At 42.6% G+C, this 144,179-nt stretch overlaps 1 protein-coding gene across 5 annotated transcripts; it reads right to left on the reverse strand.

Moving 5' to 3' along the window:
- Positions 1-27,080: 27,080 nt before the first annotated feature.
- On the reverse strand, positions 27,081-101,210 carry c42h10orf71 (chromosome 42 C10orf71 homolog). 5 transcript variants are annotated; one of them, XM_068020332.1, is made up of 5 exons: positions 101,124-101,210; positions 77,799-77,992; positions 75,166-75,273; positions 35,230-35,332; positions 27,081-31,319 (listed from the first exon to the last, which is right to left on the reverse strand). In XM_068020332.1, the coding sequence occupies exon 5, from the start codon at positions 31,157-31,159 to the stop codon at positions 27,347-27,349; it is 3,813 nt and encodes a 1,270-aa protein (XP_067876433.1). In that variant the 5' UTR covers positions 31,160-31,319; positions 35,230-35,332; positions 75,166-75,273; positions 77,799-77,992; positions 101,124-101,210; the 3' UTR covers positions 27,081-27,346. The 5 variants fall into 5 exon arrangements, 3 of the variants coding, with proteins under 3 accessions (XP_067876433.1, XP_067876432.1, XP_067876431.1); XM_068020331.1 differs by lacking the exons at positions 77,799-77,992; positions 101,124-101,210 and adding exons at positions 75,362-75,432; positions 75,594-75,688; XM_068020330.1 differs by lacking the exons at positions 77,799-77,992; positions 101,124-101,210 and adding an exon at positions 75,362-75,688.
- Positions 101,211-144,179: the final 42,969 nt, after the last annotated feature.

The raw sequence follows: 144,179 nt of genomic DNA on the forward strand, positions 1-144,179 counted from the left end.
TACGATTATTACAGAAGCTTTTTACATTGTAGGCAAGGCTACATATTTATTTGATCTAATTGCTCTCAAGAATTAGACATACTTGTTCCTGATTCTTAGCACAGGCAAGCCAATAGAACTGGAATGTAATTAATAACTTATACGAAGCAAGAGGGCTGATGTACTTAATACAATCGTTGAGGTAAACACAGTTGAAAATTGAAGGGATACTGCATTTAAATCATGCATGAATTGCTTTATACTCGTAACATACCCTTGCTGTTGTTATTTTATGCCCATTGCTACATCTTGCACTGTTTGGGTGTAAAATGTCATCTCCTGAGTGATCAGAGGTGGAAATACAAACAAAGTAATCCTTTTCAGTTTTGTTTTGTAATTCTATCGTTCTATACCATTTGTCACTTAAATACATTCTTCCCTGTCCACAATGGTTTGAGGGTTCTGAGGCTGGATGTGTCATAGCTACCGATTGCTCCTTAAAACTGCATGTTTCTTATCAAAGTGGTGACTGTGCTAATGTAAAACACAGAGAAAATTGTTTTGTAAGCATTATAACATTCTGTACCTGATTCATCTTCCTGGTCTTGATACATGTGCTTAATGGACCAGGCCCATGAGCTTAGGAGCTGTTTGAAGAGAGGAAGTGTTCATGTCTTGAAGAGTAATTTGTGAGTCAGGAATCGGCTAACAACACACAAATGCCTCTCTCGTCCATCAGCTCTCTGGATGTTAGCCCAATTGTTCAACCAAGCCCTGCATAAAACCTGGTCATTTTATATACTGGATAATCTGAAAAACATCTAGTTTCACAATACCACAAGATTTCCTTTTAATTTGACCTCGCTATTCTTTCAGCGATCACAAGACTGATCCCACTGAAGACGGCTTTTGTCCCACTTCATTTCCAGGATGCTCTATAAATTATTTTCTGAACAAAATATGAAGAATGTGTTATATTATTTGTTCCTTTAGTGTGTGAATTATTATAAGATTCACAGGAATACAAATAATAGATGAAGAATATGTGGGTCTTTATCGTAACGTAAACTGGAACATATATGCACACAACTAATACAGAAGCATATCTACACATACCTTACTCTATTGGTCTACACCCACAGCTCTCTGGTCATGTGTGATGTGACATCACTTCCTTCAGTGACTGTCCACTTACAGTCTCTTAAAGTGATCCCACAACAGAATGAATCTATAATTCTAGAGGGCCACCCTTATAGAAGAAATAGGTCCGTACCAAATAATGGGGCACTTTTGACTTTGTGCGACAGTATAAAATGGGTCATAGCAAGGCAAATTGCGAGTCATGCAAAGTGGGCAGTCACAAACACACAAAGTCAAAATTATCCCAAATAATCTTATACTGGATGAATTTCTCTTGGGATCTGTGCACAGATGGAGTGGAATAAACAATTCAAAAACATATCTATGCAAGGATGTCTGAAATTTCCTACATTTTGTGTAATCATTTTATATCATTTCATTAAATTGGACCCATCTTTATGAGGAGGGAAGCTGTCCGAGGCTTAAATTTATACTGGAATGAAGCACTGCTTTTATATTTTTTTATTTGTGTATTAATATGTGATTTTCTAAATAACAGGTCAGTTTCCTAATGGCCTAAAATATTTAGTGACAATAGGAATTTTGCTTTTGATTTTAAAAAGTGTTTTGTTTCTTGTAGGACTATGAAAGGTGTTAATCTGTGATGTGAGTGGTAACAGTAGCTTTACCTTCTCATGGTTCTTGTATGTGAGAATAAGGAAGACTGGACTGCAGTAGGATATTTACAATGACAGTGGTAAAGATTTACTAACCCGAAATAGCATGAATATGCATTTATATAAGATCTTTCACACCTCAGAATGCCCAAAGTGCTTCACAGCCAATGAAGTAGCTTTTTCTTTTAAAAGTTGAGGGGGATTTAAATTCCAGGGTCAGGACCCCCACGTCACAGTCACTTCTGGGACCCAATCCCGCACTGCGTATGCATTACAATCATCATTTGTAAAGGAGGTAATTGGCCTGGAGTTGCATTCGCTGCCCAATTAGCAGTAGTAGCTGCAGGAAGGAGGCAGGACGTAGACTGCAGCGGGCACGATTTAAAGGGCTGGTGGCAGTCATTGTTGTGGTTGCTGTTTGCCCAAGAATTGGAGGAAGATGAAGGAAAGGGCATTGAGAAAGAAAGCCCCTCGTGCCAGGGCAGCACCCACCCCCGAACCCCATTTTTCAGAAACCTCACTGGAGGTGCTGCTGGAGACAGTGACTGAGTGAAGAAGTATCCTGTTCCCTGCCAGTGGCAACAGAAACCTGCAAGGCTCACCAAGAGGGCATGGCTGGAGGTGGCACATGAGGTCAGCAGCAGAGGAGTGGTGAGGAGGAACCAGGTGCAGTGCCAGAAGCCTTTCAATGACCTTGTAAGGTCTGGAAAGGTGAGTCCAAAGATAGACCCAGATGGCATGCCTCCTGGTCACCAGTGACCAGAGTGCAAAAGTGAGGAGCATCCTGCGGGCGCATAGAATTTTCCTAACCACAGGAGAGATGTGTGGTCAGTAGCCCTGATGACCCATAAGCGTAAGTCAGGAATGCATGCCGCTTTTAGTCGTATTGACTGGTCAATGGCGCAACAAGGCATGAGTGGATGCCAGCTGCGCCCCAGCTGCTGGTCTCCTCCAGAGATCAAGGGCATCATGAATGGGCTGAGGAGGTGACAGATGGTGATGAGGGGGCCACCCCTCACGGGGCTTGGTCATCTTCATCCGCCCCCTTGTCCCCTCTGATGGGTGAAGCATCTGCAGAGTCACGTCCTGTGACAGAAGCTGCCTCTGCAGCACTGCCGGTCCAGCAGCCTCTGCAGGTGCCTCTCCCCACACGAGGCCGACCACTACGGGCATCTCAATCCCAGCCAGGCACTCGCGAGCAGTCTGGCTCCACATCATCCTTGGCAACAAGAAGAGCACCTTGTAAGGATACTGTGAAAGCAGGCCACCACGTCAGTAATGTCACTTTGTGGGCTCTTGGCTGTTTCTGATGTAAATAAAAGTGAACTGTTAAGTCATAAAACACTGGGAAACTTGTTGCACCCAGGCTGACTTGTGTGTTTCCATTTCATGTTGGCGAGACACAGGAGAATGGGAAACAAAATGCAAAACTGGCCCTTCAGTAAGCTGACAACATGCTCATTAATGGGGTTAATGGCTATCTGCATAAAGCAAGCAGGTTGCAACCTCCTGCTCCCGACTCTACCATTTCAACTCGGAGCGTGCCAGTTTTGCATTGGGAAACCGGCACGCCGAATGCAGGGACGGGTTTACGTGACCACTCGCCCCTTTGCTGCCCTCACAAACTAATACAAATCCTGCCTGCTGTTACGTAGGAAATACATCTGCCAATTTGTGCACAGCAAGGTCCCACAAACAACAATAAGATAACCAGTTTTAGTGATGTGGGTTGAGGGATAAATGTTGGACAGGACACCAGGAGAACTCTTCTACTCTAACTGATCAAAACAATGATACTGTAGAAATTCCAGTGTCGCAATGAAACCAATGCACCAAGTGCCCATCCAAGATACATTCAGCTAAGTGCTTGAGCTACTGCTTTCACTATCAACGGCCTTTCTTGCTGTGTGATCAGTTTCTATTCAATCAGGGTGATACTCTCTGCACAAAAATGGTACACTAATTTCTTTACCTACCTCTTGTCACGTGTGTGTGATATTAGTGTTGGCCCCCTTGGTGCTTTTCCTTTGAGCTGACGTATTTTGTCTGCTTCCTAACGTGACTTCTTTTGAGTTTACCGCCTGGCTGCTGGGTTGCAAGGGGGGAAAGCCGGGATTCATTTTCTCAAACTTGTCTACAAATCTCTTCTCCTGCCTCTATTTTGTGTGCCAGGATCTGCATATATGGTTGGCGGCAGGTCCAGCCGATGAAGATATGCTGCTGTGGTTTACATTGGCATGCATTCCTTTTGCACTGCCACTGGAAATATGACAAACCGTTACTGGGGGTGTTTCTGAGGATGATTAGTAAGGCAGCGGCTTACCTTATCAGGGTTGCAGTTCCAGCTTCCTTCGGAATAGAAGTCTCAGTAAGACTAGTTGTCTACTAAAGCTTGTCCATCCCTGTCTGCAGATGCTGCTGGTTGGATGGACATCACCTCTCGTGAGGTCTAAGCCATGTGCACTCTTTCTTTGGTGCTACTTTTCTTCCATAGGTTTCCCACTGGTGCCAGAAACAGTGTGGGATACAAAAATAAATAATCTACCACTGACTGCAAAGGTTCAAGAGAACCCAAGGGAAAAAAACAATGAAACAAAAAAAAAAATTGTGAAGAAGTGGTTGAAACATGCTTGCTTTAATGTTACTGCATCCTTTCCATGATGTTCAATATACTAATTGCTGCCTGGGAACCCTGGATGCCCAGATTGACATGCCTACTGAAAAATGCTGTGTAGCTCAGACACACTGAAGTTTCCACATGGCTGGTTTTGTCTCCAGAAACTGCAATGTGGTGCAAATTGGGTGGAATTCTGGAACTGCCACTTATTTTATGCTGTCGACCATTCCATTTAAACCATGGCAATCCCACCACTAGCGGCATAAAATCCAAACCCATGTATCTTTTTCTTTTAGTTAAACCAGGCAGGTTGCTGCTACAATGACATGATAAGTGGCCAGCAATATAACAAGTTGTGTTTTGTGTGAATCTACATGCTCATCAAGACGAGTTGAATGAGAGCTGTCATTGTCAAGCACCGTTATGTGAGGCAGAACACAGTCAGCTGAAGAGTAAAGTTTCACCTGATCAACAACATGCTTAAGCCTCACCCTGAGAAGAACATCTATACTGCATTAGTGTGGCATTTCTATCCTGTGGCTGTTATACTCCAGAAAGGAGTGGGTGTAGGATAGAACTGGAGCCAATCTTTTCATACTTTTATAGGCATTTATTTATAGAGTTGCACATTATGGGCTACCGGGATCGAGTGGGGGAGTGGGACTGACTGCTCTGTGGGGAATCGACATGGACACGATGGACTGATTGGCCCTCCTTCTGTGCCATAAATGACTCCTTGCCGCTACAAGCATGCACCTCCTAACCCAACAACCACAGGTTCAGTCTGTTCCTTTTTATAGGGGCACAAGTGAATCCCCAGTTAATGTCCAACACCTGCATACAATTAAATATAATCAATATACAATTAACAGTCACTTTGCAGTGAGATTATCAAATTGGAGGCCATCTTTGTGCTATCCCTGTATTGAGGGAACCCAATCTCACATGTCATAGAAATTTTACAACTGAAAGCACTTAATAACCCAGGATAGATTCAAACTGGGCTAATCTTTCAGTGGTGCCATCTTTCAGATGAGACGTTAAATCGAGATCCGAACTGCCCTCTCATATGGTTGTGAAAGATCCCAGGGCGGTATTTTGAAGAAGAACAGGGAAGTTTTCCTGGTGTCCTGAGCAATATTTACCTCTCAATCAACATCATTGACAAATCAGATTATCTGCTAGTTAATCCCATTGCTATTTGTGGGATCTTGCTTTGTGAAAACTGACTGGTGTGGTTCTTTACATTGCAATTGTGACTATACTTCAAAAAGTACTTCATTGACTGTGAAAAGCTTGAGGTCATGAAAGGTGCTATATAAATTGAAGCTCTTTGTTTCTTTACTGTGCCACTCAGTTCCCCAACACTTTTATTTCTAATTCTATCAGAGTTATTTTGCGGTAAGATCAAAACAAGGGTTTGATAATGATCAAGGAGCAAACAACTCTTCAAACATCTTCCATGCATTCCTGGACAAGATACAAAAACAACTTCTCATCTGACAAATGATTCTTGTCTCATTTCTACCTCCTAATTGTACTCTTGCCACCTCAACTTTTTCAGTTTCCATTATATCAATGCTACCATCAACACTCCTCTGAATTTTCCTCTCTTGTTCCTCCTTATTTTCAGAATACCATGCTACATGCTGTTTCTCCTCTTTACATGCTCACTCTGTTGAAACCAGAACTCGTATAGTTTCCTACTCTTTTCAGGGATCTCAAACTGATGGACTTCCTTTCTCTCGCTCAGTTTTCTATCAGTTTGTAATCTTCAGCCTTTTAAAACCCAAGCTTGGCATTACATAACCATTAATTCCCAACTTATTTTATCTTCTGTCCCGTGCTTTAAAAAAAAAATTTCGATGCTGTTCTCCAGTTTGAACCTTGGTTTCTCAATAGTAAGAGATTTAGGAAGCTGCAATTGAAAGACTTAAAAAAAAACTTGAATTTATATAGCGCCTTTTACAATCACCAGACGTCTCAAAGCGCTTTACAGCCAATGAAGTACTTTTTGCTTTGAAGTGTAGTTACTGTCATGCAGGTGTGATGGAAACCACACCTGCCAAATGGAAACATATTAATTTCATCATCTGGAACACTATTTGAACTGTTACTGGACCTTGAATATAACTTGTTTAAAAAAGCAGTGGCTGAAAACATGGCTGCACATTTGCATTCTGAGAGACAGTTGACTAGAGAGACAATGGGAGTACTCCCTGATTCAATTAGCCAGATAGGTTTTGTCAACAGTGATGCTCAAAAGACATTGAGAGTCATTGTCTGTGTAAGAGCCAGCATTCCACTCTGCAATTGAATGTGTCTAGTAAGCTTTGAAGAATCAACACACCTCGCAGGTGATCCCGTGTCAAAAAAAACAGCTAGTAACATGATTAACCTGCTGGCCAACCTGGCCAATTGATTGAATTGTTCTCACAGTAAAATTTTGAGACAGACTGCATTTTGAAGACCAAAGAGAAGCAAGGCCTCTCTCTCTCTCTGTCTCTCTGTCACGCAAAGTTCCAGGAACCCACGGAAGTAACTTAAGTCTCAAGACAGAAGATCCCTGCAGCCTTCTGGTACCAGCAAAACAAGTTTGAAAGTGTGCACTGGGCCCCAACGAGACCCGCAAGACTTAACTTCAATCAAAGACTTTACCTCCAACCCAAAACCAGTAACTGAATTCCATCTACTACTTCAAACCTTTCCCCTTTATTTTTTTCTCCTCCTCTCTATCTATTTGGGCTAGCATGGTTGTGTCGCATATTCTTAGTAGTTTTAACTGAGTTAGAGTTTTAAGGTTAATAAACTTAGACCTTTCTTGTTTAAATCTGAGAAAACCTGTCTGGTTGATTCCTTTACAATTACAATTAGAGAGTAGTGAGCAAGGACTCACTGGGGGGAAGCTAAAAAAACACTGTTTTTAAAAGTTAAACCCTGTTACGGCCAAACCAGGAAAAGGCCGAGAGGGGAGCCCTAGACCCCTTTCTCACCTGGCCGTAACACAGGAAATGCAGCAGCCAGTATGTGCACCCCAAGGTCCAACAGACAGCAATGTCATAATGACCAGATGAGCTGTATTTCTTGTGATGTTAATTGAGGGATAAATATTGGCCAGACCTCGGTCTTCTTTGAAATAGTACCATGGGATCTTTTACATCCGCCCAAATAAGCAGATGGGGCCTTAGTTTAATATCTCACCCGAATGATGGCACCACTGACAGTACAGCACTCCCTCAGTACTGAACTGGAGGGTCAGCCTTCATTTTTGTGTTCCAGCCTCGGAGTGGGACTTGAACCCAGAGACCCAGAGGCGAGAATGCTACTAACTGAGCCACAGCTGACTGATGGACAGAAACGGAAAGCTAAGAAAGAAGAAAAACAGGGGTGAAAGAAGAGCTGACAGATGGTCCCTGAGGAATAGATCAGGATTAGGATGAAGGCAACCTGACAGAAATATTGTTGTATATAAATCAGATGTTGCTTTTACTGATCAGCAGTACACAATGACATGACATCACCTTTAGCACTTTAAAGGAACAAGGCCATAATTACTCCCAAGAAAACAGTGATTAGTTTGTTAAGGAGTTGATTAATTATTAAATCGTTAATTTATTAATATACAATCATAAAGTTTTTACAATGATTGGAACTAGTACTCATATCAGTTTGAGTGCTGCGCTGATTGCAGGGCTAATGAATGATACTGTTGAGCCTAGGGCCTCACTGTCTAATTAAATTGCTGAAAATTGAGAAATGTTGTTGAAGTTTTTCGTCTTGCACTCATCAGGACAATCACAAGAATAACCAACGTAAGGGAAAACAACTTATACTACATGAGAAGAGAGTGCTGATTGGTTGGCAAGTGAACTCTGATTGGTCGAGGCGTTGCCATGGTGAATGCACCAGTTTACGGTGACTGACAGATAACTGCCAAGCTTTGTTTAGAATTTAAACCAGGCGGCTTGACTCTGATTGGCAAAGGCATTGCCCTGAAGCGGTCAACTGAGCTCCCTTTCCTTGACGTACTAGTTGAGAAATCTGTTAAGGGGTTCTCTAACATGATCTACCGCAAACCTACCTTCACTGGTCAATACATGCGTTGGGATTCTTACAGTTCCACGCGCTATAAGATTGGCCATATCGACAACTTCATAAATAGGGCCCGAGCCATTCGCTCACCATTCATGCTTGCTGCTGAAATAGGGCGAATCAAAGACATCCTGTGTGACAATGGCTACCCTGATCAGATCATTTCTCGCTGTATATTATGCAAACTTATGAACAGGCCTAACGTCATCTTTTTGGGCCCTGAAAAGTGCCCAGTCTAGCTCAAATTACCCAGGAAGGGTAAAGTATCCCAAAAATTTGAGCAACAGGTAAAGCTAGCTGGTTCACGCTGCTACTACGCAATAGCAACACGTGTAGTGTTTGCCACTAACAAGATGCTGCTGTCAAGCCAAAAAGATGTTCTGCCTATCACACAAATGAGTAATGTGATATATGTATTTAAATGCCAGTGTGATGCTAAGTATATAGGCCTTACGTCCCAAAGACTGGTGGATGGTATCAAACAACATGTCCTTCTGCTGTTCGGAACGGGCAAGGTACAGACTATATCCCACCAACCCGTGCTTGCAAAACTCAAAACGCAGTGTCCAACATTAGATGTAATTCCACGATTGGGCAACATATGCTAAATAATCCACAGTGTGCGAAGAATTACGCTGATAACCAATTTAAGACTGTCAGTAGGGTAGGTCTCGCATTGTGGCGCATTTGAGCGTACTGGAAGCTACATATATTAATACACAGGGCCCTATTCTTTGCAGGCAGAAAGAATATGTACAGGGATTATGGTCGGAATGGATGCGGTTGTCCGAAGGGCCTGTTTCTATGCTGTACGACTCTATGACTCTAAACATTGTGCCTGTTTAAGCTGCACAAAATAAGTGACAGCCATTCACTAGTTCATTCCTCAGGGCAATGCCTTGACCAATCAGAGTCAAGCTGCCTGATTTAAATTTTAAACAAAGCTTGGCAGTTAACTGTCAGTCACTGTAAACTGGTGCATTCGCCATGGCAACATCTCTACCAATCAGAGTTCACTTGCCAACCAATCAGCACTCTCCTCTCATGCAGTATAAGCTGTTGTTTTCCCTTACATTGGTTATTCTTGTGAATGTCCTGATGAGTGCAAGACGAAAAACTTTGACAACATATCTCTATTTTCAGCAATACTCAACTTCTGTACTACCGAACCACTAATTAAATTGATCTTAGATGACAAAGCTTGGAAATCATATTGTGTTGGTGGTCCTCTTACACTGTAGTTACTTCACTTAGGAAACACAGTCCTTTTATATGGGCTTCACCAAAGCAGAATAAATGGAATAAATGCGAGCCTTCACTGTCGGCTGGAAATGTGAGAGTATCATCCACCCTTCATAGAACTTGCCTGATATTATTGCCATCAACTCCTTGCTAAGAATTAGGCAGACCAGGGCCACAATTAAAACTCGAAATTAGAAAAAATATGCTGTGTCACGGTGTAAAATACTATCATTTTAATTTTGTTACATATACGCCTGGCACACACGAATGCTTAGGCGGTTGGATAACTATGCTTATAAACCTATGTCCCAGATTTCCGTGGGTCCATAACATAATTAACAATAAGAACATTATCTTGGCCAGCTCCTTTTAAGGTTATATAAACCTAACAGATAAATGTAAAACATCCACAATAGTGACTAAAGTAATTTCACAAAAATATTGTTATTAACCTATTATGCAACATTTTTAGTGATTCTCAGATGTTAAGGCAAGAAAGGAGATAATAGGACAGCTGATTAAAAGATTGGTCAAGGAAATGGGTTTTAATGACAGTCTTTAATGATGGGAGGGAGGATGAGAGGGAGGGAATTCCAGAGCATGAAGCCTAGCGCCTGAAGGCATGGCCGCCAATGTCATGCCGAAGTGGGTAATGCAGAGAGACCAGATTTGGAGGGATGGAAAGTTTGGTGGCTGTTGGAGGGCTGATAGAGATCAGGTGGAGCAAGGCTGTGGAGGAGTTAAGCATGACACATTGAGGTGTAGTGGGGACCTGGAGCCAAAGTAGGTCACTGCATTGGTGATGAGTGAGAGGGACTTGGCGTGGGATAAGTTATGGGCAGCGGAGCTTTGGATGAGTAGGAATGCATGGAGGTTGAAGGATGCATGACTGACCGTGGGAGTATTGGAATGATAAAGTCTGAAATATCAAGATTAAATGAGGGTTTCAGCTGCAGCTGGGCTGAGGTAGCACTGGAAGTGGGTGAAGTTACTAAGGTTGAAGTAAGCAATCTTTGTGACAGAAAAGATATCCAGTCAGAAGCACAGCATAAGATTGAATAGAATGCTAAGATAGGAAAGCAACAAGACTATTGCTTAAGAAAGATATGAGGGCTGAGCTGCAGTTATGCATTGTAGAGTGAGTTGGAATGAACTGATATGACAACTGAGGAATGCTAACCAATATAGGTAAGCAGATTAATATTCTATGAATCTGATAGGATGTTGAAGAAGGACGCTGAATTAGGCCACCTAGCTGAGATGTCACTGAAACAGATAAGTATCTGGGCTAAACTACTCATTCAAAGAAAGAATGCATGTTAGAAACGTGATATGAAATCTCTAGATATAACTGAAGTATTTCACACAATCTGGTTGAGATCTCAATTACTGAACAAATGAACACAGATCTCCAGCAGTTTATTATGGGAAAAAAATGTTTCTGAAAGAAAAAGATAACACATTGTGTGCCGTCAGAGGGAAGCAGGATGGGAAATGGGGTACCAGAGTGCCTACCAGGGAGTTACAAACTCGGCTGCTAAACCTGACTATAAGCCTCATACTCCATTCCTAATTCAATTATTGGAAAAACTGATAGGATCAGACATATGTAGAAATGTTTCGTCTTGTCAATCAAATATGGGGCAGTACTGAATGTGAACACAAAGAAATCTGTGGTCTTAACTTGACTGAAACAAATGAGCTCATCAGCAAGGAAACTAAAACAGAAGAATATAAAGACATGCTCCTTAATTAGCTGTTGAAGACTAATTGATAGAGATTGATTGCTGTGATTAGTCAACAACTCCATCATCATTGCATAATATCACAACCAGGATGGTAGAAGGTGAAATGCTTCCTGGGACAAGACGGTTGTCCTATGAGGAGCAATTGAGTAGAATGGGCCTAAATCCTCTGGAGTTTAGAAGAATGAAAGGTGAAATCATTGTAACATACAAAATTATGAGAGGGCTTGACAGGGTAAAGGCTGAGAGGCTGTTTCCCCCTGGCTGGAATGTCTAGAACTAGGGGTCATAATTTCGGGATAAATGTTGGGCAGTTAGGAATGACAGGAGGAGGGATTTCTTCACTCCGAGGGTTGTGAATCTTTGGAATACTCTAGCCCACAAGGCTGTGGATATTCAGTTGTTGGATAGATTCAAGGTTGAGATCGCTAGATTTATGGACTCTAAGGGAATGAAGGAATACGGGGATAGGGTGGGAAAGTGGAGTTGGGGTTGAAGATCTACAACAATCTTATTAAACGGCAGAATAGCCTCAAGGGGCTATATGGCTGATTTTTGCTCCCGTTTCTTATGCTCTTAACTAGATGGACTTTGGTTCTTGTTCATCTAGCGGTTGTTATGCTCCAAATTTAGTAGATCTTTACATTGTCTAACAGATGCAACAGTTATATATTTGTAAATATTCCATATATTTTTCATGGCCTCCCACTATCTTTTTTAACATTGGTTTTCTTATCATTTTTACAGTACTTATCAGGAAGAGTGACGTGGAATGAGCACTTTGCTTGCTTTTGGCAATCATCATCGGCAACAAACAGTCTCAGGTCAGATATAGCATGGGTTAGTTGCAGGGCTGAATTTTAGAAAACAATGTCGTGGAGCTGCCGTGATCCTAAGCACAGCGGCTCATTTAAATATCCGGGGCGGGCCGCCCCCCACCCCCACCCCCCGATCACGTGGAGGGGGCAGGCTGCCCATCCCCGGCAATGGCGTCAGCTGCCTGTGCACGGGCGCTGATGCCATTTTTAAAGGGCTTTGAGTCCTACCATTAAATTTAAATATTTTAAGCAAAGTGAAGGAAAAAAAATTAAGTACATTTATTCTGCCCCTTTCCCACCAGTCAGTAACATCTAAATTAATTACTTGCCCTCTTCCCCCCCCCCACATTTACCTTGTCCACCTGACCTTCCCCCACCCCCAAAGTGATGTCACTTTGACCCTGTTCCCCCCTCTCCCACACTGGGAAACGTACCTCCTCCCCGCTCTCCACCTGCGTACTGCCTCGTTTCCCTGGATGGGAATCCAAAGGCGCGTGAGTGCTGGCCAGCGGCAGGGAGATCACACCAGGACGGAAGGCGGTGGCGTAAGTATAATGTCAGAGGAGAATCTTTAACAGCAGCAATACATATTGCTTCACTTACAGTTTGTCTGAGAGTAAATGGCAATTTAGTGCCTATTTATTGACATCTTTGGTGTTGTAGGTATGAACCCATTGGATGGTGGGTTTAAAATGCCCATTGTAATTTTAGATAGGATCCTTATCACAAAGGAAAGGGAATGAATTGTAATCAGGTCCTACATTTAAAACAGTGGGCTGGATTTTACCAAGCCCATGATGTTGAGCTCTGCGGCGGGGAGCTGGAAGATTATTCTGGCAGAGGCCTGCCACGGAGGCCAACGCCGATCCTCCCGGTGGCAGAGAGGCCCCATGGCGGTCCCTCTCCCCACCCCCCGCCGCTGGGTGATGGGAACTGAATTGCAATATTTAAATGAACGGGATGAGTAAATTTAAATAAACGTAACTTTCATCTTCCGGGCCTGCCGTGACCTTCAGTGTGGCGGTCGGCACTCCCCCGCCTTGAATTCCCCATCTGAGGTAAACCTGCGTGTCACTGGTGGGGAGGGGGAGGGGGACGAGTTAAGATTTTCAGTGCGGGGAGGACGGGGCCAAATAAATGTGATGGGTGTAGGGGATGATGGGAAGGGGTGAACTTTCAACTTTGTGCAATCTTGGAGAGAAGGTCAGATTTAAAAGGTAAGTGTTTTTTGGGGGAGGGATGGGAAAGGGCAAATAGTTAATGTAATTATTATCGGGGAGTGGGAAAGGAGCGTCAGAAATTTATTTGATAGGTTTTGTTGGGGGGGGGGGGTATCTCTAAAAAGTTAAATATGCCGGCAGGACTGGCTGCCCTTTAAAAATGGCGCCAGCGCCTGCACACAGGCAACTGATGCCATTGCTGGTGACGGACAGCCCACCCCCGCCATGTGATTGGGGGTGGGGGGGGGAACGGGCCGACTCAGGTATTTAGATGAGCCACCGTTTGGGAGATTGTGGTGGTTCTTTGGCGTGTGGGCCACCATTTTATGAGCTCGCCGCCAAGTTTGGTGGAGGGCTCTTAAAATTCAGTGCAGTACCTATTTTGCCCATAAGTCGCCAGGAATGTATTTTTAACACAAATTAACAGTAGAATGTTAGCTTCATATCAGTGACTCCAGATAAGAAAAAACATCATCTAATTGCTATTTTCCTTGTCCACTTCATTTTATTTTTCTGTAATTACTTGTTAATTGTAACTCCGTGCATGAACAGTGATATCAAAGTAATAAATGAAGAAAGGCCATGTGATATTTATAACACAACAAACGAACTAAATGCACTAATGTGTAAAGAAGTGCTTTTTAATAGATACCTCAATCCCCTTGGTTTTAATTAGGTCTTACAAAATATTGTTCAGAGTATCACATGTTGTATGTACAAAATAGCACATTTATGTTTTATGGTTCTACCTAAATAGTCAAAATGTTTTCATACTAAATGAGATCGTCTCTAAGTACAACTCAATCCTTCGAGTGTCACAAAAGAACTTATTAAGATCTACTTGTTGGTTCCACAGATATTTGCCCCTGGGCCCCCAACATAATTATTCATATGTGGAAAGCTACTGTTTGAATTAAGTTTTAATATTAGCAGCGTTCACTGATCACTTTATCATGCATGCATTTTAACAGCAAAGTTTTTATCTGTAGATACTGCCTTTAATTAAAATGTATTGCCTGGTTTGATTTCCCAATTTTAAAAGAATAAGCACAAGTAATGATTCGGAGTATGAGTTGCAGTTATTTTTGAACATCTCATCTGCTGCTACAAATAAACTATCATTAAAAACTGACAGGAATAGCAATCAAACAAGCCTTTTCTAACAAGTAGTATTTTTTGTGGTGTTAAGTCTGGAGCAGAACCTATTCTACTATAAAATCCACAGTCACACGGTGTGGGAGATCAGCAGTTAAAACTGGGAGAAGGTCTTTTAACACACCTGTCACAGTTTCTGCAACTCTGTTCCAGAAGACTCAGACAGGAGTACAGTTCACTATACCACTCTCAAGCGGTCATTCTACACTGGATAGTGCATGTCAGCAGGCTTTCAATTGAGTCGACCCTAATTGTGTTTTAGGTGATGTTTACACATGCCCCCATTCCAGTTGCAGCCAGTGATCAGGACCAGGATACCCTGGATGATGTCATTCCTCTTCACTATTAGGTGGTCCTGATGCCTCTGTTGCCACTCTGGTTGAGATCTGCAATCTCACACAGATTGGGGAACAAGCCTTGCCTTGACCAGTACCATACTCCATAATGCCTATATTAACTGAGCCATTCATGATCTGGAGGGGGAAATTACTCTCAATAGGAAGCTTGTAGTCAAGGAATTGTGTATAAATGATTGTATATGGTTATGACACTGTAAATGAAACTGATCTTAAAATGGACACATATTTGTTTCTGTTATAGGACAGGAATTCTAACAGTATTTTTAACATACAATAGCTTGGTTCTACTGAAATAAAACAATTTGCTTTATTAATGTGAAACAGTCGTTTAAATATGTCTGCCTTTTATCAGTCTGATGATTTTAAGTTTGGCCCATTGTTTTAAAATTAATTTTCATTCATACAAAATACATTCATACCTTTGTTTTTGTCTTTCTGTACCTTACCTGCAATTTTAAGATTAAGGTTATAACCTTATCAGCCTTGGAGACCCTGTACAACACTTATTGAAATAATACTAATTGTTTATTGGCACTCTGGAGCAAGAATGAAATAATATTGATTTCTGGCCAACAGGGGCTCCATTAGCTCCAGGACTTTGTGCATGATTGATCTGTAGTTAATATTGGCATTGGTTATCTATTGGACAAAGATTGTAAATGTAATGGTATAACATTATGTTCATAAGCATAAAAATCATGTCAGATCTCCTGTGTATTACGAAGTAATGCAGTGTTGTCTATGTCATTTTCTTATTAGTTGTGATTTACTTCTAACTTAGAGAAATATTACACCACTTGCAATACCAATAGCAAAAGTTAAAATTTTTAAAACTCCTGAATTTAGACACAGATGATGCTTAAGAGATTCAATGAGGGTAATTTTAACTTAGCTCCCCGGGCAGGAAACCCATTGTATTAGGTGGAATGCTGGCTTTTGCACCCTTTGCCATTGACTTACTACAGTGTGACATCGGGGGTCAAACCAGCATTGCCTCCGATTCCATCAGATTCCCCAAATGGCAGGCAAGGTTGAAATGATCCCCAATGCACTTGCATCTTACAAAAGCTCAATTGCATTTGTGTATTGCATGATGCTTCTTGGCATATTAGCCCTTCATAGCAACATGACAAATACTATGACACTGCCAGTATAGGACTGCCAACATGATATATCCTTTCCGAAATGAATCCTACCTGTATTTCCTGTTGTGTTAAGCCATCAAGGCATAGTTGATATTTGTATAATGCATAAGATGCTGTGAAAGAGACCAATATCATGCCAGAATGTCTTGAAGGAACTTTATTTGGGTCAAGTCCAATTCTATGCAGCCTCAATATAATGAGCAGTTAATTAATCCCAATTGGTGCACTATTGAAGGGCAAACACTTGTGCATCTGTAGAAAGGGTTACTGTATAATTAATGAATGGGTAGTTTGTCACTTACCAGCTGCAACTATAGCATCTTGTGGCAAAATGGTTAGGGACTTACTGAAACACTTTTATGTTTGTTTAACAATATCTTTAATAAACTGATAGAAAATGCCATGTTCACTGGCATTGATGCCATGATTCTTGGAGACATCTTTACTTTTTGAAGACCTTCCTTTTAATCAGGACTCCGGAGGCAGAGGTAACAAACAACACAACTTGTACCATGTCAGGAAATGATGTAAAAACAGAGTACTGCTGTGTGGAAGTTGTGATTTTGTGTCATTATAAGGTTGCCGGAGGTATGTGATACATTGCAGCAGCTTTCTAATGGTCACTGTGCCAAATTGGAACTCACTGAGAACAAATAGGCTTGAAATGCTGTAATTAATTATATGAAACTAGGTGTTAACTGGAGTTTAATAATAAGTACAGTTAGCATGAGTGCAACCTTTTGTGTTGTACATGTAGCACATTAAGTAAGATCCGTCATTAATGACAGGCCATTTGAGATCTAAGATTGCTCTGTTCTGGGAGAGGATGACTGGAGAGTAAGATGGCCAAGAATGTAATATTGAAATGTAAATTTAACCAGAAAGACTGATAAAATGGCACCATTGCTATAGACCTAACAACTTGCATTTATATAGCATCTTTAATATAGATAAATGCCCCAAAATGCTTCACAGTGGCATTATCAAAAAATGGGTGCCATGACAGAGAAAGAGATATTAGGGGGAGCGGCCAAAATCTTGGTCAAAGAGATTTAAGCCAGGTCTTAAAGGAGAAGGAGGTAGCGAGGCAGAGGCGCTAAGAAATGGGATTCTACAGCATGGGGTACAGCATTTGCTCCTCAACCAGACATGTGCAACTCCAAATACTAACCTTAACTGATGTTCAAACTCAACTCCACCCACTGAATGAGCTTCAGCATTTATGAATAACAACACAACACAATAATATATAACAATGAAGAGTTATCAGCTAACCTGACTGCCACGGATTGGCTGTAATACTCTTACTACTTCTATGGAAAATGTTGCTAAATTCATGCAGGGAACAAATTTCTCTAGAGCAGTGGTGCACATTGCAACCTCACGGTCTGTTTTAAATGTACCAAAGAGTAAGTATCGTGGGAATATGCCCCATTATAGGAATTAAGAACAAGTCGAGGCTGACCCTGAGTAATTGTTGCATTGTTGGAGATGCCGTCTTTTCAATCAGATGGTAAAATGAGGCCTGTTTCTTCTGGTCAATGTATAAGAGTCTGTGGCACTATTTGAAGAGCAGGGTCGTTCTCCTGGTATCCTAGCCAACACTTATCGATCAACCAACACCACTAAAACAGATTAATAGGTCATTTATCTCATTGCTGTTTGGAGAACCTCACTATGTCCAAATTGGCTACTGCATTTGCATACATAACATTATGAACTACATTTCAAAAAGTAAATTATTGACCATGAAACACTTTGGGATATCCCGAGGATGCAAAAGACACTATATTGTTGCAAGTTTGTTCTTTCTGTACGACAAGCATAGTATATTTATCTTCCCACCACACATCCATTTTGAGGGTTGATTGCTCGAGGAATTGGCCTTTGCGCCATTTTGGTAGATGAGGTCTGTTCACAGGGTGACCAGAAATATGGTCAGTGTTTGGCCCTGCCTTTGTGGAAAAGATTCCAGCCATGTATTGCAGAGTACCATAGAGGATTACCCTGGCCTGTTCCTTTTCTAGTTTCAAGTCCCAGGAGTGTCAGTGCAGTCCCTTTCTATTGTGTGTCACCTTGCCTTGCAACCATAGGAAAAGTTTTGAGATATTGGAGGTTTGAAGAAAACATTAAAGTGACATCAAGGTGTCCGTCTTGACCATCCTGCATTCTAGTGTTTGCAAGCAAATGAACATACATCATGCAACCCGGCTTTGTTGCTTCAGTTAGAAATTGCTTTTCCTATGCAGTGTGGGCATGCATGTGGAGCTGAAAAAGCGCTGTAAGGTTGTCTAAATGGCTTGCAAGTGACCTTAGCTGCACTGTAACTGGTGAAAGGAAACTATTTGTACTTGGCCGATTTCTTGTGTATCTGGCATTGCCATATAACCTTATATGGGCTGATATTTTGAGGATAGCAAACTTCTTACTCGTCTACTGCCAGGCTCTCTCAATATGGGACATCAATCTTAACTGCTACTTGATCACATGCAGTTCAAATGAATCACATGGAGAGAGGGTGCCTTTCTGTGCCAAACATGGCAAGATTTCTTTGCACTTTTTGAAGAAATAATACATTGTTGAAGGCCACACCTTTGCTTTCCAGGGATTGACTTACTTCCATCATCCTCTTAGTGTCAAAAAATGGCCTCTCCTTTAAGAGCTGCAGTTTTGTTGGATATGTCCTCTGCCCACTGAATGAATTCCAGGCAGAAATCCACACCAATGATATATAATTAGGTTGAGGTCAACCATTCCTAATTTACATGAGCACAAAGCTAACAGGACATCACAACCTGAATGTTAGGACCAAAAAAATCTACCATACAATTCCATAATACAGTATGAATGGTTTCCAAAAGTCTTCTTGAATTTCTCTTTCAATTTTATAATCATTTGCCTTGTGACCAATAATGCCATATTTTATGAATTTTATTGAAATTGTCTACAGTGAATGGTGAGCTCATTGTTGGGAATACTATAATGGAAAATCATGAGTTTGAGTTATATATTTACATCAAATGATGACTTCCAAGATCTTAGTTAAATTGACTGAAGATTTCTGTCTAATGTAAATGATCTTTCACATATTCACACCATTGTGGTTTGAGAGGATCTGATTTAAATAGCCTCATTATTGGAAGAGATGTGAACAATGTTGCATATAGGCAAACAGCCCTACTCCTGACCTTGAGATGGAGGGAAGATCACTGATGAAGCTACTGAAGATATTTGGGCTGAGGATGCTATCTGAAAGGAACTCAACCAACGATGGCTCGAGGCCGTGATGAATGGCCATGGACAACCGTAAGAATCTTTATATGTGACACTGAAAGGGCTTCTCTTTGAACCTCATTAGTTTTGCTAGGACTATTGTGTTCAACATTTGATCAAATGCTGACTTGATGTTGAGAGCAACTACTCTTCGTTGCTGACCCCGCTGTTGACCTCAATATCCATATCTTTAGACTGGCCTAAATAGTTTAGTTTAGTTTAGTTTAGAGATACAGCACTGAAACAGTCCCTTCGGCCCACCGGGTCTGTGCCGACCATCAACCACCCATTTATACTAATCCTACACTAATCCCATATTCCTACCACATCCCCACCTGTCCTTACATTTCCCTACCACCTACCTATACTAGGGGCAATTTATAATGGCCAATTTACCTACCAACCTGCAAGTCATTTGGCTTGTGGGAGGAAACCAGAGCAACCGGAGAAAACCCACGCAGACACAGGGAGAACTTGCAAACTCCACACAGGCAGTACCCAGAATTGAACCCGGGTCGCTGGAGCTGTGAGGCTGCGGTGCGAACCACTGTGCCACTGTGCCGCCCTACAACAATCGGCAATGGCTTCATGGTCACACTAGACTAGCTTTTTAATTCCAGATTTATTACTTGAATTCAAATTTCACCATCTGCCGTGGTGGGAATCTTGTACAAATTCAAACATCACTTCCTTGATTTTATATTCAAAGTGTCGATGTATAAACCCAGAATTCCATTTTGTCAATTCTATGGCTTTTCGGAACTGCACTCTACCTTTAATGATCTCAGATCATTCTATTTCTCTGTTCCTGCACTCTGTTAAGTATCTCACCATTTCAATACTCCACTCTTTTCCCAAAAGATATGACTTAGCTTCTTCTTCTTCTTCGGCCTCCTTGTCTCGAGAGACAATGGGTAAGCGCCTGGAGGTGGTCAGTGGTTTGTGAAGCAGTGCCTGGAGTAGCTATAAAGGTCAATTCTAGAGTGACAGACTACTCTGTAAACCTGCCTATGGCATTCTGCAAACCCTGCATTCTTCCTCACAGTTTGTCACGCCTCCGATCAACACATCATTCCTTCTGTGCCTTAGTCCAAATCACTTACATAAATGAAAAACAAAAGAAGTTTCAGACCAATCGCTGGAGAAAGCTACTATCCATATCCAACCAATATGAAAAACTTCCAGTTACTCCTACTCTTTGCCTTTTGACCCTTAGTCATCCTTCTAGCCAAGTAGCTACTTTCTCCTTAATGCAATGTGCCTTAATTTTAATAACATGTCTCTTATAAGAAATAGGACCAAGAGTAGAGTTTATGACATCTTGAGCCTGCTGCACGATTCAATACAATCACGGCTGATCTTCTGCCTCAGCTCCACTTTGCTGTCCCCTCCCCATATCCCCTGATTCCCCAAGGGATCATAAATCTATGTTAGCCTTGAATATGCTCCATGATGGAGCACCCTCTGGGGTAGAGAATTCCAAAGATTTACAATCCTCTGTGTGAAGAAATTTCTCCTCATCTCAGTCCTAAATGATCAACTCTTTATCCTGAGACTGCCCGTGTTCTAGATTCTCCAGCCGGGGGAAACAACCCCTCAGTGTCTAACTTGTACCCTATGTGCTTATCAAATGCTTTCCGAAAATCTATATATACATTAACCATATTTCCTTTATCCGTACACTCTAAAGTTTTCCAAAGAAATTCAGTTGTTAGTCTAATCTGAACTGTGCTTGAGTATTTTTCTTCTCAAATAACTAAAAAAACAGCCTAGTTACATTCATTCGAACACATCTAAATTCTCCAAAAGACATAACAGGCAGAGTAATGTGTGAAGGAAAGGGATCAAGAATTAAAGGAGCGACATTGATATTTGACATTTAACACAATTCTTATTCAAAAACTATTTTAATGTTAATAAGTACATTGATCAGAGCAAAATTACTGACCTAGGCACTCCTGTTGGTGACAAATGTACTGTCAAATTTTTGATTGATTTTTGTAACGCCTCATGCCAGATACAGCAGTCTCTGACTGGTGGTAATGTAGGTGATAAATGTTTTATTTGATGTTGGAGGACTGGTATAGTGATTGTCTGACTGTATGAATTTTGTCTCATGCTCCAGTTTCAGATTGGTTGTTTTTCACAGTAATCTGATAGTTGGGGAGGTGTGGGGAACCAACTGTTTGCCAGCCACCATGACACTTCTTCACACCAATCCAACCCACTTAGACAATGGGGTAATTCTTGACATCTCCACAGCTTACCTACCCTTACATCCCCTCTCCCTTCCTGACCCTATCAGCCTACTGCTTAGTCCTGGAGTCTCGACCACTCACTGCTCATCTTTCTCCTTTGGGAATGGGCATTTGCTCTCATTTGTTACTCAACCTGCCCTCTGCCTTGGTCTTCTCCTTGCAGAGAGGCTGGTGCAGCCCAGCACATGAGCAACGAAGCAGATATACCAACCAGTCTTGCTTAACAGGGAATGTTGATGAAGGAATGGATTAGGAATTCTCAAAGGGCATGTTTACTAAAAATGTTTGACACGGTCATGTTTATTATTGTGCTTCTCAGACATATTAGGCTGGATTTTAAAGCCCCTCCGCCGTCGGGAACGTTGGCGGGGGTGGTGGGCAATGAAGATTGGTATGGTGGAGGCCCGCCACCGACCCCGACGCCGGAGGCCCCGTACCGCTCTCGGCGGCAGCGGCATGGCCTTTTGCGGCCGCCCCGCTGCTCGGCGATAGGACCACGATTTACATATGGTAATTAATTTACATAACTGATTTAATGAAGGCCCTGTCAGCTCCTAAATCGCCGCACCGATCTTCATTCAGGCGGCTGACAATGCCGCGCCTTCGAATCCCTGTTCGGGGAAATGTGGCACGACACCTGTGATGGGGGGGTGGGGAGTGGGGAAGCTTTTTTTCTATGTGCGGGGGGGTGGGGAGTGGGGTGACAATGCTGCGGATTGGTCGGGGGGAGGTGGTTGATGGGAAGGGGTAAAGGACAAAGGTGCCGAACATTGGTGGGGGGGGAAAAGGTCAAATTTTCCATTCAGGAATTCCGGGGGGAAAGGAGCAGGAATGTTGTGAAATGCTATGGAGGGGGTAGGTGGGAAAATGCATGGAAAGGTCATTTCATTCTTTTTTGCAAAACTTTAACTTACCTGGCCCTTTAAATTTTAATTGCACATTGAGGGCTGTAAGCCCTTGAAAAATGGCGTCAGTGCCTGTGCATTGGCACCAGACCCCGTTGCCGGCGACGGCTCACCCGCCCCCTCCATGTCATCGGGGTGGGTGGGGGCGGGTGCCGCGGCCATGCAAATGAGCCGCCACGTTTGAAATCATGGCGGCTCCGTGACATGGTGCCTGTGCTTCTTCGGTGCGGAATCTTAAAATGCAGCCCAATGTTGAAAACACCAAAAACAATTTGCATTTATATAGCACCTTTTCCTCAATTTTCCTCCAAACAAGATCAGGTGGCAGGTTGTTCAACCTTGCCCGTCTAAGAGTGAAGACCAAAGTACAGAAAGTCCTCATCAGGGAACTTCTCTTTGCTGACGATGCTGCTTTAACATCTCACACTGAAGAGTGTCTGCAGAGTCTCATCGACAGGTTTGCGGCTGCCTGCACCGAATTTGGCCTAACCATCAGCCTCAAGAAAACGAACATCATGGGACAGGACGTCAGAAATGGCCCATCCATCAATATTGGCGACCACGCTCTGGAAGTGGTTCAAGAGTTCACCTACCTAGGCTCAACTATCACCAGTAACCTGTCTCTAGATGCAGAATTCAACAAGCGCATGGGAAAGGCTTCCACTGCTATGTCCAGACTGGCCAAGAGAGAGGGGGAAAATGGCGCACTGACACAGAACACAAAAGTCCGAGTGTATCAAGCTTGTGTCCTCAGTACCTTGCTCTACGGCAGCGAGGCCTGGACAACGTACGTCGGCCAAGAGCGACGTCTCAATTCATTCCATCTTCGCTGCCTCCGGAGAATCCTTGGCATCAGGTGGCAGGGCTGTATCTCCAACACAGAAGTCCTTGAGGCAGCCAACATCCCCAGCATATACACCCTACTGAGCCAGCGGCGCTTGAGATGGCTTGGCCATGTGAGCCGCATGGAAGATGGCAGGATGCCCAAGGACACATTGTACAGCGAGCTCGTCACTGGTATCAGACCCACCGGCCGTCCTTGTCTCTGCTTTAAAGATGTCTGCAAACGCGACATGAAGTCCTGTGACATTGATCACAAGTCGTGGGTGTCAGTTGCCAGTGATCGCCAGAGCTGGCGGGCAACCATAAAGGCGGGGCTAAAGCGTGGCGAGTCGAAGAGACTTAGCAGTTGGCAGGAAAAAAGACAGAAGGGGAAGGAGAGAGCCAACTGTGTAACATCCCCGACAACCAATTTTATCTGTATCACCTGTGGAAGAGTCTGTCACTCTAGAATTAGTGTTTATAGCAACTCCAGGCGTTGCTTCACAAACCACTGACCACCTCCAGACGCATACCCATTGTCTCTTGAGACAAGGAGGCCAAAGAGAGAAAGAGAGACGTAGTAAAACTTCCCAAGGCACTTCACAGGAGCACTATCAAATAAAATTCGACATCGAACTACATTAGGACATATGGCCAAAAGCTTGGTGAAAGACGTGGGTTTTAATGAGTGTCTTAAAAAAAGAAGAGCGAGAGTAGAGAGACATAGAGGATTTAGGAGGTAATTCCACAGTTTAGGGCCTAGGCAGTTAAAGGCACGGCTGCGTATAGCAGACTGAAGAAAATCGGGGATGCACAAGAGGCCAGAATTGAAGGAGTGCTGAAATCTTGCAGAGTTGATAGGGCTGGAGGAGATGACCGCAATAGGGAGAGGTGAGGCCATGAAGGGATATGAAAACAAGAATGCGAATTTTTAAACTGAGGTGCCACCAGACAAAGTTTTAGACGAGCTGAAGTTCATGGAGGATGCAAGGTGGGAGGCCGGCTAGGAGAGCACTGGAGTAGTCGAGTCTGGAGGTTACAAAGGCGTGGATGAGGCATGAGCAGATCTGGGCGATGCTACAGAAATAGAAGTAGGCGGTCTTGATGGAGTGAATATGTAGACAGTGTTCAACTCAGGGTCAAATAGGATACTAATGGTCTGAATGCTCTTGTTCAGCCTCAGAGAGGCCTGGGAGAAGGATAGACTGGGTGGGTCGGAAACGGAGTTTGTGGCGGGGAACAAAGACAATCGCTTCAGTCTTCCCAATATTTAGAAGAACAGGCCACCAAGAGAATAAGGACTCAGGTTCAAAAACTAAAGTCATCATAACATAATGACAATGTCTTGTGCCAGTGACCCATAAACCAAACAAGAATTAATACACTTTTGCAGCATGTAGTTCTTCATTGATAGTGAAAGTGCACTCATTGTATTTTTAAGGATCCTAATGATATCAATGGCCTGTGCAATGTAGGATTTTGGTCTGGTTACCTTTAATAGTGAATTACAGAAAATAGACTCATATATACTATAATACTACTCTCACTGCTGCAGGACCCCTAGTGGCAGATGTCAGGATCACAGAAGACTTTTCAGTAAATAGTATACGAGAAAAGATTTTTCATCAACAGCACTGCGTATGTTGGTGGTGAGGTGTTACATATGAGAGGTCACCATGTCATTTGAAGTCAGTGAGATTGACCCCTTGATTACTGATTATGCTTTGCAACTTTCATGTTCTGGGTAATTTAAACTATTTCATGCAGAACACTATTTTCTGTAATGCTAAAGATTAGGAAGCAATACTGATGGAATAGTTGAAACTTTAAATCCTTTTTTAAAATTTCACTTTCCCTCCTCATATTTGTAGTTCGACAGGAAACAACACCCTTCCAGTGCCTAATCCAAGTGAACAAGTCGTACCAAGTCCTGTTCGCCCATCACTTGTGTACTGCAGGAGTTGCCAGTCCACCAGCACCTCCAATTTAAAATTCTCTTCCTCATGTTCAAATGGCCCCACCCCTTCCTATCTCTGTGACCTCCTCCAGCCATGTTACCCTCTGAGAACTCTACTTTTCTGGCCTCACCATTGGTGGCCATGCCTTCAGCTAGTTCGGCCCTGAACTCTGATATTTTTCTCTAAATGTCACTGCTTTTCTATCCTTCTCTCCTCCTTGAAGACGCTTCTTAAAACCTACCTTTTTGATCAAGCTCTTGGCCACCTGTCCTAATATCTTTAGCTCGTTGTTGATTTATGTTTGATTTTGCACTTGTGAAGGGCTAAAGGATGGTGTACTACATGACAGGCGCTACATAAATGCAAGCTGTTGCCGTTGAACATTGACCGCCAGTGAGTTATTTAACTGTGGAGGACATCACACGTATTTCGTCCTCACTCAGTGTTTACCCACGTGCACCAGGAGGTTCTGGATAAAGATCAGAGATAGTTCTTGCTCCCCTTCCAAGCCTAACATAAACCTATTGGAACATCTACCCTCTACACCACTGTCCCAGCTGAGATCAGTGAAGGCAGCAGAGATCTAAACATTAATGGGTATTCTCCCAGTCACCCACCATAATCTCGGAAAGTGTTTGAAACCCCTAGGCAAAGCGGTGTATCACAGAATTACAGAATTGTTACAGCACAGAAGGAAGGCCATTTGGCCCATCGTGTCTGTGCTGGCTCTCGGAAACAGCAATTTATCTAGTGCCACTTCCCCACCTTCTCTCTGCAGCCCTGCACATTCTTCCTTTTCAGATAACAATCCAATTCCCTCTTGAATGCCTTGATTGAATCTGCCTCCACCACACTCTCAGGTTGTGCATTCCAGATCCTAACCACTCACTGTGTGAAAATGTTTTCCTCATGTTGCCATTGCTTCTTTTGCCAATTACCTTAAAGAGCTGAAACAGCAGCGAATGACATCTGCAGTTCCAATGGGCACTGGGAGAAGATCCTTGTAATTTTATAGCACAGAGATAAATCCTGGGACCTCACTGGCATTTAAGGCTCAATTCTGCAACACATTATTCGTTTACCTCCCTCAGCTATCACAAAGGGGGAGGGGAGATAGCTCATGTATCATTTCTTAATTCAGATTATTCTCCAAATGAACTGAGAAATTACAATCGCACTATTATTTTTGGTGCTACTGGATTCTGAAAGAGGTATGGAATAAATTTCCACCCTGTTTATTGGAACTGGGAACTCTGGAGTGTTGTCATTTAGGAGTTATACAGGTTAACTTTCATTAGGAGCATTGGAGAACTGCAAGTGCATTTCAGTTGACACAAATATAAACAGTATTAGGTTGTGTTCAAATTTAAGAGGCTCTGATTGGGGATAATTTGGTGAATAAATATTGATATATCTTGGAAGGGGGGGGGGGCTGAAATTTCTCAGGTGGGAGTTGAATATTGGTGCAAGGCGTATGGAATGGTCACAATACCTGACATCAGAAAACATGGCACTACATTCTAATCCTTATTTAATAAGCTCAAACCAAATTTTAAAAATTGCATCATCTCTTACTTCAGCTAAGACCATCCTCAATTCGTCAAAACCGCAAGTTTTAACTTGCAGAGGAAAAACATCACTGCATGTGTACCTTGAGATAAAGGTAAAATAATGGGAAAAATCACCGAAAGCAAATTCCCTGTAAAGCCTGAAATATATTGCCTATTTTAGTCAGCCGTGTGACTAAGCCCACCCATTTTTGTACCAGTTAACTCTCTTTATCATTAAAAAATGCTTCATATTTTATATAACTTTTGTTTCTTTATTTGATTTTCCAATTTCTGATCTCACATCTAGTTTACCATCTGAATAATTATAAACCACCTTACAAAGCAATAACATGTATGAACCACTCCAGATTCATTTGAGTTATTCTACAGACATGAATATAGTCTTTAAAATGCTGAGATTCCTTCAGTATGGAATTATCATTAACTTTTGCTAATTGTTTTCTGTGGCAATATCCTCTAGTTCCCCCATGACAATTAATTCCAAATTATGGCCTTCTGGTTGTAACTGACTACTTATTGCACTGCACTGATTCTCATCTTCAAGACCTGCCCTGCTCCCAGTGTGAGGATCAAAAAGTGTCTCGATATATGGTTGATTTCCTTGTTCCCCTGTGTCCCTCAAGTCAGTGTTAGTCCATTCTTTTAAAGATTCCTCCTCTTCTTGTACCTCCAGGAGAATTGCAGGTGCTGACCTTTGAGAAGGAGGCCTGAGGGCTGATACCGATGATAAAGGAAAAGACAGAAACCCGGGATATAACACATAGGAATTATTAAAAAAATCTAGTGATGCCTTTTGACTGGTTGAGGGTATGGACACCTGGAAGTATTTGCCCGTTTCTGGATCATACAATGTCTTTGTCTGTACTTGGATAGGGATATCAACAAAAAAGAATTGGCCAGTTTCAGGATCTTGAAGTAATTTTCGTTGGCTTAATGGAAATGAGTGTACGGATGCCACCGCCTGTGCACTATTTAATGCCATGATGTTGGGTACTGCTGGAATAACACACGAATCCAGCTGCAGTGTAGGCGCTGGAGAACAAACAAGGGGCATTTGTGATGTGGGCACACATGGGGGAGATACTGGTGCATTTGAGATAGTCGCATCGGTTTCTGTGTCATCGCTACTTTGCATTTTCTGCTTGCTATCGGCTCTTTTTCTCCTGGTGGCCAGCTTTTTGGCTCGGCGTAAAGCCTTTTCAGACTTTGGAGGAACAACGGGAGGTTTTCCAGCTGCTTTTGAATCTATACTGCATGCTGATTCTGACCGGGGATTCACAGCTACTGACTTGCCCATAGGCATCTCTTCAAAGTCAAGTTTATCACCTTCTAGGTTTCCTCCTGACACAAACATGTCTGGTGTTTCCTTAGAAATAGCACTCTCAGATGCTATTTTGGGGATAGTTGGCTTCACACTTTTAGTTACCGGGGATGTTTTCAACACGTTATCTTTGATTTTAAACAAACTCGGCCTTGGTGAATTTGTGACATTATTTCCTGGTCCTCGTACTTCTTGCTTTGAAAACATGCTGTAAAATTTTTCTTCACACAACATGTCCAAGGGACTATTGTCTTTCACTCTATTTCCTGTTAAGTCACTCGGTACTTTCTCTTGGAGATGACTTTGAAACTCCATGAGTAAGTTCTGATTCTCATCCTTACTCTCAGAATTTGCTGCTGAGTTGCTTAGTGCATAATATTGCAACTCATTCTTTTCAACATCTTTGCTCTCCTCAGCTGCAGGGCAGTTACTTTTCAAAGAACTCATTTTGGCATTGCTGCCAGTGTTCCTCTCAGTTGAGTGGTCAACCACCACTCGTTCAGTGTCCTGATAGTGATTATCACCTAAGACAAAATAGGATTGATTGGATGATTTTAAGTCCTGCCCAGCTTTGTCTTCCCTGGCAGAATGGGAAGATATCCAATTGCAGGGCACATTCGATTCCATCATTGGTGGACAAGTATCTTCTGCTCTTTGTGATGCCAACATATCATCTTGCTTTCTGAAATTATTTTCATTTGGACAGTTAGCTTTGTGCGTGTGGCTGAATGAGTGGCACTCAGGTTTTCTGTTACGATGGAATCTATTTTGTTTCTCGTCTGTCTTTTCTTGCACCATCTTTGTTTCCTCTGGGCTATTTCGTGCCAACACCGATTTTTGCTGTGCATTTGTTGGAGGACTATCCGTTTCCTTCATCAGTTTGTTCAGTTGATGTGAAACCTTTCTGTCCAAGCCCCTCTCTGCATGAATTTCCATTGCTATCATTGCAGAGCGAGACCTCGCATTTTTTGTTCGCCAAGTGGGGTAACTAGCAGTTTCTTTAACTGTTTGAGGTGACCTTACATTGAGATAGTCGTCATTCTTCCATGTTTCTGGCTCAGCTTTATGGATTAGTGCAGCTTTACTGAGACACCCAGCAGTAGGTGTTGCAATTAGGGCATTGGACATTTTGTCAGGTTTTTCCTGCTCACTGGAGTCACCCACATGGTTTTCCCCAATACCCAGCCTTAAAGGTGCAGAAGACGTTCTTTCATTGGCTTGTTGTATGTTTTGGAAAATGTAGCCCTTGTTTTTGCTTTGCTCAGAAAGGTTCTGTGGTGTAACAGCAGATGAGTACGTGGATTTTACTCTTTTCCTGACATCTTTCAGGTTATATAGCAGGCTTGATGCCTTGGATTTATAACTGTCACGCAATTGGTAATCAGCACCTCCTTTAATTTCATCCCCCTGAGGCACGGGAAGCTGAATGAGAGGAGGTGTCACTACAATTGGCTGGTTTGTAGACATGTCTGTTGCATTTGCATTGTGGACAATATTTGGTGTCAGGAGCTTTGAAATGCTGAAGGATGGACTCTCCCCTCGTGCAAGCTTTTCAGACAAGGTTGCAACTTCTTTAAGATCATCTGCAGGCTGACATCTTATGGAGAGAACTTCTCCACACAAAATGTCTGTATCCATTTGATTTTTATGTAGTGGTTTTCTTGAGTTTCTCCACAGCTGGAAACCTTTTTCCTCGTCCTGATTTTCTATTGCACCACCACTATTCTTTTCAGGTTTAACTACCTGCAAACTATTGCTTTGCTCTTGGTTTCTTTTGACACTATAATTATTTTCTTCAGGCATAAATGAGTGAAAATCTGAATCTCTGCTACTGGGCGAACAGTTCACTGGTTTCTGCGCTCTGTCAGTTTTGACTTCATTTGGAAACTGTACTTGCACCAATGAATGTGCCCTTCTGCAGCGGATAACATCATCAGACAAGTTCTTCATCTGTATACTGGACTGAAGGTTGACATTAAGTTTTTCAATGTGATCCTCATCCTCAAAAAGAGTCTTACTGTGATCATGCCAGGATTTGAATGCACTGCACTCACTATGAAGGAAGTTGCTCTTTGAATCAGGTTTCTTCACCTTGCTGGCTTTTTCAGACAGGCTTTTATCTGACATTTTACTACAATGATTAAGAATTGTCAAGTCAGTGGGGTGGCCTTGCTTTCTGTACTGTGTGGTTTTCGTATAGCCCAAAATATTGGTTTTGCTGCCTTTTCCTTGTGGAAGTTGCTTCTTATTTCCCCAATAATTTTCTTGACAAGCAGCAGAAAAGCTTGATTTCTCTTTATGAATGTTGATGATAGCTGATGTGTCCCATTGTGCAATATTTTTAACATCACTTTCTTCTGATAATTCAGAGTGTCCACTCATAGCTTTTTTTGCACTCAGTGTGAGGTCTCCTGTGAAATCACTATCACTTTGATCAAATGCTTCAATCAAAGAAGAAACCTTTGACTTTTGTTTACTTGCTTTATGACTTGATCCAACGGTTTCACTTAGGAAGCCATTTCCTGTGTTACCTTTGGCATCTTTTTCTTCGACAGAACACTGTACTGTTGATTCCTGGAATGTGTCAGCTAATTCTTTTGGTTGTTTTTGGATTAATTTCGATGACTTATTACAGTTTTTCAATTCACTTGTAGAAGGCTTTCTCCTTTCTGAACTGGGAAGTTCACTTGCATGATTCACACTGATGGCTGATGGTGAGCTGGGCATATCCAAATCATTGCAAATACCTTCTTCTGCAACACACAAGCTCTTAAAAGCACGCTCTGTAAGACTACTTACTTCTCTATCCGCCTCATCCAAAATGCTTCCAGCACTCGACGTATCACTAAAACCATCCACGTGTTTAGAACGTCCTAGCATGGTTCTTGTTTTGGCTGTACACACGTTATCCAAAGAGTCCATAATTCTGGTCTGCTCACCAGAATCTGTTTTATCGGCACACGTACGTTCAACTCCACTCTCCTTTGGGTTTCCAAAATACTTGGCTTCGCACTTAAGATTTCTGAAGCTTCTTCATTCTTCATCCATTCAAATAACAAGTCATGAAACAAGAATTTATCTCCTAGACAAAGAAAAATATTGTTATTTTTTTGAAAGCTTTATCTTATGGGATTATAACAGTGGATAAGGCTGAAGATTTGTCACTGATACAGTGGTTTAATTTTTGTGCTCTAATTATGCAATACTACTCGCATCCGATCTTGTCTGCATTCAAATTTAGAGATACAGGAAAATTGAGACTGGATATAAAACAAAATACTGTAGATGTTGGAAAGTTGAGACGCAATTAAAAATATTGGAAACGGGCAGCAGGTCAGGCAGTATCTATTGACAGAACAAAAGTCAATGTTTCGGTGTAGAACACTTAGATCTAAAATATATTACAGATGAACAGAATTTAAAATTGAACAGAACAAAGGGAAGGTGGATGGTTGGGAAGAAGAACACACAATGTCCATACATATGGTGAAATAAATAAAATGACCTTTAAAAGTTTGGAATGAAACATTTCGCTATTTTTCAATGGAGGATAGCCCACCAACTGATTCAACTGTAGTTGAGAAATGAACTTGTTGGAAACTTCAATGTTTTTTCATAAAATCATTAGCTAAGGAATAATAAAGGATAGTTGGCCTCTCCAGGTCATTTCAACGAAGCTGAAGAGACACTTTGGCCATATATAAACCTATACACATCTACTCTTTTTTTATTCGTTTGTGGGATGCGGGCGTCGCTGGCTAGACCAGCGTTTATTGCCCCTCCCTAATTGCCCTTGAGAAGGTGGTGGTAAGCTGCCTTCTTGAACCGCTGCAATCCTTGGGGTGTAAGTACACCTACAGTGCTGTTAGTAAAGGAGTTCCAGGATTTTGACCCAGTGAACCCATTTTCACCAGGAACCCATTCAGCTACCAATTGACAATTCAACACATTCTATATTTCGTTCATAACTCTACTATATGAAGAAATTTATGGTTTAATGACCTTACCAGTTTCCATTCCCTTCATAATTTAAATCATTCCTAACCTTAATCTTCTCCTTCCTTTTCCTCCCTCACCCTCCCCAAACATTGCCATCAGAGGTAGGAATGCCATCATCTCTGGTCACTGGTGGGCTGAGGAGGTCAGCCTGCACAAACGGGCCAATGATGCAGGGCAAGCCCTCAATTATAGTCATCCTATTAACTTCAAACACCTTCCACTCTCTATTCCTCTTTGAACTGGAACCATGCTGGAAGGGAATAGGCCAAATCTATTGTAAGAACATTTGAAGAAATATGTCACATTAAGAACGGAAACACAGAAATCTCCCAAGAATGATGAACTTCTTGGGTTCAAAAACCTGACTGAGCTCTATTCAGTTTTCCCCACCAGCTTTGCTCATTTGGCATAGGCATAATAAATTCTATTTGCAAATAATTTGTATTAAAATTGGAAAAGATGATTTTACATTTTTTCTACCAATCGCAAAAGTCACAGTAATCAGAGCAAAAAAAAAGGATAGAATCTGGCTGATCACTTCCTCTCCCTAGACATAGGACATTGTGGCCAATAGTAGCATTCCTATTTGTCTCTCAACTAAAATGAGCCAACTCAGCATCTAACTAAATACATTAGATTGAACCTGGGACTATCCCAATGTGTATGGCTCAGTACCATACTGGGAAGTGTATTTATCAATAAGTCAACTTTATCTCCATCTTAAAAATGGCCTAGCACTAGTGTAACTATAGACTGGGTAGCACAGTGGGTTTAGCACTAGCCTTTCATCTCTAGACCATGGGCTCAAATCCACCTGAGAGTGATAGGCTGCAACAGCCTGATGTAAAAAGGGCTGTCTCAATCCAGTTTAATAGGCTTGCAAAATAAAACTGTCTGTAATTGGCAAATGTATTTTGGGAAGCAGGCAAAAATGCTACAGGGGTTCTTTCGAGCAGAAATGTGTTGGGCCAGAGTAGAAAGAGGCTTACTTTATGATAATAAAGCCAGTAATACCTGACTTGGATGCGCTTGCTATGGAAATGGTTCCCTTCCGTCACCTTAATGTGAATAAATTCTAGAAGCAATGTAGATTAAAACAATGGGAGTATGTCATTAATGCATTCCCTATAACAAGACCTTGAAACCAAGGGGAGGGGTCATTTAAAAATAACCGTTCTCTTTACAAGATGGATTTCAGAATGCTCTGTAATTTCCCATTTGCCACGTAACTAAACATATCTGAATTATTATACATGGATATCAGAAATATAAAATACAAAGCACAATTTGAGTGGTAATTAATGTACAATATGGCAAATATAATTCAGTATAAACATATATAATTGATGTACACTTCAGTTTGGATAAAAGATAATACTATTTATTAGCTTTAGAATACAAAATACTTCTTTTCAAATTACTTATGAATGGGTGATACTTAATATATAATTCACTCATGCATCCTATCAAATATTATTAAGTGAAAGATATCTGAATTCTACAAAATGACTGAGGGTTTTATATTGTAGAATGTCTGTTTCCATATTTTTCTCAATAAAGTGAGAGATATCAACTGCATGAATTAGTTGAATAACTTGAATTCAAAATCTTACCAGGAGTTGTCTGCTGACAACTGCCCTGCCAGTAGAAGGCAGAGTGGTCCATAAAGTACAGTATCTCCTTACTGACTGCTACTGACTGAAGTGTCGCAGTACTGGACCAGCTGAAAAAGTTCTGAGAGCGTAATGCCTGAAACTGAATCTGCCTCCCCTAGGTACTAGGTTGGTAATGCTGATACGTTGCACGTAAGTCTGTAACAGGTGCCACAGGATCTCCAGGCAGTCTACTTTGGCTGTGTCAGTTTAGGACACTGGAATCCTCTACAGATAGGTCAGTTATTTAAGTCATTCTGTAAATGTCCGTCCTGCAAATGTTTTTTCCCCCCTCATCCCGCAGGTCACCCTCCAGTGGCTTGATTGAGAAATGCTGAAATTTTCCCAGATCAGTAGTGGGAAGTATCCAGTCCTGTTGCTGTTTTGAACCAAGCGCTCAGATAAAATGTTATTGTGCCTTCATAGATTAAATATCATTTACCAGCATTTTTTCCCTTAGTGCCTCCATCCACAATGACATAATTTGGCAACAAAAAAGGTGCAATCAAGGCAATTGTAACAAGAAGTATTTGAAAAAAGTGTATTGGTATGTCAATTACTGAGTCATTCATTTCTCATAGGTGATGCATTCTTGAGAAACACCAGATGAACAAATGATGATTATTTTTATTTATTTAGAGATACAGCACTGAAACAGGCCCTTCGGCCCACCGAGTCTGTGCTGACCAACAACCACCCATTTATACTAACCCTACAGTAATCCCATATTCCCTACCACCTACCTACCGACACTAGGGGCAATTTACAATGGCCAATTTACCTATCACCTGCAAGTCTTTGGCTGTGGGAGGAAACTGGAACACCCGGCAAAAACCCACGCAGTCACAGGGAGAACTTGCAAACTCCACACAGGCAGTACCCAGAACTGAACCCGGGTCCCTAGAGCTATCAGGCTGCGGTGCTAACCACTGCGCCACTGTGCCACCCCAAATTACCTACTCTTGCCTTCCTCTAAGATGAAAGGTAAGCTTGGCCCAGTTAGATATCCATGGATGTTGCCTTTGCCATCTCATGAACAACCAACAGGAGGTTTCAGAAGCTGTTAAAACTCAGCTGAGTTTTGCCACATAGATGCCAAAGACTGGCTTTGAGCCTGTGACCACTGAATTTGGCAATGCAGCGCAAGAACTGAGACCATAAATTTTTCAGATTTATCAACTTATTTTTCAATTGTAAAGGAAAATATATATCTTTTTAATAATGCCCTAAAATGTAATGGATACTTCTAAACAGATGAGTAATTTTTGTTTCAATTCCAGTTGAGCAATAAATAGTACACATTTTTACATGACAGACGAAAAGCATTGGCCTAAAACATACCTGCTGTGTCAGCTGAAGTAGAAGGGCTTGTGTGCATTCCGACCAGGTTCCTGTACATTTAAAGCCTCCTGTCCCACCTTCATTTGGTCTCATTGCTGCCCATCTGTAGGGAGAAGTTAAATTTAGTGCAATGAACTGGATCCTATGCTAGTAAAACTTTGATTAAGCATAGCTGCGTCCTCCAGCTACCTTGACATTACTTGAACTCTCTCAGTACCTGGAAAGAGACCAAGCCCATTATTAACATCAGAAATACCAATTGTAAATGAATATGCTGGACAAAGGTGATCACATCCAATGTTAAACTGCTGATCTTTCATACTAATATATTGTAAAGATATTAGTTGGTGATTGATATATCCAATGATTCAGTATTGATGCAGCTTCAAAATAGAGTCCCTCTGGAGAAAAGGCAGGACAAATTTATCTTTGGTAAAAGTAACTTCTGCTTTTTTTCCTTCTTGTGTGTTCCTGTGCTCTCCATAAAGCCCTGCCTCAAGCTGGGGTAGAGTCTTACAAGTTGCAGGAGACCTCCCATACATTACCCAAATCGCCAGTTCTCATACATGGGCCAAAGCAGTGGTTGTTGGCAGGTTGTTTGACAAACAATTACATCGCAGACAAGCTCAGACCCTTCTTCAACTGATGATTACGCACATTCACTTTTTTGGCAGGATGCCACTGTGAATGACAGACAGCCTGATTGTTTCCTGATCCCTAACCCAAGGCTGCCCTACCTGAGCTCAGCTAATCCGAATACCTGGGACTGTCCTGATCTCTATGGCTCCATTGCAGAGGCATAATTACAATGCAAGTAACAATTGGCTATTGCCAAGTTAGCAATATCAATATGAAGTACTGTATTATTGCACTTAACTCATAAACTGCTAGAATTGTTATTTGGCTGGGTTTGAACTGCATTCTCTAGTCCTGAGAAAGTGACAACTGCAGTGTCGAGTAGATGAAGTGGATGTATTTAGCTGTAAGTTACTGTGTAGATTAGATGGAGTGGAACTATTAGATGTATAGTTGGAGAGTTGAGTCAACGGGTGGAGGTGTTGGGTGTAGTTGATGTGTAGAGTAAATGGAGACGGTAACAAATGTTAATACAATGGCTTTGTGCAATGAAAGAAACTTGGATGTACTCACACTAGAAACTGCTAGGTCAATCTCATGACTTTGCGTTTTGATTGTATTGGAAAATCACATATGTCTATGCAATACAATTTGAGGTCCAATCATACAAAAATGTTAAATGGATGGAAAATTTGACTGCAGTTGACTGTTCCGAAACTCGATCACTGCTGACTTGCTAATTGACGAGGATGTTAAAATGCTTTTTGTTCGAGCTCTTTCACAACGATGGGTTGTTCGGTGACCCAACTCAGTTCCTTTTTCAAAAAAGGACATTACTAGGACATCACAGTTCAATTTTTCTGACTGTAGTGTAAGGGGAGGCAAAATACAATGTGATGGGGATCCCCCTGCTCCACATCTCCTTCAGATAAAGGGCATTTTTCTGCATACTGAGGTCCTATTTGCATTCCACAGCTCCAGCACAGCAATAGACATTAAGTACACTAGTATGCTCTTAACCCTTATACCTCTGTCCATCACAGGACAGAAGATTAGCTCAGTTTGTTCCTGCTTGCCCTGCTCTTCAGCACTGTCACAGAAGAGGGCATCAGCACATTCCTGACCTGGAGCTCAGCTTCTCCAAAAAGAGGTCATGACTCACTGTGGCATTACACACACGTATGCTACACACTCATTGTTTTGTTATCAACAGACTATAATTCCACATAAGGAGGCTTGTATGGGTCTGGTATTGGCACAGTTTATTCTGCTGGAGTAGGTGTCTAAAATCCATTTAGTTTTATAGTTTAGTTGAAACCTATGTCCTCAATATCTGATTTTACATTTAAAGAGTAATTAGCACCAAACATGTTTGTTTCTAATCACTTGCTTGTATCCCTCACCACTCATATCCCCTTCCCCCTTCCAACCTTATTTCCTTCTCCATACACTCCTGGAAACAGCCCTCCCACCCGGTGACTTATAACAGTGCTTTGGAAATCCGAACTGCCGAACCTTTGGCCTTCCAAATGCCACAATACTTCTGCAGCACCACACTCTCACCTCCACTTTTGGTGCTTCTCTTGTTCCCAGTAAAACCTTTACTCTCTGCTACTTGGGTTGTTCCCATTGGTACAGTGGCCATCTTTGCCCCCTTATATCCAAGGGACACAGGTTTGAACGTTTATGGCTGACAATTGCTTTAGCCAATCATCACCAGATTTGGCTAGACCACATCAAGCGGTATTGAAACCTGTTCTCCCCTGCCAAAACTGCTCACTACTCCAGGATCATCCGTGAATGCAAAGATAATCTTTTCTCCACCATTAAGCTTCTTACTAAACCCTTCACCCCTGCTCCCTCCATCCTTACCTCCAACAAAAAGTGGAGCTCAAGGACTTCTTTGCCACTAAGATTGAGACCATCTGTTCATCTGTCTCTGCCACATCTCTCACTCCCCCTAGAAACCAAACTTGCCCCTGCCCCAGCCCTGAACTTGCATCTTTCCAAAATTCCAATCATCCCTCATGTCTTCTACACCTCATCTTGCCCATGAGACCCAACTGCTGCTCTTCCAACCTTATTCCCACCAAATGTTGACCACTAACTTCCCTTTCTGCCCCCTGTGCTAGCTGATATTGTTAATTGTTCACTCTTCTCAGGTACTGCCCCCCTCCCATTCAAATCTGGTGTCATCACCTACCTCCTCAGAAAAATACCATTGAACCCCTTTGTCCTTGCAAACTACCGCCCCATCCCCAACCTTTCTTTCCTCTCTAAAGTCCTTGAAGGTGTTGTCGCCTACACAATCTGTGACCCTCTTTCCAGCAACTCCATGTCTGAACCTTTCTAATTAGGTTTCAACCCTTGATACATTGGAATAGCCCTAATCGAAGTCCGAAATGACTGTAACTGTGGTGCATTTTCCCTCCTCATGCTTCAGCCCATCTGCAGCCTTTGACATGATTGACCAAACCATCCTCCTCCAACACCTCTCCTCTGTCATGCAGTTGAATGGGACTGTTCTCGCCTGGTTCCACTCTTACCAATCCAATTGTCGCCATTACCTTCACCATTACCTTTGGAGTCCCCACGGATCTATTCCTTTGCCTCCTCCTATTTCTCATCTACATGCTGCCTTTTGGCTAAATCATCCTAAAGCACGACATCAGGTTCCTCGTGTATGCTGGCGGCATCCAGCTCTACCTCACCGCCATCGCTTTTGACCCTTCCACTCGCCTCTCTGTTGTCAGAATCCCTGTTTGACATCCAGTCCTGGATGAGTAAAAACTTCCTCCAGTCAAACATTGGGAAGACCAAAATTATTGTCTCGCCACGAATTCTGTTCTCTAGCCACAAGCTCCATCCCTGTCTCCAGCCATTGTTTCATGTTGATCCTCAACATCTTATTTGACCCTGAGTTCAGCTTCTCACCCCATGTCTTCTCCATGATAAAGACCACCTACTTCCACCTCCATAATATTGCCTGCCTTCAACCCTGCCTCAGCCCATCTGGTGCAGACAAGATGGGCTGAATGGCCTCCTTCTGTGCCATGCTTTTCTTACCTCCAGACTCAACTCCTGGCTATTCTCCCATCTTCCACCTTCCATAAATTTAAACATGCAAAACTTAACTCCCGTATCCTTACAGGCACCAAATCCCATTCACCCATCACCCCTGCGCTCGCTGACCTTTTTCTTGTTATTTATTCATTCTTGGGATGTGAGTGTCGCTGACAAGGCCAGCAATTATTGCCCATCCCTAACTGCCCTTGAGAAGCTGGTGGTGAGTTGCCTTCTTGAACTACTGCAGTCCAGGTGGTGTAGATACAGCCACAGTGCTGTTAGGGAGGGAGTTCCAGGATTTTGACACAATGACAGTGAAGGGACAGCGACATAGTTCCAAGTCAGGATGGTGGGTGACTTGGAGGGAAACTTGCTGGTGGTGGTGTTTCCATGTGTCTGCTGCTCTTGTCATTCTAGTCCCCAAATACCTCCAATTTAAAATTCTCATCTTCATGTTCAACTGCTTCCATGGCCTTGCCCATCCCTATGTCTGTAACCTTCTCCAGCCCAGAGCTGTCTGAGAACAATGTGTTCCTCCAATTCTGGCCTCTGCTCCATGCCCCCTTCCTTCAAACCACCATTGGCGGCCATGCATTCAGCAGTCTAACCCCTAAGCTCTAGAATTCCCTCCCTAAACCTCTCCGCCTCTCTCTCCTTTGACGTTCCTTAAAACCTACTTCTGTCCTCATGTTTCATTCTTTGGCTCGGTGTCAATCTTTGCCTGATAACGCTCCTGTGAAGTGCCTTGGGATGTTTTATTTTGTTAAAGGTGCTATATAAATGCAAGCTGTAGTAGTTGTATCACAAATCCAATTACAAACCGTGTACACAAATACATTGTGGAGGTGCAATTAAATTATATTACAGATTTTGTGCCATGAGCAATCTTCATTATCAGGCATCAGGAGGAAACCCTTTCTTGTTAAAATCACTGGGGAAAATATCAGACTGAAACCAGTCAGAAAGCTCCTTAATATCAGATGCTGCCTGCTGTGATGTGACTCGGGCATGTTCTTGGCTGTAATAGCTTTTCCCACAAACTCCACATAGACGAGAACATGTGCCTCTCAAATAGCTGTCCATTTTTTTTATTCGTTCATGGAATGTGGGCATCACTGGCAAGGCCAGCATTTATTGCCCATCCCTAATTGGCCTTGAGAGGGTGGTGGTGAGCTGCCTTCTAGAATCACTGTGCTCCATGTGGGGTAGGTCTACCCACAATGCTGTTAGGAAGGAAGTTCCAGGAATTTGACCCAGCGACATTGATATATTTCCAAGTCAGCTTGGTGTGTGACTTGGAGGGAATCAGGTGGTGGTGTTCCCATGTGACTGCTGCCCTTGTCCTTCTAAATGGTAGAGGTGGCAGATTTGGGAGGTGCTTCTAAAGGAGCCTTGGTGAGTTGCTGCAGTGCATCTTGGAGATGGTACACACCGCTGCCACTGTGTGTCGGCGGTGAAGGGAGTGAATGTTTAAGGTGGTGGATGAGGTACATATCAAGAGGGCTGCTTTGTCCTGGATGGTGTCGAATTTCTTGAGTGTTGTTGGAGGTGCACCCATCCAGGAAAGTGGAAAGTATTCCATCACACTCTTGACTTGTGCCTTGTAGATGGTGGACAGGCTTTGGGGAGTCAGGAGGTGAGTTGCTTGCTGCAGAATACCCAGCCTCTGACCTGGTCATGTAGCCACAGTATTTATATGGCTTTCCTTTCACTGACTGGCCAGTGGGATAAATGAGAGAATGTGCCTGTCTCTGGAAGCACGGAATTCCACCTCACAAGGTGGCTGTACTACCTGACTTTGTAAACACAGATGACCACCACCAGCAGCTCTTGTTGTCAGGCCAGCGTATATCAGCAGCCCTATTGGACAACTAATTTTAACATTGCTGGATAATGTACAGCTCCTAATGGCTCTGGGGAGGCTACAACCAGAGTCATAAAATTCCTAAATCTTGGGCAATGCAGTAATTCCAGCGATGCCATGATCTTTGACCTCACCTTACAATATGAGTATGTTTGCCAACTCTGGTTGGATGTAATCCTGGAGGTTTTGTCACATAACCTCCCACCTTCAACCACCCTGTCCGGTTCAAACAGCCTTTATTTCCCCATCTCCAACATTTTTACAACCGATGAACGAAAGTGTTTAAAGAAAATGAAAAAGACACACAATCTTTTTAATGCTGCTATGATTTTTCTCCAGGGTGTTGCCCACTGCAGAGATTAATCCTTAATTCCTGCAGAGTTCAGGACAATCCTGGAGGGTTGGCAAGCCTAAATATATATAGGACAAATTCTGAACTTGGGGGAAATCCCAATTATTTTGTAGAAGCATTTCCACTGCAAGTGGTTTTGCAATTTAAATAATGGCCCACATTCCACGCCCACAGGATGCACAATTAAACCATAGATAAAAAAATGCCAGTTCCCATCTCTGATATTGTTCATCTCATGGGTCAGTTTAATATCTGCTTATTCATCATCAGCCAGTCTCTAATAGCTATTAGATTTATTCTGTGTGCTTCTTTACAGTATCCTAACTGTTCTTTGCTAAATATAAGAGCACTTTTATAAAGATGTTGAGTCATAGAGAGATACAGCACTGAAACAGGCCCATCGGCCCACCAAGTCTGTGCCGACCAACAACCACCCATTTATACTAAGCCTACATTAATCCCATATTCCCTACCACATCCCCACCATTCTCCTACCACCTACCTACACTAGGGGCAATTTACAATGGCCAATTTACCTATCAACCTACAAGTCTTTGGCTGTGGGAGGAAACCGGAGCACCCGGCGGAAACTCACGCAGTCACAGGGAGAACTTGCAAACTCTGCAAAGGCAGTACCCAGAACCGAACCCGGGTCGCTGGAGGTGTGAGGCTGTGGTGCTAACCACTGCGCCACTGTGCCGCCCAACAGTCCTGTTAGAATTTTGTAGGTTTCTATGAGATCCGCTCTCTAGCGAATACAAGCCTAATCGACCCAATTTCTCTTCATACGTCAGTCCTGCCATCCCAGGAATCAGTCTGGTGAACGTTTGCTGCACTCCCTCCATAGCAAGAACATCCTTCCTCAGATAAGGAGACCAAAACTGCCCACAATACTCCAGATGTGGTCTCACGTATAATTGCAGCAAGACATCCTTGCTCCTGTACTCGAATCCTCTCGCTATGAAGGCCAACATACCATTTGCCTTCTTAACTGCCTGCTGCACCTGCATGCTTACTTTCAGTGACTGGTGCACAAGGACACCCAGGTCTCACTGCACCTCCCCCTTTCCCAATCTATCGCCGTTCAGATAATAATCTGCCTTTCTGTTTTTGCCACCAAAGTGGATAACCTCACATTTATCCACATTATACTGCATCTGCCATGTATTTGCCCACTCTCTCAACCTGTCCAAATCACACTGGAGCTTCTCTGCATCCTCCTCGCAGCTCACACTCCCGCCCAGCTTTGTGTCATCTGCAAACTTGGATATATTACATTTAATTCCCTCATTTAGATCATTTATATTGTGAATAGCTGGTGTCCGAGCACTGATCCCTGCGGTACCCCACTAGTCACTGCCTGCCACTCGGAAAAAGACCAGTTTATTCCTACTCTTTGTTTCCTGTCTGCCAACCAGTTCTCTATCCATGTCAGTACCCTACCCACAATTCCATGTGCTTTAATTTTGCATGCTAATCTCTTACGTGGGACCTTTTCGAAAACCTTCTGAAAGTCCAAGTACACCTCATCCACTGGTTCTCCCTTATCTATTCTACTAGTTACAAGGTCGAGTAAGCCTGATTTATAATAATTTCGGTGCAAAAATTGGAAAAAAAACACTGCTGCAGTTGGATCCCATTATTTCCCAATAATCTATGTTTATTATGTTTCCATATATTCTACAGATCTGCATGCATAAATTGTGCCAACATCTGGCCCTAGCTTGGTGGGTGTTATTGATATCCCTACAGGCTATAGTGTTGCCACCATTTGCAAAGACCGAAGCCAGAACGGAGAGTGAAATGGTGCAACTGTGATAACAACAACTTAATAATAAAACGTCCCAGGAATGTTAGAAGCAAATCTTGACACTGAGTCAATGGTTATTGATGTCCTTGTTTGTGAGCTCTGGAATAGATCTGGAAAAGACCTAGATCTGGATCTTCTCTCAAACTTGGCTTTCAAATTCCTGGACTTCTCTGGACATCAAGACCACGCTTCTGCACCAGACTACATTGTACTACACTGTAGGACTTAGCTTTTGCCCCTGATCTGTTGCTCCGTTTTGCCTTGTGAGCTCCGGAAAAAATCCAGAGTCAGAAGAAGTTAAACAGTGGAAGAGAGGTGATAGGAGGAGAAAGGACAAAGGATGGCAGCAGAAGGTGAAAGGCTGGACATGCAGAGTGAGGAGTTTCCGAGGGAGCTGACTGCCCAGGAGCTACCTTGGAAACACTGGTCATCCAGATGCAGATCTTTTCCCGAGCTCGCAAAGAAAGACATCAAAAAACATGAATAATCAATGCTTTCACATCATTAGGCAGAGAAGTGAATATAAAGATGGACTTTTTCTTTTGAATCAGTATGTAGTTTACATTCTAGATCGGCAGCAACCCTGCTGCAGAAGAACTTTCTGCAAGCTCACTTCTGCAAGCAGTTTACAGCACAAAATATGCAAATAAAGAAGATGTGACAGAGGCTCTAGTCACCTTATATGGCTCTCACTTTCTATCATTAATAATGAAGTGCCAGTTCTGATGAGTTAATTTTCCCTTTAAGAGGATTGCATCTCACCAGTCCTGGTATGGAGCCTAGATTTTTAAAGGATGATCATGAATATCACTTCAGTGCAATGACATGTCAGTCTTCACACAAAACTATGACTGCAGAAGCTGTTTAAAGTGCTGGATGTGTCACATTACTGAGGCTTGTGACTAATAGACACAGCAAATAAAGCTAGGTTTGCAAAACACAAGTGCAATTCTGGTCGCCACACTACCTGAAGGACGTGGAGGCTTTGGAGAGGGTACAGAGGAGGTTTACCAGGATGTTGCCTGGTCTGGAGGGCATTAGCTATGAGGAGAGGTTGGAAAAACTCGGATTGTTTTCACTGGAAAGACGGAGGTGGAGGGGCGACATGATAGAGGTTTACAAAGTTATGAGCGGCATGGACAGAGTGGATAGTCAGAAGCTTTTTCCCAGGGTGGAAGAGTCAGTTACCAAGGGACATAGGTTTAAGGTGCGAGGGGCAAAGTTTAGAGGGGATGTGCGAGGCAAGTTTTTTACACAGAGGGTGGTGAGTGCCTGGAACTTGCTGCCAGGTGAGGTGGTGGAAGCAGATACGATAGCGAAGTTTAAGAGACATCTTGACAAATACATGAATAGGAAGGGAATAGACGGATATGGGCCCCGGAAGTGCAGAAGGTGTTAGTTTAGGCAGGCATCAAGATCGGCGCAGGCTTGGAGGGCCGAATGGCCTGTTCCTGTGCTGTTCTTTGTTCTTTGTTCATGCAGTTATCTTGATTGAATGTGTGCTGTCCCAGATGTTGAGGCAGACCATTTTCCTCAGATAACCTGATATCGGTGGAGCATTAGCCTCGTCCACAGCTAATTTATTCTGCAATAATTGACATGTGTCTTTGGATTAAGGCTTGGATTGTGAACACACGGTGCAACAACAACAACTTGCATTTATATGGCTCCTTTAATGTCATAAAACATCCCAAGGCACTTTACAGGAGCGTATCAGACTAAATGGCACACCTGGCCACATAAAGAGATATTAGAACAGGTGATCAAAAGCTTGGTTAAAGAGATAGGTTTTAAGGAGCATCTTAAAGAAAGTGAGAGGTGGCGATACAGTGAGGTTTAGGAAGAATAGCTGAAGGCATGTCTGCCAATGGTAGGGTGAAGGAACCGGGGATGTGCAAGAGGCCAGACTTAGAGGAACGCAGGGTTTTCAAAGAATTGTAGGGCTAGCACAGGTGACAATACAATGGATGCTATGCTTGGTTTGGGTTGGGAATGCACTAAGGTAGACCCCAATCTTCCAATGTGACATACTTGCCAAGTAAAAAGTTTCTGCGTTGTGGTCTCTTTGTATATTATGGGATATATTTTCTGGCCAGTCGGATCTAGTGTGTTTTTGACAGATAGGAAGGAAGAAATTTAGTGGCACCTGATCCTGCTGAAAACCTGCCTCCAATGATTTTATGGGATTAATGCTTACCAAGATTATTCTTGGAATTGCATAGAATTTACCGCACAGAAATAGCAATGAAATCCTGGAACTCACCACTGAACTGTGTGAGTAGCTCTCCCACATGGACTGCAGGGGTTCAAGATGGCAGCTCACCACTGCCTTCTCTGGGTTAATTAGAAATGGGCAATAAATGCTGGCCTTGGAGGTGGTTCCCATGTCTGGAGAATGAATTAAAAAGAATGTGGTTAAACGTGCCTTTATCAGTTTTACTTGCTTAAAAATGGGCATCCAGTTATTCTTCCAATTCTGCATTGCTTGCTAACCATTGGGAAACAGGGCTCTGTCCACATGTGTCCAGTTATGTTTTAAGATCATTAGAGAGTCAACCAGAAAGTCAGTTTTCTGGTAAGTTAAGGTTTCTGTATGTACTTGGTTGTAAGGTTAATTTACGGTTTCAGTTTGGGGCTTAAAGTAGGAGATTCATCTCATAAACAGGTCAAATCTTCTTTCCTTGCTGGCTGGTTTTATTCCCAAATAGGACATTTCATCAAAGCTGGTGGATCCAGCATAGTCTTCAGACAGAACCATAGTAATATGAACCTCCTGATCTTCTGATTAGACACTCTACAGCCTTGTGGACTGAACATTGAGTTCAATAACTACAGAGCATGACTAGCCTAATTTTTTATATTTTATCTTTTAACCATGTGCCTGCTTTTCATGTAATCAGAGCTGCTCATTATTCCATTAGTAACACTCTCTCTGGAATAATGCTTTGTCTTTCACCACAAGCATTAACACACTCCTTGCCTTTGTCCCAGGACAGCTTTGTTATTTAATCTCTCCTACCCTCGGCCCTATCACACACCTTCCCCTTTGTTTTCTCTCCCACTCTCCTCCCCTTCACTTGCTTAAAACCTAATTCTTTTCAAACCTTTGCCAGTTCTGATGAAAGGTCACAGACCTGAAACGTTAACTCTGCTTCTCTCTCCACAGATGCTGTCAGACCTGCTGAGTATTTCCAGCACTTTTTGTTTTTATTTCAGATTTCCAGCATCTGCAGTATTTTGCTTTTATATTACCATTCATGCCTCTGTAGGTAGGGATTGCCACCTCAAAGATGGCTACGTTTCCTTGCCCTCCAAGGGCAAAAGGGTCATCAGTGGAAAACAGTATTCAATATTGACCCAGGCAGCTGCGATGAAGGCCGTTTTATTTTGGCTAGGAGGTCCTAGCTAATCCAGACAGATCAGAAAAGAGAATTACACCCTGCCTGTTTGCACCTTCCCTGATATCGTGGAAGTCTCACATTCATAATTGTAGTATCCTGAATGCAGCCTGCATCCTAGTTGTTTTGATGCTGTCAGTCCGCTTTGGCTAACATATAAACGGGAAAAAGTGGGAATAGACGTAACAGGATTTTTGGCCCACAGAACAGCAAGGAATCCATTGCAAAAACACCTGGAGACATTTCACAACAACAAAAAAATGCAAATATGTGAAAAATTCTAAAACTACGCAGGCACACAAGAGGAGCCCCTCAATATTTCCTGAACTTAGTCGAAGAGGATACACTTTCCTACACCATAGTTTGGTTTATTTTTAGTGTGTTATAAAGACAGCTGTGTTTATGCTAATACATCTTGGACACCACTTGTTTTATTTTATTTGACAAAGTGCTAACTAATAGCTTTCTAGCTCAGATCACTGTAAGATATATGTGCCACTGTAGAGATGTGGATAAATATTTCTTCTGTAATCAGCTTTTCAAATGGCTGAAATTTAGGGATACAGATATTTTATTCATACCCTGGGAAGTGGGTCTGGTGAGAGAGATATTATTGATGGAGGATCAAGATCTGACTTGGAGTTAAATGGGGATAAATATGCAATAAGGCTGTTCCTTTTGCTGATTCTAAATCCAGGCAGTGTGGGGGAGGGGTTGTAGGTGGAACTGGGTGACAGGTGAGGCAGGGGAGGGGAATCAGACTGAGGCTTAAATACTGATGTTTGCTTCATGGATAATAACATTTCATTGCGAACCCCAACTTCAAAACCTGCAGATCGAAAGACGTGAAACAAACTGGATGAAAATAGATTCATGTTTTGAAAAAGAGACTCTGCAGGTTAGGAATGACAGACAAGCTACGCAAAAAAATGGCTGACAACCCTACTGTGGGGCAATATTGGAAGGATAGATGATACATACCACCTAAGATACCAGGCAAGGATATGGCTCTGACTAAGACAGCTTGTCCCACTCTCGGTTATCGACTCAAGTGTTGTGAAGTGTACAGTTTACTTATGTACTAAAGGGAGGCACAGCAGAGAACTATCAAGGCCAGGGAAATCTCCTGGACTAATTTCAATCACCTAAGAGGGATGGAGAGGAATTTACTACATTTGCCACCCCCTGCCTCACCAAATTGGCCTGGTATTCTATTGCTGCTTTTCGCCTCCCTCGGGAGATCATATGGCCTTCAGGTGGGGTAGTGGGTGTATATATTGTGATACAGAAGGTATCATAGTTGTGTGGGACAGTCTGGATGGACCAGAGGGTCTTTTCTTGTCCCTTATTGTTCATATTTTCATATACATTGTGCATACAGGAGTTCACACCAAGTCACATAATAAACAGAAATTAGGGATATGATTTCATATCTGAGGAAACCAAAAATGTTTGAAAATGATCGGAGCAAGTAGATCATTTGCTTGGCATCTCACAAACAGATGGGTGTGTGGTAAAAAAGGAATATGGACAGCTATCTGTTACCAAGCAGCGATGCTAATGGATCATGTGGAAAAGTGAGGTGGCTATTTCTACTTGAAAGGGAAAGTAGGGCCGGCAGCAAGGGGTGGCTCATACTTATAGATGAAATTAGAAAGACTCCATGCTGGTGATATCTCAGTGGTGATCTCTGTGGAGGACTTGCTGCATCACCTGGTTAGAAGCCGAGAGTGACTTTCCGCACAGCTTCCCGACTCCGGTGCTGGAAGTATGTTGGAAACCCAGTTACATAAATGGAAATTTATGGCAGCCGCGTGGGAGCAGCTCCAAGTATATTCCAGAAGCTGGTCAGGGAAATAGGAAGATTGAATATGAGCCAACTTTCCCTCTTTAACTCGTTGCCTTGTAATATTGAAAGAATGCAAATTCACAAAACTATACAGTTTAGGTAATTGCTATCCTATTAAACCACATGTGCTGCTTCTATGAAGAGTAAATGTTGCTGTTAATATGCTTTGGTCCTGATGACTGTCCTGCATTCAATTTAAACCCAGGTAACATGCTACCCAAAACAGACTTTAAGAGAAAAGGTAAAGCCTGAGCAAAGAGATCATTTGGTCATTGTTACAACCAAACATGTGACAGGTCTTTAAGGTAGAATAAAGCTCTAGTCAGCAAGCTATTTAACTTGGACAATATGTGTAGGACTGGAGGCTTTCTGTCTGGGTTGGCTGTTTAAGTGCCTCCTGGGTCACATATAAAGTTGTAATTAAAGTGCCATTAATTTGCATGTATATTAACATATATTAACATGCATATTTAAATCTAAGTTTTCCAAGTACGACTGGTGAGGAACTTTGCTCATTGCCACTGCGCATCAGAAAATGCCTCGCTACCCATGATTTTCCATCCCATAACATTCTTATAAAGGCAGCTCACCACCAGGAGAATTTGTTCTTTTGGATTTCTCCATTAATGATAGAACTGAACTCTGAAAATTTGTAAGCCTCCAGCATTATGAAATTCAAACAAGAGCAAGGATTAAAGGCATAAATAGAATAGGTCACCAGAGCTGCTGCAGATAACCAGTCAGAAAGTGACTCTTGGTATCACTGAAGGCAACCTTTGGTGCTTCATTTACTTTGCTGCAATAATGTCCATGATGCATCCCATCAACCAAAATTAGCCTGTTGGCTTGTTTCATTCAGTTACCTGTTCACTTTTACCATCTGCCTCAGTATTTACCCGTTGCAGTTTAACATGGTCACAGAACTTTTTCTTGAAGAGCTAACCTTTCCCTGAACCACTTCTGCAGGCACCTCTGATCCACAGGTGTGTCCCTCTTCTGTGCCCCTTGCTTCAGTTTATTTAGTGTATAGATATTGCTTTTATATTCAAATCTGGGTGCAGGGAACATGGCTTGGCCATGTGAGCCACATGGAAGATGGCAGGATCCCCAAAGACACATTGTACAGCGAGCTCGCCACTGGTATCAGACCCACCGGCCGTCCATGTCTCTGCATTAAAGATGTCTGCAAACGTGACATGAAGTCCTGTGACATTGATCACAAGTCGTGGGAATCAGTTGCCAGCGTTCGCCAGAGCTGGCGGGCAGCCATAAAGGCGGGGCTAAAGTGTGGCGAGTCGGAGAGACTGAGCAGTTGGCAGGAAAAAAGACAAAAGCGCAAGGGGAGAGCCAACTGTGTAACAGCCCCGACAAACAAATTTTTCTGCAGCACCTGTGGAAGAGCCTGTCACTCTAGAATTGGCCTTTATAGCCACTCCAGGTGCTGCTCCACACACCACTGACCACCTCCAGGCGCTAACCCATTGTCTTTCGCGATAAGGAGGCCAAAGAAGAAGAAGAATTGCTTTTATATTCAAATCTGGATGCAGGGAACTGTTTCCTTACCCAATTTATTTAACGCAATCGACCTCTCCAATTATAATATTTTATGTTGGTAATTTTTATTGCTCAATGGTATAGTTCGACCATGTAGTGCATATTGGAAAAAGTTGGACCTTTTAGCTAATTATCATAGCTCCCTCAACAATGGCCAGATCCAATTTTCTGAAATAACATCGTCTGATTGCCACAGCCCCTTTAGACCATTGCAGAATGGAACTAGTGGGCTCAGTATCTTTAGTGCAGTCACAGGAATCATAGTGTACTGTTTAAATTATTAAATTGTGTTGCCTTCATTAGCTTCTTTTTGAATTATTCAGTGGCAGAGCTCGGCTTGTGGCTGGTGTCACTGATGCAAAGTTCAAAGTAACAGAAATTATATTTATCCAGTGGGTGTAGGCGCCTTAGCTTAATCTGCCATCCAATGTGGTGTTTTTAATATGTACTTTGGATCGTTAATCCTATGTGTTGTGAATGTAGTCATCAGTGATTAATTTGTGCCCATATACACTGTGTTACAATCCAAGTGGTAAAATAGAAATAGCACTGGGATTACAGACTGCTTGAGCAATTGAAGTCTAAAAACCTTTGGGGTTGAATTTTATAAGGTGCCTGAAATTGGGGGTCATGGCGGGAGGGCCAAGAAAATACTTCTGGGAGAGGTGCGCCATGGGTCTCGACGGCGGGAAGGCCCCGCTGCATTTTACAGCTGGCGGCGAGGCCTTGTGGTGGCCTTCCTGCCACACGGTGACGGAGACTACATTTAAATATGTTCAGTAAATGTAAATGAAAGACTAATAACTTACCTTGCAGCGATGGGCATCCTGCTCTGATATTCCGGTTGCCGGAACTCCCGTGCCTTCGGATCTCCATTCGGCGATCCGAGGTGGACCATTGGCAGGGAGGGGGGCGGAGTGAAACTTTCAGGGCGGTGTGGGGGGGGGGGGGGGGTGGGGGGTGGAGTGGGGAAAACTCTTCTATTTAGTGAGGGGGATGGTGGGAAGGGGTTGAGGGTTAAAGTTAATAAAGTTCAGGGGGGAAAAGGTCAGGATCTGAATAAAAGTTTTCTGGGGGGGGGAGGGTAAGAGGCCAATTAATAAATTGATTAGTCATTGGAGCTGTGGGAGAGGAGATTGAAAATGTTGGTAAATGTGTAACTTTATTTTTTGACCATTCTTTGGCTTTAAAAATTTAAGTGTTACTGAAGGGCTTGTAGCCCTTTAAAAATGGCGCCTGCGCGGTGGCGCTGGATACCGTTGCTGGGGATGGTGCACCCACCCCCTCTACGTCACCAGGGGTGGGCGCTCCGCCCCTTTCATGCTAATGAGGCACCGCGCAAGCTACTAAAATTCAGCCCTTTGTTTCCATATTGTTCACACAACTGCAATAGGAAGGGACTGGGGGCTAGTGGGATCACTGTTCCAGCAACTGAACTCACCAGACAGATATAAAAATAGCCCTTAAAGAGAAAAGAAACAAACTTTCTTGTCTTACGTGACCTCCCAAAGCGTTTCACAGCCATTAATTGCTTTTGGAAGTGCAATCACTGTTGTAATGTAAGGAAACACAGCAGGCAATTTGTACACAGCCAGGTCCCAGAAATAGCAATGAAATAAATGACTAATTAGAAAATTTTGCTGATGTTGGCTGAGGGATAACAAATGGCCAGGACACTGGGGAGAACTTCCCTGACCACCTTTGAATAGTGCTATGCAATGTTTTACACCCGCTTGAGAGAACACACTGGACAACAGTCTCATCTGAAAGATGCCATCTCCAATGGTACAGCACTCCCTCAGCTATGCTCACTGCGACGAATTCAAATAGTTTTCCAGCAAGATTTGGAGTAAATTTTGCAATGGAGTAGCAGTGAGCACAATGGTCCAACTTAGGATGATCGTTGCCAATATCGCCATGACAGCAAATTGTGGGGATGAGAGTCGGGAAGTTGCACCTTTGCAGCTGGGGTACTGGAGAGAAAAGGTGACTGAATTGGCGCCTTTTATGGAGAGATTAGTGTTCTTTTCCCTGACCCGGGGAAAGACTAAAGGGAACACTAAATCCAGTCTGGAAATATTTCACTCAACTGCTGCCACATTTAACTTCAAAAACAAGCACAGGAATAGGAACTGGAACAATACTGCGGTTTGTTTTCTAATGCACAACTGAAGCGGTTCTCGTTAGTTGCCATTGATATGTCTCATCAAAGCCTGTCATTTGCAAGCTAAGTAAATCTTTCTGCAAACCGGAATTCACAGTTCGCGTCATCTACAAATTCGTCACATACCTTCATCCTTTTAAGAGATCCAGAACAGTGAGACAGACAAGACCGGAGAGGAGTGTTTTTCAGCATGCAAAAATTATCAGACCACTGTCATGTTCCACACTCAAGTGCAGTCTATTTTCAAATCGCCACTGCTCCAAGCAATTTCAATGCTTTTCTGTTTGGGAATGGCACTGTTAATGGTTTTACATGCAGCCAATAAGTGTTGCATTGACTTCACATTTTATGGGGATGGCTTTTAAAATCAGCCAAGCTGACTTAGTTATCCAAAATATGTGTGAAAAAATGTATGCATCAAATACACACATTTTATTTTGCTCTCCCTTGTTTGGTTGGTTCAACTTGAACATTTGCCCCCAATATTCTTCACTCATCCCCTGAGGGTGCAAAATCGTGCTGCAGTATGCTGGCCCAGTGCTGTAGTAGGGTAGACTGATGATGTACTAGGGTAGACTGTGCTGCAGTAGGGTAGACTGGTGCTGTAGTAGGGTAGACTGTGCTGTAGTAGGGTAGACTCTGCTGTACTAGTGTAGACTGGTGCTGTACTCGGGTAGCCTGTGCTGTAGTAGGGTACACTGTGCTGTACGAGGGTACACTGTACTGTACTAGGGTAGACTGGTGCTGTAGTAGAGTAGACTGGTGCTGTAGTAGAGTAGACTGGTGCTGTAGTAGAGTAGACTGTGCTGTAGTTGGGTAGACTGTGCTGTAGTAGAGTAGACTGTGCTGTAGTAGAGTAGACTGTGCTGCAGTAGAGTAGACTGGTGCTGTATTAGAGTAGACTGTGCTGTAGTAGGGTAGACTGGTGCTGTATTAGCGTAGACTGTGCTGTAGTAGGGTAGACTGGTGCTGTAGTAGGGTAGACCGTACTGTAGCAGGGTAGACTGGTGCTGTAGTAGGGTAGACTGTGCTGTAGTAGGGTAGACTGGTGCTGTAGTAGAGTAGACTGGTGCTGTAGTAGAGTAGACTGGTGCTGTAGTAGAGTAGACTGTGCTGTAGTAGAGTAGACTGTGCTGTAGTAGGGTAGACTGGTGCTGTATTAGAGTAGACTGTGCTGTAGTTGGGTAGACTGTGCTGTAGTTGGGTAGACTGTGCTGTAGTTGGGTAGACTGGTGCTGTATTAGAGTAGACTGTGCTGTCGTAGGGTAGACTGGTGCTGTATTAGAGTAGACTGTGCTGTAGTAGGGTAGACTGTGCTGTAGTAGGGTAGACTGGTGCTGTATTAGAGTAGACTGTGCTGTCGTAGGGTAGACTGGTGCTGTATTAGAGTAGACTGTGCTGTAGTAGGGTAGACTGGTGCTGTAGTAGGGTAGACCGTACTGTAGCAGGGTAGACTGGTGCTGTAGTAGGGTAGACTGTGCTGCAGTAGGGTAGGCTGTGCTGCAGTAGGGTAGACTGTGCTGCAGTAGGGTAGACTGGTGCTGTAGTAGGGTAGACTGGTGCTGTAGTAGGGTAGACTGTGCTGTAGTAGGGTAGACTGTGCTGTAGTAGGGTAGACTGTGCTGCAGTAGGGTAGGCTGTGCTGCAGTAGGGTAGACTGTGCTGTAGTAGAGTAGACTGATGCTGTACTCGGGTAGACTGTGCTGTAGTAGGGTAGACTGATGCTGTACTAGGGTAGACTGGTGCTGTAGTAGGGTAGACTGTGCTGTAGTAGGGTAGACTGTGCTGTAGTAGAGTAGACTGGTGCTGTAGTAGGGTAGACTGGTGCTGTAGTAGGGTAGACTGTGCTGCAGTAGGGTAGGCTGTGCTGCAGTAGGGTAGACTGTGCTGTAGTAGGGTAGACTGATGCTGTACTCGGGTAGACTGTGCTGTAGTAGGGTAGACTGATGCTGTACTAGGGTAGACTGGTGCTGTAGTAGGGTAGACTGTGCTGTAGTAGGGTAGACTGTGCTGTAGTAGGGTAGACTGGTGCTGTAGTAGAGTAGACTGTGCTGTAGTAGAGTAGACTGTGCTGTAGTAGGGTAGACTGGTGCTGTATTAGAGTAGACTGTGCTGTAGTAGGGTAGACTGTGCTGTAGTAGAGTAGACTGGTGCTGTAGTAGGGTAGACTGTGCTGTAGTAGGGTAGACTGTGCTGCAGTAGGGTAGATTGGTGCTGTAGTAGAGTAGACTGTGCTGTAGTAGGGTAGACTGTGCTGCAGTAGGGTAGACCGTACTGTAGCAGGGTAGATTGGTGCTGTAGTAGGGTAGACTGTGCTGTAGTAGGGTAGACTGGTGCTGTAGTAGGGTAGACTGGTGCTGTAGTAGGGTAGACTGTGCTGTAGTAGGGTAGACCGTACTGTAGTAGACTGTGCTGTAGTAGGGGAGACTGATGCTGTAGTAGGGTAGACTGTGCTGTAGTAGGGTAGACTGTGCTGTAGTAGACTGTGCTGTAGTAGGGTAGGCTGGTGCTGTAGTAGGGTAGACTGTGCTGTAGTAGACTGTGCTGTAGTAGGGGAGACTGATGCTGTAGTAGGGTAGACTGTGCTGTAGTAGGGTAGACTGTGCTGTAGTAGACTGTGCTGTAGTAGGGTAGGCTGGTGCTGTAGTAGGGTAGGCTGGTGCTGTAGTAGGGTAGACTGTGCTGTAGTAGACTGTGCTGTAGTAGGGGAGACTGATGCTGTAGTAGACTGTGCTGTAGTAGGGTAGACTGTGTTTAGTTTAGAGATACAGCACTGAAACAAGCCCTTCAGCCCACCGAGTCTGTGCCAACCATCAACCACCCTTTTATACTAATCCTACACTAATCCCATATTCCTACCACATCCCCACCTGTCCCTATATTTCCCTACCACCTACCTATTCTAGGGGCAATTTATAATGGCCAATTTACCTACCAACCTGCAAGTCTTTTGGCTTGTGGGAGGAAACCGGAGCACCCGGAGAAAACCCACGCAGACACAGGGAGAACTTGCAAACTCTACAAAGGCAGTTCCCAGAATTGAACCCGGGTCGCTGGTGCTGTAGTAGAGTAGACTGTGCTGTAGTAGGGTAGACTGTGCTGTAGTAGGGTAGACTGATGCTGTAGTAGGGTAGACGGTGCTGCAGTAGGATAGACTGGTGCTGCAGTAGAGTAGACTGTGCTGTAGTAGGGTAGACTGGTGCTGTAGTAGACTGTGCTGTAGTAGGGTAGACTGATGCTGTAGTAGACTGTGCTGTACTAGGGTAGACTGTGCTGTAGTAGGGTAGACTGGTGCTGTATTAGAGTAGACTGTGCTGTAGTAGGGTAGACTGTGCTGTAGTAGAGTAGACTGGTGCTGTAGTAGAGTAGACTGGTGCTGTCGTAGGGTAGACTGTGCTGTAGTAGACTGTGCTGTAGTAGGGTAGACTGTGCTGTAGTAGGATAGACTGGTGCTGTAGTAGAGTAGACTGTGCTGTCGTAGGGTAGACTGATGCTGTAGTAGACTGTGCTGTACTAGGGTAGACTGTGCTGTAGTAGGGTAGACTGGTGCTGTATTAGAGTAGACTGTGCTGTAGTAGGGTAGACTGTGCTGTAGTAGAGTAGACTGGTGCTGTAGTAGAGTAGACTGGTGCTGTCGTAGGGTAGACTGTGCTGTAGTAGACTGTGCTGTAGTAGGGTAGACTGTGCTGTAGTAGGATAGACTGGTGCTGTAGTAGAGTAGACTGGTGCTGTAGTAGGGTAGACTGTGCTGTAGTAGACTGTGCTGTAGAAGGGTAGACTGATGCTGTAGTAGACTGTGCTGTAGTAGGGTAGACTGTGCTGTAGTAGGATAGACTGGTGCTGTATTAGAGTAGACTGTGCTGTAGTAGAGTAGACTGTGCTGTAGTAGGGTAGACTGGTGCTGTATTAGAGTAGACTGTGCTGTAGTAGAGTAGACTGTGCTGTAGTAGAGTAGACTGGTGCTGTATTAGAGTAGACTGGTGCTGTAGTAGGGTAGACTGGTGCTGTAGTAGGGTAGACTGTGCTGTAGTAGAGTAGACTGGTGCTGTAGTAGAGTAGACTGGTGCTGTATTAGAGTAGACTGGTGCTGTAGTAGAGTAGACTGTGCTGTAGTAGGGTAGACTGGTGCTGTATTAGAGTAGACTGTGCTGTAGTAGGGTAGACTGTGCTGTAGTAGAGTAGACTGTGCTGCAGTAGGGTAGACTGGTGCTGTAGTAGGGTAGACTGATGCTGTAGTAGACTGTGCTGTAGTAGGGTAGACTGGTGCTGTAGTAGAGTAGACTGGTGCTGTAGTAGAGTAGACTGTGCTGTAGTAGGGTAGACTGGTGCTGTATTAGAGTAGACTGTGCTGCAGGAGGGTAGACTGTGCTGTAGTAGGGTAGACTGGTGCTGTAGTAGGGTAGACTTATGCTGTAGGAGGTTAGACTGGTGCTGTAGTAGGGTAGACTGATGCTGTAGTAGACTGTGCTGTAGTAGGGCAGACTGGTGCTGTAGTAGAGTAGACTGTGCTGTCGTGGAGTAGACTGTGCTGTAGTAGGGTAGACTGTGCTGTAGTAGAGTAGACTGTGCTGTAGTAGAGTAGACTGTGCTGCAGTAGGGTAGACTGGTGCTGTAGTAGGGTAGACTGATGCTGTAGTAGGGTAGACTGATGCTGTAGTAGACTGGTGCTGTAGTAGAGTAGACTGGTGCTGTAGTAGAGTAGACTGTGCTGTAGTAGAGTAGACTGTGCTGTAGTAGAGTAGACTGTGCTGTAGGAGGGTAGACTGGTGCTGTATTAGAGTAGATTGTGCTGTAGTAGGGTAGATTGTGCTGTAGTAGGGTAGATTGTGCTGTCGTAGAGTAGACTGGTGCTGTAGTCAGGTAGACTGGTGCTGTAGTAGAGTAGACTGTGCTGTAAGGGTAGACTGGTACTGTAGGAGGGTAGACTGGTGCTGCAGTAGAGTAGACTGTGCTGTAGTAGGGTAAACTGGAATGTAGTAGGGTAGATTGTGCTGTAGTAGAGTAGACTGATGCTGTAGTCAGGTAGACTGGTGCTGTAGTAGAGTAGACTGGTGCTGTAGTAGGGTAGACTGTGCTGTAGTAGAGTAGACTGTGCTGTAGTAGGGTAGATTGTGCTGTAGTAGAGTAGACTGGTGCTGTAGTAGAGTAGACTGTGCTGTTCTAGGGTAGACTGGTGCTGTAGTAGGGTAGACTGGTGCTGTAGTAGGGTAGACTGGTGCTGTAGTAGAGTAGACTGTGCTGTAGTAGGGTAAACTGGAATGTAGTAGGGTAGACTGTGCTGTAGTAGGGTAGACTGGTGCTGTAGTCAGGTAGACTGGTGCTGTAGTAGGGTAGACTGGTGCTGTAGTCAGGTAGACTGTGCTGTAGCAGGGTAGATTCTGCTGTAGTAGGGTAGACTGTGCTGTAGCAGGATAGACTGTGCTGTAGCAGGGTAGACTGTGCTGTAGTAGGGTAGACTGTGCTGTAGTAGAGTAGACTGGTGCTGTAGTAGGGTAGACTGTGCTGCAGTAGGGTAGGCTGTGCTGCAGTAGGGTAGACTGTGCTGTAGTAGGATAGACTGTGCTGTAGTTTCTTTTTTTGCTGTAGTAGGTTAGACAGTGCTGTAGCAGGGTAGACTGTGCTGTAGTTTTTTTTTGTGCTGTAGTAGGTTGGACAGTGCTGTCGTACGGTAGACTGTGCTGTAGCAGGGTAGATTCTGCTGTAGTAGGGTAGACTGTGCTGTAGTTTTTTTTCTGCTGTGGTAGGGTAGACAGTGCAGTAGTAGGGTAGACTGTGCTGTAGCAGGATAGATTGTGCTGTAGCAGGATAGATTGTGCTGTAGCAGGATAGATTGTGCTGTAGTAGGATAGACTGTGCTGTAGTTTTTTTTGTGCTGTTGTAGGTTAGACAGTGTTGTAGCAGGGTAGACTGTGCTGTAGCAGGTTAGATTGTGCTGTAGTCGGGTAGACTGTGCTGTAGTAGGTTAGAATGTGCTGTAATGGAGTATATTGATGCTGTAGTAGGGTAGACTGGTGTCAGCTGCCCACTGTAATCTCATATAGCTGGTTATTACTCAAGTGTGAGCCTACAGAGTGTATCATGGCAGGCTATTTAACCATGAGGAACAATGCAGTCAAGTCTGATTCTGGTCACCCACTGTACTTTCTAGCATAAGTCACTGAATAGAAGTACTCTTTGCTGATGTTTCTCCCTCCCAACCTAGAGTTGCTATGGCCAGTTATAGTTCCAATATTAGCCCAGAGACACTGTGACCAGTTGTAGTGTCAGGGATGAAATGTGAGGTTTAAGGAGGGAATTAAGAGGTAGCTGAAGGCACAGTTATCAATGATGGAGCTATAAAAATTGTGGATGAGCAAGAGGTCCAGTTTGGAGGAGCACAGAGATCTCAGAGGGTCGTAAGGCTGGAGGAGGTTCAAGATAAGGAGGGGTGAGGCCATGGAAGGATTTGAAAACAAGAATGAGAATTTTAAAATTGAGGCGTTGCCTGGCCAGGAGCCAATGTAGCTCAGCAAGCACAGGGGTGATGGGTGCACAAAACCTGGTGCTAGTTAGAATGTGGGAGCAGAGTTTTGGATGAGCACAAATCCATGCTGAATTTCCAAGCTATAACAAGGAAGTACCTTTTCCAAGAATTAATCATCTTTGTTTATGAAGACAAACATGATGCTCAGTATATCAGATGCTTTAAACATTCCAGTTGCCTTAATGTGTTGGGGGAAGACTAAATGGGGAGACAAAGCTTTGCAGAAAATATCTGATAACAGTTAGCAATATATTTTATGATATTTTACTACTTTACATTCTGATTGAGATTGAGGATCACTTTGTCAGGTATCAGCAGGGCTGAACTGATGACCTATAATGTCTTATCCATTTTGTACATTGTTACCAGTTACAGATACAGACGAGGAAGCCATTTGACCAGACCATCCAGGGAGAACCTCAAGTTCCCTTTCACTGTACTACCACAGATCACCAAAAACACCTAGACTATATTTTACCGCTGAACCAAGGAAGCCTACTTCTCAAACAAAACCTTCTCAGAAGCAATTAGGGATGGGCAATAAATGCCAGCCTTGCCTGCGAGGCCCACATCCCTGATGAATTGTTAAAAAAAGCAGAATCTGTGACAAGAACTTATTTCATGTCAACATTTATGAATAGATAGGCAGTTGAAGGAAAGGGAAACTAGAGGGATATGGGAACAGAACATACACATGGGATTAGAATTGCTCACCTAGAGGATACACCAGCACAATCTGGTTGCTCTAAATAGCCATATTTTATAATTTCTATATAATGTTAAGTTCTGTTCTCTCTACAAATGCCAACCAATCTGCTGAGTTTTTCTGCTATCATGTTTTTTCAGATTTATAGCATCTGCAGCTATGTCCTTTTTGTATAGATATGTTACTCTGTGGCGATGATTTCATTATTTCAAGTCCAATGCTGAAAGACAAAAACTCATGTTTATACTGCTCTGTCTCATCTCTTTCTTTAAACATCCAACAGTGTTTCACATACAACAAATTACTGTTGAACCATAGTCACTGATGCAATGTAAGCAAACACAGTAGCCATTTTTATACCCCAAGCATGTTCTCACAAAAGACCATATCAGTTTCTTTTACTGGTGTTTGAGTGAGGACTGCTGGCCATAAACAGGTGAACACCTTGCTGTTCCAAAACTTAATGCAGTGTGTATTCTGGCAGACAGGACTTTTGTTAAACACCTCATCCAAAGGACATCACCTCCAACAATTCAGCACCTACTGCTCTAAAGTGCCACTCTAAATTATGTGATCAAACACTACATTGGGGCTTGATTATAAAACTTTCAGGCTCAGAGGAGAGTGATAACAACTGACCAAAGCTGATACTGAAAAACAATATCAATATACAGTCATGGGGAGGGAATTTTGATTTTGGAAGGCTATATGGAATGGGCAAAATAAATTAAGCTGCCTGTTATAGATCTCTGTCGAATTTCATTCCCTTCCACTTCAATAAGCATTGCAAAAGATGTTTAACAGGCAGCTGAGTTGATTTTGGCCATTTTGCGCAATTTCCTGAAGTCACAATTACCCAGTTGTTCTCCATTTTCTTACAAAATAACATTGTTTACGCATAGGATGAATCATTTGCAATAAAACTAAATAAAAAAATTCACCATGGGAAGAGTTTATGAGGAACAACCTTTCGAAATATTGTGGTAAAACACTGAAGGACAACAGGTATTTACAAACATTTTTACTTGATTTGGCAAAATCAATGGGGAAAATCAATTGTTAGGTAGCATTAATGCTCGTGATGTGTAGAAACCAGACTGGTCCAGTGTTTACACAATCTAACTAACAGAGGACCAAAGTATGTTTGGTAACGCTCCTGTGAGGTACCTTGGGATATTAAAGACGTCATATAAATGCAGGTTGTGTGAGTAAAATGATTAATCAGATTGAATATGCTGGATTTGGAAAGGACCAAAGTATGTTGTGAATTTGTTCACATTCTGAGGTGCAATTCAGGCCTTGCACAGTTTGAATCTGAATGCACAAACATGTACCAAATTCATGGTCAAATTTTACAAATTTCATGGTCACGACATTTTAAGAATCATGACTTTCTCGCTTTCATGTATTTAAATTGTAAATTTCACAGTGTCGCAACAAACCATGAAAATGATCTAGTTAAAACAATAAAATGACAAGGGAGGCTTCTGGTTTCAAATGGCATTTATTGTATACTCAAAACCTATTGGAAAAAGCTAACTATAAGCAGGTTACATTCTTTACTCAGTTAAATCAGTGGTTGAATGTGAGCATGGAGACTCACATGCATTAATCTGAGACTTCATCTCCTCACAATGTGTAGCAAAATCCTTCGGTAGGTAGTCCTGTCGTAGTTTATTTGCACTTGGCAAGCTCCTGTGAGGTACCATTTTGGAAGCTTTGGGTGACCAGGTTTTCCAATGGTATGCTGGTGCTTGCAAAAGCATCCATAAGTTCCATTGTAATGAACAGAGGATTTTCTGAGCTCTCTGTAGACTTCTTAAAAAGATGAGAAATCGTTTTTTTTTGTGTGTGTTAGTTTTCCAACTGTGTCAAATGCTCTCTTCCTGCTGCAATTGCTTTTGGACTCTAAGTGGCGCTGAACCGTTGCCCGCTGTGTGTGATCCAATGACACATTGCAGCTTATACAAAACAATATTTCACCATCGGCACGCTGAATTTGGCTTCCAAATTCTTTCACTTGATGTGCTGCAATAATGGTTGTGGCCATGTTTGATTTGCTCATTCTGACATTCTCACCTGTTTGCTAATACTTGAGACTGCTTCCCTCAAAACTGCACTGGAAACACTCCCTCATCTACAACTCAGCGAGGTGAGCCTTGTGTCAGTCACTAAAACGTGCAACGTTTGCAACACGGCCGATTTCATGGAGAACCTGAGATTTCATGGTCCGTGAAGCATTTTTCACGGCCGTAAATTTGGTAGGTCCCTACTAATGAGCACTTCAGATGAAGAGATCTCTACAGAGTTTAGAACCAATACTGGAACTACTGTCATTCAAACCTGTTAAAAAATCAACTCTGAAGTGTGCCCAGGAGCCTGGCCAGATTATTCAAAGTACTTATCAGAAAGTTCTGCAACTCTGGGAACCTTACAATAGTAGTTCAAAGAACACTAGCTAAGAATAGGTGGGATCAGGTACTTACCCATTGAGCTGTAAATTCTGTTTCTGAGTGAAGACGTGAACAAGCAGATCTGAGGCACTCAGAGTAGGGAAGTATGAGATGATAAATCCAGACAGAGAACATGATTTCATTACTGCTATTTGTAGTATCCCTAATGCAGCACTTTTAGCTTCTGTTTTACTAATTGAGAAGTCAAGGTGAAGGGCCAAGGCCCATGATGCAGGAGACTGCTGAGCTTAATAAGAGCAAGAAAGAAAATAAAATAAATCAGGGCAAACTTAAGGATTGTAGAATGACGGGAAGATGGAAGGAAGTAAAGAGTTCCATAATTTCAGCAAAGCTTTGGATACAGTGCCACATGGCTGGAAGCTATGGCAACAGGTGGAGTGCTACTGAAGTGGATCAAAAGTTGACTGAAGCAGAGGAAGCAAGAGTTTTACTTGGAACCGGAACAGCAAAGGAGGCAGTAACTAGTGGGATGCATGAGCGTTGAGGCTATTGCTGTTTACAATGTAGATAAATGACTTGAAAGTGCAGACATAAATAAACTCCAAGTTTATGGTGGCACCTAACTGATGGGGGTGGGGGGATGGTGTAGAGAGATTGAATCAACTGGAAAGGGCCTAAAGGGACTAATCAAATACAGAAGGACTTGGATAGATTGGAGAGTTGAGCTGGCAAGTGGCAGATGTCATTTAATATGGAAAAATACAAAGTTATGAGATTGGGATCAGATAACAAACAGTGGCAATATAAGCGATGTAGCATTACAGTATAGGAGATAACACAGGAGCGGGATCAAGGGTGGGGATGTAATGAGTTCTTTTTATGTTGTCTGATGCAACATAAATGAGATGTGTGGAGTTCAGTCGGTTGAAGATCTCAGACAGGTTTATGAACAGCTAACTTTACAGGACCTGTCTCTAGGTGTTACGGTTGCAGAGTGACTGGCTTCGCAGTCACATGACAGCATCCTAGTACTTAGCTCATTAGCATACTAAGATCTTAAAGGGACATCACTCTTAACGGCAATCATACAACAGGGAAGTGGGGTGGGGGGCACAAAGGTACTGGTGAACAGATCACTGAAGCCATCTGCACAGTGTGTGCAAGTAGTAAAGAGAGCAAATAGAATCCTGCACTGCAAAGCCAGAAGAATGGAGGACCCATCCCAGGGAATGATCGTGGTTTTGTGCAGGGTGTATGTCTGGCCCTTCTTGGATTGTACTGTGTTCAGTTCTGATGAACTGGATTATGAGAAAGACATCCAGGTATTGGAGAGGGTGCAGCAGAGGCTGCAGAAGCTAGAATTGTTTACACTGGAGAAGAGAAGACTCAATGGTGAACACATTGACATACTGAAGATTCTAAAACATGATAGGCAAAATAAGCATCGATACAGATTAGACAAGGAGGGCACAGTCTCAAAATTAGAAGAGCAAAGGTGAAAGTACAATTTAACTGTTTTATCGAGATAGTACTGAAAGCATGGAATAGACTACCAAGATTAGCAATGAGGGTTGAATGTATTAGCAAATTCAAGAAAGAATTTGATTAGTAAAAATTTGAAAGAGAGACATAAAAGGCATTGCAGGGTACAAGATTTCCAAATCACTGGAACTGGACAGGTTGTCATCCTTGGTGATCTTTCCTGTTCCTGTAAAATCCCATGTTCTCAATTTTTGATCCTAGGACAGATTAAGTTAGAGGAGGAGGCTGTGCATTGTGTCTCGGTTTCAACAGTGTTGAAAATCTATGTAATATTATAGTTTTTATTAACGCATCACTGTTCTGCTTCAGGAAAAGAAGCTCAATAATTTCTATGTTCACTGTCTGCGGTGCATTGTGGGTATATCCTGGCAAATCATAAATGTGGCAGTCCTCTCAAAGGCACAGCTCCCAAGTGTGTTGGCACTAAACTAACAGAGGCAGCTTTGGTGGATCGGACATGTCCACAGGATGGAAGACGGTTGCAAACCCAAGGACCTTCTGTATGGTGAGGTAGCCATGGCCAGACAACCAGTGGACACCCAAAGTGCCACTTCAAGGATGCTTGCAAGCGTGACATGAAGGCCCTAAATATCGATTATCGCACGTGGGAGTCACTAGCTGGTGCAGGAGGGAAATGGCAACACATCCTGTGGACTGGTATACACTACCATGATGACCAATGGTTACAGCAGCTTGGCAACAGGTGCCAACGTCAAAAACAACAACTCACAGCGTCACTTAGCAGCTTCACGTGCAGCACTTGTGGCAGAACCTGCCTCTCAAGGATTGGCCTTCACAGCCATCAGCAAAGGTGCACCAAGAGAAGACACCCCACCGAAATGGATTGTTTGCTGTGTGTCCTTCATCTTTTGTAGATGAAAGGATGCCAACCAGCCACTATTCTGCTGCATTCGACCTCATATATAATAGTCCAACAAATCATGCAAAATTAAAACTGCAGTCACCGGAAAAGCCACCACAAATGTTCAGAGCTGGTTCTCCTGCAATCAAATTAACAATAGGTAACATAGCTAACGCTGCAAATGAGAAGATAAACTGAAAGGTTTGCCAGTCAGAAAACCACTTTCTGATGGAAGAGGTTTAGAAAAATAAGACAAGCCAAGGTGATTTGAACAGGCAAAGTAAGCAATTGCTGACAAAAACCAGCCCCTTCAAAATTAAATCTAAAGGGACGGATTGCTCTGGTTCCAGCGTAATGCCATCATAATTACATTCATGAAGATCTTCTCTGATTGTTATTTCATTCTGAAAGTGTTTCTGATTTCAACCAGAGGAAATCTTCATATGTGTAACGATGTTGATACATATGGGGACCGGTAATATTCCCTCTAAGCTTGATGGGGGTGTGGCTGCGCAACCACCCAGCAATCCGCAAGTTACCCAGCAAAGAACAAACATTGTGCCTTTGAATTGTGTGAATGCGTGGCCATGCAGCAATCTTAAAGAGATCATGCAGTGCAACAGTGGGCTGAAGGGCCTGTTTCAGTGCTGTATCTCTCTATGACTCTATAACAAACAGGCTGCACACAATAAAAAGAAATTAGAGGGAATATTTGTGACCACAGCAATTCTTCCAACAATATAGACCACTTCATGTGTAGAGGTAGAACCACGTTAAAAGGAAGACAAAGAAAAAAATTGACCATATAACTAAGAAGCTAGTTGCCCAATGCGAACCAAAATATGAGAACCAACCAGCCAACAATCAACATTGTTCTCTCAGGCTACCTTTATCTTGAGACAATCTTTTGAAAAGGTATGGTTGGACTCTAGGTACCACATATTATTTGGGCATGAAATGAAACACAGTTACAGGAAATAATATGTGGATGTATCTAGAGGACAATTGGCAGCTCCCAGGACTTTGGGCAACCAGCAATGATAAGGAAGCTCTTGTTTTGTCTGCTTGTTGTAGCTTTGAGATGAAATGAAGTGCTTCATGCTGATGACCATTTCAACAATGATGTGAGAGGAGCAATGTTGAATGATTGAGGTCTGCAATGGTTTTGTTGATCGGTATAGAAATGGAATGTCATGGTTGACAACTTTCCATTGGAATTGCACAATTCCTGGGTAACTTTTGCTTCAATCTGTTATCTAACTCTTCATACAGATCACATGTTGGTTTCCATATATTATTCAACCCAAAAAATTCAATCTATCAGCCCTTCCGGATGTGCTCTTCTGAATGCTATGCATCTTGAAAGAACAAAGCGATTAGCCATTTTGAACTGATTTGCGAGGCAGTGTTGCTTTGTTCTATAAAGTTCTGCTTTCATTGGCACCAAAAAAAAGTACTGTTGTCAACCACATAGGCAAGTCATTGGATGTTGGTGTAGAAAATTACCCTGAAAATAGCAACAGCAGATGGAGAAATAACAGAAAAAACAACACTTTGTGTCTGTGTGAAATTACTGCAATAAAATGATAATATAAAATTACAAAGTGTAGCTCTGAGCCAAAAATTATCTACAAGTTCCTTTAGCAAGACAGCTCGGCTGATGGTGAAAGGTGATGTGATGACTGGCCTTTAGAATTTGAGTACAGAGACCAAGAGAAGATCAAGGGGAAAAAAAAATCAATTCAGTTCTATTATGATCCCGTTTCTAAGAGCTAATCTGCTCAATTATTTAAATCATAATTGAATTGGATTGAATTGTATCATTTATTACTTTCACTTAGGTTTGTCCTTCCTGGAATTGAAGAAGCAACACCTGGTTACCATGGCAAACTCCATGCAGCAATAGTGCAGGAGACAAGCAGTGCTACTGAGAATGGAGGGGAGAAATTCCATTCAATGGCACGCCTGTACGAACCTTACGCTCATTCCACATTCCTGTGTATGCTACTACATTCCTCTGTATGCTATTTCACTGAAGAAAAGCCTGCATTTATATAGCACCTATCACTACCCCAGGATGCGCCAAAGCACTTAATGGTCAACAAAAAACTTTCCCATGTGTTGTCGCAATGCAGGAACTATGGTAACCAATGCTCACACAATCAGAGCCCACATTGTGGTCTAATCTATTTCACTGGCATTGGTTGCAGACAGATGAGGTTTCTGACAGTGCAGTATTGATACCAGACTAGATTGTGCACTTACATATCTGGAGTGGGACTTGAACCCACAATTTCCTGACTCAGAAGTGAGAGTGCAACCCATAGAGCCCCAGAAAGCTCTCCAGAACACTGAATTAAGAATGGTGTACCACAGAATGCAGTATGAATGAATTAGGATTTGTATATGAATGTTGTTGATTGGTATTTCTACCCACAGGCCTCTTGTTACAAACTAGCTATATACTTTGGCATGAATAAATGTCGGAGAATTAGATATTTAGGAAAAAGCAAGTTTGAAAACCCACAGCACAAGTTTTCAAAGGCCAAAGAGTTTTGGGTGACAGAAATAGTTCTCACTTAAAGTAAATAACCTGTGGTTATACAGTGCCTCCTCATTTGCATTTATATAACTCCTGTCATGCTAGGTCCCCACCTGCCAAGAATGAGGCACATTCATTTTGTCATGAACTTGATTTTTAACAGTTACTGGAGTGAAGAAAGGACTTGCTAAACAGATCAGCCGTGGCTGGAAAAGGTATTTGCATTTTAACAGACAGTGTTTGGAAGGACAAAGCAGCCATTCCCTGACATTCAACCCACAATGGACTTTTGATCACCAGACGTTGAAGGTGGGGGAATTTGCATTCCAGGTTGACTGGTAAGATGGCCGAATACACAAACGGTCATGGTCAAACCAGCTAGTCACATGACTAACCCTGCTGAGCAACCTGAGATTTTTGAATTTGTACAAACAGTTTGGGCAGAAAGTCTGTTTGCTCCTGGACTGAGAAGATCTCTCCTGTCTGCTCCCATCTCTTTCTCACAAGCCTCTGAATCCACTGAAGATACATGAACCTCAAGAGAGAAAAGTCTCCTACAGCAAACAAGGTTTAAGAAGAATACTGGGCCCCAACGAAAAGCAAGATCTACCTACAATCAAGGACTCTACAGTGAGCTCAAAGAACCATAACAACAATTCTTCAGATACTGCCTCAAACCTTTCCACTCTATTTATCTTCTGCTCTTTTCCATCTCTATTTGCATGTGTGTATCGCATATGCGTGCTAGCATGGGGCGTGGTGTGTGTCCGTAAGCATTAACCGAATTAGAGTTTAAGTTTAATAAATTTCAACGTTTCTTCTTTAAACCTAAGAAAGCCTGTTTGTGCTGGTTTCTTTGCCTTATAATTGGAAAGTGGTGAACAAGGATTCACCAAGGGGGAGCTAAAAACACTGTGTGCTTAAAATTAATTCCTGTTACAGTAAGACAAGGTGAAGGCTGAAAGGGAACCCTAGACCTCTTTCTCACCTGGTCATAACACTCCTCATTTTGTCCTCAGGACATCCCAATGAATTGCATGAAGTGACCGTTCACATTCAGAAATAGCTTTGGTGGTTGAGGGAGGAATGTTGACCAAGACATCAGTTGAATTCCCTGCTCTTCTTCAAGTAATGCCAGGGGATCTTTTATGGCTACCTAACGATGAAGACAGGACCTTGGTTTAACATCTCATCCAAAAGACGCACCTCTCACAATGCAGCCCTTCCAGTACTACACAGAAGTGTCAGCCTAGATTATGTGCTCAAGTCTCTGAGTGCGGAACATAGGAACAGTTGGAGGCCTCGAGCTTGTTCCACTGTTCAATGACATCCTGGCTGAACTGCGACCTAACTTCATATACCTGCCTTTGCCCATTTCCCTTAATACCTTCGGTTAACAAAAATCTATCAATCTAAGATTTAAAATTAACAATTGAGCTAGCATCAATTGCCATTTGCAGGAGAGAGTTCCAAATTTCTACATGTAGAAGTATTTCCTAACTTCACTCCTGAAAGGCCTGACTTTGATTTTTAGACTATGCCCCCTAGTTCTAGACTCCACAACTGGTGGAAATAGTTTCTCTCTATCTCCCCTATCAGTTGCCCTTAATGTCTTGAAATCTTCAAATTAATCACCTCATAACCTTCTAAATTGCAGGGAATACAAGCTTAGTTTGTGTATCTTGACCGCCATTCCTCACCTCCTTGTAATTTAAACTTTTGAGTCCAGGCAGCATTCTGGTAAATCTATGCTGCACTCCCTCCAAGGCCAATATATCCCTCCTAAAGTGTGGTGCCTAGAACTGTTCACAGTACTCTAGGTGCCATTTAACCAGTGCTTTGTATAACTTCAACCTCCTTGTATTCTAGTCTTCTCGATATAAAATCCAGCATTTCATTAGCCTTTTTGATTGTTTTCTGTACCTGTCCATGCCATTTTAATGATCTATGCACATGGGCTCCTAAGTCTCTTTGAACCTCCACGGTTTTTGTCAATTCACCATTTAAAAAGTACTCAGTTCTATATCCTTTTTAGATACTAAGTGGATTACATCACATTTGCCTACATTGAAATCCAATAGTCACATTTTCAAGCTGGAGGCTTGAACTAACAACCTTCTGATTTGGAAGTAAGAATGCTACCCACTGAACCAAGGCTGACATGCACAATTACATCATCTTTCAGATTAAAATGGTTGAGCTCCACAGGCTGCCCTAATTGGTAGCACTCTTTCCTCTGAGAAGGTTGTGTGTTCATGTCCTGCTCCGTGGCACAGTGGGGAGTGTTCTCAGTATCTTGACTGCCATTCCTCACCTCCATTCATCTCATTGCTATTTGTGGGGGACCTTACTGAGTGCAGAACGACTGCAATGTTTGTCCAGTGACTGCATTCACTCCAGCGATATTTAATGTTAGTGTGCTCCCTCTTCCTCATTCTGTACCTGTGTATCACTTTTGACATCTCCTCATGTAGAATGGAGATGAAGATCACAAATTATTGCAAAGTCATGTTACAATAGACAGGAGAGAAACCTATCCTGGCTGGTAGATATCTGTACGGTACAAACCAGCTTTATGAACTCAAAGAGACAGGTTAAATGAGATCAGTTGTGCAATTAGCCCCAATCAGATCAAATCTGGTATCTTCCACTTTTCCTGAGTTGGGATATTGTAGGGTACGGCTGAATATCGAGACTCTGACATTATCTGTTTCTCATTATTATCAAACATACTATAAATGATGGGATAGAATGATTCATAATTATGAGGCCTGACCACCTGATATTTAAAGTTACTGGAAATACATATCTTCAGTCTAAACTGCAATATGATTTACTTTCCATCTGCGTATGTGGGAGACAGCATTAAACAGCTCCAGACGGATGGAAAAAGATAAAGATCTTGTGTCCCACTTCCCTCCAAATGAAGAGCACTGGGTCATCTATCTTGAAACTGGATCTGACTGACTCTGTGCGACAGAAGCTAATCCAGCTAAAGCTGGTACAGCATGTCGGGTTAGGTAATCTAATAAACCTCGTCTGCAGGACAGGGGAATATAGGTACACATCTTAAAGACAAGCTTAGGATTGATGTCAAGGGGCATTTCTTTCGACAATACATGTTCAATGTGGATGCTCTTCTTGATAGGTTAGGAGAAATAAAAACTCTGGAATCATTCAAAAGAAGCTGTGATGGGAAAATGAAATCAAAGGTTTCTATGCAAGAAGGTTGAGGCTTTGGAAAGGGTGCAATGGAGCACCACAAGATTAATCCTCACTTTAAAGCTTCTCAGCTACCAAGACAGGCTCAAAGAGCTGGGACTCTACAGTTTAGGGAAGCATAGTTTAGCGGTGATTTGATTGAACCTTAGAAGGTGATGGGACTAGATTCTGTTTGTGCAGACAGCTTGTCTCAATGAATTTTTTCATTTGTTCATGGGATGTGGGCATTGCTGACCAGGCCAGCATTTATTACCCATCCCTAATTGCCCTTGAGAAGGTGGTAGTGAGCTGCCTTCTTGAACCGCTGCAGTCCATGCAGGATAGGTATACCCACAGTGTTGTTACGAAGGGAGTTCCAGGATTTTGACCCAGCAACAGTGAAGGAACAGTGATATAGTTCCAAGTCAGGATGGTGTGTGATTTGGAGGGGATCTTGCAGGTGGTGGTGTTCCCACGCATCTGCTGTCCTTGTCCTTCTAGGTGATAGAGGTCGCAGGTTTAGAAGGTGCTGCAGTGCATCTTGTAGTTGGTACACACTGCTGCCACTGTTCTTCAGTGGTGGAGGAGTGAATGTTTGTGGATGGGGTGCCAATCAAGCGGGCTGCTTTGTCCTGGATGGTGTTGAGCTTCTTGAGTGTTGTTGGAGCTGCACCCATCCAGGCAAGTGGACAGTATTCCATCACACTCCTGACTTGTGCCTTGTAGATGGTGGACAGGCTTTGGGGAGTCAGGAGGTGAGTTACTCGCCACAGGATTCCTAGCCTCTGACTTGCTCTTGTAGCCATGGTATTTATATGGCTACTCCAGTTCAATTTCTGGTCAATGGTAACCTCCAGGATGCTGAAATAGGTAAGTGAGGACCCGGGCCTCAATCTCAAGTTATGTAAGGCCAGATCTAGGTTAGATGTCAGGAGCTGCTCCTTTTCCAGAGAATAGCGGAGCTCTGGAACAAGTTGTCACTCGTGAACTGAACACTGAGCGAGAGCGGGACCTCTTTGTGGCTGGGAGTGGAGATCACCTAGTACAATATTAGGGCTAGAGTCGTCTCCTGGACTATTTTTGATTGCCTAAGATTAACTATCCCTTCCTAAGACAGAAAATCCAGGGCTGGACGAGAATAGCACACATCAAAGTTTCTCATTCCTGTCTAGTGTCAGAGGTGGGGCTGCATATTTGCCTTAATACATGTGGTTTCCCAGTGAGCAGCAATTTTACCATTTAATTTTCCAGTGATTCAAACTGGCAGTGACAGTGGTAATGTTTTACTGCTGGTAGCACAATGAAAATTTGGGCAACAATATTAATTCGGGAAAATGGAAGGTAAATTGAATTCTGAGGCATTTTGATAGAGTAAATAAGGAGAATCTGTTTCTACTGGCAGGAGGGACACGGATTTAGGATAATTGCTAAAAAATGCTGGGGAGGGGGTATGAAGATGAGTTTTTTTTATGCAGTGAGTTGTTATGATCTGGAATGCACTGCCTGAAAGAGTGGTGGAAGCAGATTCAAGAATTACTTTCAAAAGGGAATTCAACAAATACTTGAAAAGGAGAAATTTGCAGGGCTGTGGGGAAAAAGCAAAGGAGTGTAACTAACTGGATACCTTTCAAAGAGCTAGCACAGACATGATGGGCTAAATGGCCTCCTCCTATGCTATAAGATTCTATGCTTATGTTACTGCAAAGCAGTTTCAGATGCACATTGACACAAATATAATGCTTAACTTGTAAATCACTCCCACTTTAATCCCTGAGTACACTAAGGCCAGAAGGCCATCTCACACTAGTTTGAGTTTATCCTGGCCGGTATATATCCAGCCTATTGAACTTCTTCGTCGATGTTGCCATTGGCTCTGTCTTAACATGATCTTTTGGACCTTTTCTTTCAATTTCCTCCTCAAGACACCAAACCCTGCTGGACTTGATTCCACAGATACCGGCCATCTTATGGCAGCTCACGTAAACGATCATTCTTTACTTGCGAATCTAGATTGTGGGTTCAGCAAGCTATTCAACCAAAATAGGCATCACAGTTAGGCCTGGCCACATTGGCACCAGACATCTATACACATGTGCCGGTAGTAAGAATGAGATAGTGATAAGGGCCAGAAACTTTGGTTGTGGCTCTTTTGCATTCTCCTGGTTAAGTAACATAAACTAAAGGGTACAATCCTAAAGGGAGTGTAGGAAGAGAGACCTGAGGGTATATGTGCACATATCTTTGAAGGTGGAAGGGCAAGTTGAAAAAGTGGTTATAAAAGCATATGGGATGTGCGCCTTATAAATAGAGGCATAGAGCAAGAAAGTGATGATGACCCTTTATAATATACTGGCTTGACCACAACTGGAGTATTGTACCCAATACTGGGCACCATGCTGTAGGATGGAAGTGAAGGCCTTTGAGAGGATGCATAATAGATTTACTATAATAGTTCCATGAATGAGGTACTTCAGTTACGTGGATAAGCTGGGGTCGTTCTCCTTAGAGCAGAGAATGTTGAGAGGAGATTAGATAGAGGTATTCAAAATCATGAGGGGACTAGACGGAGTAAATAGAGAGAAACTGTTCAACTGTTCCCATTGGCCGAAGGATCTATAAACAGAGGGCACCGATTTAAGGTGTTTGGCAAAAGTACTAAAGGTGACTTGAGGAATAGCTATTTTACGCAGCAAGTGGTTCTGATCTGGAATGCACTGCCTGAAAGGGCGGTGAAAGCAGATTCAATCATGACTTTCCAAAGGGAATTAGATAAATACTTGAAGGGAAAAAATCTGCAGGGCTATGGGGAAGGGGCAGGGAGTGGGGGTAGCTGGATTGGTCTTGTAGAGCATTCACGCAACAGGCTGAATGGCCTTCTATTGGGCTGTAAACATTCTATATTCTATGAAGTCACTTAGGCCAATTATAATGCTTCCATCAACACCTTGGCCAAGATTAGCTAACTGGCCACTGGAGATCCAGCTGGTCTGTATGGCTCAAGTACACCTAGTGTATGCATTTACCCACTGAGCCATTAGGACCCCCCACCTCCCACAACTTTTGTACTTTCTATCATATAACTGTATAGAAATGTATAGCAATGGCTCTGGAATCATAACCCTATACAACGGCAATGCAAAAATAAAAGGACAAATTACAGCCAAAGAGTTCAAAATCACAAAGTCTTTACAAAGGAAGAAAGCCATTCAGCCCATCTCAGTTCTCCTAGCTTGAAAAAACATATTGTTTCCCTATTTTAGCTGTTTTATTGTTTCTTACACAATTCTAGCAATTTCATCTCTATTACTATATCTGGAAATCTATTCCATGTATGGATCCATCCATGTGTGAAGGAAAACTCCTGATGTCTGCCCTAAATGTGTCTTGAAGGCAAGATGGTACTGTGCTAATCAGAAAAGCAAACTCCAATTTGTTCATTGCAGTCATGGCTGGACACAATTGCGCTGGAATCTGCTTGATTTGTAGTTCTTGAGAAATGTTGGTAGCTTTTCAACACACATCACTTGAAAAAGACAATGCTCAGCTGGTCTTTGATCTGTCCTATAGACTTTGGACCCTCATATTGGTGGTCCACCTTGTCGTTCGAGTCTGATTGGTCAGGGTCGTCATGGATCAAATTGACTCCAAATTCTACTGGTAGATTGGTTGCTCTCTCCCCGCCCACCTTCACTGTGGTTAATCATGCTGTTTACTGGCCATCTTCCAGTTCAACAAATCAGACTTTTAACCTTCAATCTGCTGAGAATGGAAAATGTCCATTTAAAGATAAGCAAACATTCACACGGAATACAAACGGTTGAATAAAAGGGGAAGAACAAGGCTACAAAATGCTTCTATAAGCTGAGAAAATCTAAGCTTTCAGTGTGTTGTACTGTAACAGTATAATTCCAGCCTGCGCCAATACATGTTGGAAGAACATAGTTGTTTAGACTTTCCAAGATGCTCCAGACTTACAAGTACTATGGGTTCCATGCAGCTTGAACTTGGTCCTGTGTTGAGAAGGACATTACAGGCATGTTCCTTCTCATCACACAGCCTGTCTCACATCAGAATTCAGCTTCTTGATTAAGAGACTGAAAGAATATGAAGAACATCTGCCGAACCCGAAGAATGTTCTTGATTCCAAGGAAAATAAGAATGTAACTATTTATAAGTCAGTGTGGCCTTGGCAATGCTCCCAACAAGAAATACTTTGCTTCTATTGTCTTAAAGTTGGAAGCTACAGATCAGTGTTAATGTTACAAGCTTTTTTGCCTTTGGGATTTGAGAATATGGAATAGTTCAAATGGTCTACACCTAAACGTACACAAACACATGGGATAATGATCATACCTATGGACCTATGTTTTGGACAAGGTTTTTATGGGAATCATATGAGACTACAGGAAGTGTTACCAAATTATTAGCATGAGATTATCATAAAATTAAAAATATATTACTTGGACAAGGAATCCAAGTCAAAAAGTAGTAGATTCATTAAACTAATAGTGGACACCAATATTGTCCATGAACCTGTAGGATATTGTGGAATAAAGATGGTATCTTGCAACAGTTGGCTAAAAACCACAGAATAACATGCTTGTATCATTAGATACCCTAGGTGAGTGTATCACTGCCCTTTACTTCCACACTGTTTCCACACTACTCCACATACTAATGCACCACATGGCATATTGTAGCCGACACCCAACCAAAAAGTGAAAGAGTAGTTCCTACTCTTTGAACCACTCAGTTATCTATTGTAAAATTGAAAACAACATTGACTCTCCATCACCTGTGAAAGAAACAGAAGCTGTAACAAAAGGCTGGCTTAACAGAGAATTTAACTATTTTGCCATTAAAATCATAATTTATCCAAAGTGTAGTGTTCTTCTTTATACCTAGAATAAGCTCTGTTTTTTGTCAGCTTATAGTTTTGTGAAAACTGAAAATCTGCTTTTAAAGTACAGGTAGCATAATGGCACCAACAGTTTGAATTCACTGCTAACTATAAACAATTGCACAAGTGCATAACTTGTCCGCAACAATGAAGTAAAGGATAGAGGCAAATTTCTCTTTCAGCTAACCAGCCCATAGTTGACAGCTGTCACTGCGATCATTCATTTTTGTGTGATTCTAAGCTCTTTTGTTACCAATGGCACATTCTGCTACACATTGGGCACGGCCCCTCTACAGGATGACCAAGGACTCCTGGACCACACATGACATAGCTCAAGTAACACAAGGACTGCCAATAAATATTGGAAATGATTAATCCATCTATGCTATTCCATTTATTTCTACTTGATATATTGAGCAAAAAGGAACTCTTAAATGCATTCTAAATGAATACTCAAAAATTCCACGATATATGAGACTCTTGTTAGGAATCAAGTCAATTATACCCAGTTATTATTTTGTTTACCACTCAGGTTTTATGTGTTTACGTGGAGATTTAGAGAGCTTTATCCCTTTAATTTTGCCACATGAAAATAAATTAGAGATTAACTTACCATCACTGTATTTTTTTCTGGTCACAGTTGAAGTGCTCTCATTCCCAATCCTTCCTCAGTGCTTGTTTTCTGGCAAACTGTGAATGCTTTTCATACAGTTCAGGGCAGCTGTGGTGAAAAGCAAGCGATTTCTGTTACTCTGTCTGTGCCATCTTACCACACTACAAATGATTTCAAAGAAAGATACTCGCCAAACCTCTTGATCTTGTGCGAACCAGGAGCAGGGACTGGAGAATTGCTGGGGAAGTCAACGCCAAGTAAGAGGTACTTAAATAGACCCCATGAAAGCAGAAACCAAAAAGAGTTGATCAGATGGGGAAGCTAGTACATGCATTGCAATACTGTCAGTGTCGAGTATCACATAGATGAAACAAACAGGCTGGTCAGCTATTTTTATATTTGGGTAGTTATTTTGACGGGCGACTTACTCTATCTTCTGGAATGAATGCCTCAGCTGAAGTCCCCCAAAAGCATAACAATTGCTTTCTGGTCTGCACGTCCTTTATTTTCCTAATAACTTTGTTTCGCCTACGTTAAAATGAATCGAAACTGACACGCAAGCAGCACATGATTCTTGGTAGATTTTCTGTCCCATAAATAGAAACGTTGCATCATCAGGTCAAAATAAGTGTGGTCATACCTTTGCCAGCATAATAGTCATCTACTGGGACAGGATTTGAATTTTCCAGTACAGTTCACTGCTTCGTCACCTTACTGTGTAAATTAGAGACCCAAGGTTACCACGGAGTGATTTGTGCTGTACTTTGATTTAGCAAATCCAGTATCATCCTATTATTGTTTAATATAGTGCTGGGCATTTAATATCAGGCTAATAAACTCCTGAAACAGATAACTGACATCAAATATGCACTTTTAATCATGGTAAGTTTTTTGGAGCAAAAAAAACAACTCAGCTTTTTACAGCTAAACTTCAAGGAAATCTTCTATGTATGCTGTGAAGGCATTTGGGGCTATTTCGAAGTAGACAGGAATTTATGGGGCATTTCCCTTTAAGAGTTTCAGACACTTACCTCTCAGCAAAGAAGGTCAGAAGACGTGCACAAGATATCTCAAGTAAGAGAACAGCACACTTTCCAGTTCTCTGCTTAGTCTAGTAATCCCCCTGCAGCCTTATATGCAGACAAGCAATACTATAATAGGCGATGGATACAGTGACTAAGTTCCCAAGGGCCCTCAAAATAGTGATCTCACAGTATGAGTTGATGGACAATCACACATGTGTTGGAGGATTATGGGGTGGGGTGGGGGAAGTAAAGTGATCAGACACCAGCCAGTGATTCATGAAAGATAGCAAGTATTTATCCACTGCTAGATCTCTGTGGCAGAGTTATAGTCATAGGCTGCTTCAGCTCCTAAATATCAATAGCAATTCAGAATCTTTGTATTGAATGGCAAATAACATTGAAAATCAACAATCTTCATTCACATGGTAGCGTCATTGGAAAAATGTCCCAAGGTGCATCACCGAGGCTTGAGGAAAACAGATGCCAAGCCAAAGGAGAACCTAGGAATGATGACCAAAAGCTCGCTCAAAGAGGTGTGTTTAAAAGAGGAAGTTAAAGGAGGTGTGGGAGCTGGAGAGGCAGTGGAAATTAGGAGGGGAATTCCTCAAAATGGAATTTAGGTGTTTGAAGGCATGGTTTACATTGAAAGGACAAAAAGAGAACCGGCATTAGCAGGGGTCTGGAGACAGAGGAAGGGAGAGTTTAGGGGGAAAGGGGGTTATAGCAGTTATTATTAATTTTTCCTGACTCATACAGATTGAATTATGGGGATGAATTTCTGTGGGGATTCTCCTACCTGTCCACCACAGATTTGATGTTTATGCTGTTTTTCTGGGCTTTCCATAGTTCTTCTGCCAAAATATGGTGGATGACTGAGAAAAACCCCACAGAAATTCACCCCCTCAGTTATAGAGGATTAAGGGGTGATCTAATTGATGTGATTAAGATGATTAAAGGATTTTATTGGGTAGAGAGAAAAAAACCATCAACAAAGGGCATAACCTTCAGATTAGAGCTAGCCATTTCCGGGGTGATGTCAGGGACCACTTGTTCTGACTAAGAGTAATAGAAATCTGGAACTCTCACTGCAGAAAGTTGTCAAGGCTGGGGGTCAAATATAATATTCAAAACTGAGATGGCTAGATTTTTTGTTAGGTACGGGCATCAGGGAATATGGAATCAAGGTGGGTAAACAAAGTTAAAATACAAATCAGCCATTATCTAGATGAATGGGAGAATAGGCTTGAGGGGATGAATGGCCTATTCCTGTTCCTATCTTTGGCAGATCCAAGCTATCTTCTCTGTCTGCAGGTTTGAATCTGATGCTAGCCACAGAACATCTGTTTAACTCCATGACTGTGCTCTTGAGAACATCAATGTCTTGCGGAGACCATTGAGAATCATTCTAAAGATTAAATTGTGTTTTTAAATATCTTTGTTTACACAGAACAGCTATGGAATAAATAGGAGGGAGGAATTTTTCGAATGTGCACTCCCAGGGGCACATACCAGCAAATAATAGAAAGCTTCTCCACAATTTTACCTACAATTTTCCAATGCATGCTTCATGGGGATGGGGTGGGTTAGAAAGGAGATGGAGTTACTTACCAAGAACATGCTGTTGCACAACAGACCCTATGGTGTTTAAATCAGACTCTTAAAGTCTCACACAAACCATCAAGCCAGTTTCTTCCTTAGACCAAGCTGTATCTCCAGAAGGCGATGGCTCTGAATGTGGATTGCCCTCATTAAGGTAAAGCCGTGAAAAATGTTGCCCTGATTGTTAAATCTCCAATAAACTCCTGAAACAGATAATTGACATCAAATATGCATTTTTAATCATGGTAAGTTTTTTGGAGCAAAAAAACAACTCAGCTTTTTACAGCGAAACTTCAAGGAAATCTTCTATGTATGCTGTGAAGGCATTTGGGGCAATTTCGAAGTAGAAAGGAATTTATGGGGCATTTCTCTTTAAGAGTTTCAGACACTTACCTCTCAGCAACGAAGGTCAGAAGACGTGCACAAGATACCTCAAGTGAGAGAACAGCACACTTTCCAGTTCTGCTTAACTTAAATTTCAGAAGCCCTACTATTCAATCCTGATCAGTTGCAGCTAACTCATTATTGTCCCAGCAGCATGGGAGCCAATTGTTTAGTTGCGCATTTCCCTTTCCTTTTGGACTGACCTCCCCTCATTGTCCTTTTCTGGTAAGTCTCTAATAGCCCCTCTACATCTCCAAGGCGGAACAGATCAAAAGATTACCCACCCACCCACCCTGAACTAAATCCTCTTCACAGAGTCCTTTACTGCATCAAAGTCCCTATATCTAACTGCTCTATTTCTTGCTCCTCGCCAGTTTTATCCATACTTCAGCCTAGATACGGTGACTATCAGATCTAATTTCAGCTCTTCCATGCACCCTTACCTTGCAAACAAATGCAAGGTGCTCCTCTCTTATGACAGTACTATTGTAAGATTCTTAGACTTAACACCAATCCTGGTTGAAAGTTATTGAGTTCCACCAAGTTTTGACACACTAAATGTCTGAAGAAATAGTCATACAAAGAAATAAAGTATGCTATCTGCTTTCACCCTGAGTAGAGACATAACCCATCATCAATTCTTTCATTCTTGTCTCACTCTATGAATTGGGAAGGAAAGTTTAAGATCTTTACAGGGGTGTAGTCACTTACACCCATCACTTAAAAGGAGTTGTTTTTCAGATTTTGTAATTGCTCTGTTGATCATTGTCTTGTTTGTTTGTGACATACACTACCCTCTTATCTGGGAGAGCATTAACCTCTTATTCATCACTCTTTGTTAACAAAAGACTGTTTCTCCTGGCTAGAGGTCATAGTCTCAGGATAAGGGCCAAGCCATTTAGGACTGAGATGAGGAGACATTTCTTAGAGGATTGTTAATCTTAGGAATTTTCAACCTCAGACGATATTAGTGAACTACACCATATAGCTCACTAAGGCTTTTTGCAAACTCATAATATGGAGAAATGGCCTGAAGGAGTGGTTGGCAGTCTATAAAGTAGCTGGAAAGATTACCAAACTATAAAGGAGAAGAACAAAGGAACAATGTCCTGTATGATGATGCTACAATTATGTGAGGTGAAGACAGGAGCTCATCAGGATTATATTTGTATCTCATTTCCTCAGTATTATTACAACTATAATATAAGCAAAATAATGGGAACTCGAGACACTGATGTAGATAAATTGGTATTATGAACCAATAAAAAACTTGGACGATACAGATACATTTTCATTAGATCCTAGATGCTGTTATTACAATGATTTAGGAGTTAGCTGATAAAGTAATGGGTGCTCAATATCAGCTTTCCAAGGACTGAGATTACACATGAAGAAAGCCACAGAATGAGAAAAGTAGACCTAGGGAAGTCCAAAGGAGGAAGTGATGGGTAAGTTTGCAACTGCAAGGTTTTCTCTATACTGAAATGGAAGGGACACAATCCTGTGGCTGAAAAATTTTGATGCATCATAGAAACCACTCTGGAAAAGAAAAGGCACGTCTTGGATTATTATAGTGTTATGACCAGGTGAGAAAGGTGTCTAGGGGTCCCTCTCAGCCTTCACCTGGTCTTACTGTAACAGGTTTAATTTTAAACACACTGTTTTGAGCTCCCCCTTGGTGAATCCTTGTTCCCGCTTTCCAATTATAAGGCAAAGAAACCAGCACAAACAGGTTTTCTTAGGTTTAAAGAAGAAAAGTTGAAATTTATTAAAATGAAACTTTAATTCAGTTAACACCTATGGATACACAATGCACCCACACTAGCATGCATACGTGATACACACATGCAAATAGAGACAGAAAAGAGCAGAAGAAAAATAAAGTGGAAAGTTTGAGGCAATATCAGAAGAGTTTTTGTTATGGTTCTTCGAGCTCACTGTAGAGTCCTTGATTGTAGGTAGATCTTGCTTTTCGTTGGGGCCCAGTATTCTTCTTAAACCTTGTTCGCTGCAGGAGACTTTTCTCTCTTGGGGTTCATGTGTCTTCAGTGGATTCAGAGGCTTGTGAGAAAGACGTGGGAACAGGCAGACAGGAGAGGCTGTGGTGAGCCAGACAGGAGAGATCGTCTCAGTCCAGGAGCATTCTGCTTTCTGCCCAAACTGTTTGTATAAATTCAAAAAACTCAGGTTGCTCAGCAGGTTAGTCATGTGACTAACTGGTTTGACCATGTCCATTTGTGTATTCGGCCAGCTTAGCAGTCAACCTGGAATGCGAGCTTCCCCACCTTCAATGTCTGGTGATCAAAAGGGTCTGGGTTGAATGTGCCAGGGAATGGTCCTTTGTCCTTTCCAAGCACAGTCTGTTAATATGCAAATATCTTGCCAGCCAAGGGTCCATTGTGGGTAGAATGTGTCAGGGAATGGCTATTTTGTCCTTCCAAACACTGTCTGTTAATATGCAAATGTCTTTCCAGCCAGGATCTGGGAATTTTCTTTAAAGCAAGTCCTTTCTTCACTTCCACAACAGTTTGAAATTTAATGCCCATGTGGCAAAATTAATATGCCTCATGCTTGGCAGGTGGGGGCCTGCATGACAATAGACAGAGCATGAAAGGTGAGTATCCAGACAACACTTCTGTATGGGTTTGAAACTAAGGCCATAGCGAGGGTACAGAAGAGGAGGCTGGGTAATTTTGGATCTATTGTACCCTGAAGGACAGCTGGAAGAACAGATGAGCAACAACAGAATAATAAGCGATCTGCGTGCAGTAACAGTGCATGAAGACTGTAATGAGCAGGGCTTGCAAGTTGCGTGTTTGTGAAATTTTGCTGTGCACAAATTGGCTGCTGTATTTCCTACAACAATGACTACGGGTGACATTTTACTGGCCCCTGGGTGGTAGCCTAGGACGCGGTGAGGAGGAGAGGGGAGAGGGGGAAGTGGTAAAATACCGGGGAGCCGTGTTGGGAGGGATCCCGTTGCAGTCCCATAACGGGCCATTTTACTAGCGATGGGAATGGCAGTGGCAATTTGAATAACTGGCACCTTTCACTATTGAGACGGCATTAGCTGCATGGAGGCAGCCTACCAATGGCTTATCGGGGTGGGGGAGCCATCGTATTTGGAGGCTCCATGGCCCAAGGAGAGGCCCCTGCCCCACGGCAAAGACCACCCTTGCAGCCCTGCCATTGCGGCTGGAGGGGTGACACCTCCGATCACCAGGGAATGCCTGCCTGACCCCAGCAGAAAAAATACCTCTCCAATTCCCCTGCGAGGGTGTGCAGCCTCAGCAGTGGCCACCCTCTGATTGGGCCAGCAGTGTGGACAGCCAGCCTGCTGTCCTTAATTGGACAATTAAGAAGCCGCCGTCGATAAGATTGCCATGTGGTCCCACTGTCCACCCACACGGGCTCAGGACCTGCATTTGGTCCCGACATCGGGACTGACCCCTGCCAGTAAAATCCCACTTCAAAATACTTCATTGGCTCGAAAGTGCTTTGGGATGTCCTGAGGTCATGAAAGGTGCTATATAAATGCAAGTCTTTTCTTTTGCAGCTGAACAGTAGCATCACTGGAAGAGGGAAAGTGCCAAGCTGAAAGCAGGAATACATGAAAAAACAATGTTGGGATGGTGGGATTAAGTGTGTGAAAGAGCGATTGGAAGAGTGACACAGAGCAACAGCTGAGAGAACTTGGAGAGCTTAAGAACAAACCATATCATATCTGTGGTCAGTCTGGTTATGACAACTGACTAACTGATTGAGCGGGAATATGATACATTCTTTTTTAAACTGAACTCCACTCTTCTGTTTGAAGGTGATAATCTCCAGTTAATCCTGGTGTACCAAGCCTCCGTGAAGCTATTCAGCACAAAAAATATGTTCAACTCATTATATACATATTCGTCGTTCACATCTAAAATATCTTTCCTCCTCTCTAGGTTCCCACTGCTGCTTGGCACATGTTTCTTCCATTAGTAAGGGGCAGACATTCTAAGTTTACCACTGCTGCCCCATAATTGTCCAACAGGATAGGTTTTTTGTATAAGACAGAACAGATCTTGGCCATTATTCCTTCCCCTTAAAATTGAACACTTCTCACCAGCTAAGAATGGGTTAAACTTGGCCACATGAGACAAAAATGTCAGTCATTTTTGGGCTTTGGATCGAGAACATAGTCAGACAATTTTAGTACTTCAAAGTAGATGCATTGCTTTCATTCTCTTATTGATAGTACAAGAAAACAATGTTGATCTGTCTGTAATTCTTTTAAATTCTTTTTTCCCCCTTCAAGTAGTGAAAATCCAATACAGTTTTCATACCTTGCTTTCTATTACATTGTCAGGGTAACTCAGCACTCTGGCAGCTGTAGCCTTATAGCTGCCATTCTTTGATCTCCATTCCTTGCTTTCCTTCTGGGAACTCAAGACTGGGGAACTTATGCTTATAGAGATGGATCTCAGCAAAGATTAAATAAAATCCCCTCAACCTTCTCCCCTATTCTGATGTCAGGCACAGATTCTGTGGACACTATCCATCCTCCAGTATCTCACCAAAGTATTTGAGTGTCAGCGAGCTATTGGACAGCAGGTAGCATCAGAGCTGAGACTGACCTGTCCTCACCTGATGTCCCGATTCAGACATCTAGTAGGAATCATTGGTTTGCATCTAGGGTGGAAATTTGGCTTGATTTTTCCCTCCCCGGTCCAGGGCTGCTGGTACAAATGATAATGACCCTGCTGAGGTCACTAACAAGACAGAGAAGTGACCAAACCTAGGACTTCACTGGACTGTCTGGCTCAGTTTCATATGAGCCAGCTGAGCCAGTGGGGAAATGCTCTTGTCAAGATTTTGGGCTGAATTTTCTCAGCTCTTTGGAGGTAGCTTTGGAGTTGTGGGTGGGGAGGGGGTGCGTGGAAATTTGGGACCGCATGCATCAGGTCAGCTCCATGACATCTTCCTGTCTGTGAGCACTTTTCCAGGAGGTGGGCTCCCGGTGGCAGGGGCTATCTGCATGGTATCAGCAAGTAGCCAATTTAGGCACTTCAAGGGCAATTAGGCTCTATTGAAATTTTGTGATTGCACATTGGATCCCAGCTCTGTCCGCTCCCCAACAGCTGAGAGGAGGTAGCTTCACAATGGGAAATACAAAGTCGCAGCCTTGTAACTTCTAAGGCTTTTGAAGAGGTCATCGACAGCCAATGGCAAGGCTGCTATATACCCATATCACAGCCTTGCCATTGAGTTCTGAAATAGTGCAGATGGATGTCTCCGATGGCCGGATGTATGTAACCTTTCAGCCCACTCCACAGGCACTAATGGCAGTTGCAGTGCCTCCCTGCTGCTCCATCAGTCTGGGCTTCAGTAACGCTCCCACTGGTCTCACATGGGGGCTGCCGTCCTCCATTGGAATGGACTGCGATGTCCTGCTTTCCCGGCCTGTTAATTGGCTGCTTCCCATAGGATCGTGGCGAGGCCGGGCGTCAAATTTATGGAGAGGAGAATGTGGGAGACCAGCCAGGAGTGGGTTGTAATAGTCAAGTCGAGAGGTAACGAAGGCATGGATGAGGGTTTTAGCAACAGGTCAACTGAGACGGGGCAAAGTCAGGTGATGCTATGGCAGTGGAAATAGGCAATCTTGGTGATGGCACAAATGTAAGGTTGTAAGCTCATCTCGGCATCAAATGCAACATCAAGGATGCGAACAAACTGGCTTAATCTCAGACTGCTGCCAGGGAGAGGGATGGAGTCGGTCGCTAGGGAACAGAGTTTGGAGCGGGGACAGAAAAAAATGGCTTCAATACACAAATTATAGTTTGTATTTTCCTGGTAACTGCTGGCAGCAAATGAACCTCATCCGCCATCCAGGCTGGCAGGCCAAACAAAAAACCTTAAAAAACTGACCTTTTTTTTTACATTTAGACCTAGTCTGAATGTTCACGCATTATTTATCTGTTTTTCTCCAGTTTGCAACCTAGTTGCATTTTTTCTCCCAATAGTGATTTCGTTAGTGATTTCAGAATATCTACATTCCTGTACAATGGTCCTGTTTATACAATGTGGTGCTTATCTGACCACTGCAACAGTGCAGCAAGTTGTTGAGGAAGGAATGTGAAAATACATTGCAACACCCTTTGTAATGGGGCAAAGGGTTAGTCATAAGAATGTTGCAAGACATAGGGCTGCATAAAGTTTCTAAAATTCAACTTTGACCAAATTCTAATGAGGTTACTTTGGCAAAAGAGTGAAAACAGGCACTAAATGGGTGCTGTTCTCATAAGACATGCTTGTTTGGAAGTTTGGTTTTAGCACGCAATTTTGATCTTAGTTGCTGATTACCATAATTTGAACTTGCCTGAAGGTGCTAACTCAGACACCCGCAGGTTTCGTACTCAAGTGCTGATTAGACACAATTTTTGTGGAGCAGTATATGTGGGCCTCATGCACCCACTTCCTCTGAAGGTGTAGAGTGTGCTGGCTGACACACAGTGGCAGGTTTCATTATGGCTCAGAGACTGAGTAAGAGTACATGTTCTCAGATGTGACATTGGAAGTTCTGATGGAGGATGTCCAGAGGAGGAAGGATGTCCTGTTGCCACAAAGAGGGAAACAGTCTATCTCACTGGCCTTTCTAACCTGTCCCTCTCTCTTGCAGCAGCTGGTGCTGCTCTGCCTGGTCTCATGTCCTCCTCCCATTCCTCCTGCAGACCAATGGGGACCCCTAGCAAGATGCAGTTGACCCAAGCACTCCCTTTCTCTTGGTGTGTCCAATAAGATAGAGTAGCACACCACTCACTCCTTTTGGGTAATCCTCAGATAACTTCCAGAATTAATGTTGATAGAGTGTTGTTGAAATCTTGACAAAGTGTCCCAGGAAGACTCCTGATGTATTTCAAAAGCCCTTTTCAAACCTCCAGCAGCATATGAACAGTAAACAGTGATGTGCCTTTAAGTATCACTCTAAATTCTCAGCAATAACATGCTCACTCCTGTTCAGTTGTTCACTGTTAGGAGAGGTTATTAAATGAAACATTAACCATCAAAATGAGCACCAGCAGACAATTTAATTGTCAATCAGTCCTGAATTGGGGGAACAGTGTAGCCATGTGATAGCCAAGCGACATACATGATTGTATTGCCTCAGAAAATTAAAATCCTTTCGAGTAGATCCCACAATCATGAAACTCTTCCATATGGCTGTAGTTGGGAATGCTGTCCTTTTTGGATTTCTCTCCTGGTATAGTTGTCTTAGGAATGGAGATTATTTAAGAGTACAGAGATTGTTAAAGCTTGGAAGGCTATTTGATAAGCAAAGCTTTCGTGACTAAATCTGCTCTCAAGGAATTTTGACAAAAGTAAAGAATGTTATGAACAGTGAGAATCACCCCTTGTCTCAGTAATACTGTTGCATGCGTTCAGATGCAGAACAATTCGGTTCTTGAACTCATTCATGCCTTTATCTATAAGAACTTTTAACAGCAGCCTGATGAATGGATGAGGATACACACTCATGATGGGACTCATTGATTGATTATATGTACTGGAATTAGTTTTTAACATATTTTAATTTAGTTAGACTTTTTGTGATGGGGTAATTTTCTTTCCTTTTGATTGTTATTATTCATATGTAATGTTAATGAATGAGCAATGGACTCGAAATGAATTTCTGTATGGACAATAAACTGAAATTGAATTGAATTGAAGTGAATAACTATCCTCTGGGTGGCAGTTACAAGTGCTGGCTGCAATACCTTTACCAAGATAGCGTTTTGCGCGAATCAAGGGCAAAGCCCATTGCAGCTTATGATCCCATCTTGGTCACCTCTTCACCTCTTTAACAATTAAAGTATGCAGCCAAAACCACCCCCTAATGTTCCAAACATTATACAAAATCAGCTCAAGGACACAGTGGCAAAATATTCTCCACGCAGAAAGTTTTTGGGGCATTGGGGGCAGTTCCGGGCCCCCACCCTGCCCGCACAACTCAGCAATGCGTCCTCCATCCCAAGCTTATGGGGGGCCAACTAACAGACCGCCTCCATAGTTACCATCCAATTAGAGACGGTGGGTGGCCTAAAGACTCAGGTGGGCCCATTGAAGTGACTGAATTGAAGGGTGGCCACCAGCTCCATTATGAGGGCTGTGTGCTGCTAGACTGAGCAGAGCAGGAGATGTTAGCAGGAGATGTTAGCACTAGATGGAGGTGCAAGCTTCGTGCCGTGACCGGCAGCCAGTCTCTCCCACCCAGCACTAACTGGTAGGTCCGTCTGCAAGTGAGGTGCATCTATTTGCATGCCATTGCAGGTGGGTGGCCAGAAGAGTGCCACTTTGGTCTCTCAAAGATAAAAATGCATAGTCGTCTCGTGGCGCACTGACCACCCCCCCACCCCCTCGCTCTGCTCACGCCTCACGTGAACGCGCGAGCTGCAGATGAAGCGGGCTCCTGAGTGCCGCTGGCAAGATACAACAACCGTCATCTTCCTGAAGCGGCCTCTGGAAAAATTGCGAGGAGGCGGGAACACTTTGGGAAGCCGGCCTGACATGTTTTTCTGCCACTTTTGGGGCCACCCCCCCAACAACCGACTTCAAAGTGCTGGAAAATTCCCAGCCCATGTTTCGAAAGTGCTTTGGAAGATTACAAAAACAACAAACTGAATTCAAAGCACAAACCATTTGCTGCTTTGTTAAAAATCCAGCTCACTCGGTTAGCAAAAGCATAACTTTATCAAAGGTAGCATTAATAGTTTTGAAGCAGTTAAGACTAAAAAATCCTATGAAAGTGAGTAACTGATTTGAGGAGCTTGATTAGGCTACAGTAGAAGATGTGGGCAGGGTTCTTAATGAGTTTTTTGTCTCTGCCTTCACAAAGGAGGGTTGATGCAGACATTGCAGCTAAAGAGGAGTGTGAAATATTAGATACGGTAAGCATAATGAGAGAGGAAGTGCTTGATGGTCTGACATCCCTGAAAGTGGATAAATCGCCAGGACTAGATGGTTTGCATCCCAGGTTGTTAAAGGAAGCCAGGGAGGGAATAGCGGATGCGCTGAGGATCATCTTCAAATCCTCACTAGATACAGGTGAGGTACCAGATGATTGCAGGTCTGTGAACGTTGTACCATTGTTTAAAAAGGGTGTGAGGGATAAGCCAGGTAATTATAGGCCAGTCAGTCTGACCTCAGTGGTGGGTAAGTTGTTAGAATCTATTCTGAGTTACAGGATAAACTGTCACTTAGAAAGGCATGGATTAATCAGGGATAGTCAGCATGGATTTGTTAGGGGAAGGTCATGTCTTACTAACTTGATTGAGTTTTTTGAGGAAGTGACAAGGAGGATTGATGAGGGTAGTGCAGTGGATGTGGTTTACATGGATTTTAGTAAGGTATTTGACAAGGTCCCACATGGCAGACTGGTCAGTAAAATGAAAACCCATGGGATACAGGGGAAGGTGGTAGTTTGGATCCAGAATTGGCTCAGGGACAGGAAACAAAGGGTAATAGCCGACGGATATTTTTGTTTCCAGTGGTGTTCCACAGGGTTCAGTGTTGGGTCCCATGATGTTTGTGCTATATATTAATGACTTGGACTTAAATGTGGGTGGCATGATTGGGAAGTTTGCTGATGACACAAAAATTAGCCATGTAGTTGATAGCGAGGAAGAAAGCCGTGGACTCCAGAATGATATCAATGTTTTGGTTGAGTGGGTGGAAAAGTGGCAAATGGAATTCAATCAAGAGAAGTGTGAGGTATTGCATTTGGGGAGGGCAAATAAAGCAAAGGAATATACAATAAATGGGAGGATATTAAGAGGGATAGAAGAAGTGAGAGACCTTGGAGTGCATGTCCACAGGTCCCTGAAGGTGGCAGGACAGGTGGATAGAGTGGTGAAGAAAGCATATGGATTGCTTTCCTTTATTGGCTGAGGTATAGAGTACATAAGCAGGGATGTGATGCTGGAACTGTATAGAGTCTTGGTTAGGCCACAGCTGGAGTATTGCATGCAGTTCTGGTCACCACATTACAGAAAGGACATAATTGCTTTGGAGAGAGTACAGAGGAGAAGAGTACAGAAGGTTGCAGCTATTGGGAAAGATTGGATAGGCTAGGGTTGTTTTCCCTGGAACTGAGGAGGCTGAGGGGTGACTTGATTGAGGTGTACAAAATTATGAGGGGCCTAGATAGAGTAGACAGGAAGAACCTGTTTCCCCTGGCGGGGAGGTCAGATACCAGGGAGCACAGATATCAGGTGATTGGTAGACGGATTAGAGGGGACATGAGGGGAAACTTTTTCACCCAGAGAGTGGTGGGTGTCTGGAATTCGTTGCTAGGAACGGTGGTGGAGGCAGAAACCCTCAATTCTTTTAAAAGGAACCTGGACATGTACTTGAGGTGCTGTAACCTGTGGGGCTATGGACCAGGTGCTGGAAGGTGGGATTAGTTTGGGCAGCTAGTTTTTTTGGCCGCCACAGACACGACGGGCTGAATGGTCTCCTTCTGTGCCGTACCTTTTCTATAGTTCTATGCAATGCCCTTAATGTAGAATCATGTTCTAAGGAACTTCACAGAAGCTTGAGGGGAACATAATGGATACTGAACCAAATAAGGACAAATTAGGAGAGGGAATTAAAAGCTTCTTCAAAGAGGCTATAGAAAGAGAAGTGGAAAATGTTGAAACATTCCAAAATAGCATTGGTGATAAGAAAGGAAGTCTTTTAGGGAAAAAAGAATAAAGCAGAAGAAACCATGGATAACAAACATAAGGAGAAGGAAAGCAAACTACAAGACCACTCTCATAAAAATGGAATACCTTGCCCAAGATTGCTTCATTTTTTTTTTACTGTGTTTTTCTGTATCAAAATAAAACTCATGCATTAATGTAAAGCCCACATATTGGCTAGAAAGATGATGGTGTGGATTCTGCCTCATTTGCTGAGCTTGCAGCAGGATGACCTCAATCATTCAGAATACTTTCCCCCTGATTGACCTTTTCTCTGGTTTAGTCATGATGCTCCATCATTATGAGTGTGGGAAAAGTTTGATGGGCCAATTGGACTTTTCCTGCCAGTCAATTTCATAGGTTCGCATGTTGCAATTTCCTTCCAGAACCCTCAACAGTCACGTGGCGTGGACTGGAAACCTGAAAGTCACCCTGCATTGACTTACTACTGCTGGAAACAGAGTTCTGGTGTATCTTTAAAAGACTGCAACCACTTAAAATGTAAGATCATTTTATGACAAGATGGCAGAAGGAGAAGTAGCCTTAGCTGTAAAGGTCCAGAGATTTTCCAATGCATCTCTGGAGATGCTACTTGGCAGAAGTGAGGGCTCGATGGGCACTGAGGGCTGGAGTCAGATGGGAGTGGCACAGGCTGTCTGGACGGAAGTGGCATATACTCTCAGTTCAATCTCCACCAACCCAAGAACTGTTACACAATGCAGGAAGAGGTTCAATGACCTCACAAAGGTGCCCAAGGTCATTCAAGGTTCAGGTGCTAATGTACATCTTCTATCACATACAGATCCACTCACACTTTACCTAATATATTCTTTCTCTCTCAGCATCTGGATGGATTTGAGGTAGTAGCCTTTAAGAATGCATTTTATGCTGTTTACCACTACAAAATAGGTGGCCATTTACAGTTGAATCTAAGTGCATAGGTCTACGGTAAACCTTTGAAGGGAGAAATAATACGCAAATATTTTTGTTGCCAAAGTTATCAAAAGTGAATGTCCAAATAGAAGCAATCACTGTAATCCAATCAAGGAGGCAGCTTTCATCATGTTCCAAAGATGATTAATTGGATTAATGGTGATCTGGACTAGGATCAATGGGATTTGTCTGAACAGCTCAAACACACGTTGGTTATCATTATCGTATGATTTTTGTTTATAGGTTGTGAAGATTATTTAGCATTATTCAGCTGGACTACCTGTATCTCATGGGTCGACTTACAAAGCAGGGTCTGAATTTCAAAAGGTTTTTTGAAACATACAGGAGCATTGGTAACCATGTGTTCCAACCCAAGTAAGGTTGTTTAGGTCAGACCTAGGCCTCAACATAACAATCTTCAATGAACAAACAATTAAACTATTCAAAGCACCCTCTTACTTTTTGTTATCCTGTGAGAAGCTTTTAGAAAGAGAATTTCAACCACCAACTGGGCTAAATAATGTGTTTTGATGTTCTTCATTAGGGACATGGGAATACCGTCTGCAATTAGATTTATGACTCAGTTAAAAGTCAGACTGTCAGAAACTTTCAAGAGCCAAATGTAAGGAACACATCTGACATTAGTTAATCAGCTTATAATTGGGAATGATTTAAGGACACCTTCTAGTTGCCATAGTATCCTACATATATGTTGCATGGACCTGTATTTTGTCATTGCCTTTTCAAGAAAAAACCTGATAAGTAACATCCATCTATCCAGAGAACATAAAAACGTGGCTAAGTGCTTCAATGTTACACGAAGCCACATAGGAAATATTAGGACAGGTTACCAAATACTTGGTCAAAGAGGTAGGTTTTAAGAAGAGCTTTAAAGGAGGGAGAAGTAGGGAGGTGGAGGTTTAGGGAGGCAATTTCATCGATTAGGCTCAGGTAGTGGAAAATACTGCCATCAATGGTGGAGCAAAGGGAACTGGGAATGCATAAGATGCCAAAATTGAAGGTGCACAGAGATCTCCGAGGGTTGTAAGGCAGTAGAAGGTTACAGAAATAGGGAGGAACAAAACCATGGTGCGATTTGAACATAAGGGCGAGAATTTTAAAATTGAGGTGTTGCTGGACCAGTAGTCAACGTAGATCAGCGAACACAGGGGTGACAGGAGAGTGGGACTTGGGGTGAGTTAGAATAGAGGCAGCAAAGGTTTGGATCAAGTTTATGAAGCTATTGGGATAGATCTTGGTGCACCCACTCCTACACTTGTTCAATCATTCATCCAGGACCAACACCTTCCCTAATCAGTGAGAGATGACAACAGTTAATAGTTCTGCAAAGAGCCTGGGGACATGACAGTGATGATCATCCAGTAGTTGTGCAGCAGCTTCAGCAGAATGTTGAGCAAGAACTTGAATTGAGGGGAAGGAATTCCTTGGCAGATCCCAATTCAGGTTCCAAATGGGCATAATCCATTTTCTTGACATGGTTCAAACTGTTTGAGGGCATCAGGACTTAGAAATTACAGTTGGTAGAATAGTGGATCATGCAATGCTGTATGAAAATATTACATGTGTTTATCCAATATTCTTTGATCTGTTATTTTATTGGAGATATTTGCCTTTTTAAAAGAACAAGTTAACACCTTTGTTAAAAAGCAGTCAAGGTTTATGGGTTATGCCTGTATCATCAGACTTTAAAAATAAGCATTTGATGCAATCATGTAATTCTATATGATAGGTGTCAGCAGTGGTTCAGTGGTAGCACTCTCACATCTGAGTCAGAAGGTTGTGGATTCCAGCTCCACTCCAAAGTCTTGAGCCTCATCATCTAGGCTTACACTTTAGAGCAGTACTAAGGGAGTGCTGTAATGTCGGAGGTGGTCTTTCTTGACATTAGACCCATAAGATGTTAAATCTGACTGTGCCTTCTCAGGTGGACATAAAAGATCCCATGGCACAATTTCAAAGAAGAGCAGTGGAATCCTCCCTGGTGTCTTGGCCAATATTAATTCCACAACCAGATCATGTGGTCGTTAGCACATTGCCGATTGTAGGAGCTTGCTGTGCACAAACTGGCTGCTGCATTTCCTACATTACAGCAGTGAGTATAGTTTAAAAAAAAAACATAATTAGCTGTAAAGCACAGTGGGACTTCCTGAGGTTGTGAGAGGTGCTATGTAAATGCCAGTTTACAAAATTTCTGAGTAATGAATTGGCTGAATCGTATTACTCACCATCTGTTAAAAATTGGTTCCAGTCTTATTTCACTCACTTGAAACAGGCTGCATGGCTGATAGATAGCTGCTCATATCCTGAGGGGATTCGCGTCACGATCAACCAGGGCTCAAATCTTGTTGCACTTCTCTTTTGTAGTTTATGTAGAATTGACTTTGCATAGAACTATAATAATACATGGGTGCCGTTGTATATCCTCAACACATTGTAAATTAATGGGCAAAAACACAGAGCTTTAACTCCATTCCTCACTAGCTTGCTGAATATAATCTTTAAAGGAAAAAAAAAGCTGTTCATCACTAAACTGTACATTCTAGTACCAGATATAATTATTTTAGCACTATATTGTTAGAACAAGTGGAAATCAATCAGAATAACAATGAATACCAATCTACGCTTTGAAATTCATATCATTACTTGAGTGCCAAAATAGACCAGAAGCTTTTGTTTTTCTCATCAGATAAGGGAAGGACCTACAATCAGTGGGAAACTTATACAATCAAAATATATTCCAATGAGTTTTAGTGAAGTGCAGTCCGCTCATTATTACTCAGTTTTCAATAGAAAAGTGTGCAATCTTTTAAGGTCAAAATCAAATGTTGCCATTTCATACTTTGCAAATGGTGTTATGTTGTCACATTAAGGCACCCGAAGTGTCTCTTCAAAAGACCTAACTCTGATTTTCAGAGACTGTGCTGCTGACATGGAACTTTGCTGGGCAGACAATGGGATTTAAATCAGGCTTGCAAGGTCCTGCACCTAATTCATTACAGGATACACGATTTCAGGGGTGGAATGAGAACATACTGCAGATACCTGCAACATTGAATGATAATTAAAATGGGGTCCCATGCTGAATTTCGGGAATTCAGACAAGGTTCCACCCCCCTCGCCCCCACTGCCCCAGCATTCACCTCATGTGATTGGCCTGGTTTGGAGTAATTCTCAAACCAAGTTTGCAGTTGTTTCTACAGGTGTTGCTGTTGAAGTGCACCTTTTTAGCTGGGTACATTTCTTTCCTTCTGCATTGAACATATCACATATTTTTATTTCCGTTTTTCTCCCCCTGCAATTTTTTGCTGAATCCTTCAGTTAGCAAAACCCACAATTTGCTGAAGTCTCGCCAATTACTTCTGCAACGCAAGTTGCACCTAATACAGTTGGGAGACTGGAAATGCCTTTGGCTGCTCCCATAGCTCTACCTAAGTTGGATGAGGAGGACCATTTCCTGAGGGGATGACAGTTACAGGTCCTAATACAGTTCACACAGTATGCTCACTTCCACCTGTACCCAAAGACCTGTGTTTAAAGACAGTGTCACTGATTCTGGAGATCTCATCTCTGCTTCAATGTACAGGCAGACCATAAGAATGCTAAGCAATGATTCTGTTGTCTGGACTGCTCAGGAGAGGTGATGTTTTATTGTCTCGTCGAAATCTCCAATGTCATCACTGTTTGCTATTTACCGTAAAAGTTTGCCATCCAAAAATGCATGAACAGCAGGTTGAAGGGGTTGCAGGCATACAGGAAGAGGCCAAGGAAGAAAAAGGCAACATAGATAATCAATATCCACTATCTCTGCAGGTTGTCAGGTCAGGACTGATGTTCTGCATCCTAGAGTTTTAAAAGAGGTAGCTACAGAGATGGCGGATGCATTGGCTTTGATCACCTAGAATTCCCTAGATTCTAGAGCAGTCCCCATGGATTGGAAGATTACAAACACCACCCTGCTATTCAAGAAAGGAGGGAGAGAGAAAATGGGGAATTATAGGCCAGTTAGCCTGACATCGGTAGTAAGGAAAATGCTAGAATCTATATTAGGTGCATGGTAACAGGATACTTAGAAAATTATAACATGGTTAAGCTGGGTGAACACGGATTTATGAAAGGGTCATCCTGTTTGACAAGTATGTTGAGTTTTTTTGAGGTTGTAAGCAGCAGGGTAGATAAGGGGAAAACAGTGGATGCAGTACATTTGGATTTTCAAAAAAGTATTCGATAAGGTGGCACACGAGAGGTTTGACACAAAATTAGGGAACATGGAATTTGGGGTAATATATTAGGTTGTATTGCGGATTGGTTAATGGATAGAAAACAGAATAGGAATAAATGGGTCATTTTCGGATTGGTAGGGTGTAACTACTGGGAAATCAGACCTTCACTACCTTTGAAAACGTATCTCTTGACTCATATAAACGACTTGCTCTAGAACTTTGAAGATTATGAGCTCAGAGTTTGACAAATCAATACTAAACAGGAAGCCACCAGATTATTAGGTAGATACAGTTTGGAAAAAAAGACCTGCAAGTGTCTCTCACTGTGGTTTACAAAATTGACCTATTTAATGATTAACATTCTAAAAAATAAGCTTTTCATGCTGAAATAACACTTTCACTCCAGTGTGTATCAAGTAATGATACTTCCAGGAATACGTTTGGCCAGACTTGATCAACCTAGAATTTGGACTGCGGGAACTTGTGCTTTTGTATTTTTGATCATCTCGTTCCTAGTTTCTCCACCATGTTGATAGCTCTGCAGAAGTGATAGGTGTAACTGTGATGGCAATGAATTTACACGTGTTAAACGAACCTCAGTGAGTTTGTTTTTTACAATGGTTTATAGATAACTGTATTCCAGGGAAAATGTTGTCACTGAGACCGCCCTCAATGCAGCCCAGTCTCAGCCAGTCATGGATGAGCTGGACGTACAGCCAACAAAATCGGAACTCAGTGATGCCATTGATTCTCTAGCCAGCGGAAAAGCCCCTGGGAAGGACGGCATTACCCCTGAAATAATCAAGAGTGCCAACCCTGCTATACTTTCAGCACTGTACGAACTGCTTTGCCTGTGCTGGGATGAGGGAGCAGTACCTCAGGACATGCGTGATGCCAATATCAGCACCCTCTATAAAAACAAAGGTGACCGCGGTGACTGCAACAATTACCGTGGAATCTCCCTGCTCAGCATAGTGGGGAAAGTCTTCGCTTGAGTCGCTTCAAACAGGCTCCAGAAGCTGGCTGAGCGTGTATACCCTGAGGCACAGTGTGGCTTTCGAGCAGAGAGATCCACCATTGACATGCTGTTCTCCCTTCGCCAGATACAGGAGATGCCGTGAACAACAGATGCCCCTCTACGTTGCTTTCATTGATCTCACCAAAGCCTTTGACCTCGTCAGCAGACGTGGTCTCTTCAGACTACTAGAAAAGATCAGATGTCCACCAAAGCTACTAAGTATCATCACCTCATTCCATGACAATATGAAAGGCACAATTCAGCATAGCGGCGCCTCATCAGACCCCTTCCCTATCCTGAGTGGCGTGAAACAGAGCTGTGTTCTCGCACCTACACTGTTTGGGATCTTCTTCTCCCTGCTGCTCTCACATGTGTTCAAGTCTTTAGAAGAAGGAATGTTCCTCCACACAAGATCAGATGGCAGGTTGTTCAACCTTGCCCGTCTAAGATCGAAGATCAAAGTACAGAAGGTCCTCACCTGGGAACTCCTCTTTGTTGATGATGCTGCATTAACATCTCACACTCAAGAGTGTCTGCAGAGACTCATCAACAGGATTGTGGCTGCCTGCAATGAATTTGGCCTAACCATCAGCCTCAAGAAAACGAACATCATGGGACAGGACAGCAGAAATGCTACATCCATCAATATTGGCGACCACGCTCTGGAAGTGGTTCAAGAGTTCACCTACCTAGGCTCAACTATCACCAGTAACCTGTTTCTCGATGCAGAAATCAACAAGCGCATGAGAAAGGCTTCCACTGTTATGTCCAGACTGGCCAAGAGACTGTGGGAAAATGGCGCACTGACACGGAACACAAAAGTCCGAGTGTATCAAGCCTGTGTCCTCAGTGCCTTGCTCTACGGTAGCATGACCTGGACAACGTATGTCAGCCAAGAGCGACGTCTCAATTCATTCCATCTTCGCTGCCTCCGGAGAATTCTTGGCATCAGGGGACAGGACCGTATCTCCACCACAGAAGTCCTCGAGGTGGCCAACATCCCCAGCATATACACCCGACTGAGCCAGCGGCGCTTAAGCTGGCTTGGTCATGTGAGCCGCATGGAAGATGGCAGGATCCCCAAGGGCACATTGTACAGCGAGCTCGTCACTGGGATCAGACCCACCGGCTGTCCATGTCTCCGCTTTAAAGACGTCTGCAAACGTGACATGAAGTCCTGTGACATTGATCACAAGTCATGGGAGTCAGTTGCCAGTGATCGCCTGAGCTGGCGGGCAGCCATAAAGGCGGGGCTAAAGTGTGGCGAGTCGAAGAGACTTAGCAGTTGGCAGGAAAAAAAGACAGAAGCGCAATGAGAGAGCCAACTGTGTAACAGCCCCAACAACCAATTTTATCTGTAGCACCTGTGGAAGAGTCTGTCACTCTAGAATTGGCCTTTATAGCCACTCCAGGCACTGCTTCACAAACCACTGACCACCTCCAGGCGCTCACCCATTGTCTCTCGAGACAAGGAGGCCAAAGAAGAAGAAGAATAGATAAATGTACTACTTTGTGTGGTACTCAGTAATAGAGATAAGGAAAGGTTCTTTTGATCCCTGATTTGGCTGATTGCAGGTAGGGTGCTATAAAGTCGCAGTTTGGAGAGCGAGGCAGGGGACAGGTTATACAAGATTCCTACTCTTCTTGATGCTGATATCGCTGATGGAAACTGTGCATGTGTGGATGGCAGGTGAACACAGGATTGTGCTTGAGTGTGATGGCATTGTCAGCTTCAATATGAAGAATAATCACTTGGGAGAAATAGAGTCATAGAGGCATTTACAGCACAGAAGGAGACCATTCGGCCCATCGATGCCTACCAATGGAGCTATCCAGTCAGTCCCACACCCCACTCAATCCCCGTAGCCCTGCAACTCTATTTCCCTCTAGTGGCCATCCAACTTCCTCATGAAGTAATTGATTGCCTCTGCTTCCACCACCCTTGTGGGCAGCGAGTTCCAAGTCATTACCACCCGCTGCGTAAAAAAGTGCTTCCTCATATTCTCCCTGTATCTTTTGCCCAAAACTTTCAATCTGTGTCCCTAGTCCAAGTACTATTTGTTAATGGGAACAGTTTTTCCTTGTTTAACTTATCTAAGCTTGTCATAATCTTCTACAGTTCGATTAAATCTCCCCTCAATCTTCTTTGTTATAAGGAGAACAAACCCAGCTTTTCCAACTTAACCTTGTAAGTAAAATCCTTCATCCCTGGAATCATTCTAGTAAATCTCCTTTGCACCCTCTCAAGGACCCTTACATCCTTCCTAAAGTGTGGTGACCAGAACTGGACGCAATACTCCAGCTGGGCCTATTCAGAGCATTATTAAGGTTCAGTATAACTTCCCTGCTTTTGTACTCAATGCCACTATTTATGAAACCCAAGATCCCATATGCTTTAATAACCACTCTCTCATATGTCCTGCCACCTTCAACGATCAATGCACATGTACCCCCAGATCCCTCTGTTCCTGCACACAATTTAAAACTGTGCCATTAAGTATATATTGCCTCTCCCTATCCTTTCTGCCAAAATACATCACCTCCCACTCCTCTGCACTAAATTCTATCATCCACCTGTCCACCCATTCCGGTAGCCTATCTATGTCCTCTTGCAGACAGTTCATATCATCCTCACTGTTTCTTGCACCAAATTTGAGGATTTACTCTGTATTCCAAGATCCAAGTAATTTATATATAGCAAAAAAGCAGTGGTCCCTGCACTGACACTTGGGGAACACAACTGTCCACCATCCTCCAGTCTGAAAAGCAACCATTTACTACGACTCACTGTTTTCTGTCCTTAAGCCAATTTTTTTATCCAATTGGACACTGACCCTCCTATACCATGAGCTTCAATTTTGTTAATCACCCTTTTATGTAGTACCTTATCAAATGCTTTCTTAAAATCCATATAAACAACATCCACCGCATTTCCTTCATCAACCTTCTTTCTTACTTCATCAAAAAATTCAATTAGATTAGTCAAGCACGATCTGCCTTTTATAAATCCATGCTGGCTCTCCTTAATCAATTCAAACCTCTCTAAGTGTCTGTTGATAATTTCCCTGATTATTATTTCTAAAACCTTCTGCACAACTGATGTTAAACTAACTGGCTTGTAGTTGCTCGGACTGTCCTAACACCCTTTCTTGAATAAGGATGTCACATTTGCCACTCTCCAATCCTCTGGCACCTCCCTAGATCCAGGAAAGATTGGAAGATTATGCAAGCGCTTCCACTATCCCCATCCCCACTTTCTTTCGCAACCTGGGATGCAAGCCATCCAGACCAGATGACTTATCTACCCGAAGCATAGCCAGCCTTTGAAGTACCTCTCCTCTCTCAATTTTTATCCTATCCATTGCCTCTACTCTCTCTGCTTCTACTGATATTTTGTCAAATTCTATTTCCTTAGCGAACACTGATACTATGTACTTATAGCACTGTGCCTCTAAGCATGTATTACCCACTTTGTCCCTAATAGGCCTCACTCCACCTCTTACTACTTGATTACTATTTACATGCCAGTAGAAGGTCTTTGGGTTCCCTTTTATTTTGGCTGCCATTCTGTTCTCATGTTCTCTCTTTGCCAGTCTTATTTTCCTCTTCACCTCCTCTCTCAACTAATATATGGCCGGGTTCTCACTTGATGAGTTCACCTGACATGTATCATACTCCCTCATTTTTTGTTTCATTATAATCTCTATCACCCTCAAATTCCAAGGAGCCTTGGTTTTGGTTCCCCTAGCTTTCGCCCTTGTTGGAATGTACCTAGCCTGTACCTGAAGCATCTTTTCCTTAAAGATAACCCATTGTTTTAATACAGCTCTTCCTGTCAGTCTTTAGTTACATTTTACCCTTGCTAGATCCCTTCTCATCGCATTGAAATTAGCCCTCATCCAATCTAGACATTCTATCTTATTTTGTTCCTTGTTTTTCTGCATTACTAATCTAAACCTTATGATACAATGATCACTGTTACCCAGGTGCTCCCCCACAGACACTTGGTCCACTTGGCCCACCTCATTTTCCCAGCATCAGATCCAGCAGTGCCACTTTTCTAGTTGGGCTGAGAACATACTGACCAAGGAAATTGTCCTGAACAAATTTCAGAAATCCCCCCCCCACTTCCTCTTTAACACTATGCCAATTGATAGTTGGGTAATTAAAATCCCCACTATCACCACTCTACAGTTCTTGCACACCTCTGTGAATTCCCTGCAGATTTGCTCCTCTATCTCTCTCTCACTATTTGGAAGCCCATAGATACCTCTATTAATGTGATGATACCCTTTTTGCCCCTCAACTCTAAACAAAATAGGTAGGATTGCCAGCCCTCGCAGATTGTCCTGGAGTTTTCAGGACACGGATGAGAGCAACCCAGGAGAAAAAGCATAGAGGCAATAAAACATTGTTTACTTTTTTTGTTTACTCGCTATTTCAGAAAGAAGGCTGATGGACTCAAGAGTCAAGAAGCATCCAATCGGGCAATGAAGAATCTACTCACATTCTGATGGGCATGGCAAGATGGTGCACAGCAAGGATGGAGGAGGTTAGGTGCCCAATGGCAGGGGTGTAGGGGCAGGGCAGTTGGAGGCAGGAAATCATGTGATGGCACCTCCTAGAAATATGTCTGATCAGAGTTGGCCACTGGAGTACTGGAACTGGAACTCACTGCCCAGCATGAGACGGAGTAAATAGGAGAGAAAAGTGGGGAGTGAATAGAAACTCCATGAATGGGAACTGTATTTAGAAAGAATTAATGAACTTCAACAGATACATAGACTGGGAGTTATACTTACAAAAGGCAAAGGTTATTGAACACTTTGTTGAACATGTCAACATCTAGAGCCTATAGAGATTATATACTAATGATCTCCCATGGTGTTGCAAGAAGAAAGTCAAGACGATGTGCAATCTTTGGAGAAATGGGGAAATAATTCCTGTGTTTGTATTAATGGTACTGTCTATGGAAGCTTGTCACACTATCATTACAACCTCCCACCAGTGGTGGCATTGAAGTGCCTCCACTGTAGTGAGAATATAATTACAGCACGACAAGCTTATATCTTAGTTTTTATCATAAATGTGGAAGGAGGAATTTAAAATGGAAAGACTTATCAGGAAATGCGAACAGATGTAAGTTTTTTTTCATATATTGTAGATTTTGCAAATGTTAAAGCAGAGAAAGTCATTTTAATTCCTATCTTGGGTGTCTTTTTTTTCTAAATCTTGGACTTGTGATATAAAGTTGAATGAAACATTGGAGGACGGACTAATCATGATAATTTAAACAAATATATTTTTTGAAGCCTATTGACCCAGTTCCTATTGTCATTCCAATATCTGGTTGTGCAACCTTTTGCTCAGCACCATTTGATTGTCTTGTCTGCCAGTTGGCAGGAAAATCAGCAATACAGGGCCCCTGATAAAAGACACATTTACTGAAGATAAGTTGGTTAAAGACTGCACCTGCCATCATTGCGTGGCTATGTCCTGGGGTCATCATTACAGGGTTTTAGGGATGAACATTTGGATTGATCTAGACTTTAAATTCAAAATTGGGTTAGGAAGTCAGCCTCCCCCACTGGGGAAATCACAGACGAATTTGCTTCCCTCATGAGCCATCGGAGTAATGGAAGGCTCAGACTGAAATACACCCTCCCTTGACCCTCCCCCCCCTCGCCCCCCCTCAAACAAGGTGACCATAGGAAGTGATCCCCTGTATTTACAATCCTAAACCATCAACAAAAGAAGTATATAGACCTATCAGATGACCACTGAAATGGATAATTGATGAACACCATGATTATTAATTCTTTAAAAAGAACAAACAACATTTCTGACACGATTTCCACTCCAGCTGCTGACAACAGGAGCCTGTAACGCATCTGAAATGATTTTCAAATCAACGTGTTCACAAGTAAAGAATGAGCAGACAAGTAAAGCTTGTGCGACACGAAGAAGATCTTTAGAACAGGAGGGAGGACAGGGATTGTCTATGCTTGCGTTGTAACAATTATTATGTGAAGTAATAATTTACCTGATGGCTTTTCATGCAAGATTGCAGTGGAAGGGGTGACGACAGTATTGATGTCAGCAACAGAAGTGTCTTCCTTTTGGTTAGTGCAACATCGTCAGCTATGATGTCACCATCAAGAGAAAGATTGACTTCCAACCCCACGGCCAAACCTTTCAAATGGTCTCGTTGCTTTTGCTGGGAGGGAGGTGTAGGTTTTTGCTGTTTCCTGCATCTGTATCCTGGCCATGAAATGTCCTATTTCTAGTTACTTCCTGTCTGCTGATCAGTTGTAATGTTGTTACAATAGGAAGGCAAAACAACTGAAGTAACTAATTTCTATCTCGTCATGCAACTTTAGCTCAGCATGATTACTTTAACTGCAACTACACATTGGATCATCATGAACACCAGTGCAAATGGCACTTGCCTCTCTTCATTTTCTCATTATCACTTTCCCAGTACTTTCCTGAACAGTCCTCTCCAATCGAACCATTTGTGCGAGCTAAAATGTTAATTGTAGAGTAGTAAAATTACAATTACGATAACAGGGTAGTAATTGGTATGTATCGTGCCCACTTTTTGGCATAGAATGGGCACAATGCATACCCATATAGCGGTGGGACAGCCTGTACGCAATCTGTAGAACTGCTGCCCCAACTCCGCAGGAATCATGAAATCTCCCCACATCCCACACCACCCACCATAGTTCACACCAACCTCAGTATTCCAGGCCTTAACTGAAGCAGGTGGCCCAAAATTGAAGTCTTCGCTTGGGCAAGCTGTCTGTGGAGGCAAGACCACAGAATGGTCAAAACTTGCGCGTTAAAGCCATTCATTGTATGTGAATCTCTATGAGATGTTTCTCAGTCACTGTGAAAATACCAGTCTTTCCTTCTTTTAAATTATGTGTCAGCATGTGTAATTTTAAAAAACTTTATCTCCATTTTAATTTTCTAATGATGCAAATAACATTTTAATTTCCTAGATGGCTCAGTGTGGCACTGAGATGTAGGGACCAGGAAGATTTTCAGGTTTGTTTCCTGTTCTCAATTATCTGACCTCAACTGGGGCACATCAGTTGACCTCAGTTCAACAGGCTCAGGCTTGGTCTTGGGACAGTAAAAAATAATCTGTATTCCTGCCTCTGATTATCTCGGCTGAAGCATTTGCAACAATCGTCAGCTAGAAGTGCCGAGTTGATGATCCATCTCGGCCTCCTCCTGAGGTCCCCAGCATCACAGATGCCAGTCTTCAGCAAATTCAATTCACTCCGCATGATATCAAGAAACGACTGAAGGCACGGGATACTGCAAAGGCTATGGGCCCTGACAACATTTCAGCAATAGTACTGAAAACCTGTGCTTCAGAACTTGCCGCGCCCCAAGCCAAGCTGTTCCAGTACAGCTACAACATTGGTATCTACCCGGCAATGAGCTCCTGACCTCATTACAGCCTTGGTTCAAACATAGACAAAACAGCTGAACTCCAGAGGTGAGGTGAGAGTGACTGCCCTTGACATCAAGGCAGCATTTGACCGAGTATAGCATCAAGGAGCCCTAGCAAAACTGGAGTCAACGGGAATCAGGGGGAAAACTCTCTGCTAGTTGGAGTCACACCTAGCGCAAAGGGAGATGGTTGTGGTTGTTGGAGGTCAATCATCTGTGCTCCAGGACATCACTGCAGGAGTTCCTCAGGGTAGTGTCCTAGGCCCAACCATCTTCAGCTGCTTTATCAATGACCTTCCTTCAATCATAAGGTCAGAAGTGGGGATGTTCGCTGATGATTGCACAATGTTCAGCACCATTCGTGACTCCTCAGATACTGAAGCAGTCAGTGTAGAAATGCAGCAAGACCTGGACAATATCCAGGCTTGGGCTGATAAGTGGCAAGTAACATTCACCCCGCTCAAGTGCCAGGCAATGACCATCTCCAACAAGAGAGAATCTAACCATCTCCCCTTGTCGTTCAATGGCATTACAATCGCTGAATCCCCCACTATCGACATCCTGAGGGTTAGAATTGACCAGAAAATGAACTGGAGTAGCCATATCAAAATCGTGGCTACAAGAGCAGGTCAGAGGCGAGGAATCCTGTGACGAGTAACTCACCTTCTGACTCCTCAAAGCCTGTCCACCATCTACAAGGCACAAGTCATGAGTGTGATGAAATACTCTCCACTTGCCTGGATGGGTACAGCTCCAACAACACTCAAGAAGCTTGACACCATCCAGGACAAAGCAGCCCGCTTGATTGGCACCCCATCCACAAACATTCACTCCCTTCACCACCGACGCATAGTGGCAGCAGTGTGTACCATCTGCAAGATGCACTGCAGCAATGCACCAAGTCTCCTTTGATAGCACCTTCCAAACCCACGAGCTCTACTACGTAGAAGGACAAGGGCAGCAAATGCATGGGAGCACCACCACCTGCAAGTTCCCTTCCAAGCACACACCATCCTGACTTGGAACTATATCGCTGTTCCTTCACTGTCGCTGGGTCAAAATCCTGGAACTCCTTTCCTAACAGCATTGTGGGTGTACCTACCCCACATGGACTGTAGTGGTTCAAGAAAGCAGCTCACCACCACTTTCTCAAGGGCAATTAGGGATAGGCAATAAATGCTGGCTTAGCCAGCGTCACCCACATCCCATGAATGAATTAAAAAAAATCCGTGGCCCTCCTGAGAAAGTGTGCATCTATGTAAAATGGGTGAAGACGGCAATGTGCCAACCTGTAATGCTATTCTACATCGGTTGATGACATTCCCTATCAGAGCTCATTCATAAAGAATGACCTATTGGATGAGGTAACAGAGAGTCAGGCCATCACCATGGAAGTGTATTTGGCTTGGGAGGGGGAGAGGAAGTAAGAAAATTGAAAGTGAAAAATAGCTTTTGTTAATAGCAATATTTTACAATGGTACGTTGTACACTAGCATAAGGGACTGAGAGATTGATTGACAGTATGAGAGAGAGATTGAGTTCTGACAGGGCTATATTTAGCAGTGGGATTTGACAGCAGATCTGGAGCTAGATCCACAGAAGGTCAAGTTGATTTTATCATGCATGTTCTGCAGGTTGAAGCAATAGGCAGACTGCGTGTGTGATTACTTAGGGGTCTGAAATCATTGAAGGTAAACCAATCTGTTTATGTTTAGCCTTCTGGGGGAGAAACAATGGATGTCAACAGCAAAATACTCAGGCAAGCTTGATCGTACTTTGTACATTAAGAAAGGTTACTGTTGTACTCTCCAGTGAAAACATTAGAATGCTGAAGATGTTCTTCAGTAATCTCAGAGGACAAAATCACTCTCCAACCTGTTGCCCTCTGATTTCATTCATGAAAGATTACAGACCTCTGGGGAGATTTAGCGAGCAATTGTAGAAACCTTTTAGAAACTGTTTTGTCATGTTTCTGTATTTGCTAACAGCCATGTTCAAGAACCTACATCTACATCCAGGCAGCATCCACAAAACATGTTGATATTAACAGCACATTGTATTTCTCACACTGATTAAGCAAGCTGTCAGTCCTAGGTTGTTTCAGCCCATTTATTTTCAAGGAATAACCTTAATGAAACCTTGTCTTTCGCTTTTACTTACTTTTACTGCAACCTCGATCAAGGATAGCTTCAAAATGGACAGATGCAGAATGCACAAAAGAGATTAAAAACTAAAATCTGGAAATTTGGGAAATCTAAAGTCAAAACAAACAAGTCTGGAATGTGCACAGGAAATCAATCCGAAGGAGCTAGATAGATTAATTTCTCAGGTGAAAACATTCAGCAGGACCTATTGTGATGAAGAGTGACCAGAAAAGCATTAGCCTCTTCCTCTTCCTTTTTCAGATGCTGACTGACCTGCTGTATATTTCCAGCATTTCTCATTTCTACGACAGAACGTCTACAGCCTAATATGAGTGTTTAGGACAGAGGTTTGTTGGCAAATGTAACAAAATTTAACATTTAATGTGTGCATCAAATGCCAGGCTTGCATCAGTCTGCAAAACAACTGGAATCATGAAGGGCTTGTCTGAGAGGGAGGGGAGGTTGCAGTTTTTCTGTTATTTTTGACCTGTGTCATTCTCTGTCCTTTTATATTATGTCTTAACCACGTTAAACAACTGGTACATTTAACCATGGTTTGACACTGTCATAACTGCATAAACAGTCATGGTTTTGCATCATTCCCACATAACGTGTTTCAGTCCAGCGAAGTTTTAAGAGGTGCAATAATTTTATGATTAATCACCCTTTTGAGCAAGTAACACACTACAATATGTTTATATCAAGAAAACCTAGTACCACCTACAATATTTCTTCCATAAAACAGTTAGTTCTTCATATCTGCAATGCATTACATTCAATCTAATACAATATTAATTTCAACATTACCAACCTCCTCTCTCTGCATGTCTGACATCATTGGTGTGCACAATGCAGCCCTGAGAAACAGTCATTGATGTTGGATACATGTTTGTAACTAACCTGAAATGCTCAATGAAATTCCATGATGCGATTCCTGACTGATCAAGCGTGACATCAGGGCAGCAGCTAAAACAATTTTGCCTTTTGTTGTCCCAGATTGTGAATAGAAGAGCTAAATGTTTAACCGGTTGCAGCAGTTGACTGGGATTTGTTGCAGCAGACTAGCTATTCTATTATTACTCTGTGGTAACTGTGATGCAGATAGCATTCAGTTGCGTCAATCCTGTGGGAATCGAGCGAAAGACTGTTGTACCATTTGAGGAAAACAGGTTGTCAATGAATAGGGGAGGGGCATAATTAGTATACTATAGAGTCCTAGACAATCTGCTAAGAGCTTCAGAGTGAACCCTATAGGAGTGTAAGTTCGTACTGAATTTATACTACTATAAAACAAGTATTTTTTTCAAATCCCCATTGTGAATTCAGTAGGTTAAAAGTGCAGTTAAAGCTACAGGTCCCAGTTTGAAACTGGCATCTGCTGAGACTGCAGACCAAAGTTATACTGCTAGCTCCATATTGCCCTTCTGACTAGAGAAGGTGGAGAGCTCTGCTGGCACGAATGTGTAAACCCCTGCTCACTGACCCCCGAATACTGATTATATTTTCAGGTTAAAAAGCCGATGAAACATTGTCAGTTAACATCTGAATGGTGCAGGCTGATGCTTAGTATTATGTCTCCTGGTTGTTTTCTAGTTCCCATATGTTAGAAATAATCACACTTTAGACTTGGAAAGGCTGGAGTCTTTGTTTAGTCCATTCAGCTTCCATGCTGTCTGGTATAGGATTGCCCCAGGCTGATGACCCGTTCCATGTCACATGACTCTAGCACAGCCATGAATGTGATCCCGCCCCGAACACTAACGCATAACAACTAGTTCCTAGATAATTAGTTCCTAGCACTTTACAGATGGTTTAACAATATATAACATCCCTCTTTCTTTAAAAACATGATGTCCCTATATCAATATAACTGTCCCAGTCATTAGCGTTTTCTAAACTGAAGAAGATTAGCAATGGATTTTTGGAAATAATCTGAACTCCTTTTTAGTGTCTCTTACAACATGTATTCTTTTCCAAGAACATTATTCGTGATATCGCCTAGGTGGTAAGATGCTGCACCTCCATCTTGTAGATTTGGCATTCGTTGCTCCCAATGGTGAGTTGGCACGCTGCACAGGCGATGTGCTTGTTGTTTGTGGTCATGTAGGAGTCGTGCTTACTGTTACTAATGTTGTGTCACTTGCTGGTGACGTTGTTAATGTTGTCTCGCTGGATAGTGATGTTTCCGGTGTTGTTGATGGTTTTTTCTGTTGTTCCAGCTCAGGTGTAGGTCGAATATGGATTCTGTTCCTTCTCATTTGGTTACCGGTTTCAGTCTCAATGATATATGACCTTAGAGTCTCAGCTTCACCAACAACTTTTGCTGGGCTCCAAGTTTCCATGATTGGATGCTGTATATGTACAGTTTGTCCTTTCAACAGTTCAGGTAGGGATTTAGCATGCTTGATGCAGAGTGGTAACTTGTTAAAGTTTAATTAATACAGCTGAAAATGGCTTTAACACCAAAAATAAGTATTTTAAATCACAGTGTCAATCTACCACCTGTGACATTTAACAAATATACATCATTTTCTAGTTAGATTAGGCACATTAGCCAGTTCCTTAGTAAATTTAAAATAAAACTGCATTAAAACCCTTTTAAAACAGGCCTTTTTTTTTATGGCCAAAAGATCCAGCTAATTTTTAGAGTTCCCTTGAAGGCCTGCAAAAGAGTGCAGTTAGAGGGAAATCCCATTGGTGATTAATTGTACTTTCCTGGGTGTGGGCTGCTTCTAGTGCGATATTTCTAAAACTATGCAAAAGATTGTGGAAACTCCATCATGCTCCTAATGCAATTTTTGCTTAAATTCTGCACTGGTTACACCGAAAAAACCAATGCAATCGAGTGAAAACTCTAGGCCGTAACATATGATGCATTCTTACTGACATTCTGGTCAGAAACACAGTTTTCTTTAAGTTAGTGGTCCTTAAGCTAATTGATCCTAATCTCCTCTATTATAAGTCGTACATGTCCATAATAAGACGTGGAAGGATGATTTTGATGCTAACACTCACTTGATTCCATTCTCAGCCTGCCCTTTAAATGGGTGCCCAGCACTCCAGCACAAAACGGGTGAGAAGCTGCTTCAATAGGCAAACTGGGGTTCTACATTGGCCATAGGAGCCCAATTGGCAATTTTCATTTACAAATGGAAGGCTGGGCCGTGTTGTGCCAATCATTAAGCAGAGTATTTGATTTGTGCTGTATGAAAGGCAGCGAGACACTCAAAGCAGGTCTCTGCTGTCCACAGCAAAAGGGTATAAACCCAAGCTATAGCCCCATGCAGTTTATGAAACCAAAAGATCAGAGCTGTGAGCAAGACCTTTTAAATCATCTATGTGCGATGTGTCCATAGAATGTTAGAATTTTACAGCAGAGAATGAGGCCATTTGGCCCATCATGCCTAAGTTAGTCCCACTCCCCTGCTTTTATCCCATAGCCTTGCAATTTACTCCCATGCTTCCATAGGATTATAGAGCGTTGTAACAAAAAAGTAAACCATTTGGCCCATTGACTGCACCATTTATTTCCACATGAGCCACCTAGTCTCATTTCACTCTCTTGTTTGCTGCCCATAACCTTTTTGTATAAGCTGCTATTTCCAATGCGCTTTTTAAAAATATTTGTTGATGGGATGGGAACGTCGCTGGCTAGGTCAGCATTTATTGCCCATCCCTAATTACCCTTGAGAAGGTGGTGGTGAGCTGCCTTCTTGAACCGTTGCAGTCCGTGTGGTGTAGGTACACCCACAGTGCTGTTAGGCAGGGAGTTTCAGAAGTCTGATCCAGCTGCATGGCCACGTTGATTATTTCTTGCTAGATTCAGACTGAAAACTCAGGAATAATTTTTACCTGACCCTTGGATGACGTACCTGCAGTCAGGAGGCCATTTTTTTTTTATTGGTAAGGATGAGAAAACTGGTCCAGAATCAGCCGTCTCACAGAATATAAAAATGCCAGTCCAATGTCACGTAAATGTGGATGCGCTATTGAATTCGGCAAAAGAACTGAAGAGTGATTTCTGTATTTCTGCTCTCACCCACCACAAATTCAAATGTAATATCGAATAATGCTGACCACAAGGCTGAGCAGAAGTAAATACAAAATATATAGAACCCTCTCCTGGCTGGAAGTTTCTTTCTCTTGAATCAAAAGACATTCCCACAAATTGTTGTTGGAGCATGTCAGATGGTGCTACATTGAGATTATTTTAGCTATTTCCATAGCAACGGAATTTATTCAGTTTTAACACTTTTCTTCACTGTTTAGAGTGCTATTTCAGTGCCTATGACAGGATGTTCATTGAAAAATAAATTAAAGCCTGAAGTATAAAAAATACAAATTCCGACAACTTTTTTCTAATAAAGTGTGAAACTAATAGAAGGCATATTTAGGACTGATAGGAGGTTTGTCTCACACAAAGCATGATCAGGACATTTGAGTATTAAACATGTTAACAGGATTAGATGCAGAGGGTAAGTGTAGAGAAACTAGTTCCTGTAGTGGCGGAATCAAGATTTACGGGACATAATCTTAAAATTAGAGCTTGGCCATCTAAGAAAGAAATCAGGAAGCTTTTCTTCACACAAAAAGTAGTAGAAATCTCAAATATTCTGCCACTATTATAGTTTTGAATATTGAGGTCAATAGATTTTTATTAACTAAGGGATATGGAGCCAAAGCAGAAAAATGGAGGTGAGGTATATATCAATGATGATCTCGGTGAATGGTAGGGTAGGCTCAAGGGCTTGAACGGCCTACTCCTAATCCTGTGTTGTTAGCACATGGAATGCACTCTCAGAAGCAGCAGTGGAGGCAAAAAACCTTGGTATCATTGGCTGCTGAAATGGGAGATGTTAGAGTGTTTCAAGATGAATTATGATTGGCTGCATGACTTCCTTCATTTTTAATTCTCATGATTTTGAGATTCCAGTTGTTTTTCTGATTGAATCTCACATAAAATTAGCATTCATAGAAACATAGCATTCATAGAAACATAGAAAAATAGGAGCAGGAGTCGGCCATTCGGCCCTTCGAGCCTGCACTGCCATTCAATACGATCATGACTGATCATCCAAACTCAGTAACCTTTTCCTGCTTTCTCCCCCTATCCCTTGATCCCTTTAGCCCTAAGAACTATATCTAACCCTTTCTTGAATATATTTAATGATTTGGCCTCAACTGCTTTCCATGGTAGAGAATTCCACAGGTTCACCACTCTCTGGGTGAAGAAGTCCCTCCTCATCTCAGTGCTAAATGGCTTACCCCTTATCCTTAGACCAGGACCCCTGGTCCTGGACTCCCCCGCCATCAGGAACATCCTTCCTGCATCTAGTCTGTCCAGTCCTGTTAGAATTTTGTAGGTTTCTATGAGATCCCCTTTCATTCTTCTAAACTCTAGCGAATACAAGCCTAATCGACCCAATCTCTCTTCATACGTCAGTCCTGTTATCCCAGGAATCAGTCTGGTGAACCTTTGCTGCACTCCCTCCATAGCAAGAACATCCTTCCTCAGATAAGGAGACCAAAACTGCACACAATGCTCCTGATGTGGTCTCACCAAGGCCTTGTATAATTGCAGCAAGACATCCTTGCTCCTGTACTCGAATCCTCTCGCTATGAAGGCCAACACACCATTTGCCTTCTTAACTGCCTGTTGCAACTGCATGCTTACTTTCAGCGACTGGTGCACAAGGACACCCAGGTCTCACTGCATCTCCCCCTTTCCCAATCTATCGCTGTTCACTTAATAATCTGCCTTTCTGTTTTTGCCACCAAAGTGGATAACCTCACATTGATCCACATTATACTGCATCTGCCATGTATTTGCCCACTCACTCAACCTGTCTAAATCACACTGGAGCTTCTCTGCATCCTCCTCACATATGATGTAAAATAAAAACTGCGAATATTTTTTGATGAACTTTCTTCCTGAATTTTTTACACAATTTATGAAATGACGTTTATAAATATTGAAAGGTTAATTATTCGACTGTTGGTGGTACTTACTGTTTGCTATTTTCTTACTGCATGAATTTACTACATATTGGACACTGGTTATGCATTTGCAAGCCCATGCACTTTCTTAAAAAGAGTTTGTCAGAAAACTTGTTCAGTAATTCCATAAGGGAATTAACAAGATTTTTCTTAAAAAACTAGAAAATTTGAGAATGAATCAGACCCGTTGCTTTCTCTCCATGACCTGCTGTGTGTACGCCTTAGAATTAAGTCATCTGCATTCTTAGCCTGCTCCTGTAAGCCATGTGGATGGAATGTTTGTCATCTGAGAGGCACTTTGTAGAAACTTGACAGGAAGAAGGAAACAACGAAACCATTCAACTAAACAAAAATGCTGTTAATGTTCAAAATCTGAAATAAGAACAGAACATTCTGAAAGTGCACTGCAGATAAATCAGCATCTTTGACAAACAAAACTTTCAGTGTTAACCTTATGAAGAGTATGCTTCCTTGCCTTGCCTTGGTTTTTCCCCCCTTTACTAATGCTGACAATGTTTTCAAATATTTTGCTGTCCATTTGCCTGCCATCGTAAGGTGCTGATATAATATGAGTGGTACAGAACTGGCAGGTTTGAATTATTGTATATTTTTTGTATTTATATAACCTCTTTACATAGTGGTTATCCCAAGACACTTCACAGGAGTAGAAACAGATAATGAATCATAAAATGACTTACATTTATATAGCACCTATCACATCCACAGGACTTCCCAAAATGTTTCACAGCCAATAAACTACTTGAAGTTATCGTACTTCATCAGCTGTAAAGCACTTTGGGATGCCTGAGGTTTATAAAAATTGCGATATAAATGGAAGTTTTTTTGGATGTTTGTTAAATTTAATGCCAGTGGGAAACTGTCAGGACTGATGGCACTTTTGCTAATATTTAAATGATTAAAAATGAAGTCTTAAAAAGGTTTCCAGGCAGTTCATGATATAGCATGACCTTTGCCCTCTGTCACTTCCACGTTGAGTAGGTATGGCATTCTTCCTCAAGATTGGCTTATAACACTCTGCAAAATTTTACTCTGAGAACTTGTCATGTTAGCCGTTACCTTGATGTGAAGCCGAACTGATGTCACATTGATGCAAAATGTGTCATCGAGCTGGTTTGCAAAAAAACTCAACAATATATTCAACTGTAACTAATTGTGGTTCGGAAGGGCTGGGGCGTGCACCAAAACCTGGGAGGAGTGAATGGCCAGGGTACAACATAAGCTGAGCATATGGGAGCAGCGATCTCTCTCCATTATGGGTAAGAACCTGGTCATCAGGTGCGAGGCGCTCACGTTGTTGCTGTACGTGGCGCAGGTCTGGCCCATACCCCACTCCTGCGCTGTGGCGGTCACCCGAGCCATTTTCCGCTTCATCTGGGGATCCAAAATGGACCGGGTCCGGAGGGACACGATGTTCAAACTTCTGGATAAGGGCGGGAAAAAATGTGCCCAACGTCGCCCTCATCCTGATGACTACCTTTGTGTGCGGCTGCATCAAGCTGTGTGTAGACCTCCAGTACGCAAACTCTAAGTGTCACTACGTGCTGAGGTTCTATCTGTCCCTGGTGTTGCGAAGGATGGGCCTGGTCACATTGCTGCGGAACGCTCCATCCAGTTGGACTGTGCCGTACCACCTATCCTTCGTGGAAAAGTTTCTGCAGAAAAACACCTTTGACCACCAATCCATCGGGCAGTGGTCTGCACGGAATGTCCTCAAGACCCTACGGGAAAAGGAGATGGTGGATCCTGTCGGATCGTTCCCCGAGCAGACTGCCAAACAGCCATTTGGTGGAATGCCTCATCACCAGAACTTTCAAACAAGCACCAAGATGTAGCTTGGCTGGTGGTGAGAAGAGCCCTCCCCATCAGATCCTTCCTGCATGCCCGAAGTCTCACCCCCTCCGTACAATGCCCTCGAGGTGGCTGTGGTGGGGTAGAGACGGTTGCCCACCTCCTTCTGGAATGTGTCTTTGCAAAGCAGGTGTGGAAAGAGATGCAGTGGTTTTTGTCGAGGTTCATCCCAAGCAGCTCTGTAACACAGGAGTCTGTGCTCTACGGGCTGTTCCCAGGGACACACACCGAGATAAACATCAACTGCTGCTGGAGGACTATCAATTTGGTGAAAGATGCCCTTTGGTCTGCCCGAAACCTGCTGGTCTTTCAGCGCAAAGAGTTGTCCACCACCGAATGTTGCAGACTGGCACATTCCAAGGTCCAGGACTACGTGCTGAGGGACGCACTAAAGCTTGGGGCAGCCGCGGCAAAGGCTCAATGGGGAAAGACCACAGTGTAAGGTCCCCCCACCAAGCTGAACTGAGGGGCTGGATCCATGGGAAACCTCTCGAACTGTATCCGGAAAATTTTTGTTTGCTGTAAAATGTATATGGCATGAAAAATGAAATGGAAGGGTTGTGAGGCAACTCACTCCTGTATTGATGGAAACTGACCTCCTTTGCACTGTTTGTATTTTTTGACTTGGTGCTGTTTGGAACTGTATTGTAATGTATTTTTGACAGGTTTTACGAATAAAGTATATTTTGAAAAAAAATAACACAGGGAAACTACCTCTACACTCAATTAGGCAGCTGAAGGCATGATTTCTGGTTATTGTGCAGCATAACATTTATAATCTAGACCCACCCCTCCCCCACCCACAATTTCCACCTTCCTGCTTTATACAAAGGGATAATTGTTTGCAAATACTCTTCTAGCATGAAACCTCTCTACATCTCAGGAGTTTGAAGGCAGAAGCAAATAGGATCAGAAGCATTATCCACTCATTCACTTTAAGGGTGGGAAAATCCCATAGGATGCAGTGATCTTCACACCTGAATTCCCAGTAAGTAATCCTGGTAGGTAAAACCCTGTGTTGTGTTACATCAAGATAGGGTTGCCAACATTGTTTGGACATATTCCTGGAGGTTTTACCACCGCACTTTCAACTGCCCCGACTGGTCAGTCTTTTGTCCCATCTCCAACATCTTTATAACTAAGAAATTAAAGGGTTAAAAGAAAGTGGAAAATAAACACACACGTTATTTTTAATCCCTTGTGATATTTCTCCCAGGTTTGCTCGCTCCAGGTTAATTTTGGAGCGTTAGCAAGCATGTTTCAAGGATATGACCTGTCTCTGATGATATTGAGAAACTGCCAACCTTTCTTTTTGTGATTTGTGAGATAACTGAAGCCCTGATCTTCCATACATCCTGTTATACTCCACTCTGTGTGTTATCCTATATGAACAGCTGTGCTTAGATATCAGACCCATTGATACTGCCAAAAGTTGCATCTTTTCATGGCGTCAATGAAAATACTAAAACAATATATTATTTTCTATATTTAATATTAATGTTTGAATTATGAAAAATAATGAAGTGTTATCTGTTTATCACGTTCCTGGGTGTGGTATAAAGTTATAGATTTTAAACATCAAATGATCACATGATGAGCTTTTAGAACAATATAATTGGTTAGATAAAACAGAAGGAATGTTTTGCTTAAATAGTTCATTTGAACCATACAGGGGCATTCGCCTCGAAACTTTGAGGGGAGAAGAGAAGGACCAGAAGTCACAACATCAAATGTTGCATTAAGATATGTGTCACTGCATTAAACATTCATAAACAAATGAGAAAACTTAAATATTTTTTCATGATGACAGTGCCCCTTTAAGAGCGATTGAACCTCAATAACATAGAATTTTCAGTCCACATGCCTTTGTCATAACACTCGATCTGGTGTGCATTGCTCCACAGCCATGCATGTTTACCCCTCCACATGTATGTGATACAGGGGTCAGGCTTTGAATTTACGACAGCAGATCAGCTCGGCCCTGGCCATTAGTTACCAGCAGAAGTAGAATCTCTGCAGTATTTTTAAGGTCCACTTTCAGCAGGATCTAAAGTTAGCTCCTTGAAAACTAACAACTGGAGCTATTGCACCTTATGAGAGAGCAACTCATTCTCAGGCTCCCTTCAATTAAGTAGAATGGGCCCAATTCTTTGAAGTTTCGATGAATAAGAGGTGATCGCATTGAAATGAATAAAATTCTTAGGGGGCTTGACAGGGTAGATGCTGAGAGGCTTTTCCTGCTGGCTGGAGAGTCCAGAACTAGGTGGCATGGTCTCAGGAAAAGGGATAGTCCATTTAGAACTGAGGTGAAGAGAAATTTCTTCACTAAGAGGGTTGTGAATCGTTGGAATTCTCTCGCCCAGAGAGCTGTGGGTGCTCAGTCATTGAGTATGTTCAAGACTCAGACTGATACATTTTTGGACACTAAAGGAGTCAAGGAATATCGGATTAGGGTGCGAAAGTGGAGTTGATGTAGAAGATCAGCCATGATCTTATTGAATAGCAGAGCAGGCTCGAGTGGTCCTATGGCCTACTCATGCTCCTATTTCTTATGTTCTGATGACTGTTGGGGTTTGGAATATTTTCAAGCAGGGATGACTTGAAGGCAGATATTGACTTCTTCTGGCACTGCAACAACTATACATTAATGAACAACTATAGTTTCTTGCTTGGTACCTGTGAAGTAGATGCCATATTCCTGCTCAACAATGGACTATTGGTAATAGGCGGAGGCCATTCGGCCCCTCAATCCTGCTCCACCATTCAATTAGATCATGGCTGATGTGTACCTCAAGTCCATTTACTTGCCATACCTCCATATTCCCTGATACCCCTTATCTAACAATAATCTTATCTATCTCTGTCTTGAAAGGCCCAATTGGCCTAGCATCCACAGCCAGAGTTTTCCTATCCTTTGTGTGTAAAAACTGCTTCCTGATTTAGTTGCTAAATATCCAAGCTCTAATTTTAAGATTATACCCCCTTGCTCTTGATATCCCAACCAGAGGAAATAGTTTCTCTGTATTCAGCTTGTCAAATCCTTGTAACATTTTAAACACCTTGATCAAATCACCCCTCAATCTGCTATACTCTAAGGGAACGCAAACCAAGTTTATACAACAACCCATGGTATCACATCTCACATTCAAATGCATTCAGATTGCCAGTCACTTTTGAAGGACACTGAATATTTGCAGTGTTATGGAACTCTATTGCACCTCATTACTCCTTTAAAGGTTTACCACATGAAAGAAGTATGCTACATTGCTGAAATATGCAGGAGGAGGGGGGAAGAATCCATTGTCAATTTCACAACCACCTCTTCTGTTTCTCAAACAGCATTAAGAGCCGACATGATGAGTTATGAAATCTGAAACTTAAAGTCTCCTTCCAATACTACATGAGAGAAGGCACATGTACAAGTACGCATGCCATTAGAACATGGCAGAGAAAATCTTTAACCGAGAAAGAAAGACCTGCATTTATATAGTGCCTTTCATGACCTCAGGACATCCCGGAGTGTTTTACAGTCAATTAAGTGCTTTTGAAGTGTAGTCACTGTTGTAATATAGGAAATGCAACAGCCAAATTTTACATAGCAAGCTCCCACAATCAGCAATGAGGTAATAACCAGATAATCCATTTTAGTGAGGACAATATTGGTGAGGACACCAGGGAAAACTCCCCTGGTCTTCTTCTGAATAATATCATGGCATTTTTTACATTCACCCCAGAAGGCAGTCAGGGCATTAGTTTAACATCTTATCTGAAAGTCAGCACCTCAGATAGTGCAGAACTCTTTTAGTATTGCACTGGAGTGTCTGCCCAGACTATATGCTCAAATCTCTGGACTGGGATTTGAGCCCACAATCATCTGAGTCAGAGGGAAATGTGCATTAAAAAGCCACTGACAGACCCTCTTAACAAATTCCTGGGTTTCCTACGCCATGTCGACTACCTTGCCATTCCCAGCACACCTGCAAGTTAAGATCGGGTCTGAATATTCTGTCTTACAATTCCTTCCATCTTTCCTTAATAGTTTAAGATGCTAATGGGGCTGATTTTAAGCGGCCAGCTGCCCGTTTCTGGCCAGCTGAAAATTATTGTGGGGCTGTAGGGTGGTGAGCGAGTGGGGGGAGGGGGGAGTTGGTGGAGTCACCAGGACACCTCAGCCACCCCATTGACACCCAGAACCCACCTAATGTGATTTTCAGGTGGGCCTGTAAATAAGGGAGTGGCATGCCCATCTGTTTCAGGTGTAAGTCTGCTTAAATATGCAAATCAGGGTCCTGTGCTGGGGAGCCTGAGTGCAACTTTTAGGTACAAATAGCACGCTGCATATACTGATCAGGCACTGAGCCGTCTAACCAGGAGTTCTTGAGGTGTTTCCTGATGGTTGCTCAAGGAATATTAGTAGGAGGACTTCTGTGGGGTCAGGAGGAGGAGCAGTGCCCCACCTAGCTCCACAAAGATACTGCGGCCTGGCTCAACCTAATTTAGGATATACTGTAGCCTACTGCTGGCCCGTGTTTAACCTAATTCAGGCTTGGGCTCCCAGCCTTCACCACCACCCACAAGTCCCACCTCATCATGGGAGATGGCCGATTTACCCCTCCATTCACAACCAACGAGCTGCCATGGGGCATCCATTGAGTGCCACAACTCATTGACAACATTCAGATGTGTTGGTTTGGGTCTACTGACACCAGTGTCAGGCGGTTGTCATGACCACTCTGTGGACTCTATCACCCTTGCTGAGTGAAGTCGCATTCGCCCCAAACCCTCACTCAAAGTTTAGAGTAAAAATAAGACAAATATCTTTTGATAACAGCTCTCAGCTACAATATCAAATAAGCAGGCCAGCCAATGTGTTTCGTGTATGAGTTTTAAAAGCTTCGACCAAGAAATGTTCAAGGAAAGAGGAGGTTAAACAGAGTCTCTCTTCATCCTTATTGTCGTCAAAAGGTTTAGTTTCAATGAAACAAATGGAAGTACAGGATATTTATTTGGCACCTCCCTCTGAAGGAACAGACGATGTTACTTTCTCAAATTGCAATTCTTTCTGAGCTCTGTTCCAGGGGGAAAAAAGCAAACTCGATGTGGCTGTATTCACCATATAGAATACACGGCCACATCTAGAAGGCTGGGTTTCCTCATGTGGGAAAACACATCTGTCAGTGGTGATGGTGCGAATGAGGTCTGGAAAATCTCATCGGCAACAGGTGTCCAGTCTGACTGCACATTGTGCAATTTATTGGTCAGTCATTCCCACTGCTATCAGTGTTCTCGCACGGAATGCGCAAAGGCTTGACCAGCCATGTTGTTGTCTTCCCCTGGGGGAGACTGAAACAGTGGAAGGACTCACAGGCTGGGATTAACAGTCTGACAGGCCACAATGTGTACACTCCTTCTGTGGCCATAACCGTCTTTATTCCAGCCCGTTGGTTGGTTAGTCCTATACAGTGGGAGGGTCGTCATTGGCTTCCACAGCCAATACAGAGAAGGGGTGGGGGGTGTTGGCGGGAGTGGGTGGGGGGTATCTGGCAGAATATCAAGCCGGAAATCAGAGCCAGGTCTCCGGAGTCCACTCACATAGACACTCTAGAGCTGGATTTGTACCCTGCAACTTCTGACTCATCCAAAGTGCAGTCATTCAAAGGGATCTGCAGGTTGGCCAAATTATTTATGTAGAGAAGGCAGCATTTAAAGGGACAGTGTCAATTTTTTACTAAAAGCAATTTTTCATTAATGCTAGGCTTACTTTTAAGGCACCCCAAGAAGGTTTTATGGATTTAATTAGTAGAAGGTACAAGAACGCATGTAGAGAGGTTAACTAGATGCAGAGCTAAACCTCTGACAGCCACTAACATGCCACTAATTGTATCTACAGAGCCTGACGAAACTACCTGTCAGTGATTGAGAGAAAAACTGCCTTGATAGATTCCACGTTCGGAAGGTATGAACAGAAGCAAATTCAGTCTCTCAAAGCTGTCCCATCATTAGATTCTGGCTGATCTTAACTCCATTTACCTAGCTTGGTTCCATATCACTTAACAACAGAAACTGACAATCATCAATCAATCTCAGTTTTGACATTTTCACTTGACCCCCAGCTGGGGGGGACGGGGGGGGGGCGAAGATTTCCAGATTTCCACTGCCCTTTGTGTGAACAGGTGCTTCTTGATATCACCTCGAATGGCTGAGCTCTAATTTTAAAGTTATGCCCTCTTGTTTTGGATGCGGCCATCAGAGCAAATAGCTTTTATTCAGCTACCCCATCAAATCCTTTAACCATCTTAAACACCTCAATTAGATCACCCTTAATCTTTTATATTTACGGGAATACAAGCTCAATCCATGCAACCCGTCCTCACACTGTATGCTGATTTTGGCTCAATAGCATTGGAAAAGCTAAGGCGACCAAGCAGAAACCGTACCCTGGAATAGAAGCATCAACAGAATTATAAGAACAGAAAGAGGCAAAGAAATCAGCAGAGGGAAGCAAATTGTCAGTGAGCATTTTGGGCGTAACAGTAAAAGCTCAGATGTTAAAATAGAATTCTGTACGTTCTGAACTGGAAATGGGTAACAGGTGTCCTCACAGCCTCTTAACAATCCCTCCCTCTCCCACTCCACATGTTCAGATGGAGTTCAGGTTGCCAACTGTCTGGATTATTCAGGAGTTTTCAGAAATTCAACCTTACTCTCCAGGACACTGCTGCCGGGAGGAAAACTTATCGGGGCATTTAAAAAAAGTTATTCCTGCTTCTCCTTCACTGCTGGGTTTCTCAAGTCCTGAGAAACTCATGGAACAACAGGCAATTTAAAATGGGGTTTGCAATTACCTTATGGGAGTCTGATTTAAATATGTTAATTCGGTGCCCCGGCTCTTCACGGCAGGACACTCAGACACCCCGATATCCACGGTCATCAAAATGGTCTGCATGGCATATTGGGGATGTGTTCCCAATTTTAACTCTTTAACCATTACAGCTCCCTCCACCCACCAGGTCCTCTCTGCCCATCATGGAGGATTGATAACATGGCCTATGTATCAGTAGAACTGGTACGAATGTTCTTAGAGACAATGCCAGCAGGATTTTGAGCCTGAAATAAAGGCAAAAAGTGCTGGAAATGCTCAGCAGGTCAGGCAGCATCTGTGGAGAGAGAAGCAGAGTTAACATTTCAGGTCTGTGACCCTTCATCAGAACTGGCAAAAGTTAGAAAAGAATGAGATTTTAAGCAAGTGAAGGGGGTTTGGTGGGGAAGAGAACAAAAGGTGTGTGATAGGGGGAGGGCAGGAGAGATTAAATAACAAAGCTATAATGGGCAAAGGCAAAGAGTGTGTTAATGCTTGTGGTGAAAGACAAAACATTCGTTCAGAGAGAGTGTTAATGGCAGAATAATGAGCAGTTCTGACTACAAGAGAAAACAGGCACATGGTTAAAAAATAAAATAAAATCATAAAAAAGTAGAAAAATATTTTTAAAAGGCCATTCATGCTCTGAAATTGTTGAACTCAAGGTTGATTCTGCAAGGCTGTAGAGTGCCTAATCGAAAGATCAGGTGCTGCTCCTCGAGCTTGCTTTGATGTTCACTGGAGCACTGGAGCAGGCCAAAGACTGAAATGTGGGCACGAGAGCAGGGGCGTGTGTTGAAATGGCAAGCAGCTGGAAGCTTGGGATCATGCTTTCGGATTGAGTGCAAGCGTTTCGCAAAGTGGTTTCCCCAATATAGAGATGACCACACTGTGAGCAGCGAATACAGTATACTAAATTGAAGGAAGTAAATTGTTGCTTCACCTGAAAGGAATGTTTGGGGACTTGGATGGTGAGGAGAGAGGAGGTAAATGGGCAGGTATTACATTTCCTGCAATTGCATGGGAAGGTGTCATGGGAAGGGGACGAGGTGTCGGGGGTGATGGAGGAGTGGATCAGAGTGTCACGGAGGGAACGATCCCTTCTGAATGCTGACAGGGGAGGGGAGGGAATATGTGTTTGGTGGCGGCATCACGCTGGAGGTGGCGGAAATGGCGGAGGATGATCCTATGGATGTGGAGGCTGGTGAGGTGGAAAATGAGGACAAGGGGAACCCTGTCGCAGTTCTGGGAGGGAGGGGAAGTGGTGAGGGCAGAACTGCGGGAAATGGGACGGACACGGTTGAGGGCCCTGTCAACCACAGTGGGGGGGTGGGGGGGGGGAGTCCTCGGTTGAGGAAAAAGGAAGACATGTCAGAAGCGCTCTTGTGGAAGGTAGCATCATCAGAACAGATAATCAGAGATGGAGAAACTGGGAGAATGAGATGGAGTCCTTACAGGAGGCAGGGTGTTAAGAACTGTAGTCAAGGTAGCCATGGGAGTCAGTGGGTTTATAAATAATATTAGTAATGAATATTAGTAGACAGCCTATCCCCAGAGATGGAAGCAAAGTTGAAGAAGTTTTCCAGTTCGGGGCCAGAGCAGGAAGTCGCACCGATACCCCAACAATGTACCGGAAAAAAGAGATGAGGGAGGGGGCCTGAGTAGGACTGGAACAGGGAATGTTCGACATGTCCCATAAAAAAGACAGGCATAACTAGGACCAATGCGGGTACCCACAGCAACACCTTTCATCTGGAGGAAGTGAGTGGAGTTGAAGGAGAAGTTGTTCAATGCAAGAACAACTTCAGCCAGGTGGAGGAGGGTGGTGGTGGACAGTTGGGCCTCTGTTCAAGGAAGAAGCGGAGAGCCCTCAGACCGGTACATTGATGACTGTATCAGTGCCGTTTCCTGCTCTTGCCCCAAACTGGAAAACTTCATCAACTTTGCTTCCAATTTCCACTCTTCTCTCACCTTTATATGGTCTATCACTGACACTTCCCTTCCCTTCCTCGACTTCTCTGTCTCCATCTCTGGGGATAGGCTAATATTCATTATAAGCCCACCGACTCCCACAGCTACCTTGAGTACACCCTGTTTCCTATAAGGACTCCATCCATTCTCCCAATTGCTCCATCTCCGACGCATCTGTTCTGATGATGCAACCTTCCACAACAGCACTTCTGACATGTCTTCCTTTTTCCCCAACCGAGGATTCCCCCCCCACTGTGGTTGCCAGGGCCCTCAACCGTGTCCTACCTATTACCTGCAGTTCTACCCTCACCCCTTCCCCTCCCTCCCAGAACCACGACAGGGTGCCCCTTGTCCTCACTTTCCACCCCACCAGCTTCTACATCCAAAGGATCATCCTCCACCATTTCTGCCACCTCCAGCGTGGTGCAACCACCAAACACATCTTCTCTCCCCCACCCCCGTCAGCATTCTAAAGTGATTGCTCCCACTGCGACACCCTGGTCCACTCCTCCATCACCCCTGACACCTCATCCTCTTCCCATGGCACCTTCCCATGCAATCGCAGGATGTGTAATATCTGCCCTTTTACTTCCTCTCTCCTCACCATCCAAGGCCCCAAACATTCCTTCCAGGTGAAGCAGCGATTTACTTGTACTTCCGTCAATTTAGTATACCATATTCGCTGCTCACAATGTTGTTGCCTCTACACTGGAGAGATGAAACGCAGATTAGGTGACCACTTTGCCGAACATCTCTGCTCAGTCTGAAAGCATAGCCCCAAGCTTCCGGTTGCTTGCCATTTCAACACATCCCCCTGCTCTCATGCCCACATTTCTGCCCTTGGCCTGCTGCAGTGTTCCACTGAACATCAATACAAGTTCGAGGAGCAGCACCTGATCTTTCGAATAGGCACTCAACCTTGAGTTCAACATTTTCAGAGCATGAATGGCCTTTTTTATATTTTTCTTTTTTTTTAACCATGTGCCTGTTTTTCATGTAGTCAGAGCTGCTCATTATTCTGCCATTAACACTCTCTCTGGACTAATGCTTTGTCATTCACCACAAGCATTAACACACTCTTTGCCTTTGTCTCATGACAGCTTTATTACTGAATCTCTCCTGCCCTCTGCTCTATTACACACCTTCCCCTTTGTTCCCTTCCCTCCGCAACACCACCCCCACCTTCACTTGCTTAAAACCTCATTCTTTTCTAACCTTTGCCAGTTCTGATGAAATGTCACAGAACTGAAACATTAACTCTCCACAGATGCTGCCAGACCTGCTGAGTATTTCCATCACTTTCTGTTTTTATTTCAGATTTCCAGCATCTGCAGTGTTTTGCTTTTATTTTTGGGTTATGAGATTGTTGATAGGAGCAGTCAGTGCAGGAACCTTACTTAACATGTAGAGCCATGGTGCTCAAATGAGAATAACAAATAGGAGAATATCACTAGTTCATTAATTGGACCCAGGAGCCAAGAAGAGATAGCTGACTCAGTTAAAAAAAACGCCCTGCAGACAGAGGAGGAAAAAAACAGTTGAGGGTAAAAGGAAAAAGGAAACAGTTTTGCAGAAGCATGAGGTCCTTAAAAAAAACTAAACTAGTTGGGAACTAGTATTACATTAACATTGCAAAACTATTTAATTGCTCTGACAAATTACTAATACATATTTTAAAATGATTATATATAGACCTGGTATTGTATGTAAATAGTTAATTTGTAAGTGTGGGAAATTGAAGTTAATAAGTTATACTTATTGGAATGAATAGTGTACTGTGTGTTCATTGGTAGTAATTTAGGACAAACACCATATTGCAACCATAGTATACATCCTCAAACAATCTGTTTGTTAACAGAAGGCCAAGAAAGAAAAGTGAAAAAGAGACATGTGTCAAGATCTTAGTCCTAAAGAAGAAAGCAGTTTAGGTCAAGCTTGTGAAATAAAGGAAAGAAGAGAGACATGGAGCAAAGAAAAACAAAATTGTTGTGCTTATGAGGTATTCCTGCCGCACAAACCCGACAAAAATCAGATCACGTCCCACAGCCACTTTTTGCAAAGACTATCTCCATGGCAATTGATGATGGTGTGGAGTGGATTTCATGGTGTAACACTCTAAATTCTCAGACTGTCAATAATGGAATCTATCATTGGCACCTCGGCTTCATTGTAAGCACTGGTCTTCCCCTGTGATCGGGACATCTGCTTAATAACACATAACACAACATCCTGTCCTTTGGCATTTTCTGTTCTGTAAACAGGTCCTTCAAATCAACACCATCTCCAGGAGAAAGCAATCCAGTGAACCAAGTCACTTCTTTCCCATTTTAAAATATTCCTCCTTAAAATCTTAACAGCCTAGAATTTGGTGAAGTGGGGTATTCCATGGTGAACACTGCAAGTTGGATTCTTTTACTCACCTTCAGCTTCAATCACTTTTGCACCACAATTGCTGGAAGTGCAACTTTATTAGGTGGTATCTGAGAGTTTGGTGAACAACAGGAGCAATATTCTGTCCCTTTGACCAATAAAATTGAAGTATAGACTAAGAATCAGAGTGATTGATGGGGAATAGAGTGAATTAGATACAGGAAAAGAAATAGAGGGAAAGAAGATTGGATTAAGAGAGAAAAGAGAAAGGAAAAGTTAATTTTTTTTCACAAATAAATTTTAAAACCCTGTAGGAACAATTTGCTTCCCAGAGGAATGTAGTTCCAAAGTTTCAATTGTTCCCTTTCTGAATTTCAAAGCTTTGGGCCTGGGCAGCTGAAGGCATGGCCACCAATGTTGGAGTGGGTGACTTCAAGAATGCACGAGAAGCCAGAATTGGGCAAGTGCAGAGATTTTTAAGGGTTGAGGGCTGGAGGAGATGTCAGAGATCGGGAGGGGTGAGGCCACAAGGAATTTGAACACATGGAGGAAAAATTTAAAAGTGAATTTTTTCCGGATTGGTAGCCAGTGTAGCTCAGTGAGCCCAGAGGTGATGGGCGAATGTGATTTAGTGTGGCATGGTGCATTTACTCACTCCATTGTCTGAAGAACACTTCGAACAACTCCCTGCCCAGAGGCAGAATGATTAATTCATCCCATGGTCACAATGTCAAAGAGGGCCCTAATTAAGAAAGCAAAGCTCAAATTTTCTACAAATTGTGATAAAATTCCTCTCCCACAGCCAGATGGCTAAATTATCACAGGTAAACCTCTGAAACACCTACCCACAAACAGCCACACAACCTTTCTGTAGGGTCATCCTTTAATTATATCTCAGGGTTCAGAAGCACTTAAACAGTAATAATTAAAGAGTTGTTTGTGATGGAGGAGTTTATTACCTTTTTTAATAATGAGTAATAACCCGAACTGGAGTTGGACAATTTGCATTCTATCTTTATGTACACATTCATACATGCAATCCAAGATTATAAATAGTATATTATGAAAATGGAATTAATTAATCCTGATTTGGATCATAAACAGAGCAGCACAGAAAACAAATAGAAACTAGGCGATTAAAGCGAAGGGATAGAGAGAATGAGGCTGAGGGAAGAAGACGATGATGTGAGGCCTTTTGCTCTAGTGAACCTGTTGTTACCCAGAATGTTATTGGTGATGTATTAGAAGAGAATCCCTCTCCTAAACCCAGACAGGATGTAGTGTAAATTGTGTCAAAACATATTATAACATCGTGTGTGTGTAAGGTCACCATGGTGACACGATGAGCAGCTTTTGTACTTCTTTGCCTTGGCTGAACAAAACGTCTGTTTTTTTTTTAAAGAATCTGCCCAAGTGACCTAAAGTGCCATTAAGGCCCAGTCAGGCCAAGATCCACCTGCACGCAATATTCAAATCCAAAAGCTGCTTTACGGCCTCAGTCTCCTGGAGAGTGGCCAGGTTTTCCCTGCTGGAGTTGTGCCAGATCCCAGTTGTGTAACGTGAGTGGACTAGGGTGGGAAACTCTGCTATTGACTCTTAAATGCTCTAGTGCCAGCTTCAGGGATTTCCTGTCGTAAGTGAGAATAGGATGTAGGATACGTCAATTGGTGTGAAAGTGAGGAAATAAGTTATGCAATTTATCTTCTATCACGTGACCTATACATTCCTGGCATCTGGTGTCGCTATGGTGGTGAGCAGGTTATCCAGGTTTTTTCGGAGCTGGAAAGCTCATCCAATCAATCGCAGAGTAGGTCTCCAAGGCCAGACACACACATTACACACCCATGAACCGGGCAAATTCGCCAGCAGAGTTGGCTTAATTTTTACACAGTGTCCTAGTCCTGATAAATCAGCTGGGCTTAGGGGCTATCATTGTGGCCAGTGGAACTCCTACCGTACCGTGGAGACGTCTGGATTCCACAAAAAGCCCGGCCCCTTGCCTATTTTTCTACAACAGACTAGTGGTCCTATATGGTTTTCATCAATGCGAAGCAACTTTATCTTTGCATCGACCCGAACTGTGCACTGACATTTGGGTGTGAAGTTACTCGCATAGCAAGAGACGTGAGAATGTTTCCACACTTCATACCCCTGCAGCTTGGTGTGAAACTACATTTAAAGAGATATCACAGAATCATAGGAGGGAGTTTTAATGTGGCTGAATGCATGTATTTGGGTACAGATGCTGCAGTTGGGGTGGGGGTGGGGTTCTGGGGGCAGCGGGGGGGGGGGGTGGCGGCGGTTAAGTCATGAAAAATGCAAGCACCTCAGGAAGCTGGCTGCACCTCAGCAACTTCTGCTTTGAACTCTAATGCGTTTGGTTGCACGCGCACGTCCCCCTCGAGAGAGGCAGGTCACTCAATTACAGTGATAGTAAGATGGTTTTTGCAATTTAACTGTGGGTTCATGGGTTTCCCGTCTTCCTAGAACTCATTAGTGAAAGCAAAGGGAGAACACAGTGGCCATTGGGGGTGTTGAAGACATGACAGGGAAATGTGCCAATAGTACTGTAGAATAGGACAGACAGCTCACAGCGGCTTTCTTGCCTGTTTGTGACTCCTCAGATACTGAAGTTGTCTGTGTCCAAATGCAGCAAGACCTGGACAACATTCAGGCTTGGGCTGATAAGTGGCAAGTAACAAGCAATGGCCGTCTCAAACGAGAGAGAATCTAACCATCTCCCCTTGAAGTTCAATGGCATTACCATCGCTGAATCCTCCACTATCAACACCCTGGGGGCTACCATTCACCAGAAACTGAACTGGACCAGCCACATAAATACCATGGCTACAAGAACAGGTCAGAGACTGGGAATTTTGTGACGAGTAACTCACCTCCTGACTCCCCAAGTCTGTCCACCATCAACAAGGCACAAGTCAGGAGTGTGATGGAATACTCTCCACTTGCCTGGATGGGTGCAGCTCCAACAACACTCAGGAACTGGACACCATCCAGGATAAAGCAGCCCACTTGAAGGGCACCCCATCCACAAGCATTCACTCCCTCCACCACCAATGCATCGTGGCAGCAGTGTGTACCATCTACAAGATGCACTGCAGCTACTCACCATGCCTCCTTCGACAGCACCTTCCAAACCCACAACCTCCAACACCAAGAAGGACAAGGGCAGCAGATGCATGGGAAGGCCATCACCTGAAAGTTCCCCTCCAAGTTACTCACCATCTTGACTTGGAACTATATCGCTGTTCCTTCACTGTCGCTGCGTCAAAATCCTGGAACTCCCTCTCTAATAGCACTCTGGGTGTACCTGCACCAGATGGACTGCAGCGGTTCAAGGCGGTGGCTCACCACCACCTTCTCAAGGACAATTAGGGATGGGCAATGAATGCTGGCCTGGCCAGCGATGCCCACATCCCATGAAACGAATTTAAAAAAGGACCAAGATGACGAGTACCTGCAGCAGGAGCAACACGAGCAGCACCAAGAGCAGCAACAGCCTTCTGCTCACAGACCTGCGTTTCACAGGAGAGAGGGTGCAAGTTAAGGTGGTATGAGGAGTGATGTGCTTGGAGTAGCCTTGAGATGGCAGAATGAGGGGGTTGGGGTTATTAACACATCGGGATAAAGGTGAACCCTGTACTCGCCTTTCCTGCCTTGCTTTAGTCATTAAATCATTTCCAGCATTGAATGCATGAGTGTGGCACTACGCTCCTGCTGCAGATCTCATGGGCATCCTTTATCCATGCCTTCCTTGTTTCACCTGCAAGCTTCTCCCTCCCATCGGTAGGGAAGGGAATCTCCCTGTGGACCCTTGCAGCTCCCAGTATCACATCCTGGGAGGCGTCACTAAAACGAGCTGCAACGTTTGAATGTCTGGACTCCATTCTGTCAATTCCTTCTATTGCGCTCGCAACTCCAAACTCTGTCAAGTTGGAATTTCCTTTAAATACTGGAGTTGAAATTGCGACATGCAGCTCGCCATCACACTCGCTTATGTTAATTGGTTGGGAAATCCAGAAATGAAACGATAATGCAGTGACTGGGTTAAAAATCCACTGACAGACGCTCTGCACTTACCTCCAGGTTTCTCACACACTGATGGACACTTCCCCACCTCTCCCAGCACATTGCACAGTTAAAATCCAGGTGATAGGAGAAGGAGGGAATGCAGCTCATCATGCCTGTGCCAGGTCTTTGAAAGAACTATCCAATTAATGCCACTGCCCCACTCTTCCCCCAGAGAGCTGCAATTTCTTTCCCCTTCGAGTATTTATCCAATTTTCTTTTGAATCTGCTTCCACCACCCTTTCAGGCAATGCTTTCCAGATCAGAACAACTCGCTGCATTAGAAAAGATTTCTCTTCAGAAAAAGATACATTTTCAACATCTTATAATCTTTTTAGCATTAGCTGCTTTCATTAATTCCATTAAACACCGAGCCTGGAGTTTCCACAACAGTTCTCCTAATCTCCTGCCAGTAGATAGGTGGAAACCAAAGAGAGGTAGCATAAGTGGCCACTTGTACCAATTTTTGAGGTTCCCGCCAATGTTACATTGGGAGATTAGGAGGACCTCATCACTGTTACCAAGCAACAAACAGGAAGAGAGAGGGCATGTAGAAAGAAACAGTTTGTTTTAAAGAAATGTAAGCAGCCAAATAAATTAATTGCCTGTCACAATTGACAAAAAACGGATCGACTTGTCCATACTCCAGAATTGGTGCTGTTCTCCTCATCTTGCATTTAATTTTCCATGGGTTGAGCTCAAAGGAAGATTATTCTCAGCCGGTTTGTATGTTTTAGTCTGTATTTTAAAGTTTAATGGCATAGAATTGGCTTTTGAGCAATGCTAAACTAGTCAGGTTTGAATCGAATGTAAAAATCTGAAGTGAAGCAGAGTGAGATTCCATGCTCTTGGACATCTCACTGTCAGGAATAACACCATTAAGTACATCGAATAGTCCCTTTACCTTGGTAGCCATGCTCACTACATTAGCATTACCATTAAACTGAACAATTGCCATATTCAACCTCCTGTGGTCGAGTTGAATAATTAGCTCACAGATGAAGCCTTCAGTATGTTTGCTACCATGTTACCAATACAAAAAATAAGAACTTGCAATTACATAGTGCCTTCATGTCCTCCGGACATCTTTATAACCAATTAATTACTTTGAATCTCGTCACAATTGTTTTGTAGCAAAACGTGGCCGCCAATTTGCGGACAGCAATGTCCTCCAAACATCAATGAGACAAATGACCAGGCCCTCTGTTTTGGGTGTCAGTTCAAAGATAAATGTTGGACAGGACACTGGGAGAATGCCCCTGCTCCTCTTCAAATAGTGCTGTAGGATCTTTTACATCCACCTGAGAGGGCAGACAGGACCTTGATTAATGTCTCATCCAAACAATGGCACCTCCGACAGTGCAGCACTCACTCAGTACTGCATTGGTGTGTCAGCCTGGATTTATATACTCAAGTTCTGGAGTGGGACATTGCTAGTTTATTACTTCCACGATCAGCCAACCAATTATTATGGTGTTTGTGTATCACTTGGAAACACTGAGCTGGTCTGGTAGCATCTATGGAGTGAGAAAAGGAGTTAACGTTTCAGATCGATGACCTTTTGTCAGATCTGCTAAGATTCGTTATTCTACCTTTGGATGGGTTAGAAATCAAAGAAGAACATAATCTAGGCCAAAGGTTATCAATTTTCCTACATTTCCATCTCTTGTTTGTCAAGCATTTATTTTGTAAACCCTCCCCACCTCTCTTTCCTCTTTTATGAGCTTCCTTAAAACTAGCATCTTTGACCAAGCTTTTGCCCACTTCTCCTAATAGTTTATTCTTTGGTCTGGCACCCATCTATCTGATTACAACTCTGTGAAGTGCTTTGGGATATTTGTCTATGCTAAGAATGCTAAATAAATGCTAGTTGTCCTTGCTGACATAAATTAATTAACAAGAGGAATTTGGATCCTATATTTGTGTTACCATAATCCAGAATGGGACAAACTGCAAATGATTTGCTTAATATAGTAAGGAGTAGATGATGAGAAGAGTGACAAGTGAGCTGCTTGTGGAGTTATTTTGATAGAGTGAAGACTGTCAAGTATTGTTTTCTAAATAAAGTGTTTTAGTGATCAGAACTTGCAAATTTTGTTTTGCTTTATGTACTTAGAGTAAAAAAAAATAACAATTTTGTTCCAACAAAGAGGAAGTGTTTGATCTTTTACACCAGTCACAGGATGTGGCTGCTGTTTCCTTATGAGTATTTTGCATTTGTACGCATCCTACAAGTTACAAGTTAATCGTTAAAGGATTTGATTTGGCAATGAAAATGGTTCAGCCTTTCAGCTGGTTTAAGGTCTCACTCGCCTTCATTCTCTCACTTTGTAAGTAAAAATGTTGCTTTTTTAAAAACAAAGAAAATGCTTTCATTATTGAGAAACTACAGCAGGTACATTAAGAAGCTATGGTTTACCAGCTCTGCTAGTTGCCTTGTTTAAACACCACTGCATAGGCTCAGATATGTTTGCTCAGTGTGTAGAAAATGAACCAGAAGTAAATCGGCAATTGTCAAAGAATTGTTCTGAATTAAGCAATTCTTTGACAATTGACATGTTGACTAGTTTTTAACCCTGTAATTTTTGTGGTCATGACAGGATCTGCTAACTTTTTGATTGAGTTTGTAGGATTTTTCTATGCTGAAACATTTAATTCTTGAACATTATTCTGCCTTCAAGCATACACCAGTCTTTAGAAAATGTAAGGTTTATCGATAACCTGGCAAAGTTTTATTTAGTCCAGAGCTCGGAGAGCACCTCAACTGAAATTAAGTTGAGAGCTTTGGACTCTGAGTCAACAAGTTTGAATTGGGCAACAAAATAGAAAAAATTAAACTAGCTCGTTAAATTATAAGTTGACTTTCCATTGACTTTAATGTAAATAAGATTGATAGATTTCAGTCATTTTAAATTGGCCATTTGCGAATTCTTGACTAAGAAGTAGGCATGATTGATATTGTGTGAAAAGTTTTATTTTGTTGGCCTTCAGTTTCGTAGCTTATTTTTTCTTCCACACCCCAACTTTGATAGAATCTACTTGGCCCCTGGCATAGGGAGGTGCCAGCTATCATTCCAATAGTAACAGCCCCATGTGTATTGCCATGTGATTCCTAAAGCAGTCAGTGTGTAAGAAACTAGTCAGTTGGCATTCTGCATTGCCTGAGGCAGCTCTATACTGTTCCAACCTGCACAGTTACGACCGAGGCGGGAGGAGTGCACTGTTTATTCTAGTTCCACTTCTCCAAAGGTTACACCATATACTTAAGTTTTCCCACATACCGATATGGTCCATCATATACTCTATTTTTCCCAGAATAAAACACACTAACCAGGTTTCTTTAATGAACAACAAAATTATCAGTTTATTATAAAACAAGTCTTAACCAGTAATGCAGTAAAGCATAAACACACAGATTGAAATTTTAATGTTCCTTTTTACCCGAGCACCTCACACTTACACACACACACATATACCAGTTAACCAGAAAAATAAAAGGGATTTTGTTTTGTTCAGAGCTCTGTCACAGACAACAAAACACTTGGGCTGAATGCTTGCTCATTTTTGAAGAAAACAGCAGATGAGATATGTTGTGTTCCAAAACTGGCAAACAGTTGAGCCTCCAAATACAGGTAGATGGGTCATTAGGATCTTTTAGAACAGTTCTTTTTGAGGCGGCATTGAGAATTGAGAGTTGCTGGAAAGCTGAGCTGGGTTGTGGTCTTCTCTCTTTCCTTGGGAATTCTCTTCTCCTTCTACAGGCTTGACTCTTTAAACATTCAGCAAGAATCTGGTCTCTTCCTCCATGACACTTCAGCAGGCTTGTCCTGTCAAGAGGTTGCGACAGTCACGTCTCTGCCCACATCTTCCCCCAGTTACCAGGGTTTCTGTTCTATTTTTAACTTGAGTCATGTGACAACCAGCAAACGTTGTTGCCAAACTAGTTCTTTTAGTGTCCTCTTGATGACCCTCTTGAAAAAAAACTCGTCCATCATTTCTTCCGTTTGACAATGAATTCCTTAAAAATACTTTTGACAAAAACAGAAGCGCTTTCATAACAGCAAAATGCATTGAATGTTCTGTTTATTCTGCTTCTGAAATTGTCCTGCTGATACAGGTGACTGTGGTTTGCTAAATCAACTACTGATAAGAGGCACCTACAAAGTCAATGGACTAAGAATGGTGTCCCAAATCTTTGATCGTAGCATAGCCGGTTACTGATTTTTGTTGATGAAATTTTCACTTGAAGGTTATGCGTCCACTTGAATATCCTCAAATTTACCATAATTTCTTGACCCCAACTTATTGGCTTGAGCCTTCAGGCCTCTCATATTGGTAGCGCTTTTGAGAATGAATGTTGTGGAGGCTCCATACTGGGATTAGAGCCTCACAAGATTTGTCCTTCTCTCTTTGGTTACATTTAAGAGGGCTGAGTTGCTTCAATAATTTTCTTTCTCCCTTGCCAGTTCTCTCCTGAGAGTAGGAAATCGCACTGCAATATGGTTCTGTGGCCTAAGGCTAAAGTTTGGACATCTTTTCCAATTGGCCCTTTGACATGAGTCCAGACGGTGAATGTCACTCGGCTTTTTAACTGTGGGGGCCATCACAACTGAAAATGTTCTTGTCTGCTATCCACATACGCATTTCAAGCAGGGGTCATGGTGCAATCGTGTGGCAGTAAGGAACTTAGCAACCGTTTACCTTCTTTGGCCTAGCAAGACTGAGACCGATGCAATTGCTCAGGCTGAGACTGACTACATCATGACAGATATGGGACTTTCCACCTACTTGTGTCATCTTCCATTCTTTTTCACCCTCTAGTAATGTCATTCTGAATGTGAGGTCTTCTATCTCCAGGGGAGGAACAGGCTATGTGGAGATTTATTAGTGACAATGGCCAGAATTTTACATCCTGCCTCAGAGGGGCGGAAGCCATAACCTCAGGCAATTAATTGCCTGAGACACGTAAAATAGGAGCGTGGCTTCCAGGGTTGGCAGAGGTGGGCTCTCCCCCGACTTTCCAGCTGGTGAGCGAGGCCACTGCCTCCTCATTAAATCCCAGCTAGTGTTGTTCAGAGCCATTTTTAATTGCTTAATGCTTTTGAATCACAATGTAGGTTTGTCTGGACAAGTAAGGGAACAGTCATGAGGTGTGACTGCTCTAGTCTTAGAACTTAGAAATACATAGCTTGATATATGGACCAACTTAACACCAGTGCAGCCTAATTATCCGCAGTCCAGGGAAAACGCCTGTGATTCTGAAAAATTCAAAATGTAGGCACTTGGATTCCTTGCTATTCTTTTTGTTCCACTGGATTATAATCAAAGTTCTGCTATTTCCTTTGTACATAATGGTTGTAATTAACAGCCATTCCAAAGACTTTTATCCTACTGTTGCTACGTAATGGCGGCCTGCAGGTTTGTGCCCCACGGATCCACTGTCACCTTTGCAATTCTAGTAATCTGTTGGAAGACAGATTGCTGGACTGTTGTAGACCCTGAAAACAAGAATCAATAAACAGACTTTGCCGACTGTAATCCACAGCCATGATGGCAGCAGTCTGAGCTGGCATGACTTCAGTCTGAGCTTTCACTGCCGCACTCAGACATTGGGTGGCTGCTGCTTATGCTGCAATGGAAGCTGCCACATTGGCTATCAGATATTGCACCGAGATTGGGTCCAAAGTGTGCATGCTGGAAAAGGATGGGCTGCAAGCTCTGCACAAAGCCCTGTGCCAAGTTGGTGCCAGCTTCCTTGTTGGAGGAATTCCGCAGGATTTCTGGCAGGTTTCCCAATGTGCCAAGTTTTTTTTGTGCACACCCATCAGATTTGTTCTGTATGCTGCCTCATCAAAATGCTCATCTAATTCCTCTGCAGCAGAACTCATGTGTGACTTCACTCTCCGGTGAACTGGCACCTGGGCTGAAGCCCATTCGTGCCACTGCATCACCACGTGCCAATCCCTCCTCTACACTATCCTCTAAGTTATGCGCAGTGTTTGCAAGTGTGAAATTGAATGATGGCGCATCTTCATCATCACTGGCTCCTTGCTGTTCTTCCACTGCCTGAACAGGCTTCGTGTCTTGCAGCCACAGCTGTCCCCCTTTGGTTTGCTCCTGCTGCCTCTGATTGTGCGCCAGTTTGTCCTACAAGAGAGAAGGAAGTGTGTCACTGAGTGTCGTGCAAACTGTTTGGCTGATGTAGCTGTCATAGTTGGATAAATGGCATTGTGTGCAAGCTGTGAGATGTGGATATGAGGCTAGCAATGGTGCCATGTGTGTGTGGTGGACCATATAAATAACAGGTATGAGTCCTGATTGATTGGGATTGTTGGTAGGTCAGTGATGGGGGTGTGGTGTATTGAACCGTATCTGGGGCTACTGGTGCAGTTAGTAGATTATGGCTTTGTAGGTGCATTCACTGACATTGACCACTCATGTGAGGTCATTCTTGTGACACTGCATCCAAGTCCTCGGGGCTTGACTCCTAGCATTGACTTTGCGGCTATCCACTCCGACTATCTCCTGAGTGTGTGTCTGGAGGGTCTCCTGCCCCACTGGATATATAGGACATCTTTTTTCTACCTCCTCAATCAAGTCCTCTAACAATATCCAAAGACATGGAGCCTACTCTCTCCCATTATTCAATGTGCCATTATTCAATGTTCCTCAGCTTAGAGTCACTTCATGCATGACTGCCAGCTCCTGCTCCAGCCACAATGCACCTCCCCTATAAGAGGTGCAGGTCAATTATAGGCAGTGCAGGATAGCTTTAAGTGGTGCTAGCCAATCATAATATTACTGTTAAATCACACGTTGCGATTACTGCATCCATTTCTGCGGGCTATCCCATATTTGTTTTCATCGCATATCTCAATATTGTCCAACCGAGCAGTAATGTGATGACTTTTTTGTTAGATTTGTTTCAAAGCCAACAATAACAAGTGCACAATTACTATTAAATGATTGTTAAATCATGATTACATTATCCAATTTTTTTTGTAGATTACTTGTTCAGATTACATGTTTGAATTCCTATGGAAAATTTAATTTTTTTTAATGCTTGGAAAGTGGAAATTAACGCAATAAAACTAATTTTAATGACAAAATCAATTTGATAAAATATTGCATGACTTTATTTCGAAATATCATTGCACATTACAAGAAATATATCAAAACTGCATTCTTTGTAATGAGTATGAATCGTGTAAAATACTATTAAACACAAGGGGGGGTAGAGTTTCACTTTGAGAGTCTGGCGCAAATTGCACCAGTTTTGAAAAGTGTTTTTCTTCCTTGAGTTGCTGCACAAACTGAGTTGTATATCAACGGACACAAAATCTGCTTTGAACTTGCGCACCAGCCTTTTCAAACATAATGTAAAAATAAATTGCTTGAAGAATATTCCTTGATGTATTTAAGAATGGTAACTTGTTAATGTTCGAAACAACTGAAATGGGTTTATCACAAAAAAGTAAGCAAATCAATGTTCATCCACTACAACAAAAACAAGAAATGCTGGATTCACTCAGCAGGTCTGGCAGCATCTGTGGAAAGAGAAGCAGAGTTAACGTTTCGGGTCAGTGACCCTTCTTCGGAACTGACAAATATTAGAAAAGTCACAGATTATAAACAAGTGAGGTGGGGGTTGGGCAAGAGATAACAAAGGAGAAGGTGCAGATTGGACCAGGCCACATAGCTGACCAAAAGGTCACGGAGCAAAGGCAAACAATATGTTAATGGTGTTTTGAAAGACAAAGCATTGAGTTCAATAATTTCAGAGCATGACAGCCCCCCACTTTACTTTCATTTTTAGTCATTTTTAGTTATTTTTTCTTCCTTTTTTTTTGCATTCCTTTTTACATTTTTTGCATTTATTTCATTTCATCTTAGTTTGTTCAGTTTGCTTACCCACTGTTTTTTTCAGGTTGTTTTTCTTCAGGTTTGCACTTGCTGATGTTCTATATTCAGTATATTCACACCTAATCTGTACTAATGCTTTGTCTTTCAAAACACCATTAACATATTGTTTGCCTTTGCTCCGTGACCTTTTGGTCAGCTATGTGGCCTGGTCCAATCTGCACCTTCTCCTTTGTTATCTCTTGCCCAACCCCCACCTCACTTGTTTATAATCTGTGACTTTTCTAATATTTGTCAGTTCCGAAGAAGGGTCACTGACCCGAAACGTTAACTCTGCTTCTCTTTCCACAGATGCTGCCAGACCTGCTGAGTGAATCCAGCATTTCTTGTTTTTGTTTTTGTTTTTGTTTCAGATTTCCAGCATCCGCAGTATTTTGCTTTTATTTTAATGTTCATCCACTACCTGGATTAATCTGATTTTAAATGACTGAAAATGACTTTTAAAGACAAACTATTTTCTAGTTTGATTGGGTGGTTAGCTGCTTAGTAAATTTTTAAAAAATCATTTGGAACCCATTAAAATGCTCCTTGCACCCAAAAGTTCCAGCTTAAGTTTTAAAGCCTCCGTGAAGGCCTGCAAATGACCGCAATTAGCAGAACCTCCCAATGCTGATTAATTCAGCTTCTCGCATGACGTTTTTAAAACTGGTGCAAAAGCTCGAGAAACTCAAGTTGGACTGGACACAATTTGTGATTACAATTCCGTGATCTTTTGCACCGGGTATGCCGAAATTGGAGGAATTACTCCCCAAAAAAAAAACAACGCAATTGAGCGGAAACCCCAGACCAGCAGTTCAGGTCTTGTGCTCAAAGGTTATGAACACATTATCATGATGCATAAATCAATGTAAAAAAATCACCCTGAGAAAAAGACTATGGATGAAGAATAGTCACAGAATATAAAATTAAATGCATGCAAAGTCTGTCCTCTGAATAAGCAGCATAGATGAATATAATGCAGTAAAGTTAGAGAGTGCCTATTTGTGCAGATATTATTTATTTTATTTAGAGATACAGCACTGAAACAGGCCCTTCAGACCACCAAGTCTGTGCCGACCGACAACCACCCATTTATACTAACCCTACAGTAATCCCATATTCCCTATCACCTCCCTACACTAGGGGCAATTTACAACGGCCAATTTACCTATCACCTGCAAATCTTTTGGCTGTGGGAGGAAACCGGAGCACCCGGCGAAAACCCACGCAGACACAGGGAGAACTTGCAAACTCTGCACAGGCAGTACCCAGAATCGAACCCGAGTCCCTAGAGCTGTGAGGCTGCGGTGCTAACCACTGCGCCACTTTGGCATTTTATGCTTAACAGTTACTCATTTCTTTCTTCTGGTTTTGTACATTATGATACTCAAGGGGAGAGTTGCACTTTAGTACCCCTAGCATGCGCCAAAAACACGTCAGGAAATTCAGCACCTCAAAGCTAGGAATTTCCATCTGTTAATTTTAATAGTCAGAAAATCTGGGTGGTGAAAGTACAGTTTTCTGTGCTTCCAGCATGCTCTGAGGTAGCAGACGTCCCCTTTAGTTGCTTTCTGAAAACTAAAAGATTTAATCTGCTATCACCATATAGATTCAGATGAAAAAGTCCCCTTCGGCCCATTTTATCTCACCTTTCCAGAAAACCAACCCTATCGCTTTATGATTACAGAATCTGGCTGTTTCTGCAATGTCCTGGCAAACTTTTTCAACTGTTGACCACCCTCAGTGTAAGGAAACACTTCCTTATTCATCAATACACTGATTAACATCCTTTTTAATCAAAGAATTTGTCTGAAAAAAGCTAAAATGTTTTCCAAAAAAAATTGAATGACTCCCCAATCTTCTTTGGATTTCCCAAACATGGCACTGAGGCTTAATCTGTTTCTGCATTATCTCAACTCCCAACAAATGCACACAACTCCCAACCTCTCCCATCTTGCTGTTTTCATTCTATGAGTCAATGCCCCTCATAAACATGCCATATTTCAGCATCACGTTGCATTGTCGATGGTTTCCTGAATCAAGAGTTCAGATACCCTTGTTCTATGTTCTTTTTTTAAAAGAATAAAGTATAAACAATAAAACAGATATGAGGAGAATGATTTCACATTGATAAGTGAATTTAAGCCTGTTGTGAAGTATTATGTTCCATTATGTAATGTATTTTATGCTCTATTAACAATGTCCCAACCCATTTTTTTTACTAATCATGTAACTCACTTCTAACTAAATAAATAAAACAGCTACCATAGCTCCAACACACTTCAATATTTGGTCCACTTTGTATTCATTCAATATTATAATGTATTCATTGCATATCATAGCGTGTAGGTTTTGACATGTTCTGATGTAATTAGATCAAACGATATTCATCTTCCAATTGCATTACCTAATTACTTCTTTTAGCTCTTTTATACAGATATTTTGACATTCTGGGTTATCTCTGCTGCAATTACTGATTAACCCTTAAAGCACTGAAAGGCCGTTTTAAGCCTTAACTATCAAAGTTCAACCTTGGCTCAATTGGCAGAATGCTGCTCTCCAAGCCCTGAAAGTTTGTGGGTTCAAAGCCCACTTTAGGGCTTGCAGCTTATAATCTAGGCTGATATTACAAGATAGTGTTTCAGTGTCTTTTGGATGAATGTTAAACCAGGGCCCCATCTGTCCTGCGGGTGAATGGAAAAGATCCCATGGTACCATTCAAAGAACAGCAGATCAGCTAACATAGGGACAGGAGGAGGACATTTAGCCCGTCAAGCCTGTTTCACCTTTCAATGAAATCACGACTGATCTCTGACCTAACTCCATGGATCTGCCTTCACGCCGTACCTTTTAATACCTCTGGCTGACAAAAATCTATGAATCTCAGATTTAAAATTTTCAGTTGAACTCACTGGCCTGGCCAACATTTATCCTTCAAGCAACATTATTAAAACTGATGATCTGACATTTATCTTGGTGCATAAATTGCTTCTGATGTTTTGCTACATTACATCAGTGACCATACTTCAAAAATGCTAAAATGGTCATGAAACGTCTTGGGGTATCCCGAGTCCATGAAAGTTGCTATCTAAATGAAAGTTCCGTCGTTCCTTTCCCTCTTACTGTTCCCAGCATGTTCATCTTTCCTGTATATTTGCAATGGTGATTTTCAATGAATATCTGAGGTGGTGTTATATGGGGAGAGTTGGAAGCTATGAGCATTGAACAGATTACAATGCGACTGAAGTCAATAAGTAACAAGTGCTTTTTTCAAGCTGACCCATACCCCTTTCCCACTGTTGCATAGATATTAAAATATATTGAATTAGGAATTAAATTTATAGTTATACTCTAAAATCTAATGAGATTCAGTTGACATTTCATTTATCGCATATGTGTCATGCGTAACAGAAACATAAATCCGTTTATAAAGAACACATTCAGGATTTCTTACTGCACAAAGGAAATAATCGCCTTTTTTCCATGAAATCAAAGTAATGGTAGATCGAGCATAGGGCATTCCTGACTCAACCCAAATCTGAAAACTCATTTCTTTACACCACTACTGGATGTTATCTATTGTCTGATTACCTTGATCAATACAATAGGGCAGAATAACTCTGATTTTGGAATTAATCTCTAAGCCTGTCATATGTATTTGCAACTTCCCTTAAAATCTCTTGCTACCTATTTTGCTTCTCCGCAATAAATTTGTCTCATTTGGACCATTTGTTCTTGTTTAGCAATTACACTTGTATGTTTTATTTTAATTTATGAGGGATGAGAAGCTAACAGATAAGTCTAACTTTAAATAAAAGCAAAATGCTGCAGATGCTGGAAATCTGAAATGAAAAGAGAAAGTGCGAGAAATACTCAGCAGGTCTGGCAGCATCTTTTGAGAGAGAAACAGAGTTAACATTTCAGGTCTGTGACCTTTCATCAGAACTGGCAAAGGTTAGAAATGTAATAGGCTTAGGGCAAGTGAAAGGGGGGAGGGGGGAAGAAGAACAAAAGGGAAGGGGTGTGATAGGGCAGAGGGCAGGAGAGATTAAATGACAGACAAAGGCAAAGTTAGTGCTAATAGTTGGAGTAAAAGACAAACTGAGTCCAGAGAGAGTGTTAATGGCAGAATAATGAACCTGAAAAACAAGTTTAAGACAGGCACATGTTTAAGGAATAAAATAAAACAAAAAAGGCCAGTCATGCTCTGTAATTGTTGAACTCACTGTTGAGTCCAGAAGGTTGTAGAGTGCCTAATCAGAAGATGAGGTGCTGTTCCTCGTGCTTGTAATGAGGTTCACTGGAACACTGCAGCAGGCCAAGGTCAGAAATGTGGGCAAGGGAGCAGGGTGGTGAATCAAAATGGCAAGCAGCCAGAAGCTCGGGGTCATGCTTGTGGACTGAGCGGAGGTGTTCTGCAAAGCGGTCACCCAATCTCCATTTTGTCTCCCCAATGTCAAGGCGATGAGTCAATCTGGCTGTTTATGAGGAGGGAAGCATTACAGTAGGTATCAGCCATGGCTCATTGGTCACTCATTCACCTAAATCAGGCGGGTTGTGGGTTCAAGTCTCAAGAGATTTGAGCATATAATCTTGGCTGACAGTCCAGTGTGGTGCTGAGGGAATGCTGCACTGTCAGAAGTACCATCTTTTTAACATGAGACATTAAACCAAGGCCTTGTCTGCTCTCTCACGGCGCGCGTAAAAGTACCCATGGCATTATCTCAAAGAAGAGCAGTGGAGCTCTCCCCGGTTCCCTGGCCTATATTTATCTCTCAACCAACACCAAAAAACAGATTATTTGGTCAGTGATACATTGCTGCTTGTGGGAGAATGCTGTGCAAAACAAAATAGCTGCCGTGGTTCCTACAACAATGACTACACTTCAGGAGGTACTTCATTGACTCAAAGGTGTTTTTGGGGTATTCTAAGGCCATGAAAGGCTTAATAGAAATATAGGTTTTTTTTCCCCTTTCAGAAAGGAGTTGTTCGGTAGAATAATGTTTATTATGGGCCTGATGTCATTGAGAGCAGCTCCAAAGTTCTCTTGCCACCTGATGTAAAGCTGCTGATAAAAGCAGTAACAAGCAAATTAATGGAACTAAAGAGTGAGAAATCCCCAGGACCTGACGGTTTCCATCCGAGGGTATTAAAGGAAGTAGGGGAGCACATTGTAGATGCCCTAACTATAGTCTTTCAGAGTTCCCTAGATTCAGGAGTGATCCCTCTGGATTGGAAAGTTGCACATGTCACTCCACCTTTGAAGAAGGGTGAAAGGAGGAACCAAGGAAATTACAGAACAGTTAGCCTGATATCTGTGGTGGGGAAGTTGCTGGAGTCTATAATCAAGGATAGGGTGACTGAACACTGAGAAAAATTTCAGTTAATCAGGGACAGTCAGCATGGATTCATGACGGGAAAGTCATGCCTGACAAATCTCATTGAATATTTTGAAGAGGTGACTAAGGTAGTGGACAGGGGAATGTCTATGGATGTTATTTATATGGACTTCCAGAAGGCATCTGATAAAGTCCCACATGGGAGACTGTTAACTAAGGTAGAAGTCCATGGAGTTGAGGGCAAATTATTGACATGGTTAGAAAGTTGGTTGAGTGGTAGGCGACAGAGAGTGGGGATAATGGATAAGTACTCTGATTGGCAGGATGTGACTAGTGGTGTCCCACAGGGATCTGTGTTGGGGCCTCAATTATTCACATTATTCACTAACGACTTGGATGATGGCATAGTAAGTCAGATATCCAAATTTGCTGATGATACAAAGTTAGGCGGCTTGTAGACAGTCTAGATGATAGCATAAAATTGCAAGGAGACATTGACAGACTAGGTGGATGGGCAAAGCTGTGGCAGACAGATTTCAATGTGGGCAAGTGTGAGGTTATCCATTTTGGACCAAAAAAGGATAGAGCAGGGTACTTTCTAAATGGGAAGAGGTTAAGTACAGTGGATGTCCAAACAGACTTGGGGGTTCAGGTGCATAGATCTTTAAATTGCCACAAGCAAGTGCAGAAAATAATCAAAAAGTCTAATGGAATGCTAGCCTTTGTATCCAGAGGATTGGAGTATAAAGACACAGAGGTTATGCTGCAGTTGTACAAAACCCTGGTTAGACCCCACTTGGAGTACTGTGAGCAGTACTGGGCACCACACCTTAGGAAGGATATATTGGCCTTGGAGGGAGTGCAACGTAGGTTTACAAGAATGATACCTGGACTACAGGGGTTAAGTTACGAGGAGAGATTACACAAATTAGGCCTGTTTTCGCTAGAATTTAGAAGTTTAAGGGGTGATCTGATCGAAGTCTTCAAGATATTAACAGGAAAAGACAGGCTAGATAAAGATAAACTATTTCCACTGGTTGGAGATTCTAAAACTAGGGGGCATAGTCTAAAAATTAGGGCCAGACCGTTCAGGAGAGATATTAGGAAGCACTTCACGCAAAGGGTGGTAAAGGTTTGGAACTCTCTCCCACAAACTGCTGTTGAAGCTAGAACAGTTGTTAATTTTAAATCTGAGATAGATAGATTTTTGTTAAGCAAAGATATTAAGGGATATGGGCCAAAGGCAGGAATGTGGAGTTAGGCCGTGGATCAGCCATGATCTCATTGAATGGCGGGACAGGCTCGAGGGGCTGAATGGCCTACTCCTGTTCCTATCTTCCTATGTTCCTATGTTCAATTATTTTACAGTTAGCAGTCAGGCCTGAACTGAACCAAATGCCCAGAGCCAACTCAGATTTCATGGGGATTAGTCAAACGGAACATTTGCTAATTCAGTCAAGAACAGATCACATTTTGCTGAGGAAAAAAGTGCAAGTGTACATTAGAGGGGCTTTGCACGCACATAATACCCTGCAATTTTAAAGGAAAATAAAATTGGCTTCCTTACAAGTGCACAGTTTCTTTTCAGAGACTTGCAATATATTGCTCCCATTTTGGCTGGCTGGATTGGTCTGGACTTGGTTTGAGCCAAACCAAACCTCGGAACCTTGGCATGCAGCCCTGCCTGAAAACTGCATTATTCTTACTTGGGACTGGAACACGCTTAACAGTGGAAGGAACATTATTGCTGCCTCGAGGCAATTTCCATCAAAAGGTTTTCGTGTAAATACAGAACTTTGCTTTGTTTAGAAAGAATGCAATATAAACGTGGCACTTCCACGCACTTCGCCAGTTTTGCTCATGAAATGTCAAAGATGTAGAAGATCATTTTTGCAGATACCCTGCTGTAGAAAGTTGCCAAGAACATTAAACAGTAATGCATTGAATGAACCTAGAAAAACAGAATGGAAATTTTATTCCAAGGGTAACACTCAATGTCACTGGATGGCAGCAATTAAGCAAGCAGTCAGGATGTTTATCTTGTGCAACTGACAAAGAACAAATGTTTAAAACCAATACATCATGGGGGTGAACTTCTCTCTCTGCAGAAATTCATCCTTCATGAGTCAAGACAAAAATTACATTTTGATAGTGAGTGTGTGAGGTTGCACACAGAGACCTCAAATGTCCTTGAAATGAGTTATACCACTGATAACCCTTTAAAAAGTGTCCCCACTGGTGGCCCATAGAAGGAATTACACATGAGTTTCCTTGCTGTGACCATTTGTATTTCCATTATTGCATGCAAATGAACCAACTGGAAACTTCTGTGCAACAATTGAAAAGATAGAACAGCCTGCACTCTTCACTAGGGGCCAAGCTATCAAGAGTGAAACAGTGTTTAGCTCTTTCACTTCACTCTTGACTAACCTCATTGTGTGTCTTAGAAATATTTTGTTAGACATGTACAAAATCTGGACTAATCAACCACCATCTGTGCCCAGTGGGCAGCAAGCCAGAGAAGAAGAGCACACAACACCACTCCTTCAGAACTCCAAGCCCTCCTGGAGGGCCTTGACAGCAGAAGAAATAGACGCCTGGGTATGGGTGCCAACAAGTTACCCAAACAATGACTTGTGCCATCTGGAATGAGATGACACCGACACTGACTGCCAATTGCCTCACCCACAAGACTGCAAAACAGTGCGGCAAAAAAAGTTCTGGGCCCTCGGCAAAGGCAGTTATCGTACAGCTCTCTCTTTTCCATCTTGCCCACTCTGGGTACTGGCACATTCTTCATACTCTTAAACGAACACTTACTCAATGCCCCTTCACAGTGCTCTCTGGTTAAGGGTGGGGAGGGGTAACAACCTGGTGTCCAGCATGATGGTTACCCAGTTCTCCTACAGCAATTACTAACACACACAAGCCTAAAGTCCCTCCCTCCACATTAACAGCACTCAAACCCCCACATCTCTTACTTTATCTCTCTCAGGTCACTTGGTGAATATTCCTCAACTACTGGCCTTACCCTTGTTCACTCTTCTTGCAGGAAAAGTTGGCACATAATGCCTGACACTGGCAAAGCACCAGAGAAG

The sequence above is a fragment of the Heterodontus francisci genome, chromosome 42 (assembly GCF_036365525.1).
Source record: "Heterodontus francisci isolate sHetFra1 chromosome 42, sHetFra1.hap1, whole genome shotgun sequence".
Lineage (NCBI taxonomy): Eukaryota > Metazoa > Chordata > Chondrichthyes > Heterodontiformes > Heterodontidae > Heterodontus > Heterodontus francisci.

Excerpts from the sequence above, each read along its gene's own strand:
- c42h10orf71 (XM_068020332.1), bottom strand. The coding sequence starts at position 31,159 with ATGGACTCTTTGGATAACGTGTGTACAGCCAAAACAAGAACCATGCTA.